This window comes from Patiria miniata, unplaced genomic scaffold (genome assembly GCF_015706575.1).
Source record: "Patiria miniata isolate m_02_andy unplaced genomic scaffold, ASM1570657v1 HiC_scaffold_9, whole genome shotgun sequence".
NCBI classification, from domain to species: domain Eukaryota; kingdom Metazoa; phylum Echinodermata; class Asteroidea; order Valvatida; family Asterinidae; genus Patiria; species Patiria miniata.
The window spans coordinates 19,235,086-19,347,045 of record NW_024037076.1 but is presented as its reverse complement, the minus strand read 5'-3'; the positions used below and the strand labels follow the sequence as shown (position 1 = coordinate 19,347,045).

At 40.0% G+C, this 111,960-nt stretch overlaps 3 protein-coding genes, 1 non-coding gene and 1 pseudogene across 6 annotated transcripts; 2 read left to right on the top strand and 3 right to left on the bottom strand.

Annotated features, from left to right (window-relative positions):
* Positions 1 to 2,434: 2,434 nt before the first annotated feature.
* LOC119720572 (echinoderm microtubule-associated protein-like 4) lies at positions 2,435 to 56,350 on the bottom strand. Of its 3 annotated transcripts, none has more exons than XM_038190290.1 (27): positions 55,837 to 56,350; positions 39,064 to 39,225; positions 30,441 to 30,537; positions 28,726 to 29,037; positions 27,910 to 28,109; positions 26,068 to 26,165; positions 24,433 to 24,959; positions 23,311 to 24,192; positions 22,703 to 22,807; positions 21,506 to 21,604; positions 20,281 to 20,376; positions 18,469 to 18,694; positions 17,825 to 17,974; positions 17,593 to 17,665; positions 16,504 to 16,608; positions 15,305 to 15,391; positions 13,147 to 13,290; positions 11,727 to 11,867; positions 10,528 to 10,644; positions 9,612 to 9,773; positions 9,148 to 9,353; positions 6,993 to 7,004; positions 5,832 to 5,926; positions 4,653 to 4,847; positions 4,199 to 4,294; positions 3,200 to 3,330; positions 2,435 to 2,921 (listed from the first exon to the last, which is right to left on the bottom strand). In XM_038190290.1, the coding sequence occupies exons 2-27, from the start codon at positions 39,199 to 39,201 to the stop codon at positions 2,793 to 2,795; spliced, it is 4,623 nt and encodes a 1,540-aa protein (XP_038046218.1). In that variant the 5' UTR covers positions 39,202 to 39,225; positions 55,837 to 56,350; the 3' UTR covers positions 2,435 to 2,792. The 3 variants fall into 3 exon arrangements, with proteins under 3 accessions (XP_038046218.1, XP_038046217.1, XP_038046219.1); XM_038190289.1 differs by lacking the exon at positions 55,837 to 56,350 and adding an exon at positions 53,288 to 53,955; XM_038190291.1 differs by lacking the exons at positions 6,993 to 7,004; positions 55,837 to 56,350 and adding an exon at positions 53,288 to 53,954.
* A 7,329-nt stretch (positions 56,351 to 63,679) lies between these two features.
* LOC119720752 (xylulose kinase-like) lies at positions 63,680 to 82,454 on the bottom strand. The gene is made up of 16 exons (XM_038190584.1): positions 82,299 to 82,454; positions 81,163 to 81,245; positions 80,052 to 80,202; positions 79,716 to 79,802; positions 78,565 to 78,693; positions 77,192 to 77,257; positions 76,942 to 77,014; positions 76,314 to 76,432; positions 75,317 to 75,398; positions 74,934 to 74,974; positions 73,405 to 73,520; positions 72,888 to 73,003; positions 72,545 to 72,715; positions 69,597 to 69,743; positions 67,261 to 67,358; positions 63,680 to 65,341 (listed from the first exon to the last, which is right to left on the bottom strand). Exons 1-16 carry the CDS (start codon positions 82,350 to 82,352, stop codon positions 65,282 to 65,284), a joined length of 1,593 nt encoding a protein of 530 aa, XP_038046512.1. The 5' UTR covers positions 82,353 to 82,454; the 3' UTR covers positions 63,680 to 65,281.
* Positions 78,404 to 78,476, top strand: Trnaa-ggc. The gene has a single exon. It is a non-coding gene; the product is annotated as a tRNA-Ala (tRNA).
* A 960-nt stretch (positions 82,455 to 83,414) lies between the features above and the next one.
* On the bottom strand, positions 83,415 to 91,794 carry LOC119720593 (ornithine decarboxylase antizyme 1-like). Its single transcript, XM_038190328.1, has 4 exons — positions 91,495 to 91,794; positions 86,157 to 86,302; positions 85,272 to 85,438; positions 83,415 to 85,058 (listed from the first exon to the last, which is right to left on the bottom strand). Exons 1-4 carry the CDS (start codon positions 91,586 to 91,588, stop codon positions 84,866 to 84,868), a joined length of 600 nt encoding a protein of 199 aa, XP_038046256.1. The 5' UTR covers positions 91,589 to 91,794; the 3' UTR covers positions 83,415 to 84,865.
* A 10,703-nt stretch (positions 91,795 to 102,497) lies between these two features.
* LOC119719957 lies at positions 102,498 to 111,620 on the top strand (annotated as a pseudogene).
* Positions 111,621 to 111,960: the final 340 nt, after the last annotated feature.

Genomic DNA, 111,960 nt, shown 5'->3' with positions numbered 1-111,960 from the left:
ACATTGTCTAACTGCGGTCTTGAACAGCTGCAGCCAGATGCTTTATACATAGGTCATAGGCCACTTCCCTCACAAGATTCTGTGAAGCTCATCAGAGTATCCAAGCGTCCTGTTTGCATGGCGGGGGGTACGAGCGAAGTTAATCCCTCATGCGTGACAGGTCACTCTCCTATATATTATCCTATAAATAGCATTTTATCATACTTAGGCATGCGCAATAATATCAACGAGTCCATATTTCATGGAGTCGGATATTCACGCTACACCTGGTAATATTTTAAATTTACGTTGCATACAGCCTCATCCCCAGGGTGTCAAGCAGTACGCGCACACTACTATTGAAACGAGGTTGGAAATAAAGTAAGCACTGGGGACGAGGTTGCGTTCTTTTTCATATTGCATATTCAAAGTTACGTAGGCGATGAACTTTAATTGTCTATTTAAAAAATAACTGTTTTGCAAAATGAGGAGGGAACTAATGTGACTAAAGGCTGATCGATGAATATAAAATATTGTGCCACAAGTTTTGTATTTTCAAGTTTGGTTGGACGAGGGAAATATTTTTCATGCATATTTAAGAACATAGCCACTTGATAAGTAATTAAAATAAAATAAATAATGTATCACAAATTGGAATAAAATATTTTTCTCTGACTTTTTACAAACTATATGAACATAAGCATTTTACAATACCCAATGTTCCCTTCATATCTCGTTGTTGCCTTCCTTAAAATAAAATATAATACAACTAAAACTTTGTTTAAGTACTTTAGTTGTAGTCGATTGTTCTCAGCATGTAAATGCTGCTGGAGGAATCACATTCCTCCGCGTTTAGGCCATGGACATCACATTGGTCCAAGCACCACGACCTTTATGTACTAGGAAAGACCTCTAAATGAAAAGGTGATTATAATTTCACCCAAACTTTTCCCTCTACATAGAGTCTTTATGTAACACATCTCTTACAGTGAAAAACCCCTTTTACCCACACAAGGAGGTGGGCAAGCGTAATGTATTTGACGGTGACACATTGTGCCTCAGATCTTTCGGGCTTGATCACTTTAACAACTAACCGTCCCTCTCTCAGTGACAACAGCTTTCAGTTTTAACAGTTCTGTAAATTGGGCTCATATTGGTACAATTGACAGGCTGTGGTAGTTTTGTTAACTGAGGGCCTTGACTGAAGTTGATATATATGGTGGGTCAGCACTGGTGGGTGCCCGTCAATAATGGAATTAGTTCAGTAACAATGAATGCACGAAAGGTAATTCACTCACAAAACAAAGGCATTATTGCCCTCTAAGATGCCTGCTATGCAAGTTGTAGTAGTATTCATGAGGTGAATTTCCCTTTTAAAATGCTGGGCCCTTTTCATACCAGGCTTTCGATGTTATCTTTGACTGAGCCCAGTGTAATGTTATCTGGTTTAATCAATCAGTTACACCACAGGAGGCCAGTCCACAAACAGTACAGTTTACTTCCTGCTGGGTACATGCACAGTCCGAGAAAATGATTTCCGTTGTTTGTGCAAAGAAAGAAAACATGGTTTCATTACCTGACAAAAACAAATATTACATTTGAGATTTAATTTATGAAATATCTAGGTGGGTTAAGGCCACTGAAGAATGATTCAGGCGTGCCAAACAAGTCGTTAAGTCAAGCAATACTGGTGGTAGGCATTCATCTGGTGCTAAACTGCCCTAAGTAAATAAAACTTGAGATAAGAGAGATCCCAAACCCTGGTACAGTCTTGATGAATTACCCGGCTGCTGGTCGGGTTTTCTTTTAAAAGAGGATTCACGGCATGTCAAAGGATACCATGTCTATCAAGCCTAGCTTCCAACAGGTTCACATTCACTTCCTTTCACTTTGTGAGGGTTGGGCACCCCTAAATTAATCTCTTTTTTTGTTGGCAAAGTTGAAATCCTGTCGGCACAATCGTGTGTCTGTCGGCCAATATAATTTCGCAACGAGTGGCGCCATCTATTTTCTGATAGTGTCTATAAATCATCGAACAGTTCCCAAAATGGTTGTCCAGCTATAATGAGGATAATAAAATTCAGAAATTCCAGTTGACTTCATAAGGTTAGATTGTTTTAAAAGCACACAACTTGTGACTGAATTATTCTGGTTGGGTTTGGTCACAAATTTCTGTGTGTTAGTAGGGGGTGTGCAAAATCATATTGAAATTGGAGAGTTCAGGACTGTTATGAGCATCTTCATCCCTTAAAAATTCATTAAAAGTCCATTTCTCCGTGAAAAGAATCTTTAAGAGATGTTTCACGGACATTTACATGGGGCTTATATAGGACTAATCCTGTAAGGGTATTTTCTCGTTTTTTTAATGACCCTGGCCACTGAGGATTATCATTGGTTATACTTAACGGTACACTGGGTCTATCTCCATGGGTAAACAAAGGACTTTCTTAAGGGTGTTTTCGAGGACTCCTAATCTGGCTTAATATGTTGAAAAATCCGTGAAAATTTAGTTAACTGTAATATTAAGAGAAAATGCATATGGCTCTTTCACAAATTTTTAAGGGATGAAGATGTTCATAGTGGGCCGGTTAAGGTATTGTTGTTTGAAGCAACAAACTTGCTCAAAATCTTAAGATGGCGGCATAACAGCTAACTTGTTAAAGGTTCAGCTAAGTGGAGTACACATCTTGAAAACTTTCTTAAACCACCTCCAATGATTGTTTTCTTCCGAACCAATTTGGTACCAGTCCTTCATTCACGAAGGCACGTGCAAAGGTGAACTCATAACGTATGCAGGCCCAAAAAGTGGACGTTTATCCTTGTAGGGTCCATTGCATGGTTGTGCAGTCGGAACCGCCTGCAGAGAGCAGCAACTTGGCGTTAGGCAGGAATCGCACACAGGGTGCAGCCTTGCTGTGGGCGTGGACACTCCTATTGGCAGCCTGTAAGGGAAGAAGAACATTTGTTGATAAACTACAGATAAAATATGGTACTATGTGTTCCCCAGTCCCGGCCTTCAAAAAAAAAATATAGACAAATAAAATTGTTATGTGAGCTATAGGGCCTACAACCTCCCCAATAAATTACGATACTCTCTTTTCAAAGGATAAACATATACTTGATGTTACAATACATGTATCTATGTATTTTGGAATTTGGGAGTCAAAGGGCAGGGTTTTGGACTATGGTTATCAATGCAAGTTAGCAAGGGCAGACTTACAAGCTGGTTGGTACAGGGATACCGATACAGTGTCACTAGGCCGTCATCGCAACCTGTGGCCAACAGTCCCTGGTCCTCGCTCCAGTCAACACTACTAATGACATGGCTGTCTTCACTGGTTCCCCACACACCTGGAACAAATTCATTGACAAGACACGTGAACAAAAGCTGTCAACAAGTTGAAGAAATAAACTGCAAGAGCAATAAATTGCTTAAAATTTGGGATCAAATGTGACAGTTTATATACACAAAACAATTCTGAGGTAAACAGAAGGCCAGAAAAATCAAATCGTTTCAACTGAAAAATGGCAATGAAATTCAAAAGACAATACTGCAAATCAAGACATGAAAATTAAACACTGGAAAGTCGCAGGCCAATTTGGATGCAGCAAAAATAACAATTACTGAATTTGCACACTGGTCAGAGAAAGGTCTCTTGTACACTGATGCCGAAATAACTAAAAGTTTGGAAACATGGCCACTAAAGTGCTATTTATATTAGCTAATGGACACCATATGCCCACATTCAAAAATGAAACTGCCACAACTTTATGAATTATCCTGCTTGATTTTAAGTAAATTATAAGATCAAGCATTCTGTGAAATCGTTGCGCCTAGTATTTGTCATATTCAAGAAAAGAGGAATTAGCATCACTTCGTTGGGATAGTTAGTACCAAACCATTGCGAGGAAAAATATATATTTTTTTCTCAAATACTGCTCCCAACTGATCAAATTTAGTTTGGTTTACAATTGGTAACATAGCCGTTAATTCGAATTGTGTTCCAAAGTGACCAACATGAACCTTGCTTTGCGTCGAGAGAAATAAGGACGCATTTTCACAGTTTTCTCAAAAAGCATGATATCTACTGAGCTGAAATTTCGGCAGGTTAGTTTTTAAATAACCCATTTCAGATGCATTGTAGTGTTGTTCCTTGAATCAGGAAAAACATCAGTTTTTGCCAATGGTGTCTAATATTGCCTTTAAAGTCTTACTTACCGGCAACAGTGAACCCAGAGGTACAGTTGTACGATCTCCATGCGATGTTCCTGAAGTCAGATGAGTAGTTTAGGGCTTGGAAAGTTTCACAGTCCCCTGAGAAGATGTATTAAATTGAAGCTTTACTGTGAGCAACCTAATATGTGTCATTCACTACGATCTACAATGCCTTTTGGAGTAATCTCATGGCAACGTTATGTACACTAATTTCCAATAATTTTTTTCTGCTATTGCAATTTTCTGCTTCTATTTGACAGAGACCATCAAAGAAAATACTGAAAATGTTACGAATCTCTGCTAAAATAACCTCTTTTCTGCCATATTATTATTAGCGTATGGGATGTGTGACACCACACCTTAAATGCCTTAAACCGCTGTTTTGCGTTTTAAGCGCTGTATATGATTGACGAGTCATTCATGCAAAAACTCCAACCTCAAAGTCAAACCAACTCACAGCATATGTACTCCTGGCCCACTGAACTACTCTGCAGAACAAGCCTGCCAGATATCTCTTCTTTCGACCAATCAAATCCTGTCACAGCAGTCGGGTGACCCTCGCACTTTCCCATTGGCTCAATTGTTTTCCCCGCATTGGTCGTTTTCAGGATGAGGATGATGTCATTACAGCTGGCAGCAAAGATTTCTCCACCTAGTCAAGGGAGGCAGCCAAACAGTTTCACAAAGTTATTGTTAATTGTCTCGTTAGCTTATCGATAGGCTTAAAGTTGCTCTTCCCGTTCTATTTTTTAAGTTTCACCCGAAAAAGAGATTTTAGTGTTAAATTGCTATTTTTGCAGCAACACTTTTGTATGAGACACTGAACAAAAATATCTGCCCACATTTAGATATTGAATAACTTAGAATTATTTGTGGCCAGACAATCAATCTTCTGTGCGTTATGGCCTCAAGAGCAATTCAAAACAAAAGCGTCTTTTAGGGTTGAAAACATCCAAAATAGAAAATAAAATACCCTTTTTTGTCAACTTTAAATAAAACATACTACATTATAAGTTATCCGAGTAGAACACAGTATAATGTAGTTGCGTCTGTGTCCCACTTTTGGCCTCGTGGTATGTGAGACACGGACACACTACATTTTCAGTGTTCCGCGAGCGCAATAACAAATTTATCCTCAAGCAAACTTGACGAACAGTAAAGTTGGAACTAGCATGCTTTACGCGAAACTTTCAGCGGTTTAGCACATGCAGCTGGAATGTCTCAAATCTGGCGCAAAATGCAGGGTGCGATATGGACCGTGCGATATCACCCTGTTGTTTCCATGGGTGATGGATCGACCATTCAGGATCGAGGATACAAGTTTGCTTGAAGATAAAACTGCATACATAACTGCCAAGTCTTGAGAGGAAAAACTGGAATATGTTCAAAAGTACGGTTGGAGCTTCAAGAATTCAGCTTATGGATGGAAGTTGTTGCAGGCCTGCGAAATGTGGTGCTTGATGAGTTCTTGAACAAGACACTAAAGTGTTTTGTTTTGAGCATGTACATGTACATAATTTGTTTTGTATAACATGCTTAAGCTTTGTTCCTGTTAATTTGAATAATACCACTTTGGGGGTGTGGCATCAGTGCAGAGATGTCAATGGGAAGTGGTGGGGGGCTGGTTTGGACTTACCTGGGGCAAACTTAATGAATGACACAAGCTGCCGGCCGAGTTTGATACGGTTTGTCTCCTGAACCTCCTCCTCTCCTACTGTCAGAACAGCCATGCTATCAAAACAAATAGTGTTGGAAAGTTGCGTTTTCCGTTCCTTGTATGATAAACACAGTGAAGAGAGTTTTTCTGGTTTTTTTTTAATTCTACTTCTTTCTTTTGAAAAATAGGTATGGACAATGCAACTGATTTTATCAATATAATTCATTTACAAGCAAAATCACGTGTCTGTCAGCATCAAATGCCGTAAGGTAGAGCACCACCTATTGTCTTATAATGTCCAGTCTTGTCTGCTACAAACAGTGCCCATAATGGTCAGATGCTGTCCAGATAAAAAAAAATGGTCAAAACTTTTGCCAGTTTTTTTTGGTCAGAAATTCCCTTCAGTTTTACAAAAAGGCTCAATGATATTCCCATAAATGAACTCAGTACCTCCACATGTTATAAACCACAAGAAAACTCTTGCTCTGCAGAATGCAGAAATACAAACATCTAAATTTGTAAAAAGTCAGAAGATATGTTAATTTTTTTGGTGAAAGGTCACAGTTGATGAGTGGTTGAAGGTTGCCTTCTGTAGACTACACAAAATGTATCAGTAACAGCAGGTTCTGAATTATAGTGAGTGCCATTAAAAAAATAATGCAAAACACAAAAAAAAAGTCATCATTAGGCCAAAAAAAAAAATAATCGGTCTCTGGTCAGACCGAAGTTCCGGAATTGATGCGGCGACGCGTTTTTTTTTTTTTTTTTTTTTTTTTTTCAAGCTTGAATTGTACAGACAAGGTGGGTACTATTTTGCTTTTTTGTGTCCTCATTATACATTGGTGTCCTCCATAATTTGCCTTGGTGCCCTTTATCATTTGCCTTGGTGCAATTTCCCCATTCCTTGGTGCTCCTTGGTACAACAATTTGAGGAGGTGCGGCAATAGAGGGCGCTGTTGTAGCTTCCGTGTTAATTTGAAGAAGAAAAAAAAGGTTGACGCGCATGATTAAAATCGACGCGCACGCTGACCAGAGACCGAGGGTGTTTTTTGGGGGGCCTTATTGAGATAAAACTGAAATTGTGTGCAGTGAAATAAAAAAAAAGAAGAAAGAGGAAAATTGGGAATCATTGGTGTTTACCTGTTTCCTTTACTGGTCATTTGATGGGAAACCATGCAAATCATGTCATGCAGTGAAATCACCACGGCAACAAGGCAGGGAAGGAGGTGCATAAATGGTGTATAGGGAGGAGAAGGAGAGATGCGGGGAGGTTATAAAAAAAGGGCACAGCAAACACAAGTTAAGAGTGTGTGTCAATCATGCTGCAGATGGGTCATTCTATAAATTTGGGGTCCGCTTGTTTTTCCTGTCCCTGTTTCATCTGACATTTGCGATTTTATAATTCCAATGCACTCCTTAATGCAGTCGTCCACCTAGAGTGATTATGAATAGCAAACTACCTACCCAACAAATACAAAAAAAATGATTTGAGTCATTCTTAATTTTACTTGAATGGCAAATTACAAAGTATCAAGGTTACAGCGAAAAATGTCACACTTTGGACCCTTAATTTACAGAATGACGCCCAGATACAAATACCGGTTGGTGCAAAAAGAATGAAACCCACTTTGACAGGAATTTTAACCTACTTAACTTATTTGAACTGGTTTCTTTTATAAACTAATGAAGTATAGCTCCTCAACCATATACACGATGAACAAATCCCAATAAATTATTATGCTAATTTTAATATAAGTCACCAAAATCACTGTTGTCCACGTGTAAGTCTAGTGTAGTGGTTTTTTTTTTCAGCCTTCAAATCAAGCTCCGGAGCTCAATCAAGCGGATGGATATAGCCGTCCATAGAAAAACAGGTTTGGCACATGACATTTTTAAACTACCATATCTCAGAGACAAAACATGCATTGGCAATACATTTTTGCACTTATGTTTATAAAGATCAATATTTTGACACCACATGATTGAATTTTTGAAAAATTCTCAACAAGCAGGTGAAAATTGCTGTCAAAAGAGGGTTTCTTCTTTTTGCACCACCCTGTATGTCACTTGTTCTCCCAAATGCCTTTCTACTGTTGATTTCATTTGAGCTACAAACATTTGCTGACCACAGGGATGTTTTGGCCAACCACCATAAATTGCACGACAAGTATCTTTTTTTATAGGATTTGTTTATACAGTTTTGGGTACATTTTTGTATGGAAAGACATGTGGAAGATAATATATGATGTTATAAATTTACTTTTTGTGGAAGAGGGTTTTTTTTGGGTTAATGACTGGCATGCCACCAACAGTACTATCCAGGGGCAAGTTTGGGGGAAACTGAACAAATCCATGAAATAATTGGCAAAGGTATATGTTTGTATTTGCCTAAAAGCACCCTCAAAAAGCAACCACAACCAAAAAAATGTCCAAATTTCAGAGGCATTCTTTAAATATCCTGAAATCCGAACAAAAAATCCCCACAAATCTCACCCCCAACTCACACAATAATACTTAGGAAACAAATGTGTGCCTGGCCGGTTTACTGGCAAAGGGTCGATCTGGCCACCGAAAATGGCCCGAGCCAAACCCTTTCACAAATACCTTTTGGCCAAAAAGTCAAAATAAATCAAAAATTGACAAAATTCCATCAAGACTCCCACCAGTCTTAAACGGAGTGTTTAATACCGACCGAACACATATTTATTTATTCGGTCAAAAAACAATTGGGTTTTTTTTGGTCAAAAAATCAAAAAAAGACAAAAACTAGAGACTGCCAATCATTTTGTTCAACAATTTTACTTCATGTTTTACGAAACACCCCTCTGACTATAATACGGAATGCCCCTCCACAACTCGTTACCTTATAAGGACATTGGCGTGCGCGTCGCGCGTACTGCTCGATGTCGAGCAAAACGCGTTGTAGCAACATGTGAAAGTAAATCTCTTTTGTGAGTTAGTATCTGAGAAGAAATGGTGGGAACCAGGGGAACAGATTTACTTCCACATGGTGGAACTTCAAATTTACACTTAATGAAATTAGGCCGTCAACCCTTTAGCACTTGTATTACATTGTACTATATTGTGTTGCATCAATGAAGCCACAGAGTGCTAGGTTAGTTGAAGGTGGTAAAGGGTGTAACGGGCAGGGTGGTTTTAGATGGTACAGGGACAGGGTTTAAATCCTGGAGGAAAGCTAATTAGTTTTGGAAACTGGAAATACATTTGGGGCACAGCAAAAACTCACATCACAACGAAAAAAACCAGAGACAACACTGTAGACATGAAAACTCACTGTCCATCTTTGGCCCCTAATATGATGACCTCTCCGTCGGGACTGACGTCCATGCACGTTGTGTTGATGCCCTTGACCACATACTTCCAGATTGCTTTGTGGAGAGCGGCGTCGTATAAGCAGACGATGCCGTCGTAGGCAGCGGTGAAGAAGTGGCCGTTTTTGGCCGGATGAGGGACGATGCACCTTACCTCGTCATAGTGACCCTGGAAAGACAAGTCAATTTGGGTCAAATGGTAGGACGGCACTCAAGATTTGAATTTCAGCAACGAAAGGAGGACAACAATGAGATGGACCCTGTGCATCAGCAGCGGACGGTGCCAGGCTTCGCTCTTGATTATTCTTGAGAGCTTCTTGGGAGGGGGGGGGGGGCCTGGGGTGGAGAGACACCTATTGTAACAAGTATTCTTTCAAGACGGACCTTAACATTTGATGCGAATGTCCATACAACCTGGATTTTTCACCTGTGTGATTGGCGCATTGTTGATTGTTGCTCCAGTGATAACAGGGGTGCCACTCCCAGATAAGCTGATGTTTGCACTCAGGATGCAATTCAATGTGGTCCCGACGTACATCTTCTTCCCATGTATCTGGATAGTGCGCACGCCGCCTTCCACACTGGGTAACTGCAAGAGATATAAAACAAAGTAATAAAAAGTTAATATCTTAACAATGCAACATCAAAAATGTTTATGGCTCACACTGTACAGCTTAACCACTTCGCGCCGGGTTAATTTTGGGTTAAAATTTCGAAATTTACAAAAGGCAAAATTTTCCAGTCAACTTCTGATATACAGCCAAACGCCACAATGATTTCAACAGTATTTGTAAGATATTTCTTTCCGAAACCTCATATGTTTCAATACTCTGGGGTGTGCATTGGAGTGTAAATTGTACAACAATAGGCTGTGCACAATGGCCAACACAACGGTCAGCACACGGTCCGCCTCCACAGACAACACAGACTTTGTGTGCGTGTACAAAATGCACGAGGGATAAGCATGTTTAGACGTCACCCAGAAGGCGAGTCAAGGCAATCTTGATGTCTTAATCGGGCAGTGTGAGTGTGCCTGGGTACAAAAACAGTCAGTGCGTGTTATCACGGCGTCCGGCATGAACTGGTTAAAGGTATTGGATACCACTTGCGAACAACTTGATTGAAAGTAAATAATACTTGTTGCAACTGGTATGCTGTCATTCTCAAGAAAAGAGGAATTTGGAATCATACTAACAATTGGCAGGCGGGAGACAGCTATTGACTTTGTGCGTACAATTTTACGATGGTTACCAGTGACGTAAATTGTGATCGGACATATGACCAACTGGTGATTGACCTGTGATTGACTCGATTTCAACTCCACAAAATGAATGTCAACAAACCTGCATTTTCCCGGTGTATTCAGTTCCCTTGGAGCTCAGGGAATAGGTCTGTATGATCCCGTCACGCCCTCCAGAGATCAGTGCATTCTTGACGTACATCAACCAAAACACAGGACCCTAACGATAAACCAAATTAGAAAACCAAATTCAGGTTTGTTTTATTTAATTTAAAACAAGGACTTGAGTCTATGTAAGTTCCATTTATGGTGATTCAAATCACCTTTGATATGCCTCGGACATCCACTATTAAAATTAAAAACAAATTCTTCTTAAACTGATAATATTCTCATCATGATTTCATGAACCTCATCTGCAGTTACATTCAATAGGTTCTGATCGTATGACATCAAAGTACCACGTGACTATCCAGTGTTCCCATGATCGGCCACCATTGCAGTAGTCAAGTACTTATAGCAACCACATCCAGCACTGTAAACTAGACAGTATGGCTTATTCTCATGTCAAATAACTGCAAATTCTTTACTAAATGGCATAATGGCCACTACCTGTGCCATGTACAGTTGTGACAATCGTGCCGACCCAGCACTGGGTGTTGGCTCTGCAGTTTGCTCACAGTTTTTGCCATCCATCACAGCCTACCTTCTACTGTGCATGGCACTTTACAATCTTTGCCTACTACAATGGCGATGCTTACTTTCCGGTACCCGGATGTTGGCCAGATCACATGGGTATAAGTGAGAGAGCCCTATATTGCAAAAATGCACTTTTCTCTCTTTGTTGGGGACCTATGTGCAAGGGCGGATCCAGAACACAATTTTTTTTGGGGGGGGGGGCCAAAAAAAAATTGTGTCTCCCAAAAAGTGGGTTAAAAAATTACGGCGTGGGGTTCGGGGCCCGCTTAAGGGCCCCGAAAATTTTTTGGATTCTCGATGCTCTGTGGTGCGATCTGAGGCAATTTCTGACCACTTTAGCCAATGTTTTTTGAGGAAAAGATGGTGGTGTACTCATTGCCTGCCTTTATTGCGACATCACATAAAAAAAACCAATTGGTTTCGGGTTTTTTTTGGGGGGGGGGGCCATGGCCCCCTTTGGCCCCCCCCCCCCCCTGGATCCGCCCTTGCCTATGTTGGGAAACTATGTTGGGGCCATGGTTGAACATCCCTGTGTGTATGCAATAAACATGTAGTAAGCACTCCTGTGTCATTTATGCATCATTTACAGAACCCATACATACTTACATCGTGCGCATGAGTTATGCTGTGAGCAATGGTGTTGCCGTCTTTATGCCACAGGTAGATGGTTCCGTTTGAATCCCCCGTCAGGAGGGCACCGTTGGGGTGGAATGTGAGGCAGATGATGTATTTGGCTTTCATTTTGGTCTGAGGATAAAAAAAAAGTAACAGCGATTTACTGAATTTAATTTGTAATTTCTGAAACCTCTTTTACATTAATTAAGCATTTAGTACAAATTTCCTCACAGATTAAGTACACTATTGTTGTAAAAAACTGATGTAGAAATTCAATTGACCTTTTAAAGCTATAGTCCATCATTTGCAGCCATCCGAAAAAGTAACTGGCGTATTATTGTTGAAAAACGTACTTGGTTGAAAGATAGTAAGTGGACTAAACTCCCTGTGAAATTAATCTTTCTGGCAAGCTATCATTTTGAAGTAATCCACGAAAGAAGGCCTTTCCAACAGTGCGTCTTAAGACGCACCGTAGGAAAATTTAAATTAGTAGTTCGTTTTGTTATTTGGCGCAGCGCGCGCAAGCATTGGCACAACGCACAGGCATGCATGGTTGCTATAATTCGTCGGATCAGTGCTCGACATCGCGTATAGGTGCAATTCAAAACAATTCAAAACATGATTCAGCAACTTTTGATTTGAAATTGAGATCCTAGAATGCTGTTTTTCTCGGAATATACAGCTGAAGCTGAGCTGAAACTTCATCAGGTTAGTTGTTCAGTATCCTTCATTAGGTTTTGAACACTTTTGTTGCTTCAAACGAACAAAATGCACAAATTACAAATGATGGACTATATCTTTAAATTCACTTGCAATGGCAAATTATTGCTAAAATCAAGCAGAAACTATGCCACTGTCGCCTCAATATAAGTATGCCATGTTACCTGAACTTTGCAAAATAGCCTAATGTCATGAAACCATTGAGTGATCAATACGAGATTTGATATGTAATAAGTAAATGGTGAGTGGCAAATAAACACGTCCATTTGTTATAATATTTTATCTCAGTATCTTAATTCCTAGTTTCCCCCACATACTAATGCAGTTGGTTGTCAAAGAAATGTGTGAAACAAGTTTTCCCAATCATATGCACTCTGGTAATCAACCCATACTTTGAATTGTGGCTTTTCGGTTGCTGGCTGTAAGAACATGAATGTAGGTAGACTCTAATATTTTTTACCAGAAATGTGAGGTGTAAAGGAAAAGTATCCATGTATGGTGACAATACCTTGCTATTTAAATTTTGAAAAATCTTGAAATCAGTCAATAACAGGAGGACTTATATTACAATACATCCCTGTAAAACAACATTTTATATATGAAAGTTCTGATCATTGCATGGGAACAGGCTCTGAAACAAGTTGTGCCAGCGGCATCTTGCAGTTACACATAATATTCCTCGCACACTGACCTCGTAGTTAGCTATCATCGTTTCCTCGATAGTGTAAGGTTCTTTCTGCAGGTTCCAGAAGCACAGGTGTTCCTTGCCGATGCTGACCAGCTGATGCGGGTGGGTGGGATGGAAGGCTACCTGGCAAACAACTTCCGTCAGAAGCTACAAACCGAAACAAGGTATGAACACTGAACTCAGAGCTCTAGGACTTGAGTCAGTGACTCGAGTCAATGACTTGAGTCAGTGACTCAATTGAGTCAATGACTTGAGTCAGTGCTTTGAGTCAAAAGACTTGAGTCAGTGACTCCAGTTAGTGACTTGAGTTAGTGACTCGATCGAGTCAATGACTTGAGGCAGTGCTTTGAGTCACTGCTTTGAGTCATTGCTTTGAGTCAGTGACTTGAGTCAGTGACTTGAGTTAGTGACTCGATCGAGTCAATGACTTGAGTCAGTGCTTTGAGTCAAGATACTTCAGTCAGTGACTCGAGTCAGTGACTTGAGTTAGTGACTCGATCGAGTCAATGACTTGAGGCAGTGCTTTGTGTCAAGAGACTTGAGTCAGTGACTCGAGTCAATGACTTGAGTTAGTGACTTGATCGAGTCAATGACTTGAGGCAGTGCTTTGAGTCGAGAGACTTGAGTCCGTGACTTGAGTCAGTGACTTGAGTCAGTGACTTGAGTCAGTGACTTGAGTCAGTGACTTGAGTCAATGAATCACCTGAGTCCATGACTCGAGTTAGTGACTTGAGTTAGTGACTCGATCGAGTCAATGACTTGAGGCAGTGCTTTGAGTCAGTGACTTGAGTCATTGCTTTGAGTCAGTGACTTGAGTCAGTGACTTGAGTTAGTGACTCGATCGAGTCAATGACTTGAGGCAGTGCTTTGAGTCACTGCTTTGAGTCATTGCTTTGAGTCAGTGACTTGAGTCAGTGACTTGAGTTAGTGACTCGATCGAGTCAATGACTTGAGTCAGTGCTTTGAGTCAAGATACTTCAGTCAGTGACTCGAGTCAGTGACTTGAGTTAGTGACTCGATCGAGTCAATGACTTGAGGCAGTGCTTTGTGTCAAGAGACTTGAGTCAGTGACTTGAGTTAGTGACTTGATCGAGTCAATGACTTGAGGCAGTGCTTTGAGTCGAGAGACTTGAGTCAGTGACTTGAGTCAGTGACTTGAGTCAGTGACTTGAGTCAGTGACTTGAGTCAGTGACTTGAGTCAGTGACTTGAGTCAGTGACTCGAGTCAATGACTTGAGTTAGTGACTTGATCGAGTCAATGACTTGAGGCAGTGCTTTGAGTCGAGAGACTTGAGTCAGTGACTTGAGTCAGTGACTTGAGTCGAGAGACTTGAGTCAGTGACTTGAGTCAGTGACTTGAGTCAGTGACTTGAGTCAGTGACTTAAGTCGGTGACTAGAGTCGGTGACTTGAGTCGGTGACTTGAGTCGGTGACTTGAGTCAGTGACTAGAGTCGGTGACTTGAGTCGGTGACTTGAGTCGGTGACTTGAGTCGGTGACTTGAGTCAGTGACTTGAGTTAATGACTTGAGTCAGTGACTTGAGTTAATGACTTGAGTCAGTGACTTGAGTTAATGACTTAAGTCAGTGACTAGAGTCAGTGAATGACCTGAGTCCATGACTTAAGTCAGTGACTAGAGTCGGTGACTTGAGTCGGCGACTTGAGTCAATGACTTGAGTTAATGACTTGAGTCAGTGACTTGAGTTAATGACTTAAGTCAGTGACTAGAGTCAGTGAATGACTTGAGTCCATGACTTGAGTCAGTGACTAGAGTCGGTGACTTGAGTCAATGACTTGACTTGAGTCAGTCTGGTGCCAACCCCATTTGTTTTTGTTTTTTATTCCTCGCCTACGGGACAAAATCTTTCTTGACACCGCCTGTTCTTGCCACTGCCTGTTCTTGCCACTGTGGTTGCAATCGACTGAGCTTGGTCAGTTAAAAGTTTATTGGACCAAATAAGCTATGTTGCACATACAGTGCGTGGGTGTGTATGGCAACTGAAAAAGTAATGAAATAGACATGGGATGAAACAGATGCTTTGGGGATGTCACTTAAATGGGTTTGTAGATGATGCTCCCTATGGCTTTTTGTTTTGCAGCACTTTTTTAGCAGGGATGGACAAGGCAGATTTGTGACTTTTTAAACAATTATCAAAACCCACCATTTTCTCGGCAAGTCTCTCTCCAGACGTGCTGTGCCACACAGACATGGTGTGTTCTTCACTGTCATCAACAGCTACAAGATAATCCTATATACAAAGAAAGAAACATTTTTCATATCAGTAAATGCACAAGAGGATACAAAAGAGTGTATTTCTGTGCAAAATCAGATAAACAGTTCAAATGGCTCTAACTTTTGGTGTTTTTTTTTCCATTCTGAAGTAGAAAGTTGAATGTCTACACCCAAGTCAATCACAAGTCCTCACAAGTCAATCACAAGTCAACCACAAGTCAATCACAAGTCCCCAAAAGTCAATCACAAGTCCCAACAAGTCAATCACAAGTCCTCACAAGTCAATCACAAGTCAATCACAAGTCCTCACAAGTCAATCACAAGTCAATCACAAGTCCCCTCAAGTCAATCACAAGTCCTCACAAGTCAGTCACAAGTCCTCACAAGTCAGTCACAAGTCAATCACAAGTCAGTCACAAGTCAGTCATAAGTCAATCACAAGTCCCCAAAGTCAATCACAAGTCCTCACAAGTCAGTCACAAGTCAATCACAAGTCAGTCACAAGTCAATCACAAGTCTTCACAAGTCCCCACAAGTCAATCACAAGTCAATCACAAGTCCTCACAAGTCAATCACAAGTCCATCACAAGTCCTCACAAGTCAATCACAAGTCCCCACAAGTCAATCACAAGTCCTCACAAGTCAATCACAAGTCCTCACAAGTCCTCACAATTCAATCACAAGTCATTCATCAAGTCACAAACATGTGACAAAGGCATTCCTTTGTTGTTGTTCATTCCCAGTTACTTGTGTCTGGACCAGTAAACTGACTTGTGATTTAATACTTGTGACCAGACTTGTACTAGACTTGACTACAACACTGACGTGAAAATGACTTGTAAGTTATATCTTTAGTGAGGGCCTGTTTCAACAAAATAAAAAACAACAAATACTTTGAATTCATAGAACGTTTCAAATTGAGCTGGTTGTGAAGGATAACTGATGTATATTTTCCTTTAATTTCCAGAAATTCTATCAATGAAATAAAATTGCCATTATTTAATCTAAATAAGTAATTGCTACTGTAATTGCTATCAATGAATTTCCACAGTTAAAAATATATGTGTTTTTAATATTTCTGCTGTGAAGGGGAAAGTTGTTAACACAGTTAATGCTAGAGATTTGCACCTCTTCTTTGCAGAAGCTCAGACACAGCACAGCTTTCTCAAAGTAACCCTCTCCTGCCACGTACAAGGTCTCCAGTGTCTCTGCACTCCACACATGTATACAGGCCTGCCAACAAAAAAATTCAAATTCAAGTTGAAGTTCATTATCAACACTAAAAAGTATAGAAATTCAGCCTCCACTGGCATTTCATGGATCACATTCCGTGATCTTTATTTTGAAGAATCATTTGAGATTATTTGTTTGTTTATGTATGCGTTCTAAATATGGGCTCCGTGCATAAGTACATACCCCCTTTAAAGCTATAGTCCATCATTTGCAGCCATCCGAAAAGTAACTGGCGTAATTATTGTTGAAAAACATACTTGGTTGAAAGATAGTAAGTGGACTAAACTCCCTGTGAAATTATTCTTTCTGGCAAGCTGTCATTATGAGGTAATCAACGAAAGAAGGCCTTTCCAACGGTGCATCTTAAGATGCACCATAGGAAATTTAAATTAGTAGTTCGTTTTGTTATTCGGCGAAGCACGCACAAGCATTGGCACCACGCACACGCACGCGGTTGCTATAATTCATCGGATCAGTGCGCGACATCGCGTATAGCTGCAATTCAAAACAACTGAAAACATGATTCAGCAACTTTTGATTTGAAATTGAGATCCTAAAATGCTGTTTTTCTCGGAATATACAGCTGAAGCTGAGCTGAAACTTCATCAGGTTAGTTGTTCAGTATCCTTCATTAGATTTTGAACACTTTTTTTGCTTCAAACGAACAAAATGCACCAATTACAAATGATGGACTATATCTTTAACAGTAGGAAAGGAAGAATTGGGGGAGACCACTGGGAGAGAGATTCGAACGCATTGCTGACGACACCTAACGCTCACGCGAACGCGCAATCGCTTTGTTCACACTCAGAATAAAATAAGTGTACTTCACGCTACACGTGTGCATACCGGTATGTGCGCGCGGTCAACTGGGCTTTCGAAAGTGGCAATATAAAATCCTTTCTTGTTCGCCCCAAGCGCCCATGTACCAATTTGAATGCCTTATTCACATTGGCATCGGATATATATTGTTGTGCATCTTACCTGTATACTTGAACCTTCTGGCCCAGCCATCTGCCCGGAAGCCAAGATAACATTGCTACTGTGAACGGCCAGACTGTGAAACAACCACAGAAAACCATTCAAATTGCATCATGTAAGCCAATATGTACAAAAATCAAATCAAATTGATTCCAAACTTGGAACCAGAATTGTCACTCCTGCTTTTGGCAGGATGGGAGCCTACGAAGCAACATATATTGATTGTGTTATTTACCTTTTGATTTCTGCAGTATGTAGTGTGTAGTGCCTCTGCGTATGCTCCTCTGTGTTATACAAAACCACCACCTTTCCTATGAAGTATGCTAGGACGCCACCTTCGATGACAAACATGTTGCATCGACAGTCATTTCCACGGTAGCCATATCTAGCACAAACAAAATTTGCGAAAAACCATGGCAATATTAATCACAATCATGCAATAAATGCATACTACAGCTTAAAACAAGGTGCACTCGGTTTTGGTTTAAAGGGTCAGGACATGAATTTTACACTTGGACATATTTTGTGTAAATATCCTCTGAAATGTATGAAAACTACAAGACATACCTTTTTCATTAAAATTTTAAGTGCCCCTTTTAATTAAACATTAATGTTCCATGCTTTTCCTGCCAACTGAACTTAGGTGCTGTTGCGGATGTCAGCTGAGGCAGACATTCTTCAGTGTAGGGGTTTTCTGCTCAAATCATGAATCCAAAATTTTGCTCACTGACAACATCCCTGCATGAACTTTGCTCACTGACTTTCTGTCATGTACTGAATCAACAGTGAATCACCGGCCCTTACTCAACATTTTCCACCAGGCAAACCTGCAAATGTTTAAGCTGGATTATTTTTTTTAAAGAGGAACAAAATTCTTACATCCAATTTAGCTCCAGAGTTTGACTCGGTGCGTCTGTCGACATCTCTTTCCCAACATATGCATCTGGTTTGAAGTACGAAACCTCCTGTCCCCGTATCGTAAAGGTCGACTTCTCCCCATCTTCCTCCCTCTCAGGAGGAGCTGGCTCCGCCCCTTCTGTTGGGACGCCATCTGGGGGGACCGGTGAGATGCCTTCTAGTGTCGGATTGTTGGCCTTCTCAACTTCTGGACCAAAGATTGAGAATGTACTTCTGGATTACATATATGCAAATGTATACATTCATCTGTGACAGTGTTGAGGTTAAAGGGAATATGATTTGCAAACATCGAAAAATAAAACGAAAGTTTTTACGAAATACCTTACCAGGATGTTGGTAAATGACAGTCTCAAGCATCTTGTAAATTATGTCACCTGGTGTGAAGTCATTTTCAAGAAAATTGTATTTTTGTATACATTTCCAATGGTGGTCGGCCGACCAGCGTTGGAAAAACCTAACTATTTTTCAACTACTGCTCCAAATTTACAATTTTTTCAGTCTAAATTTTGTTTGGTATTGGTTACATGTTCATGAACGTGTGCAGGCCAGCTAGACTGGTTCCTTTGCCTTACAATTTTCCATCATCTATAAATTAATCCATTTTATCTTTTGTGGAGTCAGGGAACCAGACTACTTGAACATTTTTGTTTTTCTTGGTTTTTCCAACCTTTTCGAACACAAACTACAAAAATGTCAGTGTAACAATATTTGATCTATTATACTAACCCCTCAAATAGTTCATTTCTGAAAATTACAGCAAAAGCCAATGATGTACATTCCCTTTAATAGTCCATCGGGTCAAAAGTATATAACAAGTACCTTCTCACAAGTCCAGGCGCAAGTACCAGGGATGGCACAGTAACAAAGGAACGCTGATGTCACAGTTCCTTTGAAGGGCTCTTAACTTGATTTAAGGGTAGAATGGACCCTTTGCCATTTGTGCATTTTGTTTGTTTGAAGCAACAACATTTCTCAAAATCTAAAGGCGGGTGCTCAACAACTAACCTGATGAAATTGCTGTATATTTTGAAAAAACACAATATTCTGCATCTCAATTTTAATTCAAAAGTTGCCGAGTCATATTCTGAATTGCGCCCTCTTGTGGCACAATCCCGAAATCAGTATTGGGGACATGATTCTCATTTAGCGGATTGTAGTTTCGTGATGTCCCACACTGATAATACCAGTCGTTAACGCGTGTGCGTCGTGTGCGTCGTGTCAACGCTTGCACTCATTCACGGATTTGCCCAACTACAAATGGAAATTTCCAAAAAATGTGTCACTTGACACATGCCCCCCGAATAAAATTTTGAATTGCACAAAAACAATATATCACTTGCCTTCAGTGCTCCCCTTGAAAAACTGGTGCACCCCTAGGTGCCCCCAAGAAGTTTAACCTTAGTTACGCCACTGCCCAAAGGGTGCATAAAGTGTGCACAATTTATATGCAGCACAGTTACTTATATATGAGGTTCATTTATATGGAACGCAGTGTATATGAGGTTCACTTATATGGAATGCAGTGTACATGTATATGAAGTAATCGGTTATTTTTACAGACTGGACACATGGCCTTTCTAGACCAATGAAATTACAGTATCCAATTCAAGCACATGATACAAGAAGTATATTCATGCACGGCATCTATTAATGTCTGGAAACCCTGACTAGCACACTGAACGCAACAAATGCTGGGTTTGCAGCAGTGACCGGGTTGCTTGTTAACACTGCAGGAGAGCCCTGTAACGAGACATATGATAGACACACATGTACCTTGCAAGTGCTGAGACAACAAATCTCCATCATCCGGCAGGGGACCAGCACCAGTAGATAGACTTGCACCAGAGTGACTTTCAGGCAAGACGCAATCTGTAGAAAATACAAAAAAGGAATTTTAGAACACTGATAATTCATCCAGGCATATAGTAAACCTAAATGATGTAGAGAAAATATTCAGGTTAAAGCATATAATCAATCCCCACCCCTCCCCCACCCCGAACCAAAAAACAAAAATGAAAAAGGAGACAAGAGGGACAAAGTCATTATCATGCTGTAAATTTAATGTACATGTTTGTTAAACACTAAACCGCAAGAAAGAAATGTTCAGACAAGCCCCCCTCCCCCCTATTTTTTTTAGCAACCAGTGATTTTTCGCATGGCTTCTTGTGAGTCACGGTGATTTGCCCCTCTAGAAAAAGTCCTGGCGACGCCCATGCCAATAATGCCTGTGATACAAATAAGTAGGTGAACTGCATGAATAGTGTTTCAAACATGAAATATTTGTTATTGATGAATCTGAGAGCCACAACTCCTTCACTGTAACCTCTTTGTGAAAAAAAAATTGATAATGTAATTTAGCAAGGCAGGAGAGGTATACAAGATGAATAACAAACGACTTGTTTCTTCACTATGGCAATGTAGACACTATACACATACGTGTATCTATTTACTTGTAGAAACTAGAGCAATATTATGGATTTGGTTCTTGTGACAGAAGAGCACATTTGAACTTGTGATCAGCAGTTGAGTTACAGTCCGAGTATTGAGTCACTTTGGTCAAGTTGGAGTCCGTGTCTCAAGAAATTTGATTCAAGTCAGAGTCTGAGTCACGAGTCAGTTGCCACTGTGTACATGTACATGTAGGGAGGAGCGCATCTAATAGCAAACATTTTTATTTGCAACACCACCTAGACTGTGGTGCGGTACGGTTTGCTGTCTAGCATTGCTTCAACATCACTTTTACAAAAATATACAATAGAATTATGTTTTTAAAAGAATATTTTTTTTTAAAATGTGATGCAAAAATCACAAGTCATTAGCATCAAGTCCAAGTCATGATGGTCGAGTCTGTGTCTGAGTCCGAGTCTTTTGCTGATGTGACTAAAGTCGAGTCTGGGGCAACGAAATTGCGACTCGAGACAGACTCAAGTCTGAGTCCTGGACTTAAGCCCCACAATTGTGCAGTGATCAGACCTGTTTCCCTTAAACCCCAACATACCCTGAGAATCCATAGAGCTCTGGCTAACTATGGACTTAGTCTCTGCATCAGGGTCATGACCTCTAGGCTCGTGATCATCAGCTGGAGTGGAGACCACCACTATAAAGCCAAAATACATGTAAAAGACAACAAAAGAAATAATAACAATATCAACACTATGATATAAATATCACACTTATTGCCTTAAATGCAGGTATGCAACTGGGAAGTAACAAAGGAAGAGAAAATTCAAAGCTTTACAAGACTTTAGACAGTGCTCTTCAATTTTTAATGACTTGTGTAACGTGAAAAACCAAGGAAATCAGCTGATCTGAGCACAACTTGCATGCCTGTTAATGGATGGAATTTTAAAAAGTCAAATTATTATCAACCCAATACATTAATTGGCTTGTCATCTCTAGAAAAGTTGATATGTAGACAAATCCAGGGACAGTTTGAAATGATTGAGAACGCACAACTATTGAAGTCACTGTGGTGTACCCTGCTGACAAAACATTGTTGCCTAATTTATTAAATTATTCTAATTTATCGCATTAACCGAAACCGCCATGGACATGCAGTTACACTCAGAAAGAAGATGTGTTTTCAACAAATGCTCCAGTGACGGCAACAAGATTCATAAGTCTGCATGCTTCTGATGCGAGGCATGCACAACTTAAACCACGACAAACAATTTTGTTACCCCAGAGGGAGACACACACTGCGTGCACGTAAAGTCATGTTTTTACTATACTCTCAAGGACAATTTTGCTTTGTGTTTCCCTTTGTCCCTGTAATATAACACTCTCCCATAGACTAAGCACATAACAGTACAATAGAGGACCATTTTCAACAAAAGACCCAATGTCCGAGGACTGAAAGGATCTGTTGTTCTCCCTTTGTGTGTCGGTCCTCAGGGGTTACGTAGAACACGTACGTATCGGTTCGCAAGTGTATGGCGCAATGTACGCACGACTTCTCTCATTCTGGATGTGCATAAGCCTGTAGCATCTTTGCGTGAGCATCAGGCGCCATCGGCAGTGAGTTCGAATGTCCCTCCCAGTGGTCTCCCCCAACTCTCCCTTTGTAACCATTGAGGGGGTACTTGTGCACGGAGTCCATTGGCTCACCGAAAACACAGAGTTAAGTCAAGATTCAGATGAAAACCAATTATCAAACGTTCTCTAGGATCTTTCATGGTGATAGTACCGTACGTACCTGGATGTGAGTTCTGATTCTTGTCACTTGTTCCTCCTCTTACAGAGGTTAGGGAAGATTTCGGTTTGGGTGTCCTTACTACAGGCGTCTTCTTTGTTGATGAAGCTACACAAACGAGACATTGTGGCACACACAAAAATAATTTGAATGACAGAATGAAAGTTAAATTAATCCAATGGAAGTGATACAAAAAATTGAAGGCATCTGAGCTAGGATGCAAAAGGCAAAAGTGAATTTGTGAACTTTAATTCAAAATGTTTACAGATTCACAGCGTCTTAAATCCAAATAATTGAGATTGACTGAAAGAATTGATGAAATATTGAGATTGATTTAGGAGTCTTCTTAACATGCAGTCAGTATACATCCCATCTTAAAACAATAGACTTGAATTTTACATGTACCTTTAATACTTCAGAACTTGACTCTGACCACACAGTGTCAGGAATGATATGTACTTCTGGACTTTTCAAGTCTGTACTTGCTGGGTCTAAATGCGAGTCTGCCCACAAATCCTAGACATTAAGACTTTGTGCATCTAACAGGATTAGGGCAGAGCATATTTAAGTTCATTAATTTCAATTATTTAGAAATCCCTACATGCAATTACCTTTCCCAGTGTTCACGGCCCGACGAGGCTGCATTCTCCTCTCTCGTTCTATCTTGGCAAGTGGCGTCAGTCTTCGTGGGTTCTTTCCGTAAACAGTTCGCATTCTCTTCTCGCTCACCTCGGACGGTTTTCGGACTTTGGACTTTGTGGACGAGGACACAGAGGCAATGCTCTGGGTGTCTGCGTCTTCTTTGTCGAAGATGGAACTTGTCTCTGAACCTTCAAAGTCCTGTTTTTCTTCAATCGGGTCCTTCTTTTCTTCAACTGGGCCAGTTGCATCTAACTTGGTTGTGTCCACTTCTGCTGGTTTGCTGTCCAACTTTTCTGATGGGGCTAAGCTGATCACGTCTGAATTGTCCCCCTCCGGCGATTTCGAATTATCTGGAAGGTCTGGATTTGCAACAGAATTTGCTTCCTGTTTTGAATCAGAACTAACACTGGAGTTTTCCGAGCCGTTCAGTGTGATTTCCGAGCCGACGCGATTTATTCGTTCTTGCTCCCTTTTGAGGTATTCCTGTTCCGTTGGGTCCACATAGGGTTCACTGCTCGGAGTTTTATCGCTTGAAGGACTGACAACGTCTGCTGCTTTATCCGACTCGGCGGATGCGTTCTCCTGATGTGGCTCATTAATTGTTGGTTCACTAGTTTCGCCTGCATCAACAGGTTTGGCGCCCTCAACTTTATCCGTAGGCAGAGGCGATTTGCATATCTCGTCACTCGCACTGGGGTCCTTGTCTTGGTCTGTGGTGGAAGGTGATTGGTCTGCTGTGAGCGGGACAGCGGCTGATGATTGGTCAGCTTTGACAGGGAGCGTGATTGGATCGTTCCATGTGATGATTTTGGTTTTTCTTTGCGCTGGCAAATTTTTGACGGCTAACACATCTGAACAAGGCAGACCAAAAAGATTATGAAATAAAGGACAATAAGGGAAAGACTGGGTACCAAATTACCCAACATACATTATAATTTCATTTCATTGTACAATGTAAAACTGTCCCAAATATGGTTCCTTTTGCTTTGGGGTAGTGGTACTTGTTAATTATTTATATCATATAATGTAATGACTATTGGCTCTTAAAATTTGAACAAAATTCAGACATTTCATTTTCATTTTTACATTACCTTCATCCAGCTTAACCTCCTCTGACGTTTTTGGTTTCCCACTGTCCTTCTGGTCCTTAGTTTTCACCTTTCGGCCTGGAGAATCAGACATTTTAACAGCCAGTTTCTCCCCAACTTTTGATTGGTCCTTGACTTCTTTGGCCTTTGACCCCTGTCTACTAAGCGGGGGCTCCGGCGATCTGCTCCTTGACTGTGTTGAAGTTGCCAAACTGTTTGAGCTTTCAGTTTCTTGAGGGCTGAGTGATTTAGTATCTGAACTGGCGGTACTGTCTTTATTTTTAGTCTCCTTGGACATGGATGGACTCGGTGATCGAGGCCTTGTTTTGACGCCGACTTTCCCAGTATCTTTACTGTCTTTCGCCTTGGCATCATTTGGCGAGAGGAGCGCCGAACTTTTTGGACTTGCCGGCTTCTTGTGGCTTATCATCTGCCGCTTGTGAATGGCCGAGGAAGGCTTCTTTTTGATTTTGTACTGTTCGGCGTCAAAGTTGACACCTTTCTCGAGCAGCATCAGAAATTCTGGCCAGCTGTAAGGTTGATGGAGATTTTTGTTAGAAAAGTTAATTATTTACTCACTATTCATTCGAGTGTATTGAGTTCAGGTATTTTTAGCTACTGAAACATGAGCTAAATGCAAAACCTAATAAGATGCCTGACAGCCAAATGTGGGCGTACGATGGAGAATGCAAGGAAGCCTCACATTATTAAGTCAGTTGATAATTAAATGTGCACAAATTAAAACAAGTTTTAAATATGCCTTGCTTAATACATTCAACGTGAGCATAGTTACCCGTTTTAATATATCGTCATAAAAAAAAAAAGCCAAAAATTACACTGAAACTTGATATTCAGGCATCACATGTAGGTAAACCTTGACTTTAATATTCCATAAGACAAAACACTTTTTTTTATTTCAAGAGATGTACATGAAATAAATGTCCAGTGAACTGTATGAATGACAATCTGGAATTTTAATGACTTCTTTTTAAAGGGAAGATACAACATTTGCAAACATTAAAAAACGAAACACCTTACTGGATTGTTAGGGAATGACAGTCTAAAGCATCCTGTAAAATTGTGGCTCTTGGTGTGCTCACATTTTCAAGAAAATTTGTATTTTTCCAACGCTGGTCGGCCGACCAGCGTTGGGGAAAACTGGCTTTTTTCAAAAACTGCTTCAACATTTTCATATTTAGTTATTTCGCATTTTCTTTGCAACCGATTACACACCTTTGAAAAGGGATTCTCTGATCTTGCAATTCCCCAAAGTCAATAAATTGCTCTGTTTCATCTTAAGTGGGGTCAGGGAACCAGACTACAAGAAAATGAATGGTTTACTTGGTTTTTCCAGCATCTACAAGCCCAAAACATGAAACAAGTCAGTTTAACAATATTTTCTATAACATACTCATCCTCCAAATCCATTTATGTCGGAGAATTGCAGCAAAAGCAAATGTTGCACATTCCCTTTAAAGTCCTCTTTACACAACATACACGTATCAGGCAGCGATTGATTTTAAAGTTGCAAAAAAAATGAGAACACAACAAGGAATAAGTCTCTTTCTTAATACCTATACTTCCCAAAGACTTTGTAATGAATGCAACATGTTATCTGGTGTAACAGGGAAATAATACCTGATAAGTCCATTCTTTTCGTCGTCACATCTCCTCAGCATTGTCCTCATCAGGGCGGCACCCAGAGGTAAGTGCTGATCAAGACAAATCCGACGAAACTATCAAAACAAGAACCAAACAAAACTGACCGTTTATTGACACCAGGGAGTATCAAAAAAATTAAGCAATATTACACTGTGACAGTACCGGTACATAATTAATTTTTATTGGAATGATATCATGTTTAAAGGGTCCATGAAGAGAATTTTTCTGAGGAACATATTTTGTGCAACTTTCTACTCCTCTTAAAATGTATGACAACTATTTGACATCCCTTTTTGGTTAATTTCATTGAAAAGTGCACTTCTTTAAACATTTAATATTGTCCATGCTTTTCTGGACAACTGGGCGCTGTTGTCATGATGTCATTTCAGGAAGACACTGTTAGGTTTAGGGTTTTCTATTCAAATTATGAACCCAAACATTTGCTTATTGGAAATATTTGTGAGTCAAATTAGGTTTTGCCCTGCACTCAGGTGGGACTCGAACCCACGACCTCCTGCACTAGAAAGCAGGAGGTCGTGGGTTCGAGTCCCACCCGAGTGATTTTTTCCAACTTTCACTCGGGAGGTAACACACTGAGTATACAGTGTTTAAATGTCGGTGAAGGGCCAAACCTAATTTGATATATATCACCCCGACGCAAAATTCCATCTTATAATGTTTGTGAGGGAAGTTTGCTCACTGGCTTACTGCCACATACTGACACACTGACGAATCACCAAAGAAAAGAAAATCTATGACAGCGAAACATCCAAACTTCTGGCAACTTTTGGTGATGAAACAGCTGTAACATTGAAGTTTCTGCCTGAAATGAAATCGTCGGGTGCACCACGAATCGACGTATCCCATTTTTTTTGTGTTTTGGGGGAAAAAACGATTTAAAATTGGTCATATTTTTGTAGGCTTATTCCTTTTACTCCCTGTGTAAGAATTCAAGCTGTTTCGTTTTTGCTAGTAAATTATAGATTAAACTTTATTATATGCAATCCGTGTGCATCTGAGTTGCTTAGTTTTTAAGAAATTCAGTTCCCAAGATACACGTCATTTCGTGAAACAGACTTTTATCATGTTTATCGTATTTCATACAACGCGCGTAATAGTGGCCGTGTGCTAGATACGGGGATACGTCGGTTCATGAAATGCTAAATTCACACTTTTCATGTCGATGCTTCTTGGTGACGTCATAAGACTATGGGAATTAGCGTGTAAAGCGGCGTCTCGTAAAACGTTCACCTCGATTTCAGAGTTTTTAGAGATACACCGCAGAGCCTATATTAGTGTTTTTAGTTAATTAGAACTCAGTTCGGAATTAAACTTTGTGAGGATGAGCATTTTGATGAATAAAAACGTTTATGTCAATTTCCCCAAAAATCGAGATACGCTGGTTCGTGGTGCGACCGACGAAATCATACCTCTGCTCATGAAAATGGAAATTTACATTAGCATAAAAACCAAAAAAATGCCAAAGTACCCTTGAAAATGGCAAAACAAAAACTGAAAATTGGGTTAAATGGGACACAAAGGTGCATTTCCAAGGATTGCATTAAAAAAATGACAATGCATGATGGGCCCTTTAACTATTAGGACAGACATGTACAGTGAAAGACCACAACATAACAAGCACTGATCGACATAATGAAGAGTCCCTAATTTGGCTCCAAAATGTCATGTAAAAGCAAATTTAAAGAGAACTGACGATCAAATATTGCTGTAACGAACAACTACTACCGGAACACGTATGTTCCACAATCTTCTATGGATCCCATGGGGTTCGTTATAGCGCCGTAATACTGTCGTTACCATTTTTCTTGGGAGTGATCCTTGTCTTGAGATATCCCGCATCTGGCAGACTGAGCGCATTTCCTCCAGGTCATACTCATTGCTGGACTTGAGAGCCTTGTTGATGCTAGCCAGCAGCGCAATATCCTCAGAATCTAGCTTCTCCAGCGACTGAGATGTGGTCTGCTTGTTCTGATTGATAGCCTGAATGCTTTCTCTTCCTGCACAGACAGGGGGAAAAAACTGAATCAAAATCTGGAGGAATAAGAACCATCAATGGGCTGTATGTGAGAACTCCTCAGGGTGTCGTGTTGCACACAGTCAATGAGAATTGTAGTCGAGTCACGTGAGTCGAGTCCGCATCCGACTCTCGAGTAAATTGGGTTGAGTCCGAGTTCTAGTCATGAGTCAGTTGGTTCAAGTCTACTTTCGGGAAATAAACATTAAAATTTATTATGTTTTTAAAAACTGTTTGTGAAGGTTTTTTGATATAAAAAAGAAGACGTCAGCATCAAAACTGAGTCTTGGTGGTCAAGTCCCAGTCTGAGTCTTTTGTGACTCAAGTCGAGTCAGAGTCACCAAACTTGCGACTCAAGACGGACTTGAGTCCTACAACACTGTCCTCACTAGCAAAAGAAGTGGACTTTGATTGCCCACATGCAGCGTTGTAGTCAAGTTCATCACAATCCCTCACAAGTCCTCCAGTCCCAAGTCAAGTCACAAGTTGTTCAAATGAACTCTCTCCAAAAGCAGTCCTTTGTAACTGTTCACACACTGTTGGTTGTGTCTGGACTGATGAAAGGACTTGTGTTCACTTCAATACAGGCCGGAACTAACCTGTGCTTGCCTGGGCCTCGGCCATGTACTTCCACAGACTGTCAATATCCATGCCCCGGTCCGTCTCAAACTTGCGGACAATCATCTGGTACGTGCGGTTGGAGATCTTTATGTTGTGCTCTCCCAGCACCACCAGGGCGTCTTTGGTGGAGATGCGGTTGTCCATGCTGCTGAGGCGACGGAAGCTGATCTTGATGGCCCGCAGTCGCTGACGGCTGACGTCCTTCAGGGGCGCGCTCAGGGATTCCCGCAGTTCTTTGTCGATGTCGATGCCCTCGATTTCGGGGAGGATTGTGAATCTGTCGCTGGCAGCTTGTGATTTTTTCATATCAGACGAGGAATGAAGCAATTGTTTATTCTTCAATATCAACGAGAATATATTTGTATAAAAAGTTTTCCCAAGTATTTCATGTCAGTGTATATGAGTGAATTCCCTTTTATCTTTGTCAAATTTTATAACTCATAATGAATAATGAATGAATGAAGAAGACCTATAAAGTGCCGGTATCTACCACAGATGAGCGCTCATGGCGCTTGCCATAAAATGTCAAAATTTATACCAGCAATTAGGCCAAAAAAAAAAGTCTCCGGTTTCTGGTATGGAGCTTGCCCCAAAAGTGGTGCGGCGACGCAGCTTTTTTTTTTTTTTTTTTTACCTGTTTTTTTTTTTTTTTTGGCTTCAAATGTCGGCTGATGACTGCAAATGGTGCCCGACTAAACTTAGTGCAAATATATGGGAGTCCAGAGAGGCCACATAAATCTTATTCTCGATCATAACCCCATCTAAAAATGCGTTAAAATTGTGCAGCAGCAGAATTCCAGTCAAACCAGTGAGTTTGGCGGTTTTGAGACATCATCTTGTATTGAAAAAAAAACTTTTTCATTTTGCCGACGCGCATGGCTATGGCGACGCGCGCGCATACCAGAAACCGGAGACTTTTTTTTTTTGGCCTTATGCAGCTTACACTAATTCATAATTCATTCAACCATCGAGTGCTTGGGCAGTTTTGGGTGGTTTCGGGTTGTACAGGACAAAATAGGCAGGGTAGTTTGGGGCGGTGCAAACATATGTTCAAACACACATGAGAAAAAGGAAACAAGAAACGGCTCTAGTATTATGAAAAGAGGTCCAATAGAATTCATGATGGAAAAGATCTTGCCAACATTTCCTCACACACTCATATGGTATAGTTTGTAACAAATGTCAAGCTTAAACAAACTGTAAACAAATACATTACCCCAGTTTGTTAGCTTCAGCCTAAAATCAACCGGTTTGGGTTTGCAGATCACTGAGAAACATTGCAACGTCATTTTCCTGGTCAATATTGTATGTCGTGATTTAGGGTCCGTCTCAATTCATATCCGGGATGAGTTCCGGACAAGTTGCTTACATTGTATCGGGTATGAGTTGCAAGATGCTGAACAACTTTGCCGCAATTGAAATTATCAGTATTGGTGAGTCAAGCAGTTACTAATGAAAATTTCCCCGGAACATGTCCGGGACAAATGCAGAGCTTGTTCCGGACAAAGTGAATGATTCTACTTGCAACTTGTCTGGAAGTCATCACGGATATGAATTGAGACGAGCCCTCACTCATTCATGTATCTGCATTAGTACATTTCTGAAAAGAACAAATGTAAGAAAACAAGCCCTGTTTCACCCTAAACAATGTTTCAAGAGAAATCTGAAGTACAAAGAATGAATCATGTCTCACCCAAATCTGCTGTCGATAGTGGGGCACGTTTCCTGAAGCTGTTATTGAGACCACTGCCACCTGGTATGGCCGGCAACTGGTTCCCACCCTTCTGTTCCTATACATAGATGTTAAAAACAAAGGGGGGGGGGAGCAAACAAAACACTCCTTTAATAAAAACTCTTTTGATAATTTCTCATGTAAAAACAAACATGGACATAGTCTTCCAAGTAAAAGCCTCATTTCGAACATAGTGAAAATAGGTGATGACACTTATTTAATTAAAAGAATATTGGGATTCGAGTAACGTATCTATGAACCTACATGTACAAAAGAATCCAGGCATACAACATCTTATTGACACGCCCATATCGTACGTTCGTAACGATCTAACAAGCCATTAAAACCCTCCTATGCAAACATACATGTATGTGCCAAGTTGTCCTTTCAGTCAAAATCAATCAAGTGACTGTTTTCAACAGTTAAGAGCTCCCAGCCTACATAAAGCAGGATTGACTGGCTGCGACTGTTTACTTGATAAAGCTATGCGTTGAATGTGATTGGTAAGACAGCTGTGCCTACCAGTTGCCCGATTTTGTCTGTTGACTGAATTTGACTAGCCACAGTGCTTGCTTCAAATATGATCTGACTGTTGGTGACTAGCCTGTATGAAAGGCATGGCAGGGGAAGTGGACGGAATTTTCAACTGTTTGTCACTGTTAAAACAGTAGGATGGTTAAAATGTCTGTTCAGAACATTTTGGGGAAAAAAACCTAGTGATGTCAATGCTGAATTTCTGCAGGATTTTATCGGAAACACAAGCCACTAAACCCAAAGGAGGGGAAGAGGAGGCACTAGAGCTAATGTGCTTCCCGAAGCACGGATATCAGCCTAAATTGCCGTTTTATCGGTTTGTCTGAATACGGACTCGCACTGACCACAAGGTGATCATTGCTAAATGTGGCTGAGATCGGCAAAAGAATGTAAGAGAAACAACTATGAACATTTGACATTAAGACTGCCGAAACATTACATAAATTAGCCGTCAAGACAATATATGAAACAGTAGTTAATGCCAGTAGATTAATCCACAAAAACTCTCAAAAATTATTCACAGCAGTAGTGTTATGTATTGGCCTCCGTAGTTTTTAATCCACGGTGGAGTATCTGGCTGAACACATATATCTTTACACAGGTGGCACTGCTTCTATAACAGACCAAAAGTATGCAGTGTCAAGGCCACATAGCGATTAAGTGCAAAGTCTGTGGAGAGTGTGGCACTGTATGTCACACAACATCCACAGTATCGTGGTGGTTTGAAACCTTCCCAGAATTCCTATGTGTTTATATTGTTTTTTATGTGTGTTTGAAAAATGAAAAACTTGAAATAACTCAACAACAAAATAAGTCAGGAATATGAAATTTGAGAATTAGAGATAAAAAAATACACTGAACAGGGCTGCAAAGATTTAAAATGTAAAACAGCTTTTTATTTTTTTTCATAAAATGACCCCTACTGACCAATAGGTGACCACTGGCCAAATTCTGTGAACAACTTTTGTGAGGCTTGGTCTAAAGATACAACTGACCAAGTTTGACATCAATTGGGTCAAGACTGTGGGAGAAGAAGCATTTTGTAAATATTCATTAAATGACCTCTAGTGCCCCTTTAATGACCAATGGCCGGATTTTACGAACATGGCTAGGTAGGGCATGTGACAAGGTTTAATTTGGCCAAGTTTGTTTGAAATCGGCTGAATAGTTTAGGAGTTATGGCCATTTTTATATTGGTCACGTGACCGTTTGCCCGAAGAAAGAAAGAAAGAAAGAAAGAAAGAAAGAAAGAAAGAAAGAAAGAAACTAGAGCTAATGTGCTTCCCGAAGCACGGATATCAGCCTAAATTGCCGTTTTATCGGTTTGTTTGAATCCTGACTCGCACTGACCACAAGCTGCGCTAAATGTGGCTGAGATCGGCACAAGAATTTAAGAGAAAAAACTATGAATATTTGACATTAAGACCGCCGAAACATTACCAAAATTAGCCGCCAAGACAATACATGAAACAGTAGTTAATGCCAGTAGATTAATCCATAAAAACACTCAAAATTCACCACAGCACTCGTGTTATATCCGGCTGAACACATATATCTTTACACAGGTGGCACTACTGCTATAACAGACCAAAAGTATGCAGTGTCAAGGCCACATGTAACAGCGGTTGTGTGCAAAGTCTGTGGAGAGTGTGGCACTGTATGTCACACAACATCCACAGTATCGTGGTGGTTTGAAACCTTCCCAGAATTCCTATGTGTTTATTTTGTTTTTTATGTGTGTTTGAAAAATGAAAAACTTGAAATAACTCAACAACAAAATAAGTCAGGAATATGAAATTTGAGAATTAGAGATAAAAAATACACTGAACAGGGCTGCAAAGATTTAAAATGTAAAACAGCTTTTTCATTTTTTTTCATAAAATGACCCCTACTGACCAATAGGTGACCACTGGCCAAATTCTGTGAACAACTTTTGTGAGGCTTGGTCTAAAGATACAACTGACCAAGTTTGACATCAATTGGGTCAAGACTGTGGGAGAAGAAGCATTTTGTAAATATTCATTAAATGACCTCTAGTGCCCCTTTAATGACCAGTGGCCGGATTTTACGAACATGGCTAGGTAGGGCATGTTACAAGGTTTAATTTGGCCAAGTTTGTTTGAAATCGGCTGAATAGTTTAGGAGTTATGGCCATTTTTATATTGGTCACGTGACCGTTTGCCCGAAGAAAGAAAGAAAGAAAGAAAGAAAGAAAGAAATTGGACGATCACAGTATATCAGCGTGCTCCGCACGGCTGATATAAGAACTAGAGCTAATGTGCTTCCCGAAGCACGGATATCAGCCTAAATTGCCGTTTTATCGGTTTGTCTGAATACGGACTCGCACTGACCACAAGGTGATCATTGCTAAATGTGGCCGAGATCGGCAAAAGAATGTAAGAGAAACAAACAACTATCAACATTTGACATTAAGACTGCCGAAACATTACATGAAATAGCCGTCAAGGCAATATATGAAACAGTAGTTAATGCCAGTAGATTAATCCACAAAAACTCTCAAAAATTAATCACAGCAGTAGTGTTACTTATTGGCCTCCGTACTTTTTAATCCACGGCGTGAGTATCTGGCTGAACACATGTCTTTACACAGGTGGCACAGCTGCATGCTATAACAGACCAAAGGAATGCAGTATCGCGACACCACTTCTGTGGTTATGGGCAAAGTCTGTGGAGAGTGTGGCACTGTATGTCACACAACATCCACAGTATCGTGGTGGTTTGAAACCTTCCCAGAATTCCTATGTTTTTATATTGCTTTTTACATGCGTTTGAAAAATGTAAAACTTGAAATAACTCGACAACCAAATAAGTCAGGAATATGAAATTTAGGAATTAGAGATAAAAAAAATACACTGAACAGGGCTGCAAAGATTTAAAATGTAAAACAGTCTTTGGATTTTGTTTCATAAAATGACCCCTACTGACCAATAGGTGACCACTGGCCAAATTCTGTGAACAACTTTTGTGAGACTTGGTCTAAAGATACAACTGACCAAGTTTGACATCAATTGGGTCAAGACTGTGGGAGAAGAAGCATTTTGTAAATATTCATTAAATGACCTCTAGTGCCCCTTTAATGACCAATGGCCGGATTTTACGAACATGGCTAGGTAGGGCATGTGACAAGGTTTAATTTGGCCAAGTTTGTTTGAAATCGGCTGAATAGTTTAGGAGTTATGGCCATTTTTATATTGGTCACGTGACTGTTTGCCCGAAGAAAGAAAGAAAGAAAGAAAGAAAGAAAGAACTAGAGCTAATGTGCTTCCCGAAGCACGGATATCAGCCTAAATTGCCGTTTTATCGGTTTGTTTGAATCCTGACTCGCACTGACCACAAGCTGCGCTTTTATGGCTGAGATCGGCAAAAGAATGTAACAGAAAAAAACTATGAATATTTGACATTAAGACCGCCGATATATTACAAAAAATAGCCGTAAAGACAACACATGAAACAGTAGTTAATGCCCGTAGATTAATCCATAAAAACACTCAAAAATTCACCACAGCAATAGTGTTATTTATTGGCCTCTGTATTCTTTAATCCACAGTGGAGTATCTGGCTGAACACATTGCACAGGTGGCACTACTACTGCTGTAACAGACCAAAAGTATGCAGTGTCAAGGCCACAAAGCGGTTAAGTGCAAAGTCTGTGGAGAGTGTGGCACTGTATGTCACACAACATCCACAGTATCGTGGTGGTTTGAAACCTTCCCAGAATTCCTATGTGTTTATATTGTTTTTTACAGGCATTTGAAAAATGCAAAACTTGAAATAACTCAACAACCAAATAAGTCAGGAATATGAAATTTAGGAATTAGAGATAAAAAAAATACACTGAACAGGGCTGCAAAGATTTAAAATGTTAAACAGTTTTTGAATTTTGTTTCATAAAAAGACCCCTACTGACCAATAGGCGACCACTGGCCGAATTCTGTGAACAACTTTTGTGAGGCTTGGTCTAAAGATACAACTGACCAAGTTTTACATCAATTGGGTCATGACTGTGGGAGAAGAAGCATTTTGTAAATATTCATTAAATGACCTCTAGTGCCCCTTTAATGACCAGTGACCGGATTTTACGAACATGGCTAGGTAGGGCATGTGACAAGGTTTAATTTGGCCAAGTTTGTTTGAAATCGGCTGAATGGTTTAGGAGTTATGGCAATTTTTTCATTGGTCACGTGACCGTTTGCCCGAAGAAAGAAAGAAAGAAAGAAAGAAAGAAAGAAACTGGACGATCACAGTATATCAGCGTGCTGCGCACGGCTGATATAAAGAAACTGGACGATCACAGTATATCAGCGTGCTCCGCACGGCTGATATAAAGAAAGAAACTGGACGATCACAGTATATCAGCGTGCTGCGCACGGCTGATATAAAAAGTGGGCTTTAAATAAAAAATGGAGTTAGAACACCACTACTGAACGAAATAAAAATAAAATTCCTACATTAATAACCAAAGGCTTATATTGGCATACTGATATAGTAAAGATGTAGTATATAAAAAGAATGGCCTTCACCTTTTATTAACTCCTTCCAACCTAATCTAGATAATGGCCAATAAGGCAGTTGGGGAATTATGGTTAATCCCCTTCAAAGAAAGACAACCTATGCCTCGCCAGCAAAAATGGCATGTGGCATTAAATTATTAATAATTAAAGCAACCTATCAAACAAGAGCATTAACAGAATGAAATTTTCGAGGTGGTACCACACTCGCGCGCATACATGCGTTCTTAATGGGGCGTGCACGCATTTTGGTAGCCCTATTAGATGAAGGAGCCTGGAGTGCGTGCGTATTACCAGCGCCACCTGGTGCCACCATAAGACAATGGCTCTTGCGGAATTAGTCTATATTCATTCATGTAGTGCAGACTCCGTGCATGAAGAATTGACGGCACTTTTTGACCACTTTCGAGAGCTCAGTGGATGGGACACATAGCATGCGGATACTTGTTCGCGCACGTACCGTATGGCGCAAAGTACGCATGACTAATTATATACTGAATGTGCACAAGGCCACAGCGTCTTCACGTGAGCCTCAGGTGTCATAGGCAATGCGTTCAAATGTCCTACCTAATGGTCTCCCCCAACTCTTAAACACAGTGTCCAATACTCAAATACTAAATTTTTCAAAAATGGACAGCCCTAATTTCCTGAGCAGCAGACTATACTCCAAGGATCAAAAAGGGACGCTTCTTTTTACTGTACCATAAGTTAGAACATTCAACATGTGTTTCATATATGTACCACTAGTCACCAAACACAACAAAATGCAAAATTGCCAATGTCCATTTGTTGGTAGAAATGCGATAAAGTCCATTTTGTCACCTTTTAGAATCCCACCCTTTCCTGGCTGCCCATCTATAGTCAGTTTCGACAGCTGTTATCGTTAAACACAATTTAAGAATACACCAAAGCAAAAAAAAAAAAAAACACCATGAAGTTTAGAAACAGCTGCTTTATTGTTTTTACTCTTTAATTTTTAAAGTTTCCTAACCGTGCAAATTGTTCCCTTTTTCAAAATGGATATATTGCATTTTGGAAATAAACTCGCTTACATTTCTCCAAACTTTCCCCTGATCAAAATACAAGTAAATTTGTCCTCAAAACTCTTTAGTACCACAACTCCCCTCCCTGCCCCAAAATAAACAAACAAACAAACAACCCAACAAAAACAAAAAAACCTCAGAAACAAAACAAACAAACAGAACCAAAAAAAAACGCCTTGACATGTGTCATTTTGGGTAACAAATCGGGGATACCTTTCCAGCCCCAAAATCGTCATGAAACTGGCACCACAAGATTGTTTTCTTCCTTTTCATTGGATATTACTTGCGCATTGCCAATTGACCTATCACGGTAGAATCGCTTCAACGCAGCTTATGAAATATTGTCCAATTGCATGATATACAAATCGACGCGCAACGCACACAATCTCAGACAAACAAAACTCAACGTACAAAATTCCCTAGGGCTATCAATGGGCGTGGCGACATGCCAGCAAGCAACAGGTCAATGTATAATAATAATAATTCATACATTTATATTGCAAAAAATTCCATATGAACTTGATCAAATGTGCATCACAATTATTATCCCTGTTCATCAAGAATGAGACCATTTGTTACGCAGCAGCTCGAGATCAGCGCAATTTGGTCTCCACCAAGCACAGGTACCCATTTATACTCCTGCATGGAGAGAGGCAATCGTAGTAAAGTGCCTTGCCCAAGAGCACAAGCACCATGTTCCCCGTCAGGGTTCGAACCCATGTAAGGATTTATTTACACAACCTGTACCATCAAACCTGGTACCCCTGTCTACATCCCGACAGCAACCTTAACTACCATGCTTTACTAAATGGGACAACTCCCTTATTTATTCTGAGCAATATGATTCACTCCACGTTGTTACCAGGGAAACAAAGAGGACACTATTTATTTATTTACGGTTTGGGACGGTGGATGACTGCATTTCTCATGACCTGCATTAACCTTGCTTTAGAACTAAACTTGCATCTAAGGAAATTTAAACAACCTCTTTAGAGATAAAACCAGCACTCATCAATAAGTAACTGAGGGTTTTAATTTTGATCAGCAACTTGTCTTGTGCACGCACAACACACGTTTTAAATAATGTACATGCATAGATATGCAACTACAGTAAGTCTTTCTTGGAGAATATAGGCACAGAGAGGGGAATAGATAACAAAACAAATGAACCGGCCTTTAGATGGGCTTGGGCTTGATTGATTTTGACTGAAAGGACAACTTGGCACAGAATTGCATGTTTGCATAGGAGGGTTAAGGCCTAGGTTAGAGTTGTACCAAATATTTAAAATTTGCTGTCACTGAAAGTATTTTATTTTGTCGTTTCAAACTGGTCTGAGGCTCTGAATGTAACATCCGTAATTGCCCACATGTGTCCCTTCAAGCACCAAGGAATGAATGACATCACAATGGAAAACATTTGTATACATGTACTACATGAGCTTTAAAATGTGTTAGTCAAAACCATCAACTCTTTGGAAAGGCCACACCATAAGAGTACTATTATTGGTCCATTAAAATCCGCAGAGCAATGTACTTTGCCAAAAAAGCCAAAAATCAAACAGGAAATCACTAATTAAATCGAGCATTAAAGTCAGTTAATTAATGACCAGTTTTCTGCTTATTATCAGAGTGTTTTCAGCGACTCATGCCAGATGCCCCAAACTCAATTAATTTTTGCCCGAGAGCCAGCAAAGGGCATCGTTCATTCTGTCAATTTGGGAGCTTTATTAATTGCACTTTGCCGCGATCGTTAATGAGTGGGCCCACTCCAGCCAGCAGGTGGTAAGTAACCGAGGGGCTGGGTACCGTATTGGGCTGGGAACCGGGGAACATGTTAAATTAGGAATTCAGCATTTACATCAGTGCCACTCTCGATTAAGTCACTTCACCTGACCAGAGATTTTGGAAGCACAAAAAAAGTGCAAAAGCCTGAGTCTGCCTTTTATCACTGATGATTCTTTCCACCTTTTTGAGTGTCAATAACTTTTTCCACAAACCAAACCCAGAAAAACATTAAATGCTTTAAATATACACCAGTTTTCAAAAGACCTTTCTTTTAACACAAAAGGTCTATCTGAGTCTTCCACAATAGTATTTTATGATCGGGTCTCCAAAAAAAAAAAAGCACCAACTATTATTAAAGGTAGGATCATTTGCCTTTTGTGCATTTTTTTTTTTCATTTAAGGTACCAAAATTGCTCATAAAACAACTTGTTGACGTTTCAGCTCAGTGGATACGGTACTATACATTTTGCGAAAACAGAGAAAACATATGCGCAATTTTTGAAGTCTCCTAACTGGATTCCATTGCAAATGCACATAAAACAGCCCACAGGTACACTTTCTTAAGCCGCCTTCAATGATTGGTATTCTTAAATTTTAGCAATGATTTTCTCATTAAATCGTTAGGTATACATTTTCAGATAATTGCAGATGTTCCTACATACGTGCTTTTATAAAGTGTGAGCATGACCTTACCCTTTCTTCGACAAACTCGGACCAGTTGACCTTGTTGTTCATGTTGTGGATGTGTCCTGGGGCAGCCATGCGGTCATAGCGGGAGGGGCCCGAGACCGAAGTCTGCGAGGGCCGTTGCTTGGCACGCATGCTCATCATCTTGGCGAGATCTTAGTGGGGCACCTGCGTGATTGTCAGTGAAGGAAGAGAATATGGATTAGGAGGTTGCACAAAGTACTGAAGATCAAAATTCTAATTCAAACACAATGGATTCGGATGTACATGTAGTGCTGTAGTCATAAAGTCCATCAAAAGTAACAGGAGATGAGCAATGACGAAGAAATGCTAGTGTCACATTTAATATGAAATCTATAGCTCAGTTGTGACTTGACTTGAGACTAGACTACTTATGATGGACTTGTGATGGACTTGTGATGGACTTGTGATGGACTTGTGATGGACTTGTGATGGACTTGTGATGGACTTGTGATGGACTTGTAATGGACTTGTGATGGACTTGTGATGGACTTTGGAGGGAGTCGACCACAGCACAGTTAGCATGATGTAATTATGACGGAAAACTCAAATAAAACGTCTGTACGCGCGCGCACAGGGGAAAAACAGACTCTTATCCTGCTAATCTGGAGCAAACCTAACCACCAGTTGAGCGGAATGATTCTACGGAATAAAAATTAATTCCACACAAGTAGCTGCATGTGTACAATGTACAATACACATGCAGCATACGAAGCTTTGGTTTTTCCCCAACTGGATTACACGGCCGCTGTATGGAGTCCTCACACTGCTAAAAAAAATCTATTCACTGGAATCAATCCAACGCCAGGCAGTCTGTTACATATGTGGGGTCCATGACAACAAGTTATATCTTTCCATTACTCCAACAAGTCAAGCTGGATCAGCTAGCCATCAGAAGACTTCTACACCAGTGCACCATGTTCTACAAAATTCATTACAACTACGGTCAATGTCAGTTTTCCACCTTGTGTTCAACTTCACCCATCCCAACATCATCTTCACTACCAACCAATCCAGGCGTTAAGAAACTCATTCCAATTCCCATTCTTAGTCCGCACCGTAACAAGAAAGGAACAGGCTCCTGCTGGAAGCAGTAAAACAACCATCAGTTGCAGCTTTTAAGGCAGTGGCCCTTCCAGCAGTGAGAGACATGCGTCCCACCACCACCCACCAGCAACTCTAAGAAGTGAGGATGTTTTTATACTTGCACCTGTATATCTACTGCACCTGCACAACTGCACAACTTGAGCATCAAGCATCAAGCAAGCATAGATCTATATGTCGTTTGTTAGAATTATAAACATGTCAAGACAAATTTTTCTAAGATTATTTGACCCTATTTGAACATCCTTCAAAGAATTCCAGTATGACGGACCAAAATGCAGGTAGTTAATGAATAAACACAACTAATTAACACTTTCCATTGTAGAGCACTTCGACTTGACAACAGTCTGTTTATTTGCAGCCATAGAACACCAGACTCCCCCCCCCCCAAGAGTACGGCAAAAAACCTTCCTCAAACTTCAAGCACGGACGATTCCGTGCCATCATCATTCCATTTTGTTTGATATTGTGGTTAATAAACGGAGCCTGCAAAATGTTTGGACGCGGCAGTCTTAATGAGAATTTGATCATCAGCAAACAAGGCCATGTGTGCTCAGTAATTTAGTCCTTGGCAACTGCCTCGTCGCTTGCTGGTTGAGGTTGCCCGTGCTCTTTTGACTAAAAGCATGAGTTAATTAAATGGGCCGTATCAGACAGCGGCTTTGAGGTAACAAATGCTTGTTATTTCCTGTGCTCAATTGGCTGGCTGGCTGGTTTAAAAGTACCTTGAGATCCTTTACAAAAAAAATAATATGGTTCTTTTGGCAAGAGAGATACTTATTATAGTACAGAAAAGGGTTGATCCATCACTTAATCAAATCCAAATGAGTGTCTGTTGATTATTAGGTTGATCAATTTTTCTCATGGCTACCACTTGAAGCATATGCACTAATGTTTCAAACTCGTTTCTAAGTTGTACAACTACGACCGAAAATCCATTTGTCCATAATGCGTTATAGGATGTACTGAGGCAAAAATTCACTTTGCTTTATTTCTCAAACCACATGAAACCAAAGAATGCTGGAAAAAATATTATATTCTTATCATTATACATTTCTGATAATGAAACCAAGGATTCCTCTAAAGCACCCTGGGCACTGTAGCTCATCACAAGCCTGAAAAAAAACCTGTAGAGAAAAGACAATGAAGAAATTCCACTTTCAGAGGTGGGAGAAATACCCCACAAGAAAATTCTGCGAGGAAACCAACAGAGTCAGACTGGGACTGAAAACCCAATCCACACGTGGACCAAGGCAGGAATCGAACCTGAGCCATAGAGGTGGAAGGCGAGGAACGAACTAACTGCGCCATTTGAGTCCTCATACTTTAAATCCCTCCAAGTGAAGGTCAAAGTTTGTACTGCAAACCAATTCCCTGAATAGGGACGTTTGTACCTTGTCTACAACAGCACTCTAAATGTCCGATCAAGAAACTGATGGGGAGGTACATGTAGCTCATAATTAAAAGACCCTGAGCACAGCTAGGAAGAGGTGCTTGTCCTTCATACGTGTGATGCATGTTATCCTCAAGCCTGGATGCTTAATGTAATTTAGACCTGTGAAACTAGATCATCTAACATGTTAACATATGCACTGACAGCTCGCAATCGTCAGTAAGCAAGTCTTCTCCTTAATAGGCACATAGGATTATTTGCTTTTTTGTGCATTTTTGTGTGTGTTTGAAGAAACAAAATTGCACAAAATCCTAAGTATGATACATATTGTACCTGTAACAACTACCCTGTTGAAGTTTCAGCTCAGTGTATACACTACATTTTTAGAAAACAGAAAATGTGTGTAAGGTTTTTGGGGTCTGGTTAGTCGTGGAGGAAGTGTATTCCTCGGCACCCTAGTTTGAAACCACCTTCAATGATATAATTTCAGGCCGTGTCATTTCACAGGGTATTTGATACCAGTCCTATCTTCACTATGAGCAAGGTTTCTGTCATTAAAGGGCATGTAATGTGTTTTTGTTTTAATGCAGCCCTTGTAAGCACACCATTGTGTCCCATTTATCCGTATTTTCAATTTGCCATTTTAAAGGGTATTTTGGTGCCTTTATGGCTTTAGCTTAATGTAAGTGTCCATATTCATGAGCAAAAGTGTGATGTCATTTCAGGCAGTAACCTTAATGTTACAGCTACATGTATTTCAGCACCAAAAGTAGCCAGAATTTTGGATATTTTGCTGTCGTGAATTTTCTTTGCTTTGACGATTCATTGTTGTTTCAGTACATGACAGTAGCAACATTTTCTCACAAAATTTTTCAATGAGCAAATTTTGGGTTCACAATTTGAACAGAAAACCCCTCAACTGAACAGTGTCTTCTTGAAATCAACAACACCCTCATTTGTCAGGAAAAGCATGGAAAATGTTTAAATGTTTAAAGAAGTGCACTTTCCACTAAGATTAACCAAAAAGGGATGTCATATAATGTTCATACAATTAAGAGTACAAAGTTGCACAAATTATGTTTCCAAGTAAAATGCATGTAATGGGCTCTTTAAATCGGAAGGTACCGAAACTGAAAATGATCCTTCCGGTACATGGCTTTAAAACAGTCTTAGCTCAATTGAAGGGTACAACTTGCAGCGTTGAGACATGTGAGATGCAGTTAATGGGAAAAATATATCAATGTTCCTTCCAAGAGAAAGAAATGGTAACAGAATTGGTATGGACTCTTATCTTGTTTAAAAATATCTTACATATCTTAAATAAATTTATTTTTTTTAAAACTTGACACAGTTGTGTAAATTCAATGATTAACACCTTGTCAAAGATAGACTTTACATCAATCTCTTGAACAGATTTTTTTTCTTCAAACTACATACTTTACATCAATCTGAAATAAGAGCAAGGATCTCATTTGTGTCAAGCCAAAAATTAAAAAAACCTGTCGGATGTACAAAATATTTAAGTTCAATGTTCTATATGATTGAAAACATGCGCCAGGATTTCTTGGAATATAGGGTCGTGAACTTGGCAAAAGTACTATTTGCACGTACACATGTAGGCCTTCATTTTGTACATGAACAATTTTTACAGTAACCCTAATCTCTTCAGGCCTTTTTGGCTAGGATGCGTCCTCAATCCTGGAAAAATCCTCAAACAACCTCCACATAAATATTGGATATGCATCCTCCAAAATCAATACCGGCAGGCACTTAACAGGCATACAGCCTCATTCCTTCAAAGTCTTCCGAAAGTGCCTAGTTGATTTTTGAGGATTGAGGAACGTTAGGTTTAGAGTTAAAGCTATTGTTTTTAAAGATACTGTTTTGAATCTGAAGATGCGAAAGAAGGGAACATCACACTGGATTTTTAAAAATTATTTACTAACATTTCAGTCAAACCAAAAAAGGTACTGTGTAAATCAGACACAATGCTGACAATACAACAGGCAACTTTAAACACAAACTCCAACTTAAAGGTAGAGTACATCATTTGCAGCTATCCAAAAAAGTAACCGACAAAATTATTGTTGAAAAGCAAGTATATGACCAATAATGCATGTAATGAGTTTTACACTGTGCTAATGTTAAACTATACTAGTGTGAAATTTCAATTGTGCTGTAAGCTTTCTGAAGAAGTGCTGTAAAATTCCAAACGTCATTTAGTAACGCTGTAGTGTCCCAATTTCTGCAGGGTCATCAGCATGGTAAGAAGAAAAAAGGTGTGATTTATGATGTGTATAATCACCGAAGACAGTCCTTTGCAAAATATCAATTTTGCATCAAGATGATAGAAGCAGAGCAATTGAATTCCATGACAGACATTTATCACAATGGTAATACATATAGAAAGATTGTACCTGTTTTTTGGTCATTTGTGTAAGCATGCCATGGTGCAAATGACTGGCTCCAGAACTAACAACAGTAACCCTACCTAGACAATGAATATGCTGAACTGAGTGGCATAATGTATTGATTTGTCACCTAATTGTACTACAAATGAGGTGAATGAATGAACCTACATGTATTGTATCCTTAACAGTGGAAAAGCACAGTGAATAACAACAGTGCAGCTGATGTAATTCTAACCACTTTTTGCAGCATTTCATATTTTGCATGAATTTTGACTTTGGGCATGATCCCCGGCTCCATGGAATATACTGCCCTACATGTTGGTGAACCGCTAAACATATAGGGGCCGGATAGCTCAGTTGGTAGAGGACCGGTATGGTAATCCAGAGGTTGCTTGTTCCAATCCCAACCCAGTCAATTTCTTTGTTCAACTTTCTGTACTGATTACATTGTACTGTTCAGGTAAATTATCACCTATCAAACTTTTGCCTGTCACCGAGTGTTACATGTGGGTGCTAATAAAACTATGGTTGTGTGAAGCAAAAGGAATATTAAATTTCCACCAAAACCTATAATATACATCCACCCACCATTGTAAAATTCAATCACACAGGTCACTGAAGTTAACAACTTTTACGTGTATGTTTTTGTTAATTATTTATTACAAAAATCTAAAAACCAAATGTTGTGTTCCCAAGTGCTAGCTGCAGAGCTGGGTTCAAGCATTTTGTGAAGGGGTAGTTTAGAAAAGTGCTAGTAAATTTTCAGTTAATTTCATTTTCAAATAGAAGTACATTTTAATTATATTTAGATTACATTGATCAGTTATCGCTTAAAATCAAGCAGAATCCGTTGGAGAGGTGCTATAATGCAAGTATTGACTGCTTTATCCCGACCAGTAGTAAAACTAGCCTCACTAAGTGATTCATGGAGCATTCTTTTTTTCCCTCGGTTTTGCCTCGGGAAAAATAGAATGCTCAATGGATCACCTCGGGAGGCTAGTTTTATTACACCACTCCAAGCAGTCAATATTTGTATAAGATGCTACCATGAGATGTGTTCCAGCGGCCTCTCTTCATTTGTTTTCCCCCAACCATACTTTCAAGCAATCCACGCACTTTGCTGCCACTTTAATAACATCCTTTCCCTGTCATAGTGCCTAAGGCTAGTAGTAGTAGTGAAAAATGTTCCTTGTTCCTTCATCCTGCTTCTCTTTTGAACTACATGTATGTATCTACCAGAATCATGCTTCCCTTCTACATTCAGTCTTTCACAACGTGAATAGATGCCCTCTTTCACATACACATACGTCTTCTTTCTTTCTTTCTTCATGTTCTTTCTAGTCTGTAGCCCACAACTTTCAGTGGCCTTGGCCTTGTGTTTGATTGATACACATTAAAATAACAGTATTTTTAGTCCAAACCTCCCTAACAGAGGGTCCATATGTTTGCTATAATAGCACACACTGCTTGACTTGGTAAAAAAAATAATAATAATAATTTACGATGATCGGCTATCCAGTCAAGTCCCAGACTCCCACTTTCTCTCTTACAAGTGTTACATAATGGGACCCTTGGGTCCTGGCCTCAGACTATCCCTCGAATAAATCAAGATGACAAAATACCGGTACTACCCCAGAAAGTTTTGAAATTGGGTTTAAAAAATATTGCTGAATCATTAACATCTCTAAAATCATTCGTAATTTTCCAAAGGTTCCTGCATCATCAATTAAGAATGAAAGCACACACCATGTGAAAAAGGAAGGTTATGTTTAGGCCTAAACACACTTTACACATCTTCAAATATTGCAAGTTTCAATTATTTAAGATGGCTTTTCGAGATCTTTTCTTGACAGTAAGGTTTAAATTGAAACTTATCATTTGCCATGAAGCTACAATCCCGGCCAAAATAGTTGGGACACTTCCTGGGCCTGCCACGGTCACCCACTCCCCCGCTCCCCCGGTCAATGTTGTTCTTTCCAGCTGATGGAGCACACACCGCGCAATGAGAGACAACATTGAACGGGGGCCGGGGGGTAAGAGGTCCAGCAAGATTTGGCCAGGATTGTAGGCTCAAGTACAATTTGTATTTGATGATGCAGCTGTAAGAAAAAAATACACTTCTTGCAGTAAATCTGTTGACAAAAGTAACTTATTCAAAATCTTTCAAACAAGGTAAGAAAAAAAAGTGTGATTTACTTAAAACCTGAATTTAAAACCAATTTTGACAATTAAACCTTAAAGTTGGTATACGTGCTTTTAAAAAAATTTCAAATTTCTTTTCCGAACGAGTTTTGAGGGAATATCAATGCCCTGTGACAAATAAATTTGCTTGTTTGCATTTGCACGCCTTTATACAGTTTTAAAAAGTGGTTTTAAACAGCGTACTCCAGTTCAGAAAGTTTTGAGCGTAATGCTATAAATATTCATATCTAGTGACATAGCCATGTATTCATATGTGTTAATTTTGGAATCATGAGTTTTGTATTCGCCTGGCACATGATGATCGTGGCCGTTCTGAGACATGCTCCGCAATCATGGTAGACCTACATGCAGCCAGGCCATCTCATAGTTAATGTAATGCTAGCAAATTATCAATTCACAATTAGCACAATGTAAAACAATGTAGTAAAAGTGCTAATATGTTTTTTGAAAAAGCTGATCTCCTACCTTTACTTTCCAAACTAAAATCAAAGTTGATGTGATCGTGTCCAAACAGGACAGACTCAGTGGTGGCACTCCTTTCCCGTCTCTGGGAATATTTGCTCCATGACCAGATCACAGAGCATGTCTCGAACAAATCTTAGTCATAACTGTTGATCTGAAAATTACAGCTCTGAGGTGTGGCCAGGTTTTGTTTGAAGAAAGCTACATCATGGCTTGCAGCTTCTTCGACCTCATTGCATCAGCTGGAATCCAATAAATAAGACATCCGTGCCAAACCAAACATTCGTCGGATCACACTCCAAAAAAAGACCGGCGTGCGAGACAGAAATCGCAATCAGATAGCTTAATTTCCGGGTAAGATGTGTTTGCAAGCAGCAAACAGAAAGGGAAAAAAATTTCATCTCCCCGCTGGTGCATCATCTTCCACACAGTCAAGCAAACATTCTGGCCAATCCAACCCGAAGACGGATTTAGTTATTACACTCTTTATTTGTTGGCAGGAGATTCAGATGGTGTAAGTTACTGAGTGAAATACAAGCCGGAGCGTAGAGGATTACCAGTTAAGGAAATGTGATTTTTATGAGAATTTGTGTCATCCAGTCCTGCTGAAGATAAATGTACCGTGATAGACTTGCATGCATGCATAACATGTAGATCATTTATTGCACAACATTATTGCAAAGTTCATATGCTGCATGGTGTCTGGGGAAAAAAATCAATGTAAATTCATCATAACTGATTTATAAATGAAGAAAGATGGACCGCGCACAAATGTACTACTCCTCGGTATGATGTTTTCTAAAGCAAAACAGTGAACGTGATGCTTTTACTGCATACCTAGTTACAAACAAGAAAAGTCTTATCCTAATGGACGAGTGGTTAAGGTCATCAACAAAATGTCATGGCTAGCTACACTAAATGCTTTCTCTTTCAAAAACAGGAATTCCCACCTGATTTCACAAACCTCCTCGTCCTCCGAAATATCACTAATGGAGATGATATATATCTCAACTTTAGGCATTTATCTTTACTGCCATGGCCTAGGCAAAAATATTTAGAGCGTGTAATATTGTTTCCGACATCATGCAAAAAAGTCAGAAATATAACGATGCAGTCACATAAACCACACTTTGAAGCTTGTTTATACCCCTTTTTTAACAAATGGGCAGCTCTGTATTGATATCAGCCGATAAAAAAAGATGTCGGTTAATTATCCAAATAGGGCAGGGATATTAGATTTTTTATTTTTTTCCGCCACACTAAAGCTCTTGAGCACGATAGCCCTATCTTCAAGAAATACAAGTTTTATGTTTTGTATAGCTTGAAATAATCTTTCTACTCGTAAATTCTGGCTATGCTCTTGAGGTCCAAAACAATTCCTTCTGACATATCAATTACGGTTGACTTGAAACATGGCCTTGCTCCAATGCTCTAAGTATTTTCTGTGCTCTTTTAGTGTTTCACCCTGCAATAGATTTTGCCTTTATATCGCTATTTTTTAAGCAAATGCTATTACCTTTTGAATGAGACGCTGACCGCAAAAATTGGTGCACGTTAAAGTTGGTGTATACCTGCTTTTTGGGTGTAGCACCTTGAAAAATAGATTTTCAAATTGAATTGATAATTTGATAGCATTTGCCGAGTGATTGTGAGAAAAAAATAAGTCCGGTGAAGAGCAAAACCCAATATGGAATAAGTTAATTAAGTTGGGGAATAATTACTTAACAGAAATTTGAGTTGTATTGTTGCCTGACAATAGCTCAGTTCTAACTGGGGATACAATAATTCAGTTCTAACAGCGGGGACTGGTTCACACCCCCTTTTAGAATTTATAAATCGGGGAGGTGAGCCAGTCTACTTGCACGTTGGCTCTAGGTACAAAACAATCTCTCTTTTTTTTCGGTGAAGAAAAGTTTTATCCGCATGGACAAAGTGGTTGAGGTCATCAACAAAATGTCATGGCTAACTACACTAAATGCTTTCTCTTTCAAGAACAGGAATTCCCGCCTCATTTCACAAACCTCCTAGTCCCACAAAACATCACTAATGGAGATGAGATATATATCATAAAAGCATTTATCTTACTGCCTTGGCCTTAGCAAAAATATTTAGAGCGTGTAATATTGTTTCCTTCATCATGCAAAAAAGTCAGAAATTGAATGACACAGTCACATACACCTCACCTTGAAGCTTGCTTCATCCTTTTTTTTTTTACAAATGGGATGCTCCGTATTGATATCAGCCAATAAAAAAAAGATGTCGGTTAATTATCCAAATAGGGCAGGCATATTAATTTTCTTGATTTTTTCTGCCACACGAAAAAGCGATCATGACGCTTTTTTAAAAAAAATTTATTTTTTTTTGTTCGGGAGGTAGCATGGAAGGATACATACATGTAGATCACGAGCTTAAAATTACTGCACAGAAAATCAAGCAAAAAAGTTACATCATTCGAACATGCTGTGCAGAGGTTTTTACCAAAAATACACTTAATATTTCATTAGCAAATTGTAGCATGTAGTAATTTTTGTAATAATAAGTTTCTCTCTCAAATGACGTCACTGCCTACAGCTTACCACCTGCATCAGCATTTTGGGGGTCGAATTTTTGTGACGCGCATCGGCTGTGCCGTGTTTCGAAGAAATTTCAAGCAACATGGGCACATGTTTAGAACATTTTGCACACTGCACCTAATGGCGTTGAATACGCAACTGTAATTTTCCTATGAAGATGGCCGTCTAAGAGAGGGGGCTATACTTCATGAGTTAATTAGGCAGCCATCCATTCAATTGGACAACACACTGAACACAATGGATCTCAAGTTAAGGCCAAAAAAAAAGTCTCCGGTTTCTGGTATGCGCGCGCGTCGCCGTAGCCATGCGCGTCGGCAAAATGAAAAAGTTTTTTTTTCAATGAAAGATGATGTCTCAAAACCGCCAAACTCACTGGTTTGACTGGAATCCTGCTGCTGCACAATTTTAACGTTTTTTTAGATGGGGTTATGATCGAGAATAAGCTTTATGTGGCCTCTCTGGTCTCCCATAATATTTGCACTAAGTTTAGTCGGGCACCATTTGCAGTCATCAGCCGACATTTGAAGCAAAAAAAACAGGTAAAAAAAAAAAAAAAAGCCGCGTCGCCGCACCACTTTTTGGGCAAGCTCCATACCAGAAACCGGAGACTTTTTTTTTTGGCCTAAAGGTACATGGGAACATTGGTAAACTTTACCCAAGATACCAATTTAATGATAAAAACCGTGCTAGAAGTGAAGAAAGGACTGGTACCCAATACCCTGTGAATGTATTCCGTCTGAAATGGTATCATCCAAGAGATAACAATCATTGAAGGTGATTTCAAAAAAGTGTGCCCGCAGACAATTTTTTTTTTTTAAATTTGATGTGTTAAATACTGCGACGATTACCCATCCTGTATGACTTTCACATCACATTTGCACTAACCGGCTGAATAAAAACCATGTCTAGAGAACTGATTTAGGGATTTCATCATGCCATTTGATACATGAAACAGCAACTTTTGAATCAAATGCACTAACAACGGAATCGCTTACGAGACCAAAACAAATTGTGCAATGCTGTTTTCTAATACATTGTATAAGTTACATCCACTGATCTGAAACTCCAACAGTTGTTATGCATCCTACTTATTAATATTGTAAACAATTTTTCTAAACGAAAAATGCACAAACCGCAAATAATTCTCTGGGACCTTTAATGGAATTACAACATGAAATGTGTATTTTATGTCATTTTACTCTGATATTGAGTTCGTGTGTTGGCCTACACTGTATAAACCACAGTGCAAAGCATTTTGAGAAATTGAAGGTTAGCCATGCATCACCATGATCACTCAGCATTTTTTTCAATGCCATTGCCAACCAATTCATTGTGGCAACCTAACAAAATTAGGATGATATAATTGTGGGGCTGACCAGGCCTAAACTAAATTACATAGAGCCAAAAGCACTTAGAGAAATACATGCAAATCACAATTTCGGGAAATATTGAGTGGCATTTGGGGGAAAAGTTTTTCAATTTGTAGAAAAGAGAAATTGAAATGGTAAATCCAAACACTCTTCTTGGTTTTTCAAATACCTCAGAATTTTATTTAAGGTTAGGGTCATTCTATACATTTGGCCTAAACTAAATTACATAGAGCCAAAGCACTTAGAGAAATACATGCAAATCACAATTCCTGGAAATATTGAGTGGCATTTGGGGGAAAAGTTTTTCAATTTGTAGAAAAGAGAAATTGAAATGGTAACTCCAAACACTATTCTTGGTTTTTCAAATACCTCAGAATTTTATTTAAGGTTAGGGTCATTCTATAAACTTGGCCTAAACTAAATTACATAGAGCCAAAAGCACTTAGAGATATATGCAAATCACAATTTCTGGAAGATTGAGTGACATTTTGGGGGAAAGTTTTTTAAATTGTAGAAAAGACAAATTGAAATGGTAACTCCCAGCACTGTTCTTGGGTTTTCAAATACCGATACCTCAGAATTTTATTTTAAGGTTAACTGGGATCACACTTGTATACGTTCTTTTCCTGAAGTTGAAAGACTTACTGCTATAAACATTTTGAGGTAAGCGCAGTGTGACCAGCTGAGAGAGCACCGATTAAAAACATGGAGGAGTGTCAGATTCATACTACAGACCAGAATTTTTAGGAAAATCAACTATTACAAAACAAAAATCCAAACAGCAAAATTCTGTAATGTTGAGGTTAACATAATAGCTATTTGTTATGAAGTAGTGATTCAAGTTAAACACATCTTTTGGTGACCAGTATCCACCTCAGTATCAACATTTTGGCGTCTACACTTAAATTACAATTTTAGCACAGGTGCTTCATACCTATTATGGTAAATATTAAGATATTCATTACAATTCAATGAAAGTTTAATGTAAAACAACAGGACTACTTGCATCATTCACATGCTACACAGAAGGTAAATTATGCACTTTAATCCCAAATACCGCTTGATTGAATCAGCACAAAGGATAGTCTGAGAAGAGAAAAGGCACAGAAAGTGCCTCTTTTTCCTTCCCACAGTGCTTTGAAGCTACCGGTATTTGTGCAAAATCACTCAGGCGATATTTGCGATGAAGTCTCTGAGTGGCAAAGAAAATTGACAAATGACTCACCGACATCAATGATAGATTTCAATCTTTTGATGCTCTACACAACATTGCGAATCTCACCCTGTCATCCAGGATACATACACTAGGTAGGAGTTCTCTGCTTGGCCAAGCGCACATCCGAGTAATAAGTTCAAGAATTGTACCAGAGAATACTCCAGGCACGTGTGCACGGTCCAGTCAAAAAGTCAAAACCCTTCTGAAACCTAACCATAAACTACAAGAAAGCACTGGGACCTATCGGATCAGCCGGCCCATAAGGTAGTAACCAGAAACTCACATGTTTTTATGCATGTAGGTCGGGACCATTTTCACCCACTTATCACACTGGATCTGAGGGTCCGCACAAGAATAATCTCATTGTCACTGCTGAGGCTGCCATGGCAACAACACTTTGCTTGGCATACAGGGACAAACTCGCCAGGCCAATCTAATTGCTCCAGCTCCGAGCTCCGCGGCGGATTGGCTTTCCCTGGTTGTTTTATTTTTTTTTGTTTAGTACACAACACTGCCCCAGAATGTTTTCAGTTAGATCACAGAGCTGCAGGTCCTATGGTAAGATCAGTTTACAAAAAATGGCTTTGAAGACTTTGCGACTGGAAATTGGAAAATTCCAGGGCAAAATTAACTATGCGGCTGGATTAAAAGCCGATGACATGCAAAGGGCTCTATAACAACAATTAATGGGAACAAGTCTGGCATATCGGAAGTATTTTTTTGCTGATTTGCTCCAGTCAAGTTCCCACATGAATGCTAAAAACTTCCTAAATCATCAAGGCTATAATTTCTCTCATATAGGGGCCTACTTTTTACTTTCTTCAACTAATTAATTGTTTTCTCTAAATGAATTTTGAGCTACATGTACGAGCGTTTTATTTTAGCGGCAAAAAAAGAGCATTTTTTGGGGAGGGGGAGTTTGCTTTTGCACACAAATATAGATCTGCCTAAGTTGCAAGTAGACTGGTTCACCTACCCAATGACGTACTTTTTCTGGCAATCCCTCGGCAAATGCTCCAGTGTAAAACCTGAGTACACAGTGTTTGTAAAAATACATCGGTGAAGGGCAAAACCTAAAACCGAATTTTCATGACCCCGATGCATACTGTATCTTATGTACTATAACTTAACTTAGGCTGATTTATGCCGTCAGTGTCTCATTCAAAAGGTAATGACATTTGTACTGCTTGAAAAGTGATATATGCCAGGGCGAAACACAAAACGAGCACAAAAAATACTTGGAGCATTGGAGCAGGCCAAGTTTCAAGTCAGCAATTGATATCGGAAAGAATTTTTTTGGATCTCAACATGATAGCCAGAATTTACGAGTTCAAGATTATTTCAAGCTATTCAAAACATAAAACTTTTATTTCTTGAAGATTTCGTGCACGAGCGCTTTCATTGTATTTACGTGGAATACATAGAAATTTGCAAGTTTAAATTTATATGAAACTGAAACAAACAGCCTGTTAACTTACCATGCTATGCAGACTAAAGTCTTCAAAGATGCAGATTTTGACAATCCTGAATGACACATCAGTTTTCCACTTTCAAATGTTACAGCATACAAACGACTGTATACCGCCCCCATTGGCATCCATGAAACCCGAAGTAAACAGGTCTCAAAAGCTGATGTCAGTGCTGTTGACCCTCAACTAAATCCAGCTGTCACTTTTTTCGTTCTTGAAGCCTAGTAAAAGCTGACATTGCCAAGTTTTCTCTGAAGTCGTTTCATTTTGAGTGTCTACATGTGTCCAAACATCCTGAGTTGAAAACACTGAACATTTCAAGGTTGAATTTCCACTCTACATGTAGCTCATGTTTGGCACACATCTACCTAAAGTGGAAGATGGCATCCTAACCATGAACACTAATCCCTCAACTAATGCATTCTTCTGTAACATGTATGACAGCTACAGTATCTTGTTGTGTCCATAAATACACAGACATGACAGAGAGTTCCAAGGTTAGATCCACAATATCCAGGAATCAGTATATACTTCCAAAGTTACATTTACATTGAAGACCAGCTCAGGTTGCTTTCTTATGTGGTCAATCGCCTGACAACAGGATTAGCTCCATTGAGAGGTGTATACACAGTAAGCTTGTCACATGGATGACCATAGAGTAACAGCATACAGTTACATGTATATCATGTCCTAACCACAACACAATGGAGGGATTACCACCACTTATGTAACCAGTGTTGTTAAAGGGAATGTACAACATTTGCTTTTGCTGTAATTTTCAGAAATAAATGGATTTGGAGGATTAGTATGTTATAGAAAATATTGTTAAACTGACTTGTTTCACGTTTTGGGCTTGTAGACGCTGGAAAAACCAAGAAAACCTATCATATTCTTGTAGTCTGGTTGCCTGACCCCACTTAAAATGAAACAGAGCTGTTAATACACTTGGGGAATTGTAGGCTCAGAGAATCAGTCTAGCAGGTTTGTACCCCTTCACAGGTGTGTAATCAATTGCAAAGAAATGTCAGAATAACTAATTATGAAAACTTAGGAACAGTTTTTGAAAAAAAAAGCCAGTTTTTCCAACGCTGGTCAGCCGACCAGCGTTGGAAAAATAAAGTTTTTCTTGAAAATGTCAGCACACCAGGAGCCACGATTTTAAAGGATGATTTGGACTGTCAGTCCCTAACAAGTCAGTAAGGTATTTCGTGATAATTTGATCATTTCGTTTTTTGATGTTTGCAAATGTTGTATCTTCCCTTTAATGTCTAGCTGCAGGAGAGAAGCTCCCCACACAACGTACACAAATTATTGGCCAGTGATTAAATATCAGGGTACACTATGCCACCCCCTCAATTGTTTCTTGGAAAGGGGGCAGTATGGTAGGGTATGGGGGGGGGGGAGCTAGGAAATGGGGGTGGAATATTGTGACACTACAGGGGAAGATTAGAATTAAAGATGTACTTTCCACTCTCATCAAATTCAACTGTTTTCTCCTTATGAGTGTAAAAAGTTGTATGTTATGTTTTAAAGAAGACTTTTTTTAGTTTAGGCATCTGCAACTATCTGAGAATACCTTTATTTTTGGTCTGTAGATTATTGATCCTGAAAGGGGGAACCAGTCTAGCCTGCAAAACGTGATTAAAAATGTAGTTTTTGTTTTACGTCTCACTCAAAAGTGAATAACTTTTTGTATTGCAAGAAAAAATAAGAATTAAAGCGGTTGTGGAATGCTGAAAGTCGTTTTGTTTTTTATATTTTTTATTGTAGAGTAGACCCATATATATCATAATGACAAAGTCCCATTCTTTTGTAATGTGCGTTTGTATGTTTAAAAAACTGAAATTCATCGAGTAATTTGTTGGTCGGCGAGCGCATAATTGAAATCAACAGTCGTCGGGTTCTTCGTAAAATTAGAAAAATCGTGACGTAATAAACAGGACTCGTTTATGCTACGCTGCATCAGGAGTCCTGTTTATTACGTCACGATTTATTATGTTTTGTTTGCTGCCCCCAACGACGACTTTTACAGAAATTGCACGTTCGGGTCGAAACAGGACCTGAAAAACAGCTCTCAAAAGTACCTTTTGTACTCATTTCATGACAGACACAATAGTCGTTTTTATTTCATCACACCTTAGGCTACATATACCCAAAACATGACAGAAATGTCTTCGAGCATTCCACAACCTCTTTAACAAACAAATCCTCATAAGGGTCAAACTAAAAAAACAACACACGAACAACTATAACTGGAGCAGAGTGATGAAAAATAGAGTAAAGGGTATAAGACAATTAGGTCAAGGTCTATGATCTGAGGTTTTTGTTAGAGGAAAGCAACTGATAAACTCTATTACATGTACTGGTAAATGCAACGTGGTGAAGAGACATAGGTCCATAACGTCATACATGTACAATGTCTCAACTTGGGTGTTTAAAACTTAGAAATTAATTTTGTTGTCAAAAAATGTACATTTGTACATGCTGAGCCTTTTTTTATGTATATCAAAACTATTAGCCAGTTGTGTAAATGAGTTATGAATAAAAAAACCCCTTACCTGATATTGTATCCATTTTGAGTCCTTTGGTGGACACCATCATCATCTAGATCAAAGGGTAACGCTTGGACACCAACCTGTCGGCTGTTGGTTTTCAGTGTTCACAGATCCTGTGAAGAAAGTCCGTACCAGGAGCTAGCAGTTTATTGGTTCACATCTCCTCCAGTCCCGTTGGAATCCCTCTTGCCAGTTGAAATCCACATGCAAAAGGGAGGTTCCTAGTTCGAATCCAACTTGATCCTCAGTTTATTCGATTTTGGTACAACCAACAAGCAGAGTACTTTCAATCCTCAGTTTGGGGAAGTCAAGAATTGGGTCAAACTCTTGAGTCCTAACATAAAGTCATCAGTGTTGTTCTCTTCAACTATTTCCCAAAAAATGTCTTGCAAGCTCTACAAATCATCCCACACATGAAGGACGAAGGTTGTCCATGGTTCAAATCCACTTGATCCTTCTTTTTTTCCCTTCAGTTTATTCGATTTGGCACATCCTGCAAGCAGAGAGCTTTCATCTTCAATTTGCGAAAGGCAAGAACGGGGCACGGGTTTCAGTTCTAACATCAGTGTTGTTCTCTTTTTATTTTTCCACAAATTTTGGCTACCTCTTTCAGTCAATCATCACTCAGGTGAAGTAGTCATTTAAGCTTGTCCATGGTTCGATTCCCATTGAAGAGGATATTGGCTGGCTTTTCCTGATGCTGTCATGACTTCACTCAAATACATCCACACTGTTATTACTCACAAACGTAGGGTTTATCATTTGAAGTATGGCTGGGGAGCTATGCATCTCATTCCCGCGGCAACAATGTTGTGTTGCTGTTTGCAGAGTTTATTAAATTATGGGTATCCCTGAAGGTGAAACATTTCTCTGTTTGTTTTACGATGGAAATTGTAGAAAACGACTGGAGCAGTTTCAAGAGAGAACGTATGGAATGCAGTGTTGGTTGTCGAGTTGTTTTTCCAAAATTTATTTCCTGAAGTCACTCTGGCCGACAGCTTGTTGAATTCCACTGAGTAATTACAAAGAAATTACAAGGAATTATAGTTATGAAATTGTACATACATGTATATTGGATTGATTGGGGGAAAATGACAAATCCACGAAACAATCGGTGGAGGGTTTGAGGGTTGCCAAGGGCCGCAGAGTAGGGTCTATAGTATGTTTGTATTTACCTAAAGGCACCCCTTAAAATACCCATTTCTTTTGTTCCTAAACAAAATACAGCAAAACCTCAGGAATTCTAGATTTCAATTGGTTTTGTTTTTATCCTGAAATCAGGAACAATCCTTAAAGGGGCATTTCAGCCAGAAATCCAAAAATTGGTTTGCCGTAAAAACTTTGACCTTCAATTGGAGGGATTTAAAGTATGAGGAGTCAGATGGCAAATAACATGTTTTGGATTGTTTACTTATGAGGCATGCAACTGGGAATTTACAAAAAAAATGAGGAAACTCCAAACCACACAAGACTTTGTACAGTATTTTTCAATTTGTAATGTCATTCATGAGGAGTAAAAAAGGAGGAAATCAGCGGATCCGAGGAAAAGTTGCATGCCTGACATATACTATTTTATAGGTCTGGTTGAAAGGAAACAAACCTAATGTCCTATCGTTTTCATGAAAAGACACAAAAAAACGGTTGTTTACATCGTGCGCGACGCACATTTTGGGGCATGCATATTGGTATTTCAAGTCGTGTTTATTCAATGTATCATACACGTTGTGTGAAATTTGTTCTCGCATGGTTCTCGCAAGAATAACTCACAAATAACTCCACTTTTTAAAGGATGGTTGTGTGGACGTTTACATGTTGATTGTAAATGCTCTTGTTCAATTTAATATCATTTTGTTTAAAACGCGCTTTGTAGCCCAATTGGGCACATTGCAGGCCGTAACATCCCTTTAATATAATCCTGAAATATGCAAAAACCCTTTCAAAAAATCCTGAAATCAGCAAACAATCCTGACAAATCTCACCCCTGATCAACAAAGTATAGCTGACTGAAACTGGGGGAGTTAGCATTTCAAAGTGGTACAGCCCATTTTAAAAGTCATGATAAAAAAAAGAAGGGAAAAGAGAACATTTCTGCATTCATTTAAAAAAAAAAAAGGTTTTGGGAATAGCAGATATTGAAGAGTCACCATCGGTCAAATGTTAAACATTTAAGTGCATTGCACCCAAAATACAGCATTATCAAGCCATTACCTCCAGTTTAGTTCTGATAAAAAGCAATTTAAAGAAAGACTGGGTTAATTATCGGTGTTGCTTAAATAAAAAACATTGGACAAAGTATATGATTTAGAAATAAATTTCAATTCTGTATATCTACAGTTAGCAATGACACTGTTGCACCTGTCTCACTTTTGAAAGATTGTTTAAAATCAACATAAATTTCATTTTTATCCGCACACTTACAGTAATGCAGCAGAGATGTGGTTCTCCAGTGAGCTCTCTCAAAGGTTGATCCAAAAACGCTCATGGTATCTCCCCAAAATGAGAAAGAACAAATGTGACGCACCTATTTCACAGTCTGATTCACACAATATCGCAGCGACTTCTGAGGAAACGAAAAAATGAACCGATATTAAATATTCGGCCTACCAGCTACGGCGCAAGCTAACAAATCAATGAAGTTGCCAGGGTAAACCATCTCTGCCATCTATCCAACCGTGAAATGGACAATGTTCAATACGCCTTTGTTCAACTTTCCCCCGCTGCAACTGGGGCACGGCTGTAACGATCGGCCAGTCCAAAATGCCTTTCCATTATTTTTTCATGAATGGGAAGTTGACATGTGATTCCCGAATGTTATATGATAACGCCAAGGACAATTGTAGGGCAATCGATAGCTGGTAAAGATTGGTGGTGGTCGTGAAAGCGGACAATGGCACAATACAAAAGAGAAGTGAGAACAGGCTATCTAGATCCCACACGAAACTGAAAAAGAAAATCTACTATTATGAGGACAGTGTTTTAAAAGGATCAAGTTTGTACTTTGTTTATAAGTGCCAAAGAATTCTGGGGTAATTTTCAATGGATGAAGAAAGGTCAAGATTAACAAGGGGATCACAAAGTGAAAAAGGATACTTCTGTTAAACTTCACAGTTTATACCTCAAGGTTTTGTTTACGGGAGCAGTGTCAGGTATCAAACGTGAGTTCAAAGCAAGAAGTAAACATGTTGACTGAAAAGTGTTGAAAGGAACAATCTCATCTTTTCTTTTTTTTCATGTAAGAAACACCCTAAAGATCGGTGAACTTCCAGGCTCTTCAGGCACTTCAAGCTGGCCTAAAATTTGACATGAATTACGACTGCAGACTTGGGTGGAGACTCAAATTTCTTAAGAGACTCATCACCTACCTACCTACTTCTTCAAATTTAAGAAGTTGATTTATCAAACTTGAAATAGTGGGACAGAAAAACTCATGTGATCCTAGAGAAATTCATATGACTATAGTTCAGTGGGCAAGTAGTCTCATTGTCATTTTATACAGTCTGTACACCAGATAAATTATTCACGAGTGGATACTATTCAACGGCCATAGTAATACCAAACACATTAAAATTTCATTCATAGGCATTTCATGTCCGCGGCAAAGCTTTTAAGAGCTCAGTGAATAAACCCGAAAATGTACTTTTATCTTAAACGTCAATCATCTGGTAATTGTTAAGGAGATTACAGACTAGGAGTTTAGGATCATTTCTCTGCATCATTATTATGAGATATCTTGGTTAATTGGCTCTTGTCACAGACATTACCCTTCTTTTCATAATGCTGAAATTGGCCTCATGTGAAATGGTATCATTTTGAGGAAGAAAAGATTTGCCTCAAAAAATTGAAATCTCCATAATGCATTCGCTCACAATCTTGAAAGTGCACAGTTGTTTTACTTTTGATGGATCCAAAAAGAATGAAAATTTAAACTAGTTCATTTTAGGGATGGTTCTGGCCTTAAATGGTTAAAAACTTTAAATACTGAGAGTGCCCCAGAAGTTTTGACATTGTTTACTCATATACATATAAAAATGAACACTTTTAGGGAATTACGAAACAAAAAGATCTTGGAGATTAACCTCAGACTGTTTTCCTTATTCCTTGAGGCACTGGGACTAACAGTTCCATTGATTCTGAACCTTAATGGCATTAAGACCTTGCAATAAAATGATTACTAAAATGAATTATGTTATAGATTTCTAGGCTTACAGCTAAACTTGTGGAGCAGAGCAATAAGACACACACTTACCTCAATTTTTCCATGAGCCAAAAAAAAGTAAAAGGATCTCAAGTCTCATTTGGCCGCAAATGTTGGACTGTATGATGTTGACAGCATACTGCAAAGGCTACTGATTTCACTTCCTCAGTTACGGAGAAAATTACTTCTAGAATTAGAAGGCTTCTCGCCGTCAGCTTCTAATTCTAGAAGTAGAGAAAATTAGACCATCTTGTCTTCTTCTAAAACAGTTTCATCTCATCCAGATGGCTACATTCTTTTAAATTATACATTGAAATTTATCACCACAATGTGATCTTTATCAAAGGGCAAATACTAACAGGCTTTCCTATGGATGGCATTGTGACTTTATGGCACTATATAATTGGGGAAGTGAATGGTAGCCCATTATTACAATTTACCTTACTGAATAGTTCATTACATACATGTACCACCATTCATTACAGCGTTGTGTAATACCGGTAGTTAGTCTGGTTCCCTGTCCCCATTGTCCTTCGGACTTCAAATATGGGGACAGGTAGCTAGCTGTGAACCTGACTACATCAGGAGGCATTCTTCCTGATGTATATGCAAATTATATGCATGATGTGTACAGGTCTGAATCCCGCCTGGTGAATTCAAATTCACAACGGTAATGGTTGCGCGCAACCAGCGTATTGCAAAATGGCAATAGGCCGCACAACAAATGTGCAGTTTCCGAGGTGATGAGCTTTGCTTTTTGCTGAATTCGAAAGTGTCTCTGGCAAATATCAATAAAGAAGAGGGAAAAAACTGTTCAGTATTTAAAACCAATGCAGTTGAAATGCTTGAAAGTTGCCCTCATGGAGACACTGACGATATTGCATACTTTTTGTGGAAAGGCAAGAGGAGTTTTTTTGACAATCGTGTGTTCAATCACCGTCCATGCACAAAGCTAAGCAGCGATTCAAAAATAAACAATCATGATGCACGCGGAGAGGTGACCCAATCAATAACTTTAATAATAATGATGTGGTGCTTACTGTATATAGCGCTTTATACCAAAGGTGTCAAAGTGCTTTACAAAAATTATCCCCGTTCATCAGGCCACGAGACCAGTACTGCAGCAGCTCAATATCAGTGCATATGACCCGTACCTTTGCAGGTGGGATGCTAGCTACCGGTCCCCACATTTTTAGGGGGGGGGGGGGAACAGTCTAGTGTAATAGTTCGAATGAATTGTTCAGTGGAATAAAAAACAATTATACAGCTTTTGGATCCCAATAAACAGAACCATCAGAGCTGTGAATTAGAATGTTAAGAATTTTCAATTGTTACCAAACTTGTTTAATACATTTAATGATTTGCATCTCAAGCGCTCAAGGATTGGAATTATAATACCACAAGTTCTACGGTATCCCCTTGGTATTGGAAATGTGCATATCAAAAAATCTTGGGTACATTATACATGTACATGTACATGTACATGTATGTTGAGAATGAACATAACCAAGTGCAAGACATGCACTTCTTTTGTATTTATTATTTTTTTTTTTTTCTGCATGGTTATGAGATCAAAAAAAAATTGTGTGTTTACGATAACCAAACCTACCAGAATCTTATCTCAAACTTTTTATTGCCACACTTGGCCAAAAAGATACAATAAAAAATATTTATATATATTCTCTACACAAGTTTTTGAGTTATTTTTTTAGCTGCGGGATAGCAGCTCAACAAATCATCCTGTCTCTCCGTTAGTTCATTAGTAACAAACGTTGACATTGTCTATAGCTCCTACATATTTTGACTGATTTCAACCAAACTTTGTCAAAAGTATCAGTAGCCCAACCCCAACATTTCATATGACCAAACTGGGGTCAAAGGGTCATCATGGGGTCACTGGGGTCAAAAAACTTTTTTTTTTACTCAAAACACAACTCCTTTCAGAAATTACATGGCACAATCACGTGACTCATGCATGAAAACAAATTTGTTGGCCTGCAGCTTCCGAGATATTTCCGACCGAGCTTGTTTAATTAAACAGAATACCCTTAACAGTACCCTAAAGTAAACAAACTAAGTGTAAAAGACCGACAGACAAATATTTTAAAAAGTTACAAAATATTTTCTTACCATGATAATTCTGAGGGCATCACATTATCGTAAACACACACATTTTTCCTTTGGGGGGGGGGGGAGCTGAGGACAACAGTAGACTTTTCAGGATGAGGCTGACACCGAAAGCATTGCCGATGTTAGTGATTTCATAATAATTATATTTATTATTAAATTTACATATATAGCACCAATAAATTTTGAATATAAAAGGTGAATGTATTGGATCAATTACTCCATAACTTCATGAATCTACACAGGTTAAGAAAATACTACATACATTACATTGTAAATCACGGCCATTACATTTTGACATTAGCTTAACTGATAAACATGTTCTTGTTTTATGTGAGGCGTTCTGGATATATGAGACAGAACTGGGCAGAGGTCGAAATGGGGGTTTGCGAGTATTAGGAAGGAGAATAAAATACTCCTTACAATACTGTTTGTTGCCCTACAATCAGACATTCCATTGACAAGTAATGGCTGTTTAAAATCCGCATTTACCGACATGTCAAAAAGTAAAACATGTGTAGAGGGGTGCTGTGGTCCAATGGTTATGGTGTTTGACTCGTGTGCCGTGGTACATGGGTTCGAATCCTGACCATGGGAACATGGTGCTTGCGCTCCTGAGCAAGGCGCTTTACCATTATTGCTTCGTCCTTCGGATGGGACGAGAAGCCGTAGGTCCCGTGTGTTGTGTAATGCACGTTAAAGAACCCAGTAACACTTATCGCTAAGAGAAGGGGTTTGCCCCGGTGTTTCTGGCAGTGGCTGCAATATGTGCCGCAGCACCTTGTAAACCATTATAAAGGTGCTACAAAATGGTTCTCATATTTCTCATGTACTTCATTTACCTGTCTCTAATAATAGACATAATTTCCAGCGCCTTGAGTACCTAATTGTTGGTAGATACGTGCGCTATATAAGACTTCGGTATTAGTAAACATATCAGAGATTACAAATATCGCTAAATCTGAAAATTGAAAACAAAATCACCCCCCCAAAAAATCACCACACCCCCCCCCCCCTTCAGGTTTTTTTTTTTCATTTTCTTTTCTTCACTTTAGCTATGGCCTGTGTCTATTTCCATCTCATTTTGCCAGAACACGTCACACATAGCATAACATGTCATTTTCTCGTGAATTATATGTACGTTATACATGTACCTGTTTATCGTGAATACACCAATACAACATGTTATTTTACATTAAAAATACTCTATTACATAAAACTGTCAAAAGAAAGCTGATCATCGATTGATCTTTCAAAAATCCAGCAGTTTGGGCTATGCTTCTCCAAAAAGCAATGTTATGAACAGAAACTAAACAAAGTGATCGTGAAACGGATTGGCTCTTAACTTCGATTGCTTCTTTCTGTATGATCTCTTTAACTGCTGTCAAAAGGATTGATAGGCTTGCTTGGATTCCTGGGCTTGCTCCTTTTGCAATCGCAATTTCCTCAAGTGTTGTTTGGGTTTCGGAATAAACAATTCACAAGACGTCTTTTTGAGGATGTTAGCTTTTTGAGGATGCTAGCTAGCCACTTTCTAGAAACAAGATAAAGTTTCCACACTGCTGACATTAAGATGCTTTCATGTATAAATCAACTGTCTGTCCGCTGCAGTCAATTTGGGCGGGAAATTTTTTTTCTTCAATTTTCTTCCCTTTTTTCAGGAGGGAAAACAATTTATTACCAATATGTGAAAATGAAGCACTTGTACTTCTCTGCTTAATGACATCCATTTCATGATACACAATACACAAGTTGTATGATGTCTATCTCTTTGAGTGAACGGATTTTGTGTAATACGTTATTTTGTGTGTATTTTGTCAGTTTACGTATTTTGAGTTGACACCATTAGGTCCAGGAACTACTTCAGGGGGAGATTGGGGGAAATGAAAAATCCATGAAATAATCGGCAGGGTTTGGGGGCGGCTGATGGCCTAGAGCAATTAATGTAGGGTCTATGGTATATATTTGTATTTGCCTAAAGGCGTCATTAAAATGGAAATGAAAAATCCATGAAATAATCGGCAGGGTTTGGGGGCGGCTGATGGCCCAGAGCAATTAATGTAGGGTCTATGGTATATGTTTGTATTTGCCTAAAGGCGTCATTAAAATACCCATTTCTTTTGTTATATATAGGTAAAAAGACTTTTATGGTAAAATCTCACAAATTCCATATTTCCAAAAAGATTTGTTTATCCTGAAAAATCTCACCCCTGCTACTTGTCTGTACCTATACGTTCTTGTGGTGTAATCACAATTTCTGTGTTTCTAATTATTGTCGCTGAAATTATTCTGTGCGAAAGTTAGAAATCAATAACGGAGGTATAGTTATTGCAATATGATGTCAATCAGTGTGTGTGAGAGTGTGCAATACTTATTCAGTGTTATGAACCTTCAAGTGGTACCAGAAAGGAATGGGAATTCATATTTAATTACGTAAAACATTTAACAAAGCCTTCATGCATCATGTATCTGTTTAAATTTGAGCCAACACCTTGCAAAGAATGTTGCCTGCAATGTGTGTGTAGCACATACGACGACTGATCTTGGCCATGTTGGCCTGGCAGTGTATTGAAAACATCAAATCCAATATATACACAATGTTTATCATGTTATCATGGGTGACTCGAACATTGACACATATATTAACTTCCCGGGATGTTGTCAGCGCTTAGGTGCTTCATATGCTTTGTAAATTACATACGTCAACAGATATCCTTGATTCTTCGTAAAATAAAATAATGCTTGAGACTACCGGTATTATTCACTTACAGTCAAGTAGGCCTAAGGTATTTCATAATAATTTGGTGTTTTCTTGTTTTCTGATGTTTGCAAATGTTGTATATTACCTTTAAACATTTGGGGAAATTTCTGAATATTGAAGATTTCTATTTTATGACTGAAATGTATAAATGTATAAATGCTAAATCCACAAAATACAGCAAAATTGTTGTGGAAGGGGACCATCAATAAAGGAAACCATGGAAATTGAGATCTAATCAGCTGCATTTAAAAGAACTGATTAAAAAAGGACTAGTGGCATAGTAGTGCTATATCTCCCTCATTTACAAAATTTGGAATACTTTTTGGCATAATTTGAATTGTAGACAGTCTCAGATTTATCAAACATCAATATTGTGTGATCATCTCTTCCAATAGTTTGTACCTCGCCAAAAGTGAGTTGTAGACCTGTAGAACAAACCAAATATATAGGACTATCTCAAAAACGGTCTTATTACATTCCGTATTATTTGTTTAACCCTAACCGCCCTGAATCCTTCAAAATCCTCTTTGCCAAAGTGGAGGAAGTTGAAGGATACTTATTATAGTATTGTTTTGGGATACAAGTATACCACTTTCTGAATGAACGAATGTCAATTGCTGGTATTACAGACATGACAGATGGATTTTTTCTCTTTTTTCTGCATGTTTACTCAAGGGCAATTCCGTGAAAATGAATGTACATGTACATGTATATGTCAGACACTTTAACCCTCCTGCTGTCTGTACATTCACAGACAGTCAAAATTAATCAATCCTCTTCCCCTGCCATGCCGTTTACACAGGCTAGTCACCAACAGTCAGATCATATTTCAGGCAAGTACTGTGACTAGTCAAATTCCGTCAACAGACAAAAGCAGACAAGTGGAAGGCCCAGCTGACTTATCAATCACCTACAGCATAGCTGTATCATAGTTTCATAAACAGTCACAGCCAGTCAGTCCTGCTTCATGTAGGCTGGGAGCTCTTAACTGTTAACAACAGTCACTTGATTGATTTTGACTGAAAGGATAACTTTGCACAGAATGATGTTTGCACAGGAGAGTTAATGAGCTGGTGTTGGAAAACATCACTAATTTGTGACATCTAATGAGTAGAAAACAATTACAGACGAAGGTACCACCACCTTAAAGGTACAGTCCATCATTTGTAATTTGTGCATTTTGTTTGTTTGAAGCAACAAACGTGCTCAAAATCTAAAGAAGGGTGCTGAACGAGTTTCAGTTCAGCTTCAGCTGTTATTTTGAGAAAAACAGCATTCTAGGATCTCCATTTCAAATCAAAAGTTGCTGAATCATGTTTTGAATTGGGCCTGAATTCAGCGGCCAAGACACGTTCTCACTGAGCCGATTGCAGCTACGCGATGTCGCGCACTGATCCGACGAATTACAGCAACCACGCGCGCGTGTGCGTCGTGTCAACGCTTGCGCGCCTCGCCGAATAAAAAAACAAATTGCTAACGGATATTTCCAACGGAACGTCTTAAGACGCACCGTTGGAAAGGCCTTCTTTCGTTGATTCCTTCAAAATGACAGCTTGCCAGAAAGAATAATTTCACAGGGAGTTTAGTCCCCTTACTATCTTTCGACCAAGTATGCTTTTCAACAATAATTGCATGCAACTTTTGATCGGCGTGGCACGCAGTTGCAGCTGGAAGTTTTGAATATCCGAATATTTGGTCAAACAGTTTCAAGTAATCGAATACTAACTTATTCCAAAATGGACAGCCCTAATTAACAGAGTGATTTTTCAAAGACATGGACACAAGGAATAACAAATGTTTACATTTACAAGACATGTATTTTTTTGTTTTGGCATTAGGATTTCAACTGAGGTTTCAATTCAAACAAACAGTTGTGATTTGAAGTTTAAAAAATAATAAGGTCACACTGCCGACACTAGAAAGAAATTTCAAGACTGTATGATGTATGTTAGTAAAGTTGTCAACCAATGCACTTCAATATATTCAATTTGTTTTCTCCTGACGATTTTGTATGTTTTGTTTAAACGGAAAAAGCTACTTTTTTTCCTCTTTTGGATGTTTCAACCCTTTGAAAATTCACTTTTAGTTTGCGTAGCTTTTGCACCCATACCACACAAAAGATATGGCTGAATATTGTCTGGTCACAATAATTCAAAATGTGTACAATAAATATTCTATGACTAAACATGGGCAGATTTTTTTTCATTGTCTCATTCGAAAGTGAATTCCTTTTGTACTGCTATAAAAATAGCAAATAAAAAAACAAATCTTTTTTTCGGGGTACAACTCGAAAACAGTACTGGGAAAGTACTGACATAAATGACAACAACAAAAATGCCCTTACCTCTTTTGTATCTTGGTTAGGCATGGCGGCTAACTTGTACTCTGCAGGAGACGCGTTGACGACGTCTCTAAATGATACCACGTTATCACCATGGAAACCTGAAAGGTAAAAATTGGAAACCTAAACATCTCAGCTCAAAGCGATGTAAGGGATGTGCTGAAAGGACCCTAGTATTGCTTGGAGAACAACGCCCTGGCATAAAGGGTAGAAAGTAATATAAATTCTTCCTTTTTTTAGTCTTGCCAAACTCAAACAAGACTCAAGCGCAAAACACTTCACTATTGCTGAGCAGCAATTTACCCCTCCTTTTCTTTGGTCAGTCACAGACAGTCAAACATTCAATCCTGTTCCCCTGCCATTCCTTTTACACAGGCTAGTCACCAACAGTCAGATCATATATCTTGTCGGCACTGTGACAGTCAAATTCCGTCAACAGACAAGGGTAGGTGACTGGTAGGAACAGTTGGCCCTACCAAAAAAAGGAGTTTACAGGAATTGAACTGGCATCACTAGCTATGCGGTAGAGCCTACCGATACTTGCCAACAAACTACGAGATTGGCATGACATTTCTTTAAAACATTATAAAGTTGTTTAAATCCTTTAATGGCGCCCTCTGTTGTAATTCCGTGAACAATCCTTGGGGAAAAAAAGCAGTATTGGGGATCGCCGTCCATGCATAAATATATGATGTTCTATAAATATGTGGTCCACTTTTTTCCTGTCCCTATTACATCTGACATCTATGACTTTTGATGCACTCCTTGATGCAGTCTAGTCTATGTAATAGATCATGGCGAAAGCCATGGTCTATTACGCGTGAACAGATTCGCTGATTAATTAGGCAAGACCCCCCTCTTGACCTCCTAGATTTTGACCAATCAGCGGGCGCTTTCTATATCGGGTCTTCGGTCATTCACCCGTTGCGCGTCATAGAAAATGGATTTTTAAAAATGTGTCACGCGCTCTGCATCATGTTACGCGATATCGCACCCAGCTGTTGTTGTATTACAAAAAACTGCATTCGAATTGACCAATCACACCATTTAGTCCTGATTTGGGGATGAAATGACGTCACGATTTAGTAGAGTCGACTCCAATTGGCTGGCGCGCGGCTTGCATATATCTGCATGTCTAGACATATCAGACGTTATACAGGACTTGGCTCCGTGGATAACGGGTGATACTCAGTTTAGATGCAGTCATCCTCCAAGAGTGATTAGGCCAAAAAAAAAATAGTTCTGCTTCCGATTACATGCCTTTCAAAAATAGGGTCGGTCGGTTGGAAATTTTTTTTTTTGGCCAATTTTTTTATGCAGATTGAATGGGGTATTCAATTATATGCGAAGTTTTAGCCTGAACTATTTCTATTGCACTACGAAAGCTATACACGAAATGGCAACAAAAAGTGAGTAAAACCTACCTTTAATTATTGTCAATATATTTCAAAAAATAATGGAAAATTCAGGCCGTTCGCACCATATGCACAACGCTAGTCAAGACGCGGGGAGCTGGCCAAAACTCCGAGGTGTGTAATGCGTGCGTGTATGGCGAGCGGCCCACCATGGGCCGTCAGAGCTGTTTTTACCGTCAACAATTTCGGGAAACACGCGGCATGTATCACTCCAAATACGAGTAGTGCGATCTCAAAATGAACTCCTGAACACAGAAAATACATACACAGACAAGCTAGATCAATTCTGTAAATTAACTTGCAAAAATGTTCTTTCTCCATCGGTGTTTTCTTGGCATTTTTACGATGTCGAATCCGACCAGTTGACAGTGGCCTGCACTGTACTGATAGCGCGCTATCGGTCACATAGCTAGCTATGGACTGGTTACCGCATTTTCATTATGTCTTCTAAATTGGCCCCTGCGCGGCGCGGCGGGAACCAGTCGTCGCCACGTGATTATAGTCACCGTGCGTGACATCGAATTGCGAAGTAGTTATATCGCGAAGCGAATTTGTAATAACGGAGGTTTCTTTGAAAAAAAAGCGAATGTAAGTAAGAAAACAAATAAATACAAGCATTTTTGGATGCAAAAGGGTTGTTGAGAGGTATTTTGTGAAGACAGAAAAGACAGATTTTATTTGTATTTATTCAATTTTTGTGTGTGTGTGTGTGTGTGTGTGGAATTGCCGATAAAATTTTTAGGGTCGCAGCCTAAAAATAGGGTCGGTCGGGTAACCGGAAGCAGAACTATTCTTTTTTTGGGCCTTATTAATAGCAATTTATAAAAAAAAATTCAAAGTCATTACAAAGTACCAATGTAACAGGGACAGAAAAAATGTCACACTTTGGACCCCATATTTACAGAATGACCCATTTCTCTTTACCATGCTTAGCTCGGTAGGCGCATCCCAGACAAGCCGAGTTGGCGACATCCAGGACGTAGACTGGAGCATTGAAGACGTCAGACAGTACCTGCAGGATGGCACGGTTGGATGAGGCCCCACCAGTGGCTAGGACCCGCGATCCCTGCTCTAAAAAAAAAGGGGGAAAAATACACGACCTTGTAAGATAAAAGTTTTTAATTTCAAAATATATAAAACTGGATACAACAGTGGCTTTGAAGAAAACATGTTGCATTTCATTAGGGCGCTTAATTTTACATACTTCATTCAATACGGACATATGGGTACGACATCCCGGGCCAACATGTATATTCAATAGAGCCTATTAGCAAATTTATAAGCTGAGCATAAGCTTTAAATTGCCAAAAGGAATCTTCAAAAAGTTTTAGCTTTTACAGTTCTTTATTAAGGGTACAGCAAGAAAAATAATTTCTGAGCTCAATAAAAACTTTTAAATTACATGAAAATTAAAGGCAAATTTAACCTTCTTGCTGTTTAAACATTCACAGACAGTCAAAATGCACTTCCACTTCCCATGCTATACTTTTAACACAGGCTAGTCACCAGTAGTCAGATCATATGTCACGCAAGCATTGTGACTAGTCAAACTGGGTCAACAGACAAAGCAGGCAAGTTGTGGTCACAGCTGTTTTATCACTCAGCCGGAGTCAAAGCATAGCTGTATCAAGTTATACTTAAGTAGTCCAAGGCAGTCAATCCTGCTTTATGTAGGCTGGAAATTCTTAAGGGTTGAAAACAGTGATTTTGACTGCAAGGACAACTTGGCACAGAATTTATGTTTGCATAGGAGGGTTCATGACCACAGCAACCTCAAACAACTTGACTTTAAAACCAATTAATTTGAAAATGAAGGCTGCATCTAAATTCGTTGGCTACGTCCAGCAGCAATGCTAGGTTCACACATTCCCGATTTTTAAGCCGAATCGCCATGAATAGCATTTCTTGAGTAAATTGGGGATGGTTCTTGCTTGCCTCAGGATGATTCTGTTCATTCGGTGAAAGATTGTTAAAAATCAGGAAGCGCCCCGACAAATTTGAATGCGTTCAAAATTGTGGGGTTGTTTCGGGAACCAATTTTCAATTCTTTTGTTGTATTTCATAACTAATTCGGGAATGTGTGAACCTAGCATTACACATGTGTCTATGAGATGTGGATTGTGCCACTTCTGTGGGCTCCGTGCACAAGTACCCCCTCAATGGTAAGAAAGGGAGAGTTGGGGGACACCACTGGGAGAGACATTCCAATGCATTGGTAGCAACGCGCGACACTCATTCAGAATAAAATTAGTCCTGCGTACTTCATGCGTACGTAATGTTCACAACACTGCAAAGCGCATAGCTTTTAATGTCTTTTAAAAAAAAAAATCAAATGTGGTTATTGAACACAATCTACTGGTAAAGTGGCTTGCAGTTAAAGGGTTGGAGCTGAGACACTGACAAAGTCAATTTGACTTCAACTGAACTTTCACACCAACAAAAAAACAGAAATTGTATCCATCAATTTTCATTCCCTTGACCACTCACAACAAAGAAAAGGATCCAAAAAAAATAATTATGCTGGTTTTACGTACCTTGAGCAAGATCTTGTGATATTTTGATAGAATTAGGAGAAAGTAGTTGTGTGAGTTAGACGCACTCTAGAGACATGTGACATGCATGTCCATCAACGGGATCAAAAGTTTTTCTGTCATCCCCTCCCTTTGACTATCCAGTGTGCAAATTGGTATTAAGTCATGAAACTTAGCACAGATGTTCTTTAAGCCGCCCTCAGGTCAACCTTGCGATAACATAGATCAGTTGGCGACTGACTTTTCAGGATCAAGCTGTGCCTGAGCCACGACTGCCGAGAACATTTCAGTCACCGATTTTTTGCGACCCGAGTATAACTGCGACAATATCAAGACGATTGAAATCAGTCGGCGCTAAAAAAAATTAACAACAGCAAGAATAGAAAAAATTCCAACTTCTGCACGGCGACGAACATGTTCCGAACAGGCGGGAATCAATCGCAGTCAACCTGTGTGAAGTTACGATGTCGTGCGGGGATCATCTAAATTGATTGTGAATCGTCGTCCTCTCGTGGGTGACATGAGCATGGTTGCGATTATTCTGTGGCCAGATGCCGCTTGTTCCGAGATAATCACTCTGTTTCTCAGTTTTGTGACCTGAGAATGAATATTCTGCTTGATGCCGACGGCTCTGTCCTGGCACAAGCAATTCACAGGTCGACCCGAGGCCGGCTTTAGGGTCAATTTGTCCCGACTTGTTAATTAGACTGAACCTAGTTGTGACCCAACACATCAAAATGAGGCACAAGTTGCCAGAACTATTTCTAAATAATTCGCCTTCTAAACGGATCTATATCTTTAGGAATAGTCTAGCAAGAATCCAAAACAGCTTCTACACGGGTCTGATGTTCTACACGGGAAAAATCCAGCCTTGGTGGGGACCAGGGTTGTGAGGCTCTACGCGGATAGAAAATCCACAATCTACAGCCGACACGTGTACACACGCCTTCCCTAACCATGTTTGATAGGACAGGGGCGTGAAATCTCAGCTTTAAAGCTGATTTCAGCTTTTTTTGTTTTGGATTTCAGCTTTTTTCCCTCATTTGCTGTGTACAAAAGGATAGGAGATTTCCAAAGTTCAGCTGTTTTACACCTTTTTTAGCTGTTTTCAGCTATTTTTATCAATGGTCAATCACACCCCTGATGGGACCTGGTTCCGCATACAGTGAACCCATGTTGATTGCAACACGGGTAGGTGAGACGGTAGTGTGAAAAAGCCTCATGTCATTATCTTCATTCTTATTCGCCTTAAGTCTTCCATAAAATATCTGCAAGGTTTGACTCGCTTTGGATTCAAGATGACCGACTTGCGAATTAATAAGTGATATGCAGTATCCTTACCAACAAGATAGCCCAGGTTCTCAGCGTGGAGTCTCTTGGCCAGGAACTGAGCCTCCAATAAGGCCCGGACTTCCACTGCTGGCTGGAAACTCTCCACCTGGTCATTGTTGGAGTTGTAACGATAGACACCGACTGCCGATGGGGTGATCTCTTGCACATCAAAGTAGACACCTGAAAATGTTGCGACAGGCCGTAAGGTAAGTCGTCATGATCTATTTGTCATTTTAGCAACTTCCAACTAGAACTATATGGTTGTATATGAAAGGGTTATTTGAGAAACGTGTGGATTTTCTGGCTGGACAGTGTAAAAACAATCTTTCATCTTTTGAGTGTGGACACTGACCTATATTGCCATTATTGCCCGGCGGGGTGGACTCCAGAAGACGATTGAATGTATCCCACGATCCCATGCTAAACTCATTACGGATGCGCTCACGGGTAAGGGAGCCATTTTTAAAGCTGCATAAAAAAGAAGTTAGATACAAAGTTTGTTACACAAGTTTAGAAGCATACCTATTTGCCATTTAGCTCTACTTTAGAAAAAATCTTAATAGTAAAGATTTGTTATTGAATACCAAAATATAAAAACCAAAATTTAGTTTGAAAACTAGTTTGGGAACTTCAAATGCACATTTCTATAAAAGCAATCAAAATTAAATTTGGAGTATACATTCATCACTTGGCCTAATATATTTATATACATTTTCCTCCATATTCAATGTATGAAAGGCTTTATCTCAAAATAGGGCCATGCAACTTCCAACAGGTTTTGTGCTGGAGAGTCACACATGTTGAAAACGGGAATAACAGAACAGATGCCAAACAACGGCACCAATACAACTTAGCAATGAATCACTCACCATAATAGAGCCATGTACGCCTGCACGTCGACAGGATTGACAAATATGTGGCCTTCCAGGGCGGGACGTGGGGTTTTCAGCCATAGAAACAATGTGTCGCTCGTGCCGAGACTTACCTGAAGAGTTGAGCATAAAATTAGAAATACTTTTTTGTTTATGATTATGCATTGCTTTGGCTTCTTTCGTTATAAAATTGGAATCACGTATATGTACTCTTTTGTCAAGTTTAAAAACAGAAAATATTTTAAGCATATATCTTCCGTGATCTCTGTTTGTTGAGGAAAGGCCTCTCAAAAAAATTTGGCGAACTTGTTAACCAATGGTTCATGCGGCCTTCTAGTCTCTCTATTAAAGGGAAAATACAATATTTGCAAACATCAAAAAATAAAACTACCAAATCATTTTGAAATACCTTGCTGGACTGTTACTGTTAGTGAATGACAGTGTAAAGCATCCTGTAAAATCAAGGCACCTGGTATACTGTCATTTTCAAGAAAAGTGGTATTTTTGTATCAATTTCCAACGCTGATCGGCCAACCAGCGTTGGAAAAAACTGGCTTTTTTTCAAATACTGGCCCCAATTGACCATCGCACTTGTTTGCAGTCGATTACACACCTATGAACGGGTACAAGCCAGCGAGACTGGTTCCCTGACCTTACAATTCCCCAATGTATGTAAACTGCTCTGTTTCTTCTTAAATGGAGTCAGGGAACCAGACTACAGGAAAATGATTGTTTTTCTTGGTTTTTATAGCATTTTTGAACCCAAAACCTCAAAAAAGTCAGTGTAACTATATTTGCTATATATTTCCAACCCCCCAATTCCATCCATTTCTGAAAATTACAGCAAAAGCAAATGATGTATATTCCCTTTAAAATACATTGAAATTTTAAGGCCTGTTCTAGATGCTACTTCCGCACCGAACTTAATTGAAATGAGTGGGGCAATAGCTCGTCTACAGCACGGCAGTTGCTCTAAACTTCGAACGTAATAGTCGAACCTTAATGCATCTGGAGTAATGGGCCAGGCTCAAGCAGTTCAAGCAGTTCAATGAACTTTCCGCGCAATCAAACTATTCGTGCCAATTGCATTCCCTGTGACGCAGATGCGAGGGAGGGTATTGTGAGCATGCGCATTTCCAAAATGTTTGCCCCATCTTCAAATTGAATTGAGTTTGGCACGGTAATGGCACGTCATTTAGAACAGTGCCATGCCACTGCCATTCAGAATGACGATAGCGCAGCAGCCCTGTCGAGCCAAAGGATGGTGCCGTGCCGCACTCAATTCGCCGAGGCCAAATGGTTCTGAACACCGTGCTATCGCCATGCCAAATTCAAAGAAGTTAAAATAATTGAGTTTGGCACGGCAGTAGTACGCCCTCTAGAACGGGCCTTATTCTGATTCAAGTTCTGGTAAAAAGCTGCCTTATGACCTATATGTATACTATGGTATTTTAAATTAAAAAAGAAAATTTAAAACATTTGAGTCAATCCGTGGATATTCTATCATAATATAAAGTCAAACTTACAGCAATATCACCCTCTTTTAATGCCATTCCGGCTAAGGATGCTGGAAAGAAGGAAAAAGTACAATAATCAGTTACACATTACAGCAAAAAATCTAAAGTGGACGCCAACATTTTTGCCTGAAATTTCAGGTGTCGAGAAAAAGTATGCACACATGTATGGTGCCAATAATTTATAATTTGAAAAAACCCTGAAATCAGGCAATTGCAGGAGAACTTTCGTCCCTTTCAAAGTGTTCTCTGATCTCCCTCAAGGGGCTCTTGAAAGTGGTCAAAAATTGCCCACCCCTTAAAATCATAATTCCTAAAGTCCTGCATTTTTTTTAAAAAAAAGATGACACTTTTTGAAAATGTAAAAAGTACACAAGATTAGTACTGCAGTGTACCTGGGTTGTCGCCTGTGAATGCTATGACCTGACACTCAGCAGAGAAGCCATAACGATCAACAAAGTATGGAGATATTGCACCCTTTAAAGATAGAAGTCAACGGGGGTTAAAAATGTGGGGTTACAGAGAGGATCTAGCTTTCAGGAAACGGGGGTGGTGGTTGGGGTTGGTATGAGGGGGAAGGTGAGTGAAGGCTTGCGGAAGGCACGCCCTGCTAGGGATCCAGGGGCTTGTCCCAATGAAATGTTTCGATACTTTCCCCCCGCATTCACACTTTGTGATGCTATCAGGCTAAATGAGTCGTTTGTCGGGAATTTTTATTTGGAGATTCAGGCCAAAATAGGACCACTTCGTCACATCACTTCATCACATTTCTTGGTGTTCCGACTTCCATCATTTTTGAACTAAAGATGGCACCAGCATGCGGTTTTAACAGCAGTAATGCTAAGATTGTGATTTTTTCAAATCTGTATAAAAAAAAATTGACCAGGGTCGACTAACGACTCAATTAGCTTGATCGCATCACATTTGATTTAACTTGAGCATTCCATTTGTTATTTCTGACTCTACTCTCCTATAAAATTTGTCAACAGCTGAATATGGGTTGCAACCCCCCCTCCCCCCCCCCCCCCCCCACGTGGTTAAAAATGCAGAATAAACGCACTGTTTAGAATAATATATCAGGAATTTACTTCTATTCCTTTTAATTATCTCTTTTCAGTTTTTTTTTTTGAATTATCAAATTTAACTAACGTTCCCATTGTTTTCACTTAAATGGTATTGAACCGACTATAATAGCTTACTTTTCAACAATATTGCAAATTGTTTCTTGTTTTTTTGGGGGGCACTGTATTTCTATTTACAACATTGTTATCTCATCTTGTTTTCTGTTGTAACCCAGGGCTCCCTGGGAAAATGGGTCAATAAACTGATGAAGCTAGCAATGACAAATAATACACTGATTGCGGGAGCATTTTAATCATCTATTGCTCTTACCAGATTTGTTGAAGACGGCACAGGTGGACCTAGTAGGTTAGCTAGACCGGGTGCACAGGCGTCCAGCGCTTGTGGACACCAGCATTTGCTTCGTATATCAAGAAGATTCATCCCCGACCCTGAAGAATAAAACATCGACAGATATAGTGGTGCAGGCAATTAGAAAATTCCGGACGATAACATTTACATATTTAAATGTTCAAAACCCCCCAAAAAACTTAATGTTTTACAATTTACTGTTTTTGCAAAACTTGGACAAATATGGGGGGGGGGGGGGACGAACCTGTGTTCACAGGAACGGAGTGCCCATCTCTCTTTCTTTAGCGATTGGGCCAGACTCATAAGCTGCTGTGGGGGATCGCCACACCTCCTCCACAGCGAGTCTGTTACCTTCCCAGCATTGAATAGTGCCGGTACCCATTTAACACCTGGGTTGAGAGGAGTAATTGAGGTAAAGCGCCTTACTCAAGGGCACAACACGCATGGCCATGGCGTGAATGAATCCTGTGCTCTACCGCTAGACCACGCGTCCCACAAATATGGGACAATCTACTATGAACACTGTCCAAAAAAAAATCAAAAATTATAAAATTCTTCATTGAATGCTTCTATTAACTGTGTAACTTACCATCACTGTAGTCTATTGGTGCATAGCTGCCTAGGAACAAAGAGGCTGCAAAACTACTCACTAGTGAAATTCGCTGCACAAAAACAAAAACGAATCCTCATGAAAACCTGCGATATTTTCCCCAACGTATACATCAAAGTCAAACTTAAAGTTTAAAAGCTAAAATCAGTAGGGATAATAAAATATTAGTTATTGCAGTAAAGAAATATAGAACTGAGTGGACACTAGTATACTTTTTTTAATCACTCACCTCACTAGAACTGTAAGCTGCTTGATTCTGTTGGTGGATTTTTGCAATCTGGTTTCCAGTTAAGCGCTGTTGGGATTTTATATTATGATTACATTTGTATAAAAAAAAATTAAAAGCAATTTACAATGCAATGTCAAGTATGAGAATGAAAAAATGAAGTTTAAAACTGATACATTTATTTCATTTTAACTTGATGGTTTGGAGTGAAATGGAGTCAAGTTCCACAATTGCAAGAAAACAACTTTTTTGCAAAATTTGAAATATAAAATAATGAAAGATGAATGATACAGAGAAAATCAAAATCATTCCCAAAGGCCCCCCAAAAAAGTCTCCGGTTTCTGTTATGGAGCTTGCCCCAAAAGTGGTACGGCGACGCAGCCTTTTTTTTTTTTTTTTTTACCGTTTTTTTTCTTCAAATGTCGGCTGATGACTGCAAATGGTGCCCGACTAAACTTGGTGCAAATATATGGGAGTCCTGAGAGGCCACATAAAGCTTATACTCGATCGTAACCCCATCTAAAAACATTGTAACCCCATCTAAAAATTGTGCAGCAGCAGGATTCCAGTCACACCAGTGAGTTTGGCGGTTTCTTTCATTGAATTTTTTTTTTTTTCATTTTGCCGACGCGCATGGCTATGGCGACACGCGCATACCAGATACCAGAAACTTTTTTTTTGGCCTAAAGAGACACAAATACAGTTGATGAATAATCATGCCTTTTTATATTGTCATAAGTTCAATGTATCATTATGTTTGGTAAAATTTGCTAAACTGCACAACCAATGCAAAACTTGTAACTTATTTTTTGTCATCCATCTGCACAGGGTAGAGTAAGCACACAGGTATGTTTGGTTTGATTTTTTTCCCAACTCATTCCAAATATAGAGAGTACAAGACCCATTTCAGACAAGGGTTCCTGCGTTGCAGCAAAACAAAAAGAAAAGTATCAGGAGTGACTCTTCGCCCCAATTAGATTTTGGTCAAATTTGTTTAAGTCACTTCTAACTGCTTCAAATGTCAAACTTAATTTAAATCTTAAGAATAACTTGTTTCGACACAACTCTGAAACCGATGTCTGAAAAAAACTTAAGTCATCCAATAATTTGTGACTTTGGGCATAATCCCTGGTTACATGGCATGTAGGGTCAATGGTTTCTGACTAGCGCCTCTTGAACAAAGACATTTGACTAAATGGGGAACTGCCAACATCGGGCTGGATAGCTCAGTTGGTAGAGCACCGGAACGGCAATCCCGAGGTCGCAGGTTCAAACCCTGCTCCAGTCAATTTCTTAGCTCAACTTTTAAAATATCATCCAATAATTAATTGATTTTTCAGCCTGATGATCACAAAACCCAAAGAGGAAGCAATCACCTCGTAAGCCCTGGACCCTGTGATGTCAGCCACACGCTGAGGGCCTCCCATCACCCCTTCCAGGTGACGGCACTGGGCAGTGGTGCTAGAATCCATCCACACGGGGGAGTCATTCACAGCAAAGCTGTCCTGAACACATAATAGATCATAGAATTTCAGTTAGTGGATGAGTCAACATTAGGTTTTGCCCTGCACCGACGTGTAAACACTGTATATGCAGTGTGTTACCTCCCGAGTGAAAGTTGTGGATGAAGTGGATGAGCTTCACAGTGTGCCTCTAACCATGTGCCTTGGACAGCCCAATATTCAACTTTATTATCGACTGCCACTGCTTATGTAGTCCGAGTATGATCCGTCGTTCAATAGAGCCTGCTCTGTATTCAAAGTCTGGTATATGTGAGCATGCAAATGTTATGTGACCCCGCGCGCCAGCCAATCGGAGTCGACTTGAGAAATACGGACTAAGCTATTGATTGGTCAATTTGGCTGCCATGTTTTTGTAACACTACAGGTTACCAAAGACCCGGTAGAAGGCACGCGCTGTATGGTCAGAATCTGGAGATCAAGACGCAGTGTTGTTTTGCATTATTAATCACCAGATCTGCGCAAATATCAAAGACGATTGCATGCAAGCGGCTATTCCACAGACCACTGTTTATGTGCAATACCTCACAAAATCGAAAGTGACTATTTGCCACCAATGGCTATAAAGTTGGAAGGAGTACATGCACATCACCAGTTTTAAAATGAATACCGTACTGCATGCATTTCAACTTATTTAAATAGAATTACAGTCTATATATTTTTTTATTTCAACGACAATCAACTCTCGCCTATTGAGTTTAATATTTTCCATATAAACAGCTTTCAAAGTTGTCTCTACAGTACACGTACTTAAAGTCACTATTTTGGAATCGTCAATCATTCCTAAGTTTTTTAACGAAAATTATTACAAACTTCTCTACCTAATTTTTTTTAACTTGCTCTTCATGCTGTAGTGCAAAAGTCTGCTTACAGTGGACCCCGGTTGATTTTAACACACGTAGACAAGACGATAGTGCAGATAGGCTTTTACATGCATTCAATAGTTTTTCATAAAATGTAGTGCATCTAAACTGGGAACTACATCTGACTTTAGGGCCTATACTTACTTTGAGTTGTTCATGGAGCAACTGGTTGGGTTGCAGATTGCCTAGTGTTGATGAGGCACCAGCTTTCCAATAGACACTTCCATGTTGCTAAGATTGATCATACAGAATGACAGGGAAATAGTACACAAATATAACATACTTTAAAGGTGGATAGTCCATATTAGCTCCCCGAGGTATTGGAAGTTGACAACATAGTTCCCGAGGTGAAGCTATGGGAACTAGTTCGTCAACCATCACTAAAGAGGGTCACATATATTGAGTAAGAAAAATTATCCACGTAATTCTTTCAAAAATCCCTTCAAATCTGAAATCTCGGAGCCTACCCCGAGTGTTTACCTGGCCAGTTCCAGATAGCGCAATTACCCGCGAGAAGTTGAAACCCGCAGCTTTCATGCGGTCAAGCAGTAGGTCTAATGCCTTGACCCACATAATAGTGGGAGAGGTGATAGTCAGGCGGTCGGCCTGGATGTGCACACCGCCCTGCGTTCTGCAGAAATGCAAGGAGAGGATATTCAACTGTTGCATACAAAATCTTGCTCAGCAATATCAAACAACTCATTCCTCAATAACAATCACTCAACACAAAAACAAGCAAGTTACTTCCCGCACACAAACATTTATAAGACAAGTAAGGCAGATATGGTGAGGATGAATTGAAATAGAATACACTTAAAATGAACATGCTTAAAACAAATAATGAAACTTTTAAGGTTTTTCAAATAAACCACAAAGGGAAACTGACGTGATGCATTATAATAATTTCTTTAAGTTGAACAAAATAATTGACTGGAGTGGGGGTTTGAACCTGTGACCATCCGGAAGGCTCTACCACTCCGGTGATTTACCTACTGAGCTATCCAGCCCCTTGTTGGCAGTTCCCATGCCGTCAATCGGTGGGGGGGGGGGGGGGGGGCAACAAGTACCAAACCCCCTCTCCACCCCCCCCCCTTTTTTTTTAAAGTGGGGGATATCATAGCATTTGTCCCCCCCCCCCCCCACCCCCCCCACCCCCCACTTTTTTTGTCACTGAATAAAAATTGTAGCCTACAGGCTAATGCACATGATTCTGTGGCTCAGAATGGCTGATTCACTTACTCCAAACTCGAAATGATGTTTAAATGATGATCTTTTGCTAGAACTAATGTTTTAAGTGGTCAGAAATGCCTCAGATCGCACCACATAGCATCTAGAATCCAACATTTTTCTTGACCCTTAAGCGGGCCGTAAGGGCTTTGCGCTTCGTGCTCACATTATTTCTGATCAAGGTATGTACTGTCCCCCCCCCCCCCCCCCTTGAGAAGTGATTTTCGCCCTTGGCAGTTCCCCATGTTGGCAGTTCCCTATGTTGGGGAACCGCCAACATGCCATAGGGATGCACTGTTAGCACTGTTTGTAATACTTTTAGCTCCGAAAGTCAAATTTGAAGTCAAATTTGAAATTCACAAACCTGAACTCTGGGAGGTCATTGTCAAACTGAACCAAGAATTCCTGCACGACACGTAGTGCATCATTTATTGCAATGGCTTTGATCTGTAAAAGTAAATTCACAAGTCAAATTCAGCATTAAATTGATTAAGGATGGATGCAATACAAATTTATTTATTCATTTTTGGTACTTAAAGTACAGCAATCGGGAAGCTTTCGGAAAACATTACAATGTAAATTTCAACAATGGGAGAAATTGGGGAGTTGCAATTTTTGTGAAGAAGTGTATGCACAGCAAGTGAACCCGTCAACAAATGAACAATAGGCATGATAGGTCGAACATATCTGGCGGTGAAAAAAGGTGAGTAATAACTTTTGTCACATGTGTAACTGTTAGTGTTAGGAACTTTGTTAGAAAATAGATATAGGCGTGAGTCCAGTAGACTGGCCCTGGACTGGTTTGCTTCTAGCCCCATAAATGTGGCCTATTTACTGGACTGCCTCCGTATATTAAAACATAGGCCACACATCCATATGTACACAAATCGTGTCGACGGAGTTTGTAGGATTTTTTTGCTTTAGAACTAGAAGCATACTCACCCTCTTTATAGGCTAATCAGAAAGTGCTGCCTTTTTCAGATGTCTAATTTTTGTGAAATTTCATGTTGAAATTTTGATACGCAAACATGTAAAAATGAATCTGGAAATTTCACGAAAAATATACATCTGAAAAAGGCAGCACTTTCTGATTAGCCTATAAAGAGGGTGAGTATGCTTCTAAAGCAAAAAAAACCTACAAACTAATCCTAAATGTGAAAATCAAAATTTGGCTCCGTCGACACGATTTTTGTACATGTGGATGTGTGGCCTATGTTTACGGAGGCAGTCCAGTAAACTGGCCACATTATGGGGCTAGTTTGCTTCTAAACTGGGAATAAAGTTAAAGAGCGGAGGTGGGGGCCATGAAATATGCATAAGCACAACTCAAAACAAAAGTTAACTGAAATTCAGGCATTCACTTAATTTCATTTTCAGTGTTAATGTTGTTCCGAGCCTCATTTCATTTAGCCGGGTATTGATCATTTCTTACTGGCACTGCTTGAATTCCATAATGATCTATGAACACTGTTCAACAATTTCCTAAAGATAAATCCATACCTGCTGAGTGCTAAAGTCAAACCCAAGAAAAAGATTTTCAAGCGAACCCGCCATCTCGAGCCACGCAAAAAGAGGTAGGCGTGTACTGCAGTGCACTTGATCTGCTTAGACAGCGTTCCTGCCAACTTCCCATTCTTTGTACACTCGATAAGTCTGGGTATCCGATCTCTAAGGGCAGTCGCGCCGCGTTTTCAAAACTGGGCTTCATTCCGGAAAGGGATGTTTGCACCATAACGTGAAGGACTCCGGCTAAATACATCCTTGGTTCCGTTTTAAAGACATTAAGTTAAACGTTATGATAAAAGGCCAACATTTTATAATTATGTCCCACTCCTTTGGACATCAAACCCTCTAAATGTTTCCGGAGCATGAGATGAGCTTACATCCGGAGCCAAGCCGATGTTTGGAAAACCTTAGGGCACCTCGGGCACATTGAAAAATCTGTACCAGTTTGAACGTTTTCAACAAGCAGTAAAAAGTAGTAAATATTTCATAAAAAGAGACATTCTAATCTTTCTATCCCATGTCAAAATAATAACATGCCATTCCCCACCCACCCATTACCAAAAAAAAGGATCCCAAAACAAAACACAACAAAAACATACCATACCTTGTGAACATTAATACATTCATTACTTTGGCATTCTTCCAGAGACAATTTATTCGACTCATTACATTCATTTATTCGACTTAAGTCAAAACTTAAATGCACATGCATCCAAATCAATGGTAATACATTTAGAAACAATGCCTTCTGGATTAAAAACAAACGTTTCATATTCCACAAATATTCTGCACACTCCTTTCATAAAACAACAGAAATGACAGTCTTTCAAATACTTTTAAACCTTAAATTATCAAGTAATGCTGCAAATCAGAACATGCTGTTTTCTCTAGCCTGAATTATTGAGGACAATTGTTTATGATAAACAAAGACATTTTTCACTTAAAACACAATGTGTTAATACATGCAATGTTAATAAATTGTTGATAATGCTCACAAAAGGTACAAATTAACAGCAAAAAAAATCACTGGACATAAAACATCACAATCGCTTCTGATATGATTGGCATGTACATTTGTGTTAAGGTTGGGGAAGTATTAGTACATTTAACTGTACATGTAACTGAAGAAATAATTTTCATGGAAATTTCTACCCAAACTTCAAAAGTACAATATTCCGTTTGGGTTTGGTGTGAAACAAATATGTTAGATTTATGTACACACAAAAAAAGGAGTTTAACAAAGTCTGGGTAGACCTTTTTTTGTCAAATTAACTTTGGTCTGTTTTAATAAAGTTATAAATAATAAGAATTAAATGTTGAAATACACACTGGCGAAAATGAATAGTGAGAAATCAAGGCTCCAAAACCAAAGCAAAGGTACAATAACATGTAGCACCACCGAAACTAATCCTGATTTTTTAAGGCAATAATTATTAATTAATTAAAACATTAAAAGAAAGTTACTACATACATGTATAGCATTAACACATCACAAAATGTTTTTTTTTTCCTAACTAACTTTCAAATCATACTCGGGTAAAGAAAATACATTAAAATACATTAAAATAAAACAACAAATTCTTAACAAACTGCACTAATCTCACTGTCAGTTGACAGAATTTTAAACTTTATCTTGTGAAATCCGTTTCACATGCAATGCAGTACAGTCAAATATGGGGAGATTTCAATAATAATCCTGGAAAAGTTGAGAGGAAATTTTCAACGACGGTCTAACTGAATCTCACTCAGGGATATCACTTTTTATACAACGCCTGAATAAATCCCCGTCATCTGATTGGTGGATCGTTGATCACCAAACCCATGGCATGGTCGCGCCGTAAAAATAGAAGTTCCATTCCACGGTGAATAGAAAGTTCCACTGCACAGTCATACTATTGGTAGCGCTATAACTCGGCTCTGAAGGCTCAGATGACAAGGATTTATTCAAGCATTGTATGAAGCAAATAATGTTTCACATTTGTGCAATGGAAAGAATAAATTCATTTGCCTCGTGGAATGGAACAGTCTACCTGTCACCTCATGAAATTACTCTTACCATTGCACTCATAAACATTCATTATTTGTATACTATTAAACAAAATAAACCCTAGCAGGAACTATTTTCTCCTAGATGTATCCTAAATATCCTAGATGACTCCTAAATATTTGACCAGAGAAACTGAAGTTATAGGCCTATTCCTGTGATCTGCACTAGAATGGAAACGCCAGTAAATTTAACATCGAAACCTATTTATGCTTGATACTCTGTCAAGTGGCAATACAATCTGATTGGAAATTCATATCCAACACCTTGTCAAATATTCACTGGGTAAAATATCCTACGCTTAGCTCCAATTTCTATTCTCTCAATACATTGTACTACATTCTTAACAATGGTCTGGCACAAGACAAATGAACTTATTTTCCCCATTTTCACTCCTTAACTGTTGCCCTGTGAAAGTAGCCTTACATTTTTCAAGTCAAGATGTAACGGATGTCAAGTGATTCCTTCTGATTATTAAACAACAGCCGAGATTGGAAATTCGACCTGCTGTATTTGCTTAAATGTCATAGGCCATGAAGAGGAAATCGGGCGAGCCCGGTAACTCGGGGTGGCCTGGGGGCACCAGCTCAAATCCCATGAACTTGAACGTCCGGATGAGCTGCGCTCTGTCGACGATGTCCCGGGGCAGGCAAATGATGACTTGGGTGCAACCGAGGTGTTCCTCTGCGGCATCGAGCAGAGCCACTAAGCTGTAAATATGAGGTGGGGAAGTAAAACAAAAGATAGAATTCTTCAGTATTTAACACCTTTACGGCAATTTTATATAAGTCGAGTGCACTTTGCACCATACGAGCCCAAACCAGTACATGCATGCACTCTGTCCTTCCCACTGGGGCTTTCGAAAATGTTTGAAAAGCACTATCTACTGTTCCTGCAAGGAGTCCAGAAGAGGATTTTAGTACCTGTCTCTGCTTCCTTGCTTGGCCAAATCGGTCGGCACTTGAATGTAGAGCCTGTTGTTCCACAGAGCCGTTTCCCAGACCAGCTTGCGATTGTCCGTCAAGGGGTGGACAAATCGCAGGAATTTCTTATCCCCTCTACCACCGACACCTGTTTCAGTATCATCAGCCTGTAAACAAAGAATTGGGTCAGTCTGATCAAATGTGGTCAGTATTTGCAAGAGCTTTTAACCATAACTCCCTAGGCCTTTTTGCTAGGATGTAGCCTCAATCTTGCAAAATCCTCCAATTGGCCTCATGGAAAAATAGCATATAGCCTCAATCCTGCAAATTCCTCTGTTATTTCTTGAATATGGTCCATGGAGGGGTGACCACTGCCTGAATCCTGCAAAATCCTCCGGCTTTGACTGTCAATAGGCCGAGGCAGAGGCAGTGACATCCTGGAGCAGTGCGGAGGATTTCAAGTATAATCAAGGACTAAATTTATGCATGGCTGAGCATAAACAACACAAGGTGTGGCCCAAGACCTTGACACAGTGCATACTCCGAAATCAGCATCGCACTTTTGGGCTGTAACCTCAATCCTGCAAGTACCTCCAATTTGCAAAAAGGATTTTTGAGGATTTAGGATGGTTAGGGTTAAAGTTCACAAGATTTAATTAACTTCAAAGGAAAAGTCTTTCAATTGACTCTTGAAATAAAGACATGATGATGGACCAGCTTTTGGACTTTGTAGTACCAAAATAATATCCCAACTCCGACAAAAAATTGTCCTGATATTTCAATCATTATTCGGATATCATGGTTAATTGGCTCCATCACGGACACAACACTTGCTTTTGTAACACTGCAATTGCCCTTATGCATTTAAAATGTAACAGATCTTACTTTCAAGAAGGATGCAAATACGCCGTCTGTATCGATTTCTTCATTGATGTCCTCTAGGACAAACTCCTGGCCGCTTCCCGTAGGAACATCAGGAATACCACTGAGATTCTCGGCTAAGCTGAAATATGTAATGCTTGCCGGACTCCCTAAACAAAGGAAAGGGAAAACAGAAATACGTCATTAGCTACATAAAAGTAGGAGGTTTCTTTTAATGGCAAATTCAACAAAGCCAGCAGTCGAAATCAATCAAGTGACTGTTTTTAACGGTTGAGAGCTCCCTGCCGACAGAAAGCAGGATTGACTGGTTGTGACTGTTCAACATCTTCCCTTGACAGTAGGTGATTCATAAGCCAGCTGTACACGCCGGTTACTTGCTTTTGCCTTTTGGTGGAATATGACTAGACACTGTGCTTACTGCAAATATGATCTGACTGTCGGTTACTAGCCTGTGTATAAAAACATTGCAGGGGAAGAGGATCAGTTTTGTTGACCATCTGTGACTGTTCAGACAGCACGAGGGTTGACATCACACTAATGGTTTAATAGTTTCCTTTTATTTTGCAAGGTCAGAATTTGTCTTTGTCTGTAAAATTGGATGTTGAAAATTGTATTTCAACCATCAAAATTAAAATGAATTCACAATCAGTTTGTTGTGTTCAAATTCAATGTCGAGTTGCGAATATTTTAGCATTAGGCCTATAGTATTTTTATAGCACATTCTGATACTGTTGAAAGTTACAAATTCATGTTTTTCTCCAAAAATGTCTGCAATGACTGGTCACAAGTTTACATGTAGGTGTCCACCTACCAGTGATTTGCTACCAACAAGACAAAAAACAATCCAAAACAAAATAAAATTACATGTAATCCCTGTAGATTTAACAATTCTGTTATTAAAGAATAATCCCTTTATATAAGAATTCTGTTAAATTTGTAAATCAAGAATATCAAGGAAATGCACACAAAATGGCTTTTATTATCAATTTGTCACAAGCAACGTGACATCATTAAAAATTGTACCAATTAGAAAAAAAAAAATTATTAAATAGGCATAAATCATCCAATTCCAAATCTTCACAGGAATAATGTTTAAAGGTTTAAAGGGAATGTACATCATTGGCTTTTGCTGTATTTTTCAGAAATGAACTATTTGAGAGGTTAGTATAATAGATCAAATATTGTTACACTGACATTTTTGAAGTTTTGTGTTCGAAAAGGTTGGAAAAACCAAGAAAAACAAAAATGTTCAAGTAGTCTGGTTCCCTGAATCCACAAAAGATAAAATGGATCAATTTATAGATGATGGAAAATTGTAAGGCAAGGGAACCAGTCTAGCTGGCCTGCACCCGTTCATGAACATGTAACCAATAGCAAACAAAATTTGGACTGAAAAAATGGTAAATTTGGAGCAGTAGTTGAAAAATAGTTAGGTTTTTCCAACGCTGGTCGGCCGACCACCGTTGGAAATGTTTACAAAAATACCATTTTCTTGAAAATGACTTCACACCAGGTGCCATAATTTTACAAGATGCTTAAGACTGTCATTTACCAACATGCTAGTAAGGTATTTCGTAAAAACTTGGTAGTTTTATTTTTCGATGTTTGCAAATGTTGTATATTCCCTTTAATTAATAACGGTGATCACATGATGCCAATGGCACATCGGCGGTATTCCCATATATGGTCATCATACCATCTGTCGAGTATTTGCAAACAATGGTGCAATATACATTGTACATGTTGTACTGGTACCTCCCTGAAATTATCAGCTCAAAAGATATGATAATGCAGTACCTGTGCTGGTACTGACTGTTAATATTTAACAAATCACATCAATGCATTGTGCAATCGAGCTACAATATATAGTACAGATGCTCAGTTTACACAACTGACAGAAATTGAACTTTAGCCTAAATTGTTATTGTTCAACCCATTACCAAACAGGAAAGTGTCTACGTGCAGTTTACATGAAAATTTATACAATACTGAACACTAGCCCCATTTACATGTTTCAAAAACTGGACTTCCTCCATATTTATAGCCACACGGCGATGCATGCTAAAATTGCCTGAAAAAAATGTGTTTCCTGAATGTAAAATCTCGATTTTTTTTTTCACTTGATGTGCTATGAAAGCTACTTAAAATCTGGTCAATAACAGGAAAAATCTTAATTAAGGTAAAAGCCACACGACCCATGGTTTTTGACAAACTTTCTTCAAATTTCCCTGAAAACTGAAGGATAACTAGACATCTAAAAGTACATGTATGGTTTGCAGGCCTACATGTACAGGTATGTTGTTTAAAAACAATCCCTCCCCCCAAAAAAAAGAAATATATGAAAAAGGTTGCATATAAATACAGTCTGTGCGACAGTTCCAGATCACTTTTTATACAAACCACTGTACATTTGCCCATGATCGGATTTAAATAAAAAGACGGCAATTCTGTAGAGTAGTGCCCCTGTTTAGTTTTGATTAAATTAGAGTCAAGAGTGTTTTTATTACCCAAAAATGACCTTTTCAACCTAAAGTAGACTTCTTTCAATTATGATGACACCTTTTTTGTAATTTTTAACAGTTTCTTGGTGTAGAAATTACTATTTTCTTAAGCAGTTTACGGTTGGGGCCGTGCGAGTCAGTGCGCCTTGAACATTCACGGTACATCGCGCGGTGATCGCGATCTGTATTTTCATATTTTGTCATTGTCATTGTCATTTTACCCTGAAATTTCCCTCAAAAATTCAAAACCCTGCTGGGCTGCTCTCTATCTATGACATACATGTACATGCATGTTCTTAATGCCGCCAACTATTTTGGTTGGCCAAAATAGTTTAAAAGATGAAGTGGATTTTGTTCCCTTATATAGTTATAGGGAACCGGGCCCATAGACAATGGTAGGCACACGAACGCCATAAAGACTGCTCGTTTTAGCATGCTGCTTGTGCTTGGGGCTGCAAAAAAGTCAATTTGTAAAATCCGACAAGTGACAGTCACGTCATTCGCTAGACCCGTGAACGTGGCTATATACATGTACATAGCCACGCTTCGATCTACAGTAAAAATAAACTGTTGTGATCCGCGGTTACAGTGACCGAGTGACCGTTCTAGCCGATTTTCAGCTAAATTTGACAGAATATTTGCATACAAAAATGAGTTGCACAGAAAATTCAGCAGAATTTTTTTCAGCAGAATTATGAAGATCGCTGTTTCTAAAAGAAAAGTATAGCACATTTGGTTTGAAAAAGCTTCATTTTTTTTAAAACCCTGAAACACAACCTTGCACAATGCCAATGAAACAGCAAGGCAATGTTCTAACATCTGTGCGGTTTTAAGTGTTTATTGTGTATTCGTGTAATACTGGGTGATTTGGCAGGTTTTTGAATTGGATTTAGCAGAATTTTGACACGGACCCATGGTATTACTATTTCTGTCACCCTGCCACATAAGACGGGTACCCACTGGTGGAGCTCCCACCGTTTTGCGCATGCGGAACTCGGTGTACCAGAGTACCATGCATGTCTTTGATTTTCTGACCATTTTTAACACGTTCGTTGTGCCGTATTTTTCATCAAATTTCTTGGCAATGACAGATCCAACACTCACGTACATTCACAGAAAGCTTAACAAGTAAGTGATTACCCTATAGGGCAAAATTATACGTGAGTGATGTCACGGATCAAAATATAAAAATGACATCAAATGTTTCAAAATGACACCAGAACGTGGCATTGTTTACAACATGAACAATACATGTACAACGCCACGTTCACTAGACTAGCAATGACTAGTCATTCGCAAAAGTCATTTTTTGAACGGAACAAGTAAAAAAGGAGGGTACAACTATAGAATGCAGGGCCACTACACTCTACATCCGCGCCTCTGTACGGCTGCGTGGAGGCGTGGAGCCGCAGTCGACCTACCTCCGAGAATTGCGCCCTCTATCGGCGCGCGTCTCTGCGACTCCGCGACTCCAGTGCCCCGTCGCCCTCCCTTCCTTTGCGAGGAAATTAAAAATGGATATGGATGCTTCGTTCTCAAAAAAATACCGCCGAGAATTGCGCCCTCTATCGGTGGCGCGCGTCTCTGCGACTTCGCGACTCCAGTGCCCCGCGTCTAGTCTCTGCGACTCCGCGACTCCTCGACTCCGTGACTCTAGTGCCCCGCGTCTCCGCGACTCCGCGACTCCAGTGCCCCGCGTCTAGTCTCTGCGACTCCGTGCCCCGACACATTTACAAGCGCGCCCTCCCTTCCGATCATTGATGAGAAGACAAGTGCATTCGCTGTACTTAGCACTTTTTGCAGGTTTGCATATTATTATATTGTAGCCTATTAGTTACTCCTATCCTCACATCGCCGGCCTCGATCCACGCCTCCAAGACCAAGAAAAGTCCAAGCAGAAAAAAAAACCTTGCTCCGGCGTGGCCCTGCATTCTATAGTTGCTCCAAAAGGAGGTGTCCTAAACTACACGATTTAATAATACTAGGATAAGTAGACCCGTGAACGTGGCTTGTAAACTACGCCACGCTGTTGTGTATTTCTGAACCTGGCGAAATTGTCCCTCTGACTCCCTCCATTACACACACTGGACATGCTGGACGTTATTTTGCAAATGTAATAAGTACTCACATATGAAGCTGTCTTGAAATCTGTATGTACATCAAAACTTGCATTTGACGAAATTTGAGGAAAATTCTGGCCCCGGTTTATGAAGTCCTGCTAGCTGCCATTTTCTCCCAAGTGACGCATGCGCATTGCGTTTTATTGTACCCTCCTTCGTATAATTCGACGACTGTTTACTGTCGCAGCTAAAAGAGACATCGTTTTAAACAAGTTTCAAGTCCTTTCCTCTCTCACCGCACCACACGCGGGCGCACGTACGTGCGCCCACGTGCGTGTGCACACACGTACACGAGATGAGCCGAGCAGCCAATCGGGTGCGGTTTTTTTTTCGGGGTTGCGACATGAAACAGCCGTCAATCTGTCCAAGCGACTCGTCCGAGGTCATTTGTCAGGGTCACTTGTCGGGTTAAAATGAAATTTCTACACGTTCGTATGGGTCTTTACTGATGGGCAAAATTCGTCGAAATTACACAGCCTAAACAATCGGACGGGCAATTTTAGATTTCTAGGTGAGTACTCGACACCCATACGGAATTATGCATGTCGGATCGATTTCGCTAGGTTTTAAAATACACAACAACGTGGCGTTGTATACAACGCCACGTTCACGGGTCTATAGGATAAGATACTCTTTCCATAGAATGTTTAAAATATAAATTAAAGTTGTGCACAATCTTAAGTTAATGTGATCCAACCAACCATCAAATCATTAACTTACAACATGGCGGCGACATCGGCGGAGAGTTTACTGCTGCTGAATCGAGACATTGACAATGACATTGTCCCGACTTTTTCCGACGTCTTTTCTTCATGCTTTTTGACGTTTTGATCCAGCTTGGCCAATTTTGTTAATGATAACACCATAACTGGAAATTAATGCCAACAATATTTCTTTTGATAGAGGAAAACAGGTTTGTTTCTGCTCGCAGATTTTCGTTCTAAACACTGGGGAAAATGCTGGAAAATGATTATGACACGACCCGGATTTTTATTGGAAGCTAGTGACGCAATCACCGATTGTCTGGTATCCCGTCGTCACATAATGATACAGAATGCAAGGTCAGCTCGGGTCCATTGTGGGGGCGTTTCAATGATTGTCTATGGCTCTACGGCTATGTCTATTCAGCTATTACTCTCGTACACCGCTTGTACACTTACAGCAAATTTCAAAGCCGTAGCCATAAATAATTTGGGCTAACAGACAACAATGATACCCCCCGCAATGAATTAAACAAGGGAATAAAATAATGTGTGCTGGAGAGGTTCTTATGGGGGTAAATAAACTTCCATAGACCCCAATGGTAAATGCTCCCACTTCAAAAATTCGGGAAAAATACTCACAACTCTCCAAGGTGTTCGAGACACACATCAAATTAAAGCTTATTTCATCATCTTTCATTTTCTGTTCAATTTTCGGGGGTCAACTGATGACTTTTAGGAGAACTTTCCATCTGAAGATGATCACCCCTGAAAATAGTCCTGAAGCCCATCGCCATTTTGAAAAACGATGCCTACACTCCATTGCAAAATAGAGCGCTTTTAGGGTCCAAATTACATCAAAATTACACAGAACTGCAAGCTCCCAGTCCTGTGCACGGCTTCCACCCATATTTATGGCCCACAGCATGCTCAAATACCGAAGATTTTGAGGGCATGCAAATCGTGATTTGGCCGGCGCAGGCAATTTCGGACCGATTTACTGGTCTGCACCCTATATCACTCTGTTTAAGACCGCTTAGAGTTTGGGTGCTGAGTATTACCCGAGCCGGATCAGCACCCAGACTCTAAGCGGTCTTAAGCAGAGTGTTTAATGAACCACATAAAATAAAGAGACAAACAGTCAAGCTGTTTTGGGTACATTAATGGAGAACCATTTATTCTAAGGCTACTAGGCCAGACCAAATTGAATTAAGAAATTCTACAAGGCCAAACACATACACTATAGAGTCTGTATTGTAACTACATCTAAGAAATAAAAGAGAAATCCTCATGAATGAGATACAAAATTAGACCGTAAAAAGAAAACTTTAGGCAAACTGTTACATAATCTAATTAAAGGAGAGGGAGGGTGGGAAGAAAATTGTTGAAGTCAGTGCTGCTGCGGCTTGAATCAGAATGAAGCTGATCGCACTTGCCTTCACCATATAAACCCATTTCATGACACATAGAGACAATACTAATTATTTAACTGGTTGCTATGCAAAACCATCTGTTTCCATGACTCATGAGGGAGAGTACTTGGAAACAGGATGTGGGGGACCTGCCATGTGGAGGCCATGGACCAACACTGACCATGAGTTGTGGTAAGTGTTGTTTGTGCATCAAATGTATACTGTCTCCTGTAGTTCAGTAAAACAAAAATCATCCTTGATTTTCTCCTTTAATGAACCACATAAAACAAGGAGACAAACAGTCAAGCTGTTTTGGGTACGTTAATGGAGAACCATTTATTCTAAGGTTACTAGGCCAGACCATGGAGGAAGGAATAGTCTATTCCTTCCTCCATGGCCAGAAGAAATTCTACAAGGAAATTCTACCGCGCGCGCGTGTGCGTCGTTCCAATACTTGTGCGCGCTGCGCTGAATAACAAAACGAACTACCAATTTAAATTTTCCTACGGTGCTTCTTAAGAATCACCGTTGGAAATGCCTTCTTTCGTTGATTACTTCAAAATGACAGCGTCCCAGAAAGAATAATTTCACAGGGAGTTTAGTTCCCTTACTATCTTTCAACCAAGTTTGTTTTTCAACAGTAATTACGCCAGTTACTTTTCGGATGGCTGCAAATGATGGACTATAGCTTTAAAGCCAACTTTTAAAACTGTGTAAAGGCCTGCAATTGCAAAACAAACCAAGCAATTTTCACGTTCATATTTCGTGCGGAAAAGAAAATCGAAATGTTGAAAAAGCACGTGGGCCCTATATAGGCCTACAAACTTGTAAAAATGTCATACTTTATGAAAATGTGTGCGTGGCGATGCAGCATTTCGATGATCTCTAAAAAATGGATGCTGTGTTTCGATGATATTTGTTGTTCTTCCTTATACCGACGTTCTTAGCGCCCATTTTACCCCCCTTAGGGCAGTGGCATAGCGGGAGGGGGTCTGTTGCACAGTGGCAAATTGCAACCGGCTACAGATTTTTAAAAGCGAGCCGGGGGGGGGGGGGGAGCCGGCTACATCATCGGAGAAAGCGAGTCACGTCAGTCGGTAGTGATGAAGAGCGCCACCTATAGACTAGCCTGCACCCTTTAAACAGCTGCAGGAGCTTTAATGATGTCTTTATATTATAGGCCATGATAATGCCATCCCCACTTCCCTCCCAAGATTCTGTGAAGCTCCTCAGGTTGCAGGCCAGTAAATCGGTCCAAAATTGCCTACGCCAGCCAAATCACTATTTGCATGCCCTCAAATTCTTCGGTATTTGAGCATATTATGGACCATGAACTTGAGGGTTTGTAAAAAAAATATGGGTGGAAGCCGTGCACAGGCCTGTGAGCTTGTAGCTCTGTGCAGTTTGGATGAAACTGGGACCCGAAAAGTGCTCTATTTTGCAATGGAGTGTAGGCATCGTTTTTCAAAATGGCGACGGCTTTCAGGACTACTTTAAGGGGTGATCATCTTCGGATGGAAATTTCTCCTAAAAGTCATGAGTTCACCCCCCGAAAATTTCAAAGAAAATGAAAGATGATGAAATAAGCATTAATTTGATGTGTGTCTGGAACACCTTGGAGAGTGGTGAGTATTTTTCCTGAATTTCTGAAGTGGAGGCATTGATCATTTGGGTCTATATGGTAGCAGTATATTTAATGGTCTGCAACCATCAGCCCTTCCCGGCCCAGCGCCCTATGCCCTGTGTGCAGGGCGGGGGAACGAGCAAAAGAGGCACATCGGTATCGTGAACAGCGCCCCTAGAGTAATGTGGTGTCCTGATGTAATTGATTTCGTCTGCATTTTAATATTCGTGTGGGTTTTTTTTAAATTGAGGATGAAAACTTGCTTTTGACGTTTTTTTTACGAAAATACTGTTTGATAAAAGGCTGATGAAGGACGGTTGGGAACAGCGAACGGAATATGCCTATAGACCTGACAAAGAGTCAGGCGCGAATCCAGAGGGGGTCAACCCGCCCCCCCCCCCCCCCCCCCACACACACACACACCCCGCCAGAACCCCCCTTCCCCCCAACCCCCCACCCGCTCTGATGCACACAAAATATGTATAGGCTAACAATTATAATAATGATAAGATCGGATAAAAAAATCGAACAGGCCTGACCCTCCCCCCCCCCCCCCCCCCCCCACCCCGCCAAAATTCCTGGATCCGGCCGCCCCTAGCACGGAACGCACATGATGCCTGTTTAAAAAAAACCTACATAAAAAATAAAGTGTTCGTTGTTGCGTAACGATAAGAATGTTTAGCAGACAAATTGTTTTTTGAGGAGAATTCTAAGGAAGCCTGATGGCCGAGTGTTAAGATTCGTCGTCCACGAATCGCGGAGCCCGGGATCGAATCCCGTCGGTGTCTTTTTGCTTTTCAACACACGCGTTCTATTCAGTCATTATAAGATGTTTAATTTCCCGTCGTAAAATACCAACGGTACCTTGGCTTAATCGGTAAGCACTGCGGCTGGTACTGTCCGTGAGTTCCAGGTTGGCGCCTTCGTACAGGTTCAGGGCATGTGGTCCACTCGGAGGATCAGGGCTTAGGGGCCGCCCTGTTCCTCCCTTAGCTCTTTGCTTTTACATGGTGCCTGGCCCTCCGGGGTTACATGGATGGACAGGGAAGGAAGTGTGTATTGGTCGGGGACGCCGAGACCCTGGAAGAGAACTAAGGGATTGGCTGGGGCATTGTTATGGCTCAGACCGATCCCTGAAAGCTTGGCTAGCACATAACTTTTTGATTTTTTTTGTATCCTCTTTTTTCTTCAACTTTGGTTTAGTTTGATATTTACATCTGCTCGGCAGTGCTACGGTAGTATTAAAAACAAACAAAGGTCTCTGTAATAAATCCATGAATTTTGAATAACTTAATATAATCAAAACGAAGTTTCTTTCGATCAATATGGCTTGACCATTATTAACGGCACAATTTCCAATTGACGTAAGAAACGCCGTATGCAATATTACGTACCGGGCAAAATTTTAAATGTGCATTGTAATATGTATATTACATCTTTCAAATAATGTTTCTTTAACTGTGAACATTCCCAAAAAAATATATTAATTCTGAAAATAGGAAAACGCAAGAAAACAAGGCCCCTCACCCTTAAAACTGGAAATTCAAAATTGAAAAAAACAAAGTCAAGTGGAACACCCGAATGTACCTTAAGGATTGAATTGGAAAATTCCATTCATAACATGGGGCTTTTACAGACGCACCCTACTTTCAAATTGGGCGCCGTTCAAATCCGACGATTATAACACTGTATTATTACAGAATAGCGTACAAATACCCAAGTGCGTGCACAGGCGGACGTTATTACCAGTATAGATTGTTTGGGGTGTCGGAGCGAGGGGGGGGGGTTTCAAAAAAATTTTTAAGGTAATTTCTATGAAAAAATTGTTTCACAGAGCTGTGGACCCCCCCCCCCCTCCTTATCGGTGCCTGGGCAACTCTTGTACAGTGCTAGATATTTGATGGTTTCTGCCGGCGCGACGTCAGACCATACGTCGTGTCAAAAAATAATGTCTTACTTATGATCCCAAATAACTATGTTGTTTACAATTACAAATGGAATTCAACCCAAAAAAAAAAATTAAAAATCGAAATTTCAATGAGCTTTCAAATAAGACATCGCACGAAAATAAAAATCAGCCCATATCAAGCAATCAATTAATATTATTAATCAATTTCAACTTTCGAATTAAGAGCGGGACGCTCCTATAAATTCGTTCTGAATAGTGTGCGCAATTTCAGAACTGGAGCGCGTCATTTAAAGCCAACTTTTAAAACTGTGTAAAGGCCTGCAATTGCAAAACAAACCATGCCAATTTCACATTCATATTTCGTGCGGAAAAGAAAATCGAAATGTTGAAAAAGCACGTGGGCCCTATATAGGCCTACAAACTTGAAAAAATGTCATACTTTATGAAAATGTGTGCGTGGCGATGCAGCATTTCGATGATCTCTAAAAAATGGATGCTGTGTTTCGATGATATTTGTTGTTCTTCCTTTTACCGACGTTCTTAAGCGCCCATTTTACCCCCCTTAGGGCAGTGGCATAGCGGGAGGGGGGCTGTTGCACAGTGGCAAATTGCAACCGGCTACAGATTTTAAGAGCGAGCCGGGGGGGGGGGGAGCCGGCGACATCATCGGAGAAAGCGAGCCACGTCAGTCGGTAGTGATGAAGAGCGCCACCTATAGACTAGCCTGCACCCTTTAAACAGCTGCAGGAGCTTTAATGATGTCTTTATATTATAGGCCATGATAATGCCATCCCCACTTCCCTCCCAAGATTCTGTGAAGCTCCTCAGGTTGCAGGCCAGTAAATCGGTCCAAAATTGCCTACGCCAGCCAAATCACTATTTGCACGCCTCAAATTCTTCGGTATTTGAGCATATTGTGGACCATGAACTTGAGGGTTTGTAAAAAAAATATGGGTGGAAGCCGTGCACAGGCCTGTGAGCTTGTAGCTCTGTGCAGTTTGGATGAAACTGGGACCCGAAAAGTGCTCTATTTTGCAATGGAGTGTAGGCATCGTTTTTCAAAATGGCGACGGCTTTCAGAACTACTTTAAGGGGTGATCATCTTCGGATGGAAATTTCTCCTAAAGTCATGAGTTCACCCCCCGAAAATTTCAAAGAAAATGAAAGATGATGAAATAAGCATTAATTTGATCTGTGTCTGGAACACCTTGGAGAGTTGTAAGTATTTTTCCTGAATTTCTGAAGTGGAGGCATTTATCATTGGGGTCTATGGTAGCAGTATATTTAATGGTCTGCAACCATCAGCCCTTCCCGGCCCAGCGCCCTATGTCCTGTGTGCAGGGCGGGGGAACGAGCAAAAGAGGCACATCGGTATCGTGAACAGCGCCCCTAGAGTAATGTGGTGTCCTGATGTAATTGATTTCGTCTGCATTTTAATATTCGTGTGGTTTTTTTTAAATTGAGGATGAAAACTTGCTTTTGACGTTTTTTTTACGAAAATAATGTTTGATAAAAGGCTGATGAAGGACGGTTGGGAACAGCGAACGGAATATGCCTATAGGCCTGACAAAGAGTCAGGCGCGAATCCAGAGGGGGTCAACCCGCCCCCAACTCCCCACACACACCCCGCCAGAACCCCCCAACCCCCCACCCGCTCTGATGAAACACACAAAATATGTATAGGCTTCCAATTATAATAATGATAAGATCGGATAAAAAAAATCTAACAGGCCTGACCCTCCCTCCCCCCCCCCCCCCCCCCCCCCCCCCCGCCAAAATTCCTGGTTCCGGCCGCCCCTAGCACGGAACGCACATGATGCCTGTTTAAAAACAAAAAAAATCCTACATAATAATAGTGTCCGTTGTTGCGTAACGATAAGTATGTTTAGCAGACAATTTGTTTTTGAGGAGAATTCTAAGAAGGCCTGATGGCCGAGTGCTTAGATTCGTCGTCCACGATTCGCGGAGCCCGGGATCGAATCCCGTCGGTGTCTTTTTGCTTTTCAACACACGCGTTCTATTCAGTTATTATAAGATGTTTAATTTCCCGTCGTAAAATACCAACGGTACCTCATATATTAAGCTTAATCGGTAAGCACTGCGGCTGGTACTGTCCGTGAGTTCCAGGTTGGCGCCTTCGTACAGGTTCAGGGCATGTGGTCCACTCGGAGGATCAGGGCTTAGGGGCCGCCCTGTTCCTCCCTTAGCTCTTTGCTTTTACATGGTGCCTGGCCCTCCGGGGTTACATGGATGGACAGGGAAGGAAGTGTGTATTGGTCGGGGACGCCGAGACTCCGGAAGAGAACTAAGGGATTGGCTGGGGCATTGTTATGGCTCAAACCGATCCCTGAAAGCTTGGCTAGCACATAACCTTTTGATTTTTCTTGCCTACTATGAAAACATGTCTGCCTATGAAACGTCCTTCGTTGGGGTCCAAACACTGCAAGAACATTGTAGTTTGTGTTTTTTTCAAGTTTTGAAGAATGTTTTGGGTTTTTTGTGTGCCCATTGGTTTTCAAGGATCTTTAAAAAACAAGACACGGCAGGCCTAGTAAAGCTGGTTTCACGGAAAAATGCTTTTCTTGTAGTCTGGTTCCCTGACCCTATTTCAGGCGAAACAGAGCAAATTGTAGACTTCAGGGAATTGTCAGGTCAGGGATCAGCCCAGCTGGCTTTGCACCCATTCACGGATGTGTAACCGATTGCAAACAAATGTGGACTAACTAAAATTGGTAAATTGGGGGCAGCATTTGAAGAAGAAAAAAAAAAAAAAAAAAAAAAAATCGTTTTTTTTGCAACGATGGTCGGCCGACCATCGTTGGAAATTAACACAAAAATCTCCTTTTCTTGCTCGACGCCAGTGTTGTAGTACTCGTACTCGGTACTTGTACTCGAGTACTACTCGAGCGTACTCGTACTCTTACTCGAATGTCAAAGTACTCGTACTCGAAATGACGGCACTCGTACTCAGGCAGCATAGTACTCGTACTCGACATGTCGTAATTGAGTGGTCGGGCACAACCCGACCACTCTTTGGATTTGTTGCGATTAATCTTTCTTTCTTTCTTTCTTTCTTTTTTTTTCCGGACAATACTTCTCCGCGGGTTTTCTCTTAAACGGTATATGGTATGAACTTGTAACTTTCACTATTTATCTACCCTCATCCAAAGTGGTGCATATTACTCTGACGTCATGATTACGTCATCAAGTGTCAAATTACAAGTGATTTTATCTGAAAAAGTGACCAATTACTTTCACCCATAACTCTTGAACCAAACAATCAATGATGTTTGTATTCTGTAATCAGATAGACCATTAATCGCTTAACATTTTTTGTCATGTACCTGAACTCGCTTGACCTTTACTTTTGGGTCTACCGGAAGGTCAAAGTTAGGTGAATTCAAAATGAAGACGTTAGCCGGACATCAAAACAAAGCAACATTTCTTCCAAACGGTTCACGGCATGATCAAAAAACCTTGTGTGAACTTGTACCATGTTACAAAGATGTTATAAATTTTGTTACGTCATCATGACGTCATCAGGTATCAAATTACAAGCGATTTAAGGGCAAATTTTGACAAAATAGTTTGCGTTATATCTTTTGAACTAAATAGAGTATCGTGTTCGTTTTTTCGTGAGGTTGTAGACTATGCCGTGAGAAACATTTCCCGGACATAAAACCGCTTGACCTTTACTTCCGGTGTTACCGGAAGTGCAATAAAAACTGAATATAACTCAAAAGCGGAAACATTTTACCACAGACATATATATATTATGCAAGTGTTTAGTGAGAAATGCAAGTCATAAAAAAACTGTGATGACGTCATTCATCCGAAAGGGCGCCACTAGCGGCACATAAAATAGTGTTTATTTTCTTTAATCTGAAGACCATCGGTTCAAATTTTACCAAATCGCCCCTTGATATTCTTTGATTAACCACAGATAACTTGGCAAGGTTTCAAATTCATGACGTCTTCAGACCGGAAGTTACGTCTATGAGAATTTGAAAACGATCATATTATAAATTGAATGCTATCATTTGATCCATGTCGTATATCTTCGTAGCCCAAATAGCGATATCCATAAAAATGTGAACCTTTTGCTTCCAAATACTAGTGACGTCATCAAACCGGTGGTTAGGTGTTATAAATACATACAATTATATTTTTCATATTTCCGTACGTTAATTATCTTCACAATAAACATTTATCCACTCCGAACTAAATCAGTTTTCACTTCCCGTTTTTTTTTTAATAATGACGTCATCAAACCAGAAATAACTCGTATGTGTACATAAAATGTCTACGGAAATTTATCACACCTTTAAAGATGCATTTTTTTAAGCAAAATAATTCATTGTGATGAAAAGGATTTAATTTCGTGATCCTTTGTTATTGCATAAACATATTCATAACTTAACTCGGCAGTTTTTTATGAAAAAAATTGCCTGCCCGACCACTCTGCGTTTGTAACAACAAACGCGAACCTCTAGTTGTATTCGATCATCAAAGTTTACTCGTACTCGAATGGGGGGAGAATGTTGTAGTTTGACTATATACCACGGCCTTATTTTATCTTTACTGTCAGTTTGAAATGGTTGATTGGCTTGTGGAGAAATCGAAGTTTCCTGATTTTCCTCTGTGCACGTCCGGACAATTATTTCACAGCCAGCAATGAGTGGGTCTGTACAAAATGTATATTGGTTTGACTATAGGCCTGGGCCAATTACGCACAACGAACAATTTGCCGTATGGCCGTACTCGGAGGTACAAGTACTCGTACTCGCACTCGGCAACCTAAGTACTTAGCAGTACTCGGTACTCGGGAAAAAAATACTCGACTTCAATATGCCTAGTCAACTACGAGATAGACTGGTCTTTATTTTAGTCGACGCCGCATGGCTGATCATAAAAACAACCTCGAAATGATCTCGGAAGCATGGGCGTCGCCAGGATTTTTTTCCAGGTGGGCAAAGCAAATTTTTCCCCAAAATATCTTAATTGTTCATTATATGCTCAATTTATCATTTTTCCGAGCTTGAGCAGGGGAGCATTTGCCCTACCACCCCCCCCCCATCATCAAATAAATAGCAATATGGCTTCGCACCTCTTTTTCCTCCCCCCCCCCCCCCCCCCCCCCCCCCACTTTTTCTCCGTTTTCCGATGGGGGGGGGCAGCGCCGCATGCTCGCATGCTCGGAAGCTGCGGGCTAGCCTTGGTCAATGCTCTCGTCGTTATTCGTCCCGAACGCGGTCAATCGTCGGCATATATCCTCACGCGCTATGCACATGCATGTAAAAATACAGCGCGAACAGCGACCTCACGCGGCCACTATTTTTATGCAAATCAGTTGGAGACGATCTCCAACTGATTTGCATAAAAATAGTGGCCGCGTGAGGTCGCTGTTCGCGCTGTATTTTTACATGCATGTGCATAGCGCGTGAGGATATATGCCGACGATTGAACGCGTACGGGACGAATAACGACGAGAGCGTTGACCAAGGTTAGCTGCGGGCCGATGCATTTATGTTCATGCATGTGTGACGTGAGTGACCTCGATTTGGAACACTGAACTTCTAAGGTAGCAGACCAGTAAATAAACTTCCATAGGCCCCAATGGTAAATGCTCACACTTCAGAAATTCGGGAAAAATACTCACAACTCTCCAAGGTGTTCGAGACACACATTAAACTAAAGCTTATTTCATCATCTTTCATTTTCTTTTCAATTTTGGGGGGGTTAACTGATGACTTTTAGGAGAAATTTCCATCCGAAGATGATCACCCCTGAAAATAGTCCTGAAGCCCATCGCCATGTTGAAAACGATGCCTACGCTCCATTGCAAAATAGAGCGCTTTAAGGGCCCCAATTTCATCCAAATTGAACGGAACTACAAGCTCACAGTCCTGTGCATGGCCGGCTTCCACCCATAATTTTTACAAACCCTCAAGTTCATGACCCACAGTATGCTTAAATACTGAAGATTTTGAGGGCATGCAAATCGTGATTTGGCCGGCGCAGGCAATTTCGGACCGATTTACTGGTCTGCAACCCTAATGCACACTTGCTCACTTGATTCATTTTGTTGAACGTCTCGATGCACACTGTACATGCACATGTACTCACAAATTGTAAAACATGGCTTCAGAAGAGGTGTGCAGCAACTTGCCCGTTGTGACGATTTTGACTAGGTTTGCAGGCCGGGACGGGGGTTTCTTGAGTCGTGGAAAAAGCGATTGGGTGACATCCCATGTAACGTTTTAGACCACCAAAATCCAGGTAGGCTAACAAAATAATTCATACATCACTGCACGAAGGTCTGGGCTTAGTGGAATCATTATCGTGTTAACTGAGACACATGGCGCACCAGGGGCGGCGGAACGCTTTTCAAACTCGGCAACACCAAAAAGGGGCTCTTATCCAGAAAAAGGGGCGCCTTCCGTCGGTGTGAAAGTGAGAGCCCTTTGGCCTCCGCAATGGCGGATCCAGAACAACATGGGGTTTTTTTTTGGGGGGGGGGATCTGAGGCAATTTCTGACCACTTTAATCAATTTGGGTTTTTTTAGGAAAAGATGGTGGCTATTTTTTTTGTGACGTCACAAAAAAATGGGTTCCTATTTTTTTTTTGGGGGGGGGGGGAGTCATGGCCCCGTTCCCCCCCCCCCCCCGATCCGCCCTTGGGCCTTGGTTTCGGCACACCGCACACCCTCCGCCCGGCAGTAACCTCTCTGGGTCCGCCCATGAATTTGACTAGATAATATGTAGAAAGACCTTTTTTATCGCGAGAGGGGCACTGTTGCTTTTGATGGCCAGCTCATGACTGTGACCATTTTATTTGCGTGAGGAGGAGCACTTGATTTTTAAAGGACAGTTTTCCATGAGACGGGGAACAATTTTAATGCTGCGAGCTACTAATACAATTGTGCTTTCGGGGGGAAGTTTTACATCTCCGAGTCGAGAGGTTTATCGCGATAGGAGCACTATTGTATTTTATGGCCCATTTTCCCATCTCGAGAGGGGCACAATTTTATTATTGCGAGAGGGGTATTTGCGCTTTCTAGGGGTAGTTTTCCATCTCGAGAAGGTGCACAATCTTGCTAATGCATGAGGGGCACCTGTGATTTTGAGGGGCCGTTTTCCATTACAAGAGAGGAGACAATTTTGTTTGTAGCGCGATCATTATGCTTTAATACGTGTGCGTTTAAGGCCCAGTTTCTCTAGGGGGCACATTTTATAACCGCGGGACATTACATATTATGTAACACATTATGTTTTTTTCCCTCTTGCCTGTTCACAGAGGAGGCTATCGTACATCTTCAAGAAGCAGAGATTGTACTTGCTGACCCTGAATTCATTGGGAAGTTTTTCAGTCAGTTGAGGAAGACAAAATGGGTACAGAGTACATATGCAGGTAGGCATATAATTTACGAGGTAAGATCAAGCTCAGTCATGGTAGAAGATGTAAAGCAAAGTGAATGTGGGTGGGAAAAAACATTTATAATGAAAACGATGCGTGACATTCTCGGGCTTTCATTTGCGACTGTCTGCATGGAATACACAAAATGAAATAACCCCAACAATTCAAACAGCAAAATTCGTCGAAATTACATTCCGGTATAATTGATGAGATCATGAACAGTAACATCCAAATTCGGGGTTTAAACTTAAATACTGTTTAAATTTAAAAGACATTTCAACTACAACACTGCATTAAACAATCTGCTTGTATTATTGGAGCAAATGTGACAGTAAATAATTAGGTCCAGTTGTTTATAGTATTTGTACGGCATGACGTGGTGTTAGAATCCTAATCATAATATATGAAGTTTGTACATCGTAATTTTGTGAGTATCGGTAATCTAGAGCTATAGACACGTCACTTGGTTTTGTTAAATTCAATTAAAAGCACCAAAAAACACCTAATGGACATTATGAACGAGCCGTTGGCCATTTTTGTCGAGTTCGCTGAATGTATTTCATAAATTGTTAACTGTTAAATGGGATGGCGCCAGACTATTTATGCAGCCTTATTTTTAATACTGTCATTTCTTTTTTAAATCTGGCTTTAACCCTTAAAGGGCCGGGTTATTTTGACCATCTCTCAGCCGGGGGGCTTTTTTTTTAGGGTTAAACATTAGGGAATGATGAATTACAAATGTTAAATTATTCATTGAAGCAGACTTGAAATAGTTATTACTTTACTTGCTTTCAATTCTCTTCGCAAGTTCAAAAAATGATGATTTTACCTCACTTTCAATTCGATATGGCCGACTCGTGCTTAAGCCCCATTTTTTTTGTCTTCACTTGATTGTATTCTGTCTCTTATAACCACAACTGAACAAGGCTTAATACATTGCTTAATAGTGAAAGAAAATAAGCGAGCATCATTATGTTGTGTTTTTTTAGACACGTTTCCAGAGAAGCACGTTATTTTCCGTTCGATACCTGCCATGTTATCCAATCTTGTAGCTTGTTAATTGACTCCTTGCATACCACGAGGCACTCTGGTAACTGAGACAATTACACTGTAACTGAGACAATTGGTCACGTATAGAAATGAGTCTACTTCTGCTGAAATGCTCAAAACAATTTTTTTTACCAGAACCTTAATTTATTCGTCCATACGTTCATGGCTGTCGAGGCGGATGGCGTGCCCGAGGCGGTATTTCAAGTTGGGGTGCGTAAGCTATAATCATCGTGACCACAGAGGGCAGCACATCATATGAACTCGTACACACACTTCAAGTTTTAAATTTCTTAGAACGTATAAAAAAGTAGAACTTTGGGGGATGGGGGTGCGTGCACGCCCACACCCGGCGGTCCCCCCCCCCTCCCCCCGAACCCCCCTGAACCCCTACTGACAACCCCCCCCCCCGATCGGCTTGCCTCGATGGGCGTGCCAATTCTGTTCCGATGGTAGATACAGTAACTACAGGGGTCAATTGAACATTATATAATTTTGCATCATACGTCGTCGTGTAACCATAAATTGGGGGGGGGGACGCCTTATATCAATGGGTGCATATATAGTTCCCCAATACATATGTTCCCATCCCCAATACCGATGTTCCCTAACCCTTACCCTAATCCTAAGGATTTCGGGGAACATCGGTACTGGGGAACATATATAGGTGGGGAACATCGGGCAGATCCCATATCAATGCAGGTATTGACAGCGTGGTGAAGGCACTCAACCCCAGCGATATACCCCCGCCCTTCACACTAACACGCAATGCTTCTGGACTACGGACTACCATAGCCGAGTACGTCATAGGTCAGATGATTGCGCACGAGCGGCATTTCTATGAAATGAAGAAAGCTCAGGAGCAGAAATTATGGTACGTCCTGCAAAACACCACCACAAAATAAACAACTGCTTTCCTAATGCGTTGAATTTCAAATGAGTTTCTTTTTTTATTAGTGTGAGACCGAAATTTGGACTGTCCCTGATACAAATCTCACAACTTAGGTGTTCCACATTACACCCCAAGGTCTTCACCTCACTCTTTTCCAAGCAAATTGCACCCACAGAATACCAAGACTGTGATTTCACCCTTGTACAGGGGAAAGTGACCTCATAAGGGTACAACCCCCAGCCTGACCATTACGTCAGTCTATGGTTAGTCTACCTTTGCTCAGAAATGATGTTTTATAAGCTATATGTTTTCCTTATATGACATCATACCCTATTTTCACCCAAAATTGTCCGTCTGAAACTGTATAAAGTGTCCACATTTTCCCACTTTCATGGAGTTCTTTTCCTCCCTGGGAAACCAGAGGCATATCCATGATTTAGCCCTAGGATCTGGCCAGTCTTCATCCACGACATTCTGTCTTCCGTCTCCTACTTCTGTAATTATGCAAGACCCGGTAGAATTGAGTTCTTGAGAATGAAATAGTTTCTCCATAAAGCCAGGGTGTCTTTGTATTCTTCGTGTTCATCGTTCATCCCGCTCATAGCCACAGCTACCGTAACATATAAATATAGTCAAACATCCCAAAGACTATATATCCAAATCTATATGTTACATTAGCTAAACCTTTTTACGACTTTCAAAATTGCTCCATTTGGGAAAGTAATTGCCTGATTTTTTTATGATACAAAATGACATCCAAAATATAAATGGAATTTTGAATAAAGACACTGATGAACTGTTCTGTCTGCCCGCAGGGAACTATCGTGTTTTGGGACACCTCACACTTGGAATAATAGGTCTGGGGAGATTGGTGGAGAAAGTAAGAAACTCAAGTTTTTCTCTCATCTTGCCTTGGCTCATCTCATCCTGACTCGTCTGTCATCCTGTTTGATATCACATGTTGCACGTTGTCTGAGCTCATTTTCATCCACTTACAAGTGGCATTATCTCATGACATGAGAAGAGTATGCTTTGCCCGTCGTCATGCAGTGCAGTACTCCTGAGTCCTGACCACGACGGGCAGTAGCTGTCAGAAACGTTGAGTTTCACCGGTTCTTTTCACACAAGAGATTTCTTGTGTAAACACGATGCAACCACAATGTTACTCTCACTCGTGTTGATTTGTGAAATGTCCATCTCTTCTCATTTTGTCTCCTTAATTGCTTTAATGTTCCTCATTTAAAAAAACACATCATTTGCATGCTTCTTTTTGGGGGAAACGTTGTTGTGGAGAGAGGGTGTTTGCGTGTGTGTACGTGTATAATCTTGGCACGCTATCAAATCTATCACGAAGGCCCCCTTCAATGGCGAAGTATTACGCTGTAGACGAATCCGGGCAATGTGCACACACGAGGCCCCCTTTTATGGCGGAAGCATTGTGCAAGTTATCGTGCAAAGCTACAGTGCCCCATGACGGATTATCTGAACAATAGCTAAGCCGCACAATGCTTTCGCCATTGAAAGGGGCCTTCGTGGCAGAATTGGCAGCGTGCCCGGATTGGTATATAGCTGTTGTTCAGATAGAGTTTACAATGATTTCTCCATTGCTCTTGAGTGACCACGTGCCCGGATTCCAACGTTAGAGTGTGCACAGAGAGAATGACTTTTTGCCATTGAATGCCCCTATTGGTTTTTTTGTATGTCTTCAGTTGCAAGGCTCTGCAAGGCCTTCGGAATGAAAATTTGGGGATTAGGAAGAAGAGACCTACCACCAGAAAAGATATCAAAAAATGTGGATGAGTATAGGTAACTAGCTGTTAGTCAAATAACTTTGGAGTTGACTTTTGTAATAAGCCTCTGTTCTGATGACGTCACATTTTGTTTACTTATGCACTTTTCTATGGGGCTACGAAACCGTCGTCCCAACCAGGCTCCCATAAGAAAGCGCACATGTAAACAAACCGTGACGTCATCAGTACAGAGGCTTAGTCAAAAAGATTAAGATAGTTTTGGATTTGAGCTAGTATTTTAGTTTCTCCCGAATTGTTTTAACTAATTCTAGAACGAATATTGCTGTCGCGAGTTGCTTGAAACGATTCCCTAGCTCGAGAATAGTATAGAGGGAGTATTTTGAAGTATTATGGGAAGGTTTTTATTTGTACACAAGTCTACGGGAAATGGTCTCCCTAAGCTACCATTTTTATTATATATTTCTTTTGTTATTTCGTAATATTTTAAGGATGTATTTGACACTATTTCATGTACTGAAACCCAGGATTACTCAAAACTATACGGCCAACTTGCAGCTGTTATAAATCAGGAGGAAACACCAGAAACATGCGACGATATAGTCCCCCCCCCCCCCAAATGATTACGGCCTGTAAACCTACTCAGTTATTAATACAAAGTAACTTGATTTAAGACCTGTTTTGTTCCTGTCTGTTGCGACACTTATCCAGACCGTTAGCAGGCTTGGCTGAGCTCCTTACTGAGTGTGACTACATCTGTAGTGTGCTGCCTCGAACACCAGCAACCGATGACCTGCTCTCCGGCGACGTCCTGTCAAGCTGCACCAAGCAACCTGTCTTCATCAACGTCGGACGGGGTAGCGTCATCAGTGAGGACACGATTCTCAATGCGCTGGACAAAGGATGGATCTCCCACGCAATACTCGACGTCTTCAGAACTGAGCCGCTGCCGGTCATCAGTCCACTGTGGTCTTCCCCTCAGGTAAAAATGAAATGAAATAGAGTTTGAAGCCTGATAGTAAACTATTACCACAGCAATTGGAGACTTTTAGGCTTGCAAGCAGACACGCAGGCCCTTTTGAACACGGACCAGTAAATAGGCCCAAAATTGCATACGCCGGCCAAATCACGATTTGCATGCCCTCAAATTTAGGCCATAAACTTAAGGGAATATAAAAAGTAAAAAAAAAAGAAGAGAAAGAACTTAAGGATGGAAGCCGTGCACTGCGAGCTTGTATTTTTGTGAAATTTTGATGAAATTGGGCCCTAAAATTACTCTATTTTGCAATGGAGCACAGGTATCAGTGTTCAAAATCGCGATGGGCTCTCATGACTACTTTTAGGGGTGATCAGCTTTGGATGGAAATTTCAGCCAAAAGTCATCGGATTACCCCCACCCCCCCCAAAAAAAAATATCATGAATTAAGCTTTAATTTGATGCGTCTCTCAAAAAGCTTAGTGAGTTTTGAGAATTGTCCCTGATTTTTGGAATTGGGAGATTTATCACAGGGGTCTGTGGCAAGGGCGGATCCAGAACACAATTTTGGGGGGGGCCAAAAAAAAATTTGGTCCCCCCAAAAAGTGGGTCTAAAAAATTACGGCGTGGGGTTCGGGGCCCGCTAGGGCCCCGAAAATTTTTTGGATTCTAGATGCTCTGTGGTGCGATCTGAGGCAATTTCTGACCACTTTAACCAATTTTTTTTTAGGAAAAGATGGTGGTGTACTCATTGCCTGCCTTTATTGCGATGTCACATTAAAAAAAAAAAAAATTGGTTTCGTTTTGGGGGGGGCCATGGCCCCCTTTGGCCCCCCCCTGGATCCGCCCTTGGTCTCTGTGGCAATTTATTTACTGGTCTGCAACCTCTTGTTTGCGCCATTTTGAACATGCGCAAATATTGAACATGCGCACATCTCAAAAGTTCTCCCATTAAAAAGTGCGCTTCTTTTGATTAGAATCTTATCGCTATTGAATCTTTGTTCGATTGAGCAGAAAGCAAGGGTTTCGATTTGCCGTCTGTTTACGATGAGCCACTGTATGTTATCATTTCTTTCAGGTGACTATTACACCTCACTGCTCAGCCAACACCCGTCCCTGCTCGGTATGTGAATTCATACAAGCTTCTTGTAATTTATGAAAGAGACAATGCCTCAAAGCCCGGGCTAAAATAGGTCGATCCCACGTACCTAACTTTACTTCAATTTGTATCGTCATCCCTTTTGCTTTAATGTACTTTGTCTTGCTAAGTCTTTTCGTTTAGTACAATGTCATTTTTGCTTAATTGTATCTACTATTATCAAAAGTATACACTTATAATTTAGCGTCTGAGCTGCAGGTTTTTATTTGATTTCAGCAAAACCATACTGAAAAAAATTGATGTGAATTTATCTCAACTCTCACAGGTAATAGTCTCAGGACCAGACATTCACGTGTGCTCATACGTTTGTTTATGGTGTAAATCGCGGATTTTCTTTTGTTCCTCATCCCCTTTCCTTTGTTTGTTTGTACAACAGCTCTCATTGGTTTTGTACACTTTTTCTAATCGAGGTCGTCCTCGATTTGGTTCCTGTCCTAGATTCACCGATGATGTTGCACGTGTGTGTCCTCGATTTACACCATAAATTAACAAACGCAGAGCCGGCCACAGTCAAAGTCTGATATATAACATGCAAATGTTATGTGACCCGCGCGCCAGCCAATCGGAGTCGACTTTAGAAACTGTGACGTCATTTCGATCACAAATGTGTACTAAATTGTTGACTGGTCATATTTGGATGCAATGTTTTTGCAACACAACAGTGGGCTATCGAAGACCCGACATAGAAGGCGCCCACTGAATGGTCAGAATAATTTAATCTCGAGGTCAAGACACAATCTTGTTTTGCATAATTAATAGCCGAATCGGCTTGCACAATTATCATAGACCCTTACTGTGCAAGGGGATATTCCATATTCCATAGACCAACATAAGGACTGCACATTAAAAATGTTGCATTGAATTATCAGATATAATAAAAGGCCTTGATGTTTTTCTCTTATTTAGGCCGACGAATCAGCATCCGCTATGGTTTATCCTGGCGCGGTATGGTTTGTTTATTTTTGTTTCGAAATACCTGTATAAAAAATAATGTCACACTGGTTGTTGGCATTATTATTTTGTTGGCCTTGGTATCTCGTCAAAACAACTGAGTTAGATGGAAATAGGCCTGCGTGTTCGTCTAAGTTTACAGTGCATATCGGCTTGTAGTGTATTATGCATATTCATATCAGCCATGATCTTCAATTCTCATTACGTGTATACATTCATTTTAAACCCGGTTCAATTTGGTGACTAACATAGTTTTTGAAAGGTATTTTGTGCCGTAATACATAAATATCCTTTCGTTATTTTCCCTGTTTGCACAGATTATTGACATCATGGAAGTGAACTACAATAGGTACGTCAACGGGAAACCTTTGGAATGCGTGGCAGACTGGGAAGTTGGATATTAATTAATGTTCTTCAAACAGCTACACAGTCAATATTATGCCTGCTTCGGACTCTAAAATCCAGGCAGTCTACTATACGTGAACGATTAATATGTTTGTTTATTTATTAGTATAGTTGTCACTGACACTTTCCCATTTCTCCATTCTGACTGTGTACTACATTCTTCAAAACGCCACTTTACAGCAATCCTTATTGTTAACTGTTGAGTACATTCATACATCCAAAATGCATACTGTTTTCATTGGTTGGACTATAATCTTGCACATTCACAACGTACATAAAGGTTCTTATATCATACAAAAATATATTTTTCATGATGTCCCAGCCGCCAAAACAATATTGCTTCCAAATATCGCAAATGGTTGCCTAGCTGGACTCGATCGTGAATCAATGAAGTCTGATGACACAGCTTTAGCCTATAAGGCCCATTGTATGTTTGCAAGCTATTTCTCAGTTTAAAATGGTACCATTAAATCTTGAACGAAGTATCAAACGCCGTTTTCACTATTTGGGCACCTGCTGCAAAAACTGTAGTATTCAATGACCTATTTGGACACCCAGTGGCGCACCCAAGGTGGGAGGGGGGCTCGGGGGGCTTGAGCCCCCCCCCCCCCGAGGTTTTGAAGTCCCACGATTTGAACTTGGTGATATCTTTATGTGGCCTATTTCGAGTAGTATAAAGGGGGGGGGAAGTGTCGCCACTAACGTCAAATAGTCCCCCCCCCCCCAAAAAAAAAAAAAAAAAATTGTTTTGTGCGGCAAAACATTTTTGGCCAAATTTTTTGGAACAATTTTAACTTCTAAAAAAAAAAAAAATTGTGAGCCCCTCCCCCCACCAACCCCCCCCCCCCCCAAATCCTGGGTGCGCCACCGTGGACACCTGCTAAAAACTGTAGTTTAAAATGACCATGCAGAACATCGTTAAAAAAAAATGGGGGGCGCCATTTC

Excerpts from the sequence above, each read along its gene's own strand:
- LOC119720752 (XM_038190584.1), bottom strand. The coding sequence starts at position 82,352 with ATGGCGGGTTCGCTTGAAAATCTTTTTCTTGGGTTTGACTTTAGCACT. Across the intron at positions 80,203-81,162 it reads AATGACCTCCCAGAGTTCAG|AACGCAGGGCGGTGTGCACA; the intron begins GTTTGTGAATTT and ends GCATTTCTGCAG. Across the intron at positions 76,433-76,941 it reads ACCAATAGACTACAGTGATG|GGTCGGGGATGAATCTTCTT; the intron begins GTAAGTTACACA and ends TTTATTCTTCAG.
- LOC119720572 (XM_038190290.1), bottom strand. The coding sequence starts at position 39,201 with ATGATGAGCATGCGTGCCAAGCAACGGCCCTCGCAGACTTCGGTCTCG. Across the intron at positions 17,666-17,824 it reads CATACTGCAGAAATCAAAAG|TCTGGCCGTTCACAGTAGCA; the intron begins GTAAATAACACA and ends GTTGTTTCACAG. Across the intron at positions 4,295-4,652 it reads GGGCCAGGAGTACATATGCT|GGGACTGTGAAACTTTCCAA; the intron begins GTGAGTTGGTTT and ends ACATCTTCTCAG.
- LOC119720593 (XM_038190328.1), bottom strand. The coding sequence starts at position 91,588 with ATGAAGAAAAGACGTCGGAAAAAGTCGGGACAATGTCATTGTCAATGT. Across the intron at positions 86,303-91,494 it reads GCCGATGTCGCCGCCATGTT|GGAGTCCGGCAAGCATTACA; the intron begins GTAAGTTAATGA and ends TCCTTTGTTTAG. Across the intron at positions 85,059-85,271 it reads AAGCAAGGAAGCAGAGACAG|CTTAGTGGCTCTGCTCGATG; the intron begins GTACTAAAATCC and ends TCATATTTACAG.